At 47.7% G+C, this 144,179-nt stretch overlaps 2 protein-coding genes and 1 long non-coding RNA gene across 5 annotated transcripts; all 3 read right to left on the reverse strand.

Moving 5' to 3' along the window:
* Positions 1-8,412: 8,412 nt before the first annotated feature.
* On the reverse strand, positions 8,413-28,052 carry LOC133235524 (uncharacterized). Its single transcript, XR_009732579.1, has 3 exons — positions 25,691-28,052; positions 12,511-12,760; positions 8,413-9,189 (listed from the first exon to the last, which is right to left on the reverse strand). It is a non-coding gene; the product is annotated as an uncharacterized LOC133235524 (long non-coding RNA).
* Positions 28,053-30,904: 2,852 nt separating this feature from the next.
* On the reverse strand, positions 30,905-83,354 carry TAMM41 (TAM41 mitochondrial translocator assembly and maintenance homolog). Of its 3 annotated transcripts, none has more exons than XM_061397122.1 (8): positions 82,968-83,354; positions 80,115-80,297; positions 77,336-77,428; positions 68,082-68,232; positions 50,761-50,906; positions 42,159-42,324; positions 40,814-40,876; positions 30,905-31,041 (listed from the first exon to the last, which is right to left on the reverse strand). In XM_061397122.1, exons 1-8 carry the CDS (start codon positions 83,100-83,102, stop codon positions 30,965-30,967), a joined length of 1,014 nt encoding a protein of 337 aa, XP_061253106.1. In that variant the 5' UTR covers positions 83,103-83,354; the 3' UTR covers positions 30,905-30,964. The 3 variants fall into 3 exon arrangements, with proteins under 3 accessions (XP_061253106.1, XP_061253108.1, XP_061253107.1); XM_061397124.1 differs by having other exon boundaries at positions 42,159-42,264; positions 82,968-83,208; XM_061397123.1 differs by lacking the exon at positions 30,905-31,041 and adding an exon at positions 37,279-37,408 and having other exon boundaries at positions 82,968-83,208.
* Positions 83,355-125,268: 41,914 nt separating this feature from the next.
* On the reverse strand, positions 125,269-128,692 carry TRH (thyrotropin releasing hormone). The gene is made up of 3 exons (XM_061397125.1): positions 128,461-128,692; positions 127,300-127,518; positions 125,269-126,452 (listed from the first exon to the last, which is right to left on the reverse strand). Exons 2-3 carry the CDS (start codon positions 127,508-127,510, stop codon positions 125,938-125,940), a joined length of 726 nt encoding a protein of 241 aa, XP_061253109.1. The 5' UTR covers positions 127,511-127,518; positions 128,461-128,692; the 3' UTR covers positions 125,269-125,937.
* Positions 128,693-144,179: the final 15,487 nt, after the last annotated feature.

Below are 144,179 nucleotides of genomic sequence, written 5' to 3' on the forward strand. Positions count from 1 at the left end.
TTCATTTTTTTTAACCAATAAGGAAACTGAAGTCCACAGAGGTTAAGTAAGGGACTTGGCTAAAGTTGCACAGTAGGTAAGTGGCAGAGCCTGTAACACGACCCTGATCTTTTCATTTCTGATCTCTGTATTGCCTTAGTGTATCAGCGCATTTCTACTGTTCTATTGTTTTTCTAAAACAATACTTTTCAAGAGCTAGAAACATGAATATGACCTGCATGATCATTTTTCTTGCAACATTATCTCTGACTAACCAGATAAAACATTCAGAGAATCACTGATGTTTACTCCTTGAAGATGTCCACTTTTTTCTATTCTGTATTGTTTTCTTTTGCTTTATCACTGTTTGTCTTTTACACGTATATGTCTGGTCCTGTGAGAGTCGGAGCTGCTGTTCTATGTCCTTGGTGCTCAGTGAGGTGTCAGCCCCTGACACACGTTTGCAGAAGTGTCCCAAACAGTGATCCCGGAGGTGACACAACATGAAAGCCCAGCCTTGCTTTAAGGCTATAGCGGGGTCCCACGGCACATAAGCTTACGCCTTTCAATAAAGACGACTGAGTAAATGTATCACCATGTTTGACTTGAGTTGTATGCAAGCCTTTTTACAGGTCAGACACCACAAATCACAGATTTCTAAAAATAGCTTTTAAAGGACAGGTATCCTGTGTTTCAGCAAGGAAAACCACGTCGCTGTCGGATCATGATTTGTATGAAATGCTTTGTGACACAGTCAACCACCAGCTGACCTCAGGATGCAAATCTTAGCTGGCTCCACCCCTCGTGTGGTTTCTCCACACCGTTTTTGTAGTTTTCATAAAACAATGTTAGCTGGAGCCTCCACTGTTACCAGGCCATTGTTTTCTTGCTTCAGGTGTTCCTCCAGCAGGGCCAGCAATAGAAGTGGTCCCTCTGGCTCTGGTTAAGGACAAAGCCATTGTCAAGTGCAAACCAACGACCTACTGGGCTCGAGGCTTTTAGCATCAGCCCCAGTGACCTACAGATATCTGTCAAGGAACAACAGACTGTCGATCAGCATCCCGGGTGTTACCGTAACAACTGCCTTACTATGGGGCACGTGCCCCACTGAGGCTTTCGCATGGACTAGTTATACATGTAATTTTAATCTTCACAACACCGTTGTGAAGCAGATTCTGTAACTTTCTTCTCACAGATAACGAGGTCGAGACTCAAAGAAGTTAAGAAACGTAGCCAAAGCCACAGACCTGCAAGAGGTAAAGACGGGATTCTAAACCAGGTCACCTGTGGGTTTCAAATCCTCATGATCAGATCAGATCAGATCAGTCGCTCAGTTGTGTCCAACTCTTGGCGATCCCATGAATCGAAGCACACCAGGCCTCCCTGTCCCTCACCAAATCCCAGAGTTCACTCAGACTCACGTCCATCGAGTCAGTGATGCCATCCAGCCATCTCATCCTCTGTCGTCCCCTTCTCCTCCTGCCCCCAATCCCTCCCAGCAGCAGAGTCTTTTCCAATAAGTCAACTCTTCGCATGAGGTGGCCAAAGTACTGGAGTTTCAGCTTTAGCATCATTCCTTCCAAAGAAATCCCAGGGCTGATCTCCTTCAGAATGGGCTGGTTGGGTCTCCTTGCAGTCCAAGGGACTCTCAAGAGTCTTCTCCAACACCACAGTTCAAAAGCATCAATTCTTCGGCGCTCAGCCTTCAAAGTCCAACTCACATCCATACATGACCACAGGAAAAACCATAGCCTTGACTAAACGAACCTTTGTTGGCAAAGTAATGTCTCTGCTTTGAATATGCTGTCTAGGTTGGTCCTTCCAAGGAATAAGCGTCTTTTAATTTCATGGCCACAGTCACCATCTGTAGTGATTTTGGAGCCCAGAAAAATAAAGTCTGACACTGTTTCCACTGTTTCCCCATCTATTTCCCATGAAGTGGTGGGACCAGATGCCATGGTCTTCGTTTTCTGAATGTTGAGCTTTAAGCCAACTTTTTCACTCTCCACTTTCATTTTCATCAAGAGGCCCTTTAGTTCCTCTTCACTTTCTGCACAAGGGTGGTGTCATCTGCATATCTGAGGTTATTGATATTTCTCCCGGCAATCTTGATTCCAGCTTGTGTTTCTTCCAGTCCAGCATTTCTCATGATGTACTCTGCATATAAGTTAAATAAACAGGGTGACAATATACAGTCTTGACGTACTCCTTTTCCTATTTGGAACCAGTCTGTTGTTCCATGTCTAGTTCTAACTGTTGCTTCCTGACCTGCATACAAATTTCTCAAGAGGCAGATCAGGTGGTCTGGTATTCCCATCTCCTTCAGAATTTTCCACAGTTTATTGTGATCCACACAGTCAAAGGCTTTGGCATAGTCAATAAAGCAGAAATAGATGTTTTTCTGGAACTCTCTTGCTTTTTCCATGATCCAGCGGATGTTGGCAATTTGATCTCTGGTTCCTCTGTCTTTTCTAAAACCAGCTTGAACATCAGGAAGTTCATGGTTCACATATTGCTGAAGCCTGGCTTGGAGAATTATACCTCACATTAAATATTCAGGATGTATGATACACACACACACACACACACAGAAGGACACAAGCCGAGTTGAGTTACAGCTGATGTTTGATGTAAGATCGTAGTTTGTTAGACATCTAAACATTTTTCAGTGATTTTGTGGTTTTCTTTCCACCTTTTGGAGTCAATAAACATTCTTGGTGCATCCAATACTTTGGTCAGCTCCTAAAAAACTCATACTGTCAGTGAATTAGGCCTGTGGTTTCCAACAAGTGAGAGATGCCATCAAATAGCAACATCATTGAAAGAACAGGGACATGCTGCTCCTGGGACATTCTTATTTTGGGAGGAGAGGAACAGGGAAAAGATCCAGTATGTTTTTAAATTAAACTTTGTAATTTTAGATCACTGTAGGTTCCATGCAGTTGTAATAAATAAAAGAGAGAGATGTCATGTACCTTTTACCCAGTGGTAATACCTTGCAAAACTACAGTTCAAGCTAGACGAAATAATTTTACAATTTGTATGGAGACATAAAAGATCTCTGAATAGCCAAAACAATCTTGAGAAAGAAGTACAGAGCTGGAGGAACCTAGTTCCTTGACCTCAGACTCTACTACAAAGCTACAGTGATCAAAACAGTATGCCACCGGCGCAAAAACAGAGGCATAGGTCAGTGGAACGGGATAGAAATCCCAGAAACAAACCCACAAGCCTAGGGTCAAGGAATCCATGATAAGGGAAGAAATATACAATGGAGAAAAGACAATCTCATCAATAAATGATGTTGGGAAAACTGGACATCTACAAGTAAAAGACTGAAATTAGAATATTCTCTAACCATATGCAAAAATAAACTCAAAATAGATGAAAGACCCAAAAGTAAGGCCAGAGCCATAACATTTCTAGATGAAAACATAGGCAAAACACTCTTTGACATAAATCAAATTTTGACATTGACATAAAGCAATTTTTTTTGATCTGTTTTCTACAGCAAAGGACATAAAAGCAAAAAGAAACAAATGAGACCTAATTAGATTTAAAAGCTTTTGTATAGCAAAGGAAACCATCCACAAAATGAAAAGACACTCTACAGAATGGGAGAACATATTTGCAAATGATACGATGAATAAGGGGTTAATATCCAATATATCCCAGAGAAGGCAATGGAGGCACCCCACTCCAGTACTCTTGCCTGGAAACTCCCATGGATGGAGAAGCCTGGTGGGCTGCAGTCCATGGGGTCACTAAGAGTCAGATAGACTCAGCGACTTCACTTTCACTTTTCACTTTCCTGCATCGGAGAAGGCAATGGCAACCCACTCCAGTGTTCTTGCCTGGAGAATCCCAGGGACGGGGGAGCCTGCTGGGCTGCTGTCTATGGGGTTGCACAGAGTCAGACACAACTGAAGCGACTTAGCAGCAGCAACAGCAGCATCCAATATATCCATATAGCTCATACAACTCAACATCATAAAAATAAATAAATAAACAATCTGAGTAGAAACTGGGCAGAAGACCTAAATAGATGTTTTTCCAAAGAGGATATGCAAGTGGGTAACAGGCAAATGAAAAAGTGCTTAACACCACTAATCATTAGAGAAACTCAAATGAAAGCCACAATGGGAGATTACTGCACACAGTCAAAATAGCCATCACAAAAAAGAATACAAATAACAAATGCTGGCAAGGATGGGGAGAAAAGGGAATCCTCTTGTATACTATTACAGGGACAGCAAATTGGCGCAGTGACTATAGAAACAGTATGAATATCTCTCAGAAAACTAAAAATAGAACTATCATAAGACCCAATAATTCCACTCTTGGGTATTTACCTGAAGGAAACAAAAACACTACATTGAAAAGATATTTGTACCCCAGTGTTCATAGCAGCATTGTTTACAATAGCCAAGCTATGGGAGCAACCTCAGTGTCCATCAATGAACGAATGATTAAAGAAGATGTGATAAACACACATACACATACACACCCCGGAATATTACACAGCCATAAGAAAGAATGAAATCTTGCCATCTACACCAACATGGATGGACTTGGAGGGTATTATGCTAAATGAAATAAGTCAGACAGAGAAAGACAAATACTGAATCTAAAAAATATAACAGACTAGTAAATATAGCAACACAACAGAAAAAGAAACAGACGTACAGATACAGAAAACAAATTAGTGGTTACCAGTGAGGAGAGGGAAGGGAGAAGGGGCAACATGGGGTAGGGGATTCAAAGGTATGGATTATTCTATATGGAATAAGCTACAAGGATATATTGTACAACACCAGGGGGGAAAGCCACTGTTTCATAGCAACTATCAAAGGAGTATAACCTTCAAAATTGTGAATCACTATGTTATACACCCAAAACTTATATAATGTTGTACATCAACTACAGTACAATGAAAAAAATTACAGTACAATTTCCCAACCAGGATAATGAGTTGGTAGAATTCACCAATTTTAGTTCTATTCAACAAGAGTACTTAAAGCACACATACATGCTTACAATCCACTGCCATAAAATAAGCCCATTTGAAGTGTATAGTGCAATTATTTTAGTATATTCACAAAGCAGCACAGCTATCACCACTATCTGAGTCCAGAACGTTTTCATCAACCCCAAAAAGAAACTCCCTGTCCATTAGCAGCTACTTCTTCTTCTCTCAAACTCTCCTCCCAAACTTCTCCCAAACTCTATCCCCACTAAACCTAGGCCAACACTTGGCTACTTTCTGTCTCTATGGATTTACCTATTCTGAATATTTCTCAAGAAGCAGATCAGGTGGTCTGGGATTCCCATCTCTTTCAGAATTTTCCACAGTTTATTGTGATCCACACAGTCAAAGGCTTTGGCATAGTCAATAAAGCAGAAATAGATGTTTTTCTGGAACTCTCTTGCTTTTTCCATGATCCAGCGGATGTTGGCAATTTGATCTCTGCTTCCTCTGCCTTTTCTAAAACCAGCTTGAACATCAGGAAGTTCACGGTTCACATATTGCTGAAGCCTGGCTTGGACAATTTTGAGCATTACTTTACTAGCATGTGAGATGAGGGCAATTGTGCAGTAGTTTGAGCATTCTTTGGCATTGCCTTTCTTTGGGATTGGAATGAAAACTGACCTTTTCCAGTCCTGTGGCCACCGCTGAGTCTTCCAAATTTGCTGGCATATTGAGTGTAGCACTTTCACAGCATCGTCTTTCAGGATTTGGAATAGCTCAACTGGAATTCCATCATCTCAACTAGCTTTGTTCGTAGTGATGCTTTCTAAGGCCCACTTGACTTCACATTCCAGGATGTCTGGCTCTAGGTGAGTGATCACACCATCATGATTATCTGGGTCATGAAGATCTTTTTGTACAGTTCTTCAGTGTATTCTTGCCATCTGTTCTTAATATCTTCTGCTTCTGTTAGGTCCATACCATTTCTGTCCTTTATCGAACCCATCTTTTCATGAAATGTTCCTTTGGTATCTCTGATTTTCTTGAAGAGATCTCTAGTCTTTCCCATTCTGTTGTTTTCCACTGGACATGGAACAACAGACTGGTTCCAAATAGGAAAAGAAGTTCATCAAGGCTGTATATTGTCACCCTGTTTATTTAATTTATATGCAGAGTACATCATGAGAAACGCTGGACTGGAAGAAACACAAGCTGGAATCAAGATTGCCAGGAGAAATATCAATAACCTCAGATATGCAGATGACACCACCCTTATGGCAGAAAGTGAAGAGGAACTCAAAGGCCTCTTGATGAAAGTGAAAGTGGAGAGTGAAAAAGTTGGTTTAAAGCTCAACATTCAGAAAATGAAGATCATGGCATCCAGTCCCATCACTTCATGGGAAATAGATGGGGAAACAGTGGAAACAGTGTCAGACTTTATTTTTCTGGGCTCCAAAATCACTACACATGGTGACTGCAGCCATGAAATTAAAAGACGCTTACTCCTTGGAAGGAAAGTTATGACCAACCTAGATAGCATATTCAAAAGCAGAGACATTACTTTGCCAACAAAGGTTCATCTAGTCAAGGCTATGGTTTTTCCTGTGGTCATGTATGGATGTGAGAGTTGGACTGTGAAGAAGGCTGAGCGCCAAAGAATTGATGCTTTTGAACTGTGGTGTTGGAGAAGACTCTTGAGAGTCCCTTGGACTGCAAGGAGATCCAACCAGTCCATTCTGAAGGAGATCAGCCCTGGGATTTCTTTGGAAGGAATGATGCTAAAGCTGAAACTCCAGTACTTTGGCCACCTCATGCGAAGAGTTGACTTATTGGAAAAGACTCTGATGCTGGGAGGGATTGGGGGCAGGAGGAGAAGGGGATGACAGAGGATGAGATGGCTGGATGGCATCACTGACTCGATGGACGTGAGTCTCAGTGAACTCCGGGAGTTGGTGAGGGACAGGGAGGCCTGGCATGCTGCGATTCATAGGGTCGCAAAGAGTTGGACATGACTGAACAACTGATATGATCTGATCTGATTCTGAATATTTCATATAAATGCAATCTTATACTCTACAGCCTTTTGTGACCGGCTTCTTTCACTTAGTATAATGTTTCAAGGGTCATTCATCTCATAGCACATATTGGAATTTCATTCCTTTTTAAGGCCGTATAATATTTCTTTGTAAGGGAGACACCACACTTATCCATTTTTCAGTCGATGGACATTTATCCATTTTTCAGTCAGTGGACATTTATAGCATTTCTACTTTTTTGCTATCATGAATAATGCTGCTGTGAATATTGCTGTGTGTGTTTTTGTGCAGAGGTGTGTTTTCATCCCTCCTGAGCACATAGTCAGGAATAGGACTAGGTCATTTGGTAACTCGGTGGACTAGCAAACTCTTTTATACAGCATCTGTACCATGGTTCATTCCTACCGGAGTGTACAAGGGTTCCAATTACTCCACATCCCACCAACACTTACTACCTGTCTTTTTGATTATGGCCTTCCTAGTGGGTGTGAAGTGACTTGTAGTTTTGATTTGCCATTTCCTTAATGGTTAATGATACTGAGCATCTTTTCATGTGCTATTGGCCATTTGTATATCTTTGGGTAGAGACAAAGTACTTTTCAAAGTCCTGAAGGTACTTGATGATAAAGGAAATGTAACAATGTGTTTACCGCATTTTGATGTTAGATTAGAAGGAAAAAATATATATATATATATTTACACACTCACTCATTAAGACATTTTCTGGAGCACCTATGATATTCCAGCTACCAAAGATAGGAAAGAACCCTACCATCAACCATGAGAAGCGGCCTGGATAAGATGTTGCAGTCAGGTTCCTGGTGCTTTTATGAAGGTCTGTTTCTGACTTATCATTTGGATGATTCATCTTGATTCCTGGCAGGGGCAGAAAGGCAATGCGACAGGGCCCCTGATCTCTAGCAGCTCACTGTCTTGCGGGGGAGACAAACACATAAAGACATCATTGTCATCCCATATGGTCAGCACAATGGCAGTTGTCTGTCCAAAGAGCACAGAGCAGGGAGCCATTAATTCTGCTGGGCATCCAGGAAGGGCACATAGGGGAGATGACATATGAATTGGGTGTTAAAGGCTGTCTAGAGGCCTGACAGATGGAGAAAGCACAAGCGTGTTGTAGGCTGGGCGAAGGCGTGACATCAGAGCTGATCATGTGCAGAGGCGGAGGGTGCGAATTCGAGACGGGTGGGGGTGAGAGCCTGGCTGTGTGGAGCTGCCGGAGGAAGCCTCTGTCTACACAGTGTAAATTGGGAGACTTTTTTTGTTTAAACAAAAGAATGGTGCAATCGACTCTCAGCTTTAAGAGATCAGCTGCGGTGGCGGGGGTGGGGGCAGCCTGCTAGATGACTTAAGAGGTTGGCGAAATCTCTGCAGGGTCAAATCATAAATATTTTTGGCCTTCCCAAAACATGATCTTCATCCCAGCTTCTCGACGCCACTGCTGTAGCATGAGCAGCCACAGAAAATACTTAAATGTACGAGACTGGCTGTGTCCGAACACAGCTTTATTTACAAGACCAGGAGGAGCCTTTTTGTCTGGAGGGCCGTGGTTTATTGACTGCTAGATCAGACCAGGGGAAGAATGAAAGCAAGTAGACGCCTGAGTATCCAGAAGTTCTCTCATTTGTGGTGAAAATCAAAACCAAACAAGGGGAGTATTATTTGAAGCAGAGGCTACCATCAGGGTTCCAGAAGAGATAGGTCCTCCGCACGGGCTGGGCTAGAGAGCGGAACTCTGCTTCCCACCCCAGTCCAGCCCCAACCAGCAACCAGCACAAGGCAAGGTGGAATCCCAAGACTGCCAAAGCACAGCATTGCTTCAGGCCACTGGAGTTCCCCTCCTGTCCCCTGTGTTAGCCACGTGGGACATATGGACCCTAAACCAGGGACAATCCCGACAAGGGAAGGCGGCGCCTGGATAACACGGTAGGAAGTCCTGGCAAAGCATAACCTGGTCTGGGACAGAAGGGCCTAGTCTGGGTGATTTAGAGAAGCATGTGATACAGGGCACCCCCGGGGACCCAGAGGTGGGACGCCCAGGTGGTCCTGGACCAGAGCTGGGAGCTGCACAGGAGGAAACAGGGCCGCACTCGGTCTCTGCTGCAGGCTTTGCAAACCAGCTTTCCATCTCGGTGTGCGAAGGTGTCAGAAGGCGGGTGGAGATGCGGAGAAGGTTTCTAAGTAACCCTAGAAAAACATGCAGGCTTTCAGAAAGCCATTTAAAAGGCTCAGCCTGCTGACGAAAACTGTCAAGCTTCTTCGGTCTTGGCTGGGATTAAGTCAACCCACGGGGTAGTAACCCGGGAATCGCACACTCAACAGCCTCTGATTGGCTGCTGGTGACATAAGAGAAGTTCAGGGAGGTGATTGGCCGGCCGGCCGGCCGCCGCTGCTGAGCTGTGAACCGAGAAGGGAAACAGAAGTGCGGTGGGAGGGGGAGCACCCACCGACACCTTTTAAAGCTTAGGGCTTGTGTTTTACATAATAAAGATGGTGTTCAAGATAGTGATGTCTTTGTATGGTCCCTAAGGTGCACCTGGGCTCCTCTGTGTTGCTTCTGCCTGCCCTGTGCCAGGTGTCTCTCTCTCTCCCTGGAGACTCGCAGGCAAGTGCCAACAGGTCTCCCTCCACCCCTCATCCCCTGCCCTCTGCCCAGACCTGCTGTCTGCAGCCCCAGGCAAGCAGCCGGCTCCCACCTGCAGCTCGGCCCGATGGCAGTGTCTCGAGCCGTGCCCTGGCGCCAGGGCAGGCAGCCTCCTTGACAAACTCTCCAAACAGAGAGAAGCCGCAGTGGGAGGAATAAACAGAATGAGATGCAGAAACGTGTGGGCACAGCCTGGAGAGGAGTGTTTTCTTTAACAGACACGGTCACCGGGAACTGGGGAGCGGGGATGGGTCGCAGGTCCCCTGGGGAATCACTGCGCAGCCTCTGCCCTTGGCAGGTGGCCAGAGGAGAAGAAATTGCAGGCAACAGCTGGTGGCCTTGAGGTGCAGTAAGGGCTGCTCTCAAAGGCGCTGGGTTTGTAGAAGGGACCCGCGCAGTGTGGTGGGGAAGCAGCTGAGGTCGGGATTCTACACCTGATGAGCTGCGAACTTGCTGTGTGACCGTGGGGCTCCTCTCTGAGTCTCTGTTGCTTCCTTTGGCAGGGGCAGGGTGGGGGGCGGCAGCAGTTGGGGGATACAATTCATTCTCCTCGAGGCCTTTTCCAGCTCAGCCTTTCCCTCCTAATGGAACACTGGTGTTCCAGGAGCTGAACAAAGTGTTCTGGTGCCAAGAGTATTAACAATACCTGGCATTTGTTAAGCCTTATAGTATGGAGCAGGTGCTGTGCTGGGGGCTTTACAAACACTAACGCTAAACTGGAAAATAATCCTGCCAAGAAGGTATTATCTCCATCTCAAAGAAGAGGAAGTGGGTTCCAAGAGATTGACTAACTTGCCCACTGTCCCAATAGCGAATACTCTTGATTTAAACCCAGGTCTTTCTGACTGCAAAGTCCCCCAAATATAATATTTTTTTCTTTCTGATTTGCTAATTAAAAAGCTGCTGCAGCTAAGTCGCTTCACTCGTGTCTGACTCTGTGCGACCCCAGAGACGGAAGCACACCAGGCTAACGACTAGTAATTTAGTCAATTTTAAGTTTTTCTCCCGACATTTTTCTTTGCTGATTACTATCAAATACTAGCAGAGCATCCAAACCTCTTGGCAAATGAATACCGAAAATGAAATGAACGCAGTGGAGACTCTTGGAAGAAGAGTCTGGGGAAACTTGTCTGGAGCCTCAGCAGCTCGTCTCCTCCGTGAGCCAGTCTGCTTGAGGCTGTGGTTTGGTTGTTTCACATAAGTGTGCATGTTCAATCAAGCAGAATGTTTCTGGCCCAACTACATGTGAAGTTCATCGGTGTACTCTGAGTTCAACCATGGTTCTTATGAGACATAGAAATGCAGGTGTTTCATCACCTCCTGCAAAGGAAGCTGACTTCCAGGTGCTCTGTCACTGAAAACAGCTTTGAGCACCCTGGTTCTGACTCCATGAAGGCTCAACTTACAGGCAGGAACACTTTCTGGACGAACAGAGCGCAGGAGAGTTCTCTCAGCACCTTAGAAATCCCAGCCAGGGGAGGTGTCTGTTTCTCTTCCCTGGGAGTCAGAGGATGTTCCTTCCCTTTAAATGTGTACCTGGAAAGTTCTCCATCAAACCAGGCTGATACAGGCCGGCCCTCCACCAACAATGACTGCAGTCATTGAATTCCAGGGTGGTTGTTGACCAGCTGGCCGGGAGGACACAAGACAGACTAGCTGGGCCATGGACAGAGTGGGGCAGGCACCTGCCGTGAAGGGACTACACGCCACTGGCCCAGGGGATGGAGCCTGTGACCTCCTGACTCCCACAGCTGCCCGTGGACCCCACCTCTCTCTTTTTGAGGTTCAGGCCATGAGCCAGAACACTTTTCTTCTTGCTGTCTCTGAACGACCTCCGACATTCAACATCAGGATCACAATTCCTGCCACCATCCTGGCGTTTTCTGCCATCAATGTATACAACTTACTCTTCAATTATGTTTTTCAGGCAGCATTGCCATTTCAGCAAGGTGGCCAGGATCTGGCCTTTCTGTGGTCCCGTCTCCACTCTATAAACTGCTACAGATTTTAAGAGATGTGTGAGCTAAGTCATTTCAGTCATGTCAGACTCTGTGTGACCTCCATGGACTGCAGCCGGTCAGACTCCTCTGTTCATGGGATTCTCCAGGCAAGAATACTGGAGTGGGGTGCCACTTCCTTCTCCAGAGGATCTTCCTGACCGAGGGATCGAACCCATGTCTCATGTCTCCTGCACTGGCAGGCGGGTTCTTTAGATGTTGTGCTGAGACACTTTAAAACAAAGTCAAGCCAGTGTGCTGGTGTAAGTAACTTAATTCATATCCAGATGTCTTTACTCAACTCTTACTGACAGCGAGGTGTTACTATGCACATTATCCCCCTGGATCCCAAAGGTAACCATTTGAACTTTTACTTTTTTATTTTTGGTCTGTCTAGCTCTAAGAAGGCTTTTGTTGTTGCTGTTCCAGCTGCTAAGTCATGTCCAACTCTTTGCTAACTGCAGCATGCCAGGCTTCCCTGTCCCTCACTCTCTCCCAGAGTTTGCTCAAGTTCATGTCCATTGAACTGGTGATACTATCCAACCATCTCATTCTGTCACCCCTTTCCCCCCTGCCCTCAATCTCTCCCAGCATCAAAGTCTTTTCCAATGACTTGGCTCTTCGCATCAGATGGCCAAAGTGTTGGAGCTGCTGGGTTTGGGTGTCTCCAAAACAGCAGCTGAGGTGCTGCTATGTGATGTCAGGATTAATATCACCGCAGTTTCACAGATTAAAAAACAGCAACAACGCTGAGACTTAGAATAAATGTTGGCCCCAGGGCCACATAGCAACTGGCAAAATGGAAACTTGAACTTAAATCTAAGAGGTATAAAGAACAGAGTGCAAAGGGGGAATATTAACACTCACCTGGCAGGATTACTGCAGGGCAAACGATGTAGCTTATGTGACGTGCAGGGGCAGGAGAGCAGCAGGTACTTAAGCAGTGCCGTCTTCCTTCTTCTCCCATCTTCAGATGCTGAGCTCCTTCCATGACACCACCCTGCCTCCTCATCACTGCAGCGCACCAGAGAGATGTTATACATCAGCTTTACGCCACCACAGTCAGGTAATTTGAGCCTCATGATGACCCTTGCAAAGTAGGCATTATCCCTATTTCCTAGAAGAGGAAACCCAACTTTTTAGAGGATAAAGGATCTCCTGGGGCCAGTTAGCTGAAAAGAAGGAGGGGTGGGATTTGAGTCTAGGTTTGATGACCACCCAGAGGTCACGTCTTTCCTGTTAAGCCACACGGTCACTTTCAGTCAATAATTAAGCTTCTGATAGCAATAGGCATAGAAAGTGTAGGTATTTTCTTTAGATGAAAACTAAAAGTGTTAGTCACTCAGTTGTGTTCAACTCTTTGTGACCCCATGGACTGTAGCTCGCCAGGCTCCTCTGTCCACAGGATTTCCCACACAAGAATACTGGAGTGGGTTTCCATTTCCTCCTCCGGGGGATCTTCCCGACCCAGGGATTGAACCTGCGTCTCCTATATGGCAGGCAGATTCTTTACAGTCCAAGTCACTAGGGAAGCTCCTTTCTTTAGATAAGTTAATATTATGTGGAAATATCATTTGGAAACTGAAAAGCAGAAATGCTTTCTCTTCTGTGAGTAAAAAGGAAAGAAACTGAGAAGAGCGGTGGCTACATAATTGTATGTACGTACGTAATTGCAGAAAATAATCCTGTCGCTTAAAGTTCACATGAAAACCTGAGGGAAACATCATAAAAATATTTTTTAAAAAAGCATAAAAATATTCTGATGGAAACATCATAAAATATGCTTACTGCATATTTTAAAAATAAAAGTATTTTACATTTAGAAATGAGTTAAACATTTCAAAAACTCTCATTCTTTCACTGGAAAAAAATCAGCTTTTTTTGGTCTTGAATAAAAATATCTGGAAAACATATGTTTGCTGTTCTAGTTAAATAAAACCACTGACAGCTCTACATTTGTGCTGGCTGTGGCTGTGCTCCTAATAAAAATAGTGAAAATATTACCCCAATCCCCTCTCTCACCTGCTCAATTGGAAAATAGGTCACCTCCCAGGGAATTCAGTTACGTACTTCGATTAGCTTCAGGTTCTGGAAGAGCTCCAAGGTTTGAAAAACAAACGGTTTTCAGCATCTGGTCCTCCCAAATAGGAAACCTTAAAATTATGTTTGAGGTATGAAGGATGCATAAAAAGGTGGTGTCAAACAACTAGAGTGTGGTTACAAAAGAAACTGAAATGGAGTCTCCTGTACTAGGGATCGAATCAAGTCTAAATAAATATTTAGCTCACAATATAAATGCATTTGGTTAAAAATTTCAATCAAGGTTTTTGGGCTAAAACATAGATTGGACCCTACTCATTTGGTTTCCATCAATTTTTCAATATGAAATTATGTAATTAGCCAAGGAACAGGGGAGGATCAAAACCTCAAATCCCACAGGGCTAGGCAGGTGATCTAAACCAGAGAGACTTGGCTGTGAGCAGTCAACCATCAGATGGGAGATGAGAGTTCCCTCATGTGCAAATGAGGATGATATACACCTCACGGCACTGTTATGAGGCTTAAGTTAGACAATGCCCATGAAAAAGCTTTCAGAGATGTGTTTATAGCTGTTAAGCCTCTGCACAAAGACTAGCCATCGTGTTTGGATGATCTTTACCCAATTGCTTTCCTTGAATGACATCACAACGCCCCAGTAAGCTACTCTTTCTTTCACACACTTGATGTACCCACAATCTCTCTTCTTTCCCATCTGTGATGAAGCTCATCAACAAAATGGCACAGCAACATCTGAAAGAGGGAATTAAGGCAAGGAGCGGTGTTCCCGCTTCATCCTTTTGCTCAACAAACTGTTCTGAGGGCTTCCTACGAGCAAGGCATGGGTGACTAGAGGAAATGAGTAGCATTCTTACTGGCCATCCCATGAAGAGAGAACAGCCTTCATCCCAATTCAGAAAAAAACTAGGGTGTGCCAGCCAAGGTGTCCAAAACATTACCATCTCAATATACAATAAATATTAATCAATATGAGACATTCTACATTCTTTTTTTTTTTTTCCACAATAAATCTTTCAAATCTGGCATGAATTCTACACTCACATCACATCTCACTCTGGAGCAGACAAATGTCAAGGGCACTATGCCCCCATGTCTAGTGGACACAAGGCTGAGTTGCACATGCCTGTGAGATCTTTGGAGAAAAGTGCTAAAGAGATGTGTTAAAAGTATAGACAGTGGATATTTGAATGTCTGTCCTGTATTACGGGGGCTCTGAGGTTTTATAGTGGAAATGGAGAAGCCAGCACCATTCAGATCTCTCTTCAGAAACATCCCTCCAGTGGGAATGCAAACTAGTACAGCCACTATGGAGAACAGTGTGGAGATTCCTTAAAAAACTGGAAATAGAACTGCCATATGACCCAGCAATCCCACTGCTGGGCATACACACCGAGGAAACCAGAATTGAAAGAGACATGTGTACCCCAATGTTCATTGCAGCATTGTCTACAATAGCTAGGACATGGAAGCAACCTAGATGTCCATCAGCAGACAAATGGATGAGCAAGCTGTGGCACATATACACAATGGAATATTACTCAGCTATTAAAACCAACACATTTGAATCAGTTCTAATGAGGTGGATGAAACTGAAACCTATTATACTGAATGAAGTAAGTCAGAAAGAAAAACACCAATACAGTATATTAACACATATATATGGAATTTAGAAAGATGGCAATGACGACCCTATATGCGAGACAGCAAAAGAGACACAGATATAAAGAACAGACTTTTGGACTCTGTGGGAGTAGGTGAGGGTGGGATGATTTGAGAGAAGAGCATTGAAACACATATATTACCATATGTGAAATAGATCACCAGTCCAAGTTTGATGCATGAAACAGGGTGTACCGGGTGCACTGGGAAAACGCAGAAGGGTGGGATGGGGAAGGAGGTGGAGGGGGGTTCGGGATGGGGGACACATGTACACCTGTGGCTGATTCCTGTCAATGTATGGCAAAAACCACCACAATACTGTAATTAGCTTCCAAAAAGAAAAAAAAGAAACCTCCCTTCAACTGTCAGAACTGCTGACTGTTCCCGGCTGAGGCTTCCTGTTGGACCTGCCATGGGGGAGCACTCTGCAAGGCCACCCGGTCGCAGAGCACTGCTGGAGGACCAGCTGAGGCCTCTACTGTGGCCGTGTCCCAGCCCGGCTTCTCCCTCTGCCTGCCCCCGCTGCCCCCGCTTCCTTCCAGGGGGTGTCCCTGACAGCAGCCCCACCTCCACCTCCTGCAGGCTGATCCCCTTCTCTGGGTCTGTTCCCCAGGGCACCACCCCCCACCCCCAGGGCTTACATCCCCAGTGTGATGTCCTCCTTCTCCACAGAGGCAGCTGCATCCACAGACCGTCTGTTGTACTGGCCCGAGGACTGGAGGTCTGGGGGCCTCTAGCCGGATGATTATCTGTGGCAAAGGAGGAAAATACATCGTCCCTGCAAATTCTCTCTTAAAAGTCCCTCTAGTCTCAGGAATCATATTGGCTTCTCCAGCTTCTGCAAGAGATTTGAGAAACCGGGCTTTCAGTCTAGGACTGTGGTAAGACCGGATGTCGCTGGATGTCACGACGGGCCATTGTATTAGTCTTGCTTCCTCATGTGGTGAGATGTGTAGGCACTCAACTCAAAGGTCCCAGCAGCCTCTCTGATGACAACACAGGCTCCGGGACAGGCTGAAGAATCCTATCTTCCAGCAGATGGCTGGAAGCGGTATAGTTTGTCATATCCAGGCACTTCTTGTCGTCACACTGGAGGGCAAGCAAATGGAACAGACCCCTTTTGAGTTGTCTCTGTGTCCTAAAATCTGGCTTGCTTGGCTTAGAGGTGAGAGGCATCTCTGGTTTGAGACCCTCAAACAAATCTCTAAATTCTCAGGCGAAAAAAAGAAAGCCAAAGTCCTGTTTTCTGTCAACTCCTTAACTCTTCCGGTCTTTCTGTCCTATCTCCCTTGTTTCTCTTCGTAACCCCCACCATTCCTCTGAGGCTATCTCAAGGGCCTTCTCTTGAGACCCATCTTTCGTTTTTAAAAGCTTTATTGAGATATAATTCACATACCATAGAATTCACTGTTTAATGAACTTAAACCATTAAATTTAAGTATAATTCAATGGTTTTTAGTATATTCAGAGTTGTGCAACCATAACCACCATCAATTTTAGAACATTTTGGGTTTTTTTTAAAGTTTTATTCATTTGGCTGCACTGGGTCTTAGTTGTGGCGCTTGGGATCGCTGATCTTCATTGCGGGATCTTTAGTTGTGGCATGTGGGATCTTAGCTCCCTATCCGAGGGTTGAACCCAGGCCCCTGCATTGAGAGCATGGGGTCTTAGCCACTGGACCACCAGGGAAGTCCCTAGAACATTTTCAATAACTCCAAAACAAACCTCTCACCTCTTAGCTGTCACTGCCAAATCCCCTCCCTCCCCAACAACCCACCTCCAGCCCCAGATAACTCACCCACTTCCATCTCTATACATTTGTTAATCTTCAGTTCAGTTCAGTCTCTCAGTCATGTCCAACTCTGTGCGACCCCATTAATCGCAGCATGCCAGGCCTCCCTGTCCATCACCAACTCCCAGAGTCCACCCAAACCCATGTCCATTGAGTCGGTGATGCCATCCAACCATCTCATCCTCTGTCGTCCTCTTCTCCTTCGGCCTTCAATCTTTTCCAGCATCAGGGTCTTTTCAAATGAGTCAACTCTTCTCATCAGGTGGCCAAAGTATTAGAGTTTCAGCTTCAACATCAGTCCTTCCAATGAACACCCACGACTGATCTCCTTTAGGATGGACTGGTTGGATCTCCTTGCAGTCCAAGGGACTCTCAAGAGTCTTTTTTAACACCACAGCTCAAAAGCATCAATTCTTTGGCACTCAGATTTCTTTTTAGTCCATCTCTCGCATCCATACATGACCGCTGGAAAAACCATAGCCTTGACTAGATGGACCTTTGTTGACAATGTCTCTGCTTTTTAATATGCTGTCTAGGTTGGTCATAGCTTTTCTTCCAAGGAGTAAGCATCTTTTATATATTATATTATATATATAATTATAATATTATATATATCTATATTTATATTTTATATATTTATAAATTATATATATTATAATATATAACATATTATGTTATATATTACATATAATATATAAATTACAATTATAATATATTATATATTATATACATTATACCAGAGAAGGCAATGGCAACCCACTCCAGTACTCTTGCCTGGAAAATCCCATGGATGGAGGGGCCTGGTGGGCTGCAGTCCATGGGGCCACTAGGAGTTGGATACGACTGAGAGACTTCACTTTCACTTTTCACTTTCATGCACTGGAGAAGGAAATGGCAACCCACTCCAGTGTTCTTGCCTGGAGAATCCCAGGGATGGGGGAGCCTGGTGGGCTGCCATCTATGGGGTCACACAGAGTCGGACACGACTGAAGTGACCTAGCAGCAGCAGCAGCATATACATTATATACTATAATATATATTATATAATTATTATATATTAATATATAAATATAAATATATATTAAAATATATTATATATACTATATAATTATATGATATATTATATAGTATATTAATATATTTTATATTTTATATTATATATACATAATACATATATATTTTTATATATTTATACATTATATTTAATATATATTATATATAACATATATATTATATAAATATTTATAAAGAATATATTATAAATATAAAAATCATACATAAATATTATATAATATAAATAATATATAGCTAAATATACTATAAAATATATAAATATATATAATTTTATACAAATATATAAATTTTTATATAATTTTATATAAATATATATTAATATGCTACTGCTAAGTCTGCTGCTAAGTTGCTTCAGTCATGTCCGAATCCGTGCGACCCTATAGACGGAAGCCCACCAGGCTCCCCTGTCCCTGGGATTCTCCAGGCAACAACACTGGAGTGGGTTGCCATTTCCTTCTCCAGTGCATGTAAGTGAAAAGTGAAAGTGAAGTTGCTCAGTCATGTCCAATTCAGCGACCCCATGGACTGCAGCCTACCAGGCTCCTCCATCCATGGGATTTTCCAGGCAAGGATACTGGATGGGTTGCCAGTTTCCTCCACCTTAGAGGGTATAAAATGGTATCTCATTGTGGTTTGATATGCCTTTTCCTGATGACTAATGACGTTGAGCATTTCTTCATGTGCTTGTTGGCTGTTTATCTTCTTTGGAGAAATATGTATTCAGATCCTTTGCCCATTCATTTATTTTAAAATACATTTATTTGGCTGTGTCAGGTCTTATTTGCAGTGTGTGGGATCCTCGTTGAGTCATGTGGGGCTCCGTGCAAGCTTAGCTCTTTTGTGGCATGTGGGATCCCAGTTCCCGGATCAGGGATCAAACCTGTGTCTTCTGCGTTATCAGGTGTATTCTTAACCACTGGACCACCAGCGAAGTCCCTATTTTAAAATATGGTTGTCTTCTCACTATTGATTTAGATACTTCTTTATATATCTTGGATATAAGGGTCTTCTGCAATATATGATTTGCAAATATTTCCTCCCGTTCTGTGGGTTGTCTTTTCAGTTTCCTGATGGTGTCCTTTGAAACACGGAAGTTTTCAATTTTGATGATGTCTAGTAATTTTTTTTCCTTTTCTTGCTTGTGCTTTTGGTGTCAGTCTAAGAAACGATTGATTTAACCCAAGAGTGTAAGGATTTACTCATGTTTTCTTCTAAGAGTTGTATGGTTCTAGCTATTATCTTCAGGCTTCGATTCATCTTAGTTAGGTTTGGTATGATGTGAGGTAAGGATTCAGTTTCTTTAATCTTTGTTGACTCTCCCAGTTGAATGTGGCCTTTCCCCCTTTATCAGTCAGGATAGGCTAGGTTATATTCCAGTAACAAGTGGAATATATTGCAAATTCCCAAGTCTCAGAGGCTACAGCCACCAATGTTTGCTTCTACTCACGCTGAGAGTGCACCGTGTGTCAGCTATGACCCTGCTCTACGACTTCTTCACTCTGAGACCCAGGCTGATGGTGATGCCTCTCCCTGAAACACTGCCAGAGCCGTGGCGGGGGAAGTGAGACAGAAACTCCTTAAGTTTCCATTCAGAAGTCACATGTGTGTCTTCCATTCTCACTTCATTGGCCAAAACAAGTCATAAGACCAAATGTCTACGGGGGCAGACACTGCAAGGAGGAAACACTGATCATTCAGATGAATGGGGATACATTTAACACTTCATCATCCTCTGCATGATTTGCTGCCTTGTTCTCCTGGTTTTCCTCCCAAACACAGCATGCTCAGACCTGAATTTATCACCAGCTTCATGCCACCCCCAAATCTGCCCCTCTTTCTGAACCCCCGACTTGGTAACCAGCACCCCATTCTCCTGGTTGCCCCAGTCAGAACTTTGACACCACCTTCTCCATATTCAACCAACATGTTGTACTGAGTCTACTTCCTAAACATCAGTTGAACTTGTCCCTCTGTGTCCACTCTTGGTGACTGTGCCCCAGACCACCACTGCCTCCCCACTGGATGATCAGAGTCCTGTCCCTTCTAATCCACTCTCCATGTTGATGCCATAATCATTTTCAAAAAATGTAAACCCAGCCTTCTATTCTCCAGCTCAAAATCCCTGCTGGCTCTCCATTGCTCTAGTGTGTATGAGCACATGCTAAGTCGCTTCAGTTGTGTCTGACTCTTTATGACCCTGTAGACTGTAGCCCTCCAGGCTCCTCTGTCCATGGGATTCTCCAGGCAAGAATACTAGATGGATAGCCATGCCCTCCTCCAGGGGATCTTCCCAGTACAGGGATTGAACCTGCATCCATCTCCTGCACTGGCAGGTTCTTTGCTGCTAGCGCCACCGGGGAAGACCTCATTGCTCTGGGGATACTGATTAATACACTAAAAGGCCCGATAAGACCCTTCAATATGTGGCTTCAGTTCTCTCTCCAGTCTTACTTTTGCATGGAATCTGCCTGGCACTTTACTGCTCTTGAGCTAACTTTAGTTCCCCAAAGGCATGGTGGTGACTTCACTCAGGGCTTTTATCCCCATGTGTGGGATACTGTTCCTCCTCTTCTGGTTAACTCATACTTGTTCTTAAAGTAACAGGCTGGATATCACTTGCTCCCTCCTTCAGACGAGGTGATCGCTAAGTGATGGGGAGATGGTTTGGCTAAGAGGTTAACAGGGAGGGTTCTGGAACCTGACAAACCAGTTTTGAACCCTGGCTATGATCTGCAAGCTGTGAAACTGAGTGAGGCATCACTTCCCTGGGCCTCCATGTCCACAGGCATAAAATAGGGGATAATAAGAGTCTCTATTACATAAGGCTGTGGGAAGGATTAAATGAATAAACGCAGAGTGCTGAGGACAGCACCTGACACACTGTGAGCACTCAACAAAAACGTGCCTTTACTTTTATGTATCTTCACAGCAGCCTATAGTGACTCCTATAACTTAGCATTTATCAGACAAATGTAATTCCCAATTTATTGACCTACTTCTCTGCATTGTAAGATCCTAAGAGTTGGAACAATGCCTTATTGTCCTGTCAGTTCAATTCAGTCGCTTACTCTTTGCGACCCCATGGACTGCAGCATTCCAGGCTTCCCCATCTATCACCAACTCCCAGAGCTTGCTCAAACTCATGTCCATTGAATCAGTGATGCCATCCAACCATCTTACCCCCTGTTGTTCCCTCCTCCTCCTGTTTTCAATCTTTCCCAGCATCAGGGTCTGTTCGAATGAGTCAGCTCTTCGCATCAGGTGGCCAAATTATTGGAGCCTCAGCTTCAGCATCAGTTCTTCCGGTTAATATTCAGTGTTGACTTCCTTTAGGATTGACTGGTTTCATCTCCTTGCAGTCCAAGGGACTCTCAAGAGTCTTCTCTAACACCACAGTTCAAAAGCATCAATTCTTCAGCGCTCAGCTTTCTTTATGGTTCAACTCTTACATTCCTACATGACTACTAGAAAAACCATAGCATTGACTAGATGGACCTTTGTCAGCAAAGCAATGTCTCTGCTTTTTAATATGCAGTCTAGGCTGGTCATAGCTTTTCTTCCAAGGAGCAAATCTTTTAATTTCATGGCTGCAGTCACCATCTGCAGTGATTTTGGAGCCCCCCCAAAATAAAATCTGTCACTGTTTCCATTTTTTCCCCATCTATTTGCCATGAAGTGATGCAACCAGATGCCATAATCTTTTTTTGAAAGTTGAGTTTTAAGCCAGCTTTTTCATTCTCCTCTTTCACTTTCATCAAGGGGCTCTTTAGTTGCTCTTCACTTTCTACCATAAGGGTAGTGTCATCTGCATATCTGAGGTTATTGGTATTTCTCCCAGCCAATCTTGATTCCAGCCTGTGCTTCACCCAGCCAGGCATTTCTCATGATGTACTCTGCATACTATTCTTGCCTGGAGAATCCCATGGACAGAGGAACCTGGTAGGCTACAGTCCCTGGGGTCGAAAAGAGTCGGACATGACTGAGTGACTTCACTTTCACTTTCACTCTGCATATAAGTTAAATAAGCAGGGTGACAATATACAGCCTCGACGTACTCCTTTCCCGATTTGGAATCTGTCAGTTGTTCCATGTCTGGTTGTTTCTTGACCTGCATACAGATTTCTCAGGCGACAGATAAGGTGGTCTGGTGTTCCCATATCTTTAAGAATTTTCCACATGTGATCCACACAGTCAAAGGCTTTGGTGTAGTCAATAAAACAGAAGTAGATGGTTTCCTGGAATTCGCTTGCTTTTTCTATGATCCAGCAGAAGTTGGCAATTTAATCTCGGGTTCCTCTGCCTTTTCTAAATCCAGCTTGAACATCTGAAGTTCTCGATTCACATACTATTGAAGCCTCACCTGGAGAATTTTCAACAATACTTTCCTAGAGTGTGAGATAAGCACAATTTTGTGGTAGTTTGAGCATTCTTTGGCATTGCCTTTGGGACTGGAATGAAAACTGACCTTTTCCAGTTCTGTGACCACTGCTGCCATTTTTCCTAATTTGCTGTCATACTGAGTGCAGCACTTTCACAGCATCATCTTTTAGGATGTGAAATAGCTCAACTGGAATTCCATCACCTCCACTAGCTTTGTTTGTAGTGATGCTTCCTAAGACCTACCTGACTTCAGACTCCAGGGTGTCTGGCTCTAGGTGAGTGATCACACCATCGTGGTTATCTGGGTCATGAAGATCTTTTTTATATGGTTCTTCTGTGTATTCTTCCCATCTCTTCTTAATATCTTCTGCTTCTGTTAAGTCCATATCATTTCTGTCCTTTATGAAGCTCATCTTTGCATGAAATGTTCCATTGGTATCTCTCATTTTCTTGAAGAGATCTCTAGTCTTTCCCATCCTATTGTTTTCCTCTATTTCTTTGCATTGATCAAATAGCAATCTCTCCTTGCTATTCTTTGGAACCTTGCATTCAGGTGGGTATATCTTTCCTCTTCTCCTTTGCCTTTCACCTCTCTTCTCAGCTACTTATAAGGCCTCCTCAGACAACCATTTTGCCTTTTTGCATTTCTTTTTCTTGGGGATGGTCTTCATCACTACCTCCTGTACAATGTCATGAACCTCTGACCATACTTCTTCAGGCACTCTATCAAATCTAATTCCTTGAATCTATTTGTCACTTCTACTGTATAATCCAAGGGATTTAATTCAGATCATTCCTGAATGGTCTAGTGGTTTGCTCCACTTTCTTCCATTTAAGTCTGAATTTTGCATTAAGGAGTTTATGATCTGAGCCACAGTCAGCTGTATTATTGTCCTGTAGTAAGCAGAGTCCCTTGGACTGCAAGGAGATCCAACCAGTCCATTCTAAAGCAGATCAGTCCTGGGTGTTCTTTGGAAGGACTGATGCTAAAGCTGAAACTCCAATACTTTGACTACCTCATGCAAAGAGTTGACTCATTGGAAAAGACTCTGATGCTGGGAGGGATTGGGGGCAGGAGAAGGGGATGACAGAGGATGAGATGGCTGGGTGGTATCACCGACTTGATGGACATGAGTTTGAGTAAACTCTGGGAGTTGGTGATGGACAGGGAGGCCTGGCGTGCTGCGATTCATGGGGTCGCAAAAAGTCAAGACACAACTGAGCAACTGAACTGAACTGAAGCATTTATTAAATATTTCAGTACCAAATCCATGGTCCTTCCTCATTTTGTATTATGATATAGGGAAGAACTCTGTCCTTCCTACTTGCTAACCTTACAGAGGGCAGGGTCCTATCTCCCCCACAAAGCCACCTCGCTAAGCAACACTGAATTCATACCAGTTGAGTTTCATTCTCCTGAGAGCCTTTAGCCTTTTCCTGCTTATTCACATACTACAGCCCCGATTCACTTCCACACAACCCATGGGAACCCGGACTTTCAGGGACTTTCTGTTACCATAGTAGGTCAGTCACATAAGAAGGGATTAAGGATGATGAAACTCAAGTTAAGAGTTAGAAGTTTTATTTTGGTGGGGTGTCCTGTAATTTTTGTAAAGAATATGAGCCTAGAGATTTTCTTCATCATGTAAAAGCTACTGAAATCCTAGACACTGTTACAATGAACCTACCTCCTACCTGCTGGATGGGCAGGATAACAGGCTGGAGTATTATTAATAAAAGGAGGATTAAGCAGGATGTAAAAGCTGCAGGCTTTATAAGCTGGGAGACTGGGATTGACATATGCACACTACTATATATAAAAGAGATAGTAAAGACCTACTGTATAGCATAGGAAACTCAAGACTGCAATGGCCTATGTGGGCGAAGAATCGAAAAAAGGAGTAGACATGTGTATATGTACAACTGATTCATTTTGCTGTACACCTGAAACTAACAAAACACTGAAAATTGTGTTTACACCATTATAACTATACTTCAGTAAAAAAAAAAAAAAAAAAGCTGCAGGCTTTAGTCTAGGCTGTCAACAAATACACGTGACCCAGGAAGTCATACCCTGTGATCTCCTCATCCCACCTGGAGAGTGAAGGAGGGTAAATGGTGTCTGGGTTTCCCAGGGAGTCTGACGTTTCCTGAATCATCTCTGCAGAAGGAGCTCATTCTGAGAAGGAATGTTTTTATCATTTCACTTGATGTCACGAGAAACAGAAATGGTGCAGGAGAAACCACACCAGCAGACTTTAGGCCCATGACTAGTCACGGCTGAAAATGACCACAGGAGGGCTCATCTGGGTGAACGTGGAATTATCCACCTCTTAAAGGCAAGGGTCAGAGTAGGGTGTGATACTGGACAGCGGGTGGACTGTTGAGTTGCACAGACCAGAACTGAAACCCCAGTCTTGCTGTGTACCAGTTGTCGGGTGGGGGACCTGCTATGGAGCCTCTTTAATCCTGAGTTTCCTCGGTTATCAAGAAAAAAAAAAAAACAACCCAGGGATCATATTGATGCTGCAGAAGCAGGGTGAGGATTAAAAGGAGTGGTTTATGGATGACCTCTGGCGTTCACAGGCCTTCAGTAAATGCTGGGTCACTTCCCCTGTTCCATTCTATCCTCCACTAGTTAAAGGACCTGCACAGATGCTCGCCAGTGTCTGTGACACTTGACGTGTTTGCTCCTCAGCACAGGTTGGTGGTGGGCATTTCTGTAGGTTAGATGAGCTTGGGGGCTTTCTGATCAGGACCAGACAGAGTGCCTGGGTGGACAAGCATCTTCCCTTAGTCGGGATACAGCATGTCCGATCAAATTCACACTCCTGCTTCTCACTGTTCCCTGGTGGTGGTTGGAGGTTAAGGGGACTGGAGGGCAAGGCTCAGGGCCAGGGGAGACACAGGACCATGCAGACCCCCAAACGAGTAGGAACCCATGATGCAGCTGGAGCCGCAATTCAGGACGGTGGCCATGTAGACATCTTAGAATGACAGGACTACCTCTAACTTCCAGTAAGTTCTGCTCACGTGACAGATTACAAAAGGCCTGTCTCGGGGCCGGGCTCTTCTGACGCTCACCTGGGGATCACGTGGACACCTGCTCCTGGGCGATACACTGCCCTCCAGCACTGCACTGTCTTGTATTTGTTTTCTTGCCATTTTCCTTTGGTCCCATCTCCTGAAGACTGCATCCTGGAGCCACGTAAGGAAACTCAGCCAACGCCTCCCTCAGGCAGGCCCCGCGTCTCCCGGCTGGTCTGGGGCAGAGCTGGCCTGCGATCTGCTCATTGAGTCTTTAGTCACCGACACCAAAGCTTTTTTCCGAGGTCACCCAGCTGATACAGAGAGATGTTATGACTGGAAGCCATGACTCAACCATAGGGAATCAGCCTTTGCCTTAGACAGTTGTGAATTCTCAAACACTGGTCTAAGGAATTCTGGCCAGGAACCAGGGAGATTTCTTTACTGAGGCTTTATTTAGTCACCTGGTCATTTTCACAGGGCAGTGAGTCAAAGTTTCTCCAAGTATCAGTTAAATGGAAGCAACACCAACAATTACAGTTACTGTTGTCTGTGTATGTTCCATGTCCCGAGCTGTGGATGAACAGTGGTTACAGACACTGAGACTTGGTTCAGACCACTCAAACCATGTGGGGGGAGGGGCGCGTCTTGGCTCTACCACTAAACTAGCTGGGTGACTTTGGGCAAGTTACTTAACCTCTCTGAGCCTCAGCTTCCTCATCTGTACGACAGTAATAGTACCTACCTGATATAGCTACTGTGAGGGTAAGATGAGCTAATACGTGACACACTCCTTAGCACAGTAAGCACCATCAGATTCTCACCACTCAACACGTAAAGCCTGGAACAGTATTCACTGCTGCTGCTAAGTCGCTTCAGTCGTGTCCGACTCTGTGCGACCCCATGGACTGCAGCCTACTAGGCTTCTCCGTCCATGGGATTCTCCAGGCAAGAACACTGGAGTGGGTTGCCAGTTCCTTCTCCAATGCATGCAAGTGGAAAGTGAAAGTGAAGTCGCTCAGTCGTGTCTGACTCTTAGCGACCCCATGGACTGCAGCCTACCAGGCTCCTCCATCCATGGGATTTTCCAGGCAACAGTACTGGAGTGGGGTTCAATAGTGAAAGTTAATAACAGACTAGAGCAACCCAGTGAAGACAGGTCGACTAAGGCGGGTCCCGCAGGAATGAAGACCTGGTTCACCCCAGCAGGTAAGGAGCTCTGACCAGCTGAAGCACCGGCTCAGGACAGCAGAAACGCGGAACGAGTGATGGGAGATGCTGGATGTGTCTACCGGTTCAGAAAAATGAGGTGGGTGTCCTTCCTTCCTTGCTTGATAAGGTGTATGTACACACACTCGCAGACACACAGACTCACACACCCACTCACTCAATCACTGACAGGCACGTATGTGTTTTTCACCCCTTTCACTCTCCCCTACCATTTTCTATAAGAAGTGGTAGGAAACTTCACAGATTAGTTTCTAGGTTACATGGTAGTCAGGTGAGACTGTGATTACAAGAGGAATTATCATCACCCGGAGATGGCGTGCTGACAGTCCATGGGGTCAGAGTCGGACACGACTTAGTGAATGAACAACAAAACAAGAGATGGATATAAAGCTCTTTTCTGCCAGAAAGCAAGCACATTTTCTTCTATACCTGCTGCTGCGGGGAGCTAGAGGTGCTGCTGCTGGAAGGTCATATATGGGTTAAAGGGTACACGTGGATGCCCTGTCACCAGAGCGGACCTGGCAGATTTTATCTTGTGGGCTTCAGCCACAAGATGAATGTGGCTTTACACTCCACTCTGGGGTCCCATGCCTGGCTGCGGTCACTCACTCGTCTGGCGGCTGGTGCTATCCACTGGGGCGGCTACACATCCTATCCGTGGGGCGGCCTGGGCTTCCTCACAACCTAGTGGCTGGCCCCTATGAGCCAGTGTCCTGAGAGCTGGGGGACGGTGTGGCACGATTCAGGACCTCATCGTGTAAGGGAGGCTGTCTTGTCTGCTGCACCCTGTTAGAAATGCAGATAGGCCATTGAGGCCGGTCCATATTCACGGAGGGGGAATTAAGAGTCCACCTTGATTGGGAAGATGGCCACAGAATTTGCAAACATATTCTGGAACCACCACAGGCAGCATCTCTGGTCACATGAAACAGGTCAGCTTGGAGAGTCTATTCCAGGGATGTCAGCCACTTCCTGATCCCCGGGAGTCATCCCTTCTACCTTCTTCCTTTTATAACTAATTCCCTTGGTTAAATCCCCTCTATGTGATATACCAAGGACTGTTTTTCTTTCCCTGATGATGCTTTCTGTGGGCGTTTCCCTAGCTATCCAAACTCACCATCTGAACAGCAGAGCGATTTGCAGAGAGCATCAACTACTATCATCTATTGAGAGCCATGCTAGGTGCTGTGCATGCTTCCTCATTAAAATGTCAACTACTATCATCTATTGAGAGCCATGCTAGGTGCTGTGCATGCTTCCTCATTAAAATGTAATGCCAGCCCTGCCAGAGCGGTGCGAGTGAGTGTACCGACCTCACAGCACACAAACTGAAGCTCAGAAAGACTCAAATAACTTGCCCAAAAACATGGCTGGGAGGAAGTCTGACTCTCAAGTACATTTATTTTTTTGGTCTTCTCATGTATGAGAACAGCTGCTGCTGGAGCTGCTGCTGCTGCTTCTGCTGCTAAGTCGCTTCAGTCGTGTCCGACTCTGTGCGACCCCATAGACAGCAGCCCACTAGGCTCCTCTGTCCCTGGGATTCTCCAGGCAAGAACACTGGAGTGGGTTGCCATTTCCTTCTCCATGAGAAGAGCTACTTCCTGCCAAAGAACTCCTTTTTCCTCAGAAGGAGTCTCAAGCTTTCATCCTAAGATACCTGCTTGAGGAATCCGAACTTAGATACTTCCAAATGCATGGAGGAAAAGAAGATAAGAGTATGTCTTGGGGAAGTGGGACACAAAGACTCAAGTACTCATCAATAACAAAAGCTATGGGGTGCGTGGGGAGAGGCAGCAGACCAGTCTGCAGGCCTGGGTTGGTCTCAGTCACCATGCTCCTGTACGTCCTGTCGGCCGCCACTTCTCTCCTGGGGCATCAGGGATGCCCACCGGAAAGTGACTCTGACATTAACTACTGAGTATCTACCGTGAAAGCTAGTTCAGGACATTTTGTTGCTGCTGTTTAGTCACTAAGTCATATCCAACTCTTTTGCGACCCCATGGACAGTGGCCCACCAGGCTCCTCCGTCTATGGGACTTCCCAGGCAAGAATACTGGGCTGGGTAGCCATTTCCTTCTCCAGGGGGCCTCCCCGACCCAGGGGTTGATCCTGTTTCTCTTCATTGGCTGAAGGATTCTTTTAACGCTGAGCCACCAGGGAAGCGCAGTCTAATAAAAAGCTCTATTAGATACAGGGGGCACAAGTTACAGTCAAAATAAAGCAAGCTTACAGGTCCTTAACAGGCTTGTTATGGATGGACTGCTTGTGTCCCCATAACATTCTCTCGGTCGGAGATATGATGTTTCAGAGGTGGGGCCTTTGGGAGGTAATATGATCACAAGGGTGGAGCTCTCACGAATGGGATTAGCATCTTTATAAGAAGCGTTGAGAGCTTTGCTGCCAGCTCCAGCGTGAGAGGAGACCTGGGCAAACAGCCCTCTGTCACCAGGAAGCTCACGCTAGAAACCGCCCATACCAGCACCCTGGTCTCAGACTTCCCGGCTCCAGAACTGTGAACAATCAACTTCTGCTGTTTATGAGTCAACTGTGGTATCTGAGCAAGGCCGATGAGAAATATTTTATCCGATAAACAACGGGAAATTAGCTTTTTGAAGAACCTGACCCAAAGAAACAAAGGTGTGCAGAAGAAAATCGTAACAAAAACAGTAATACAAAGCGATGACAGAGTGATGCTGACTGAATGCTACCAGGCAGTGTGCCAGTACACAGGACAGGCAGCCTGCCGGATCTTCACCTCAGTGACCTTATCCCTTTTTAGACATGGCCAAACTGTTCAGAGACGCTAAATAACTTGCCCAAAGTCACACAGCTATGGCAATGGCATAGCAATTCAAACCCAGCTTGCTCGTATCCCAAGCCTGAGAGCTCTTTGGGATTGGAAGGAGCAGAACCCAAAGGCAAAAAAAAAAAAAAAAAAAAAAGGGCAGAAAGCTATTGTTCCGATTCTCAAAAGAACTTATGTCTCTGCGATAGGGCACTGGATGATCGAAACAGCGTGAGGTGGGGACAGTCTGAGAAGAGAAAGACGAAACCAGAGTCTGGACTGAAGAGATGGTGAGGGGACAGATGAGATGAGGGGACAGACCCTGCCTCCCAGCACCCTCTCCTTTCCCAGCTTCCACCGGGCCGAGTGCTCCTCCCGTGAGCGGGAGGGGAGGTGGACTCTTCAGTGCAGGCCTCTTCAGTGCAGCACGAGCTCAGGCTCCCACTTCAACCTGGCTCCCCCTCGTTACAGGCACAGGGACCGGAAGGTTACCATTAGGGCCCAGGAGCCCAGACAGAGGCTTGCTGGAGTTTCCTGCTTTTGTAAGAGGGCTTCTGAAGGGAACCCCCCACACCATCTCCCCAAACCTGGACGGGGGCACACACAGCCTTTGAGGCTGTTGTCAGTGGTCTGAGTTAAGAGGCTCGGGAGTTGGCCTTCGTGTGATGTCAACACGGCAAAGGGCAGGGAGAGGCCGGAAACTGGTCTGTTAATGTGCTGATTCAAACCGACACTGACACCCACCAGCCTCTGACTTCCCAGTTCTCTGACCTAATGAGTCCTGTGTTGTTTCCTCCTCCCCAAACACTCCCGTTACACGGGGAAAGCTCTGCACAGGTCTGTTGCAGGCTCCTCACTCGAGTCACCTCCACGCACCCTCGTGGAAAATCAGGAGAAATGGAAGACACCCGGATCCAGGAAGATGCTGATGGGGACTCTCACCGGAGAAAACTGAGTGGGCGAGATGGAGCCGAGGCAGACAGAGCCAAACCTCCCGCCCTGACGAGGGGCCACTGGTCCGCAGCACATGCACCACTTCTCAGGCCTCCGAGCCTCACAGACTGCGGCTGAAGCTCTCAGGACAGCAGGGCCCAGAGGCACTGCATGTACAGAGACTCTTCTCATGCTAAGTCCTCAAATGCACTGGGTCCCCCTGGATAAACACGCGGCACATACATTTACAAAATCAAGGAAGTCGCATCCTGCAAACCGAGACATCTTCAAATTCAAGCAACAGGTCAAAGTAACAGACACCGTTCTGTCAAAAAGGACCATTTTATTCAACTAAACATAAAATAGATAAAAGCAAGCCAAAGTCAGGACGTTTTTCTCACCCATCCTTTCCACATTTTATGCAGTTTGAGTGAACTATAAACCACTGATTTCTTCAGACCTAAAAGAGAAAAGAGGAGAGAGTGAGAACACAGAGGCTCACTGAGTGGATGCTCACTGGAGGCGCCACGACGTTGGGACCGGAGGCTTGTCTTTGGAGTGGAGCCCAGCGGCGCTGACTGAGGGGTCTAGGAGACCCCAGGGACTGCCTTGATCGACTGAAGAGAAAAGACTGATTTCGACATCTGCTGAAGCAGAAATGCAGATGCACAGGTGCCTGAGCTCGGGGCTGAGGGAGTCCTTTCAGTGAAGCGCGTGTTGCAGCCTTTGAGTTTAGCATCACGTTCCCATCACCCTCTGCCTGGAGATGCTGGGTCCGCAGGCCCGACTCCCCAGCGATTGAGACGCTGCTCCTCCTGGTCTCACGGCACCTGTGCTGACGCCCAGCGAGGCACTCGTCACACTGTGCGGCGCTCACCTATCCTTCTGCCCAGCCCTGGAGCTCCCGGAGGACAGGGCCCTGTCCTGTTCACCCCCGTGTCCCCATCGCCTAGTGTGGCCCCAGCACAGGGCAGGTGCTCAGCAAACACTTGCCGTGATGGTGCAGATGCACCTCGATCGGCCGTCTGCCCCGAGCTACGGAGTCACAAGTGCCTGAGGAAATGGGAGGAAGGCACTCTGGGGTTTGTGGCAAACCACGCGGGCACTCTTGCCCGTCAGCCTTCATAGGAGCCTATCTGCAGACAGTGAGATCATGCAGTCTGTATTTCAGGGCATGGCTCAGAGATCCCAACGGTCTTTCTCACCCTGAGATCCAGACCGGGGTGTGTGTGGCAGGTGTGACACGCCGCGTGGGCACTGCTGACGAGGTCACAAGACCGGTTTCCCAGACTCCGCGCCCTGGGGTGTGAGCACTCTAGAAAACACCCGGCCATGTTACCTGGAGGCAGTTGAGTGCACTCAGGATCTTTTACAAGGCGACTGCAGGCAGGTAAAAAGGCAGGGTACCAGTAAAATCATTAGCGAACGCTTCTAGAAACCCTGGCCTTGCTTGTGCACTGAACGACAACTGCAGAACACCAGCCTCATCAAGAAACACGCAGCCCCTTTCCCCGCCTCCACCTCTTTCTCCCTGGAGCAAACGCTCTGGTAAACCTCACCCACTAGAGTGCCAGGACAGGAAACACATTGTGTAAGGTGGTTTAGAATTCCAGCCAGAGCAGATCAAGACAGCCCTGCAGCTGCACACAGGCTCAAGGCAGTACCTGAGACACGGCTGGACAAGGAGACGTCGACACGAGGGTCCCAGCTCAGCTTCGCCAGCCTTGCGCGCAGACTCCGGGGAGCCTAACACCTAACTAAGGTGAGCGCACCACTGCTCACGAGCACCACCAGGGAGCCACTGTCTGCTGCCAGTGGAGAGAAGCCACCCTTAATTACAAAGTCTCTCCCTTCGACGGTTCTGCCAGAGATGTTCTCAGGTAATGGCTGGAAAGAGCCCTGCAATGGGAGTGAGGAGAACGGGGTGCTAGTCCCAGCTGGGCACGGCAACTCCCCATCTCTGGGGGTCGACTTCTTGGTCTGCCAAGTGACAGGGCTGGATTACAGGGGGGTTCTCCAGCAAGGCGCCCACAGACAGGCTTCGAGGCCAGTCTGAGAACTCTCTCAAGTCACAGGGAGGTGTCCTGAATGCGCGTCTCTGCAGACATGAGTTTTAGTGTTTTTTAGGCCTGGAGTTTTAGTCAGATTCTCCCAGAGAGCCATATTGTGCAGATGGTTAAGATCCAAGAGATCAGAGTGAGGGATCTTTTTCACCTTAATATTCCAGTTGCAACCAAAGCGAGGGACTAAACTTCATGAACCTGGAAGGGCAACATTTCCTAAAGAAGACACGAAAGGCTGCCAACCTTAAAGGACAAAACCGAAAAACTGGACTGAGTAAGGTTAAGGACTGCTCATCAAAGGACACCAGTGAGACAGTGAGACGACAGGCCCCCGAGTGGGCCAGTTTAGCATTCCACGTGTCCAGGGAAGGACCTGTACCCAGACTATGCAGGGAACTCAGTGCAGAGAAGGAAAGGCAGACAACTCAACAGAAAAATGTGCAAAAGCAGAACAGACACTTCACAGAAGAGGACATCCATGTAAGCGTGTGAGCAAACACCCAGACTTCCTGGTCATCAGGAAAGTATAAGTGAAAACTCCAATACGACCCATCCACTCCCCTCCCAGAGGCCCGAGCATCAACAGGATACACTACCAAGCCTGGTCCCAGGGGCTGTGCAGCAGGACTCTGCGGCCGGGAGGGCCACCGGGACACTGGTCAGCCAGCATCCACCACTGCTGGACAGCTTCACGCTTTATGACCCAGTAATGCCACCTCTGGTGGCTCACATGGTGAAGAATCTGCCTGCAATGCAGGACATCTGGGTTCGATCCCTAGGTCAGGAAGACCCTCTGGAAAAGGAAACAGCAACCCACTCCAGTACTCTTGCCTGGAGAATCCTGTCGACAGAGGAGCCTGGCAGGCTACAGTCCACAGGGCCACCAAGAGTCAGACATGACTGAGCGACTAGCACTTTTCATTTTTTCAATTCCACCCCTAAGAAGAGAGTCAAGTGGGCCTTAGAAAGCATCACTACGAACAAAGCTAGTGGAGGTGATGGAATTCCAGATGAGCTATTCCAAATCCTGAAAGATGATGCTGTGAAAGTGCTGCACTCAATATGCCAGCAAATTTGGAAAACTCAGCAGTGGCCACAGGACTGGAAAAGGTCAGTGTTCATTCCAATCCCAAAGAAACGCTATGCCAAAGAATGCTCAAACTACCGCACAATTGCACTCATCTCACACTCTAGTACAGTAATGCTCAAAAGTCTCCAAGCCAGGCTTCAGCAATATGTGAACCGTGAACTTCCTGATGTTCAAGCTGGTTTTAGAAAAGGCAGAGGAAGCAGAGATCAAATTGCCAACATCCGCTGGATCATGGAAAAAGCAAGAAAGTTCCAGAAAAACATCTATTTCTGCCTTATTGACTATGCCAAAGCCTTTGACTGTGTGGATCACAATAAACTGTGGAAAATTCTGAAAGAGATGGGAATACCAGACCACCTGATCTGCCTCTTGAGAAATCTGTATGCAGGTCAGGAAGCAACAGTTAGAACTAGACATGGAACAACAGACTGGTTCCAAATAGGAAAAGGAGTACGTCAAGGCTGTATATTGTCACCCTGTTTATTTAACTTATATGCAGGGTACATCATGAGAAACGTTGGACTGGAAGAAACACAAGCTGGAATCAAGATTGCTGGGAGAAATATCAATAACCTCAGATATGCAGATGACACCACCCTTATGGCAGAAAGTGAAGAGGAACTCAAAAGCCTCTTGACGAAAGTGAAAGTGGAGAGTGAAAAAGTTGGCTTAAAGCTCAACATTCAGAAAACGAAGATCATGGCATCCGGTCCCATCACTTCATGGGAAATAGATGGGGAAACAGTGGAAACAGTGTCAGACTTTATTTTTCTGGGCTCCAAAATCACTACAGATGGTGACTGCGGCCATGAAATTAAAAGACGCTTACTCCTTGGAAGGAAAGTTATGACCAACCTAGAGAGCATATTCAAAGGCAGGGACATTACTTTGCCAACAAAGGTTCATCTAGTCAAGGCTATGGTTTTTCCTGTGGTCATGTATGGATGTGAGAGTTGGACTGTGAAGAAGGCTGAGTGCCGAAGAATTGATGCTTTTGAACTGTGGTGTTGGAGAAGACTCTTGAGAGTCCCTTGGACTGCAAGGAGATCCAACCAGTCCATTCTGAAGGAGATCAGCCCTGGGATTTCTTTGGAAGGAATGATGCTAAAGCTGAAACTCCAGTACTTTGGCCACCTCATGCGAAGAGTTGACTCATTGGAAAAGACCCTGATGCTGGGAGGGATTGGGGGCAGGAGGAGAAGGGGATGACAGAGGATGAGATGGCTGGATGGTATCACTGACTCAATGGACGTGAGTCTGAGTGAACTCCGGGAGTTGGTGATGGACAGGGAGGCCTGGCGTGCTGCGATTCATGGGGTCGCAAAGAGTCGGACACGACTGAGCGACTGATCTGATCTGAAGAAGAGAGCTAACAGAAAGGCACACCTTTGCTCACCCAAAGACAGGCACCAAGACATGACGAGCAGGACTCCTTGAAACAGCCCCAAACTGGAAGCACCTGGAAGCACCTGGACTCTGCTCCCTCCCCAGGGGACAGAGGTGCAGGTCTCCTCAATCAGCTCCTCTAAATCAGGCAGCTCCTTATTCACCTAAAGCTGGTCATAATAAACTCGGATTAGGATCCGAAGTCAGGATGTAGTTTTGAAAGCCACCGGAAATCTACCCCAACATATGGCTCCTCAGGTTTTCCTTCTGTTGACTTCCAGCCCGTTTCATGTGACCTACAGCAAAATCACTACATGTGTAAGACTATGAATTTCCTACGCGACCTTAAACTGACAAGTTCAGCAACAAACAAACTTCTCCAGGAAACAATGAGAGGCAGAGATGAGACCAGGTTGAGAGGGGTCCACCTTCCTATAATTCTGCATTTCAGATCTACAGGAGAGAAAATCAATAAGCCCTCAACATTCTTGCAATTAATTTCCAAACACAGTCACCTACATCTACAAAAAAAAAAAAAATCTCTTCTGAGGTGCTTTTATTTTTAAAACGTTCAGGTTTAAATGATAAATACATCACCAGAAGAACCTTCATTCTTATTCTTTTTATTGAAATAATAAGTTTGTATTACTGAAATATGGAAGTACCAAAAAACGGGAATAAAATGCCTAGTCATAAGACATGAGAAGGAGAGCAGAGTCAGTGGCCCTTCCATCACATTCAGGAAACGTGAGGACAGATGCGAGGCGTGTGGAGTCTCTTTAGGAACAAGACTGAACCTGTTTTGGTGAAAGCTGAATCTTTTGAAGCTACAGAGGTTAAGTAGGTATTTGACCACCAAATTAGTTCTGATAGACCAGAAAATCAGACGGGGGGAAAAATAAAGCAAGAGATTTCGAAAATTAAACTTGCCATGCTCTCCTGTGTTCCCTCACCTCCAGGAAGGGCATCACCATCTCCCACTTCCTGAGTTATGAGCCTGGGAGCCGGGCCCCTCTCGGCGCCGTCTAAGCCCTGCCTGTTTCTGCCTCTCCCCACAGCCCTGGGTCAAGGCCTGCCTCCTCGCCAGGCTGGCCGTGGTGGGCTGACCGCTTTCCCAAGCAACAGCGGCACATCCCTCCGAGCTGCTCGCCAGTCTCCTGCGGCAGCAGTCTTCCGACGATCCTCCAGGGGCTTCCCTCCGCCCTCACTGAAACTCTGGATTCCCTTTTAGATTTTTAAGGGCTTTCCCCTGTCTGGCTCCTGCTTGCTTCTCAGTCAAATCTACTAACCCCAGACCCATTTCTCTCCAAGCCCCCAACTCCAGCCCAAACAGTTCCACCTCCCTCCACTCAGATTATAAACATGAGCAGCTGCAGCTCTGTTAGCAGGTTGAGTTGCAATACCATCTGTTGCTGCAGTGAAGGGAGGAGCAGGCCAGGAGCGGGGAACTCAACAGTGTCCACTCACCTGAGCTGTTGCCCTGAGACCCTGACGAGAATCGGGCCACTCCACTAACAGCACAGTCTAAGAAGTCGGCGTTACTTCTCCTGTAACCAACTCCCAGGCTAAAGGGAAAGAGAGTGTTTGGTTTTGTAAGGAGTTCTGTGCTCACCCTGGAGCGTGGAGGCATCTGATGGTAGGGGAATCTCAGAGAACGAGTAACACAGAGGGCCAGACCACTCGGGACACGTACCGCGCCACCTGTCACCGCCCCCGGGAAGGGCGCCCTCCCCGCTGCCATGGACACTTGGCTTCCACTTTGTCGAGCAAGAGAGCGATACTCAGATCCAGACTCACTCGAGTCTATACAGCACCACTAGTGTTTTATAAAGGACATACTGGGTGATCCCGGAACACACTGAGAGCTGCGTTATTAGCATCCTCTCCATTTCAAAGAAGAAAGAAAGGCTGGTTACCATCCCAAGGTTACAGAGCAAAGGCATGAACCACAACTTCAAGCCAGTCTTCTGAATGCAACCTTAGCTTAGCTCTCCTTGACCTTAACAGTACCGGAATACAGAAGCTCTTCACGAGCTAGGGAGACCCTGCCTTCTTACTTGCAGAGGGGAGGAGTGGTAATGGCTACAAAGGAGGAAAAGCGCAGCCAAGTACGCTGGGGTCTCCTGGCCCGGCAGGTGACACGTTCGCTGGCTGAAGACTGCACAGAGGCAGGACTCTGGAGCATTCTGGAAGAGGGACCCAGAAAAGCCGGGTGGAATGACAGCCGTGACGATGACAGCAGGAGGACTTCTAAGAGCGGCGCGCAGGGGCTGGGGTCCTGCAGCTTGCTGTGAAGTCAGAGGACAGGGAAAGAGCAAATCAGCCACCCAGGGCCTAAGGCTGCTAGTTTGATCCAGCTGGGGACCTGGGAAGGGGTGAACGCTAGCTGAACGTGACAGTGCGAGGGGGCAGGTTCTAAAGAGAGATCAGGGAGCTTCTTGGTAATGAGACCAAAGCGGAAAGACCAGGAGCCTTGCCAGACACTTTTATATGTCCTAAGGTAGAGTTTTCACAACCCAGTGAGACAAGAATTGTCCCTATGAAATGAAAACTCAGAAAAAGTAGGCAAGTTTCCCAAGTCACAGCAGTTAAGCTGGGATTTGAACCCAAGTCTCTGGGGCTCACAAACCCCTGCCCCTGGCCTGGGCCGCCTCCAGCGCGGCCCTCCACCACCATAAAGCAGAGGAGCAGGGCCCGGGGTGCAAACCTGGAGGGCGTGAAGGAACGCACACCACGTCTCACAGGGCCTGCAACCCAGTGCAGGCTGCAGACATCCTGCCACTCGGCTTCCACAACCCAAGCAGGCGCCTTCAGAGGCAGAGGCAGGCAAGCTGAGACCCGGGGAGTTGTCGGGAAGCAGCTGAGCACTCAGCCAGCGGCAATCTGGGCTCCGGGAGCCGTGAGGGGATACCTACTGCCCTCTGCTGGCGACCAGGAAGAAGAAGCGGAAAGAGGACCCAAGAGTCATTTCAGGCTGAAGGGTCAAGAGATGATGAGGATGGATTTTTAAAAACCTTTTATTCGAGATAAATTCAACACAGCATCATATGCTCACACGTATCTTTACCTAACTTCAACAACGTATCAACTCATGGCCAATCTTGAGTTACCACCCCACCCATATGCACTTCCTTCCAACGTGTCTTCTTTCCTTCTTTCACCTTTTCATTTTATAGTTGAGCACAGCCGATTAACAAGGTTGTGAGAGTTTCAGGTGGACAGCAATGAGACCCAGCCCAAACGTTTTTCTTCTGAAGCAAATCTCAGACATTGTCATTTCATCTGCAAATCTTTTAGTATGTGTTTCTTAAGAAAGATTTATTTATTTGGCTGCACAGGAGTCTTAGTTGTGGCATGCAGAATTTTCAGTTGCAACACATGGGATCTAGTTCCCTAAGACGTGAACCTGGGCCTCTGGCATTGGGAGCACAGAGTCTCAGCCACTGGACCACCAGGGAAGTCCCTTAGTATGCATTCCTAAGAAAAATGATTGTTTAACCCCATAACACCATCATTATCATGACTAAAAAAAGAAAAAAAGAGTAAATCCAGTAGCTCCTTATAGCATAGGAAGCCATAAATAAAGAGCCAAAGCGTCCAGCCTCACCCAAGGAGGACCACAGTGAGGGAGCTGCAATCATGCAAAACACAGAGTGACAGCCTGAGCCACCCACACAAAAGAAAGCACCTCAACTTCAGCCTGGCCAGGATAAATCAGCAAGAAAGCAGATTAAATATTTTAACTGGAAACACAGAGCCATGCACCCCTGCGTGGCAGGAAAGTCTTCAGCCGAATGGATCTGGCACCTGAGAAACTAAACTTCTGCTGATGGGCTGAACCTCCTGAAGGTTCAGGAGGATGAAGCCTGGCTGTGTCCCCAGGCTGCTGGGGTGAGGCGTGAGGAGGCGTGATGGTGCAGTCGCCTGGCAGTCTCCACCCAGGGGTGAGAATCAGGCTGGACGATCACGCCCTTCTGCAGGTTCCCTCTGTGCGTTTATCCCCTGCACTGCGAGCCCCTATGTCTGTGCCTGTCTCCTTTTCTAGAGGGTGAAGCCCCTGAAGGCAGGATGGTGTCGTGTTCACCTTGTAGTATCCTGCGTGGTGAGCACCTGAGGAACCTAGGTGGACGGCTGATAAAGAGAGACTGAGTGAGAAAAGTCTGGCATCTGACAACACAAATGGTAGCAAGGATGGGGAAAGGGAAAAACTCATTTACCACAGGGTCAAGGTTAACTGGTAACCCACTTTGGCAATCTGACAGTATCCAAAGATACGTTCAAATGCTTAAGCCCATAAAGCAAGAACAGGATGTTTCAAATTTCAAAAAAAAGAATATTCTGAGAACAAAAAAAGTAGAGATGCTAGAAATTAAAATAGCAAAAATAAAACAACAATAGAAAAGCTGGAAACTATAGTCAAGAAAGCAAAGCAAAAGAACGAAGAGATAAAAAAAAAAAGAAAAAACCCAAAGGACTCGTCTCAGAGGTCCAATATTTGAGTAAAAGGAGTTCCAGCAAGAGAAGAGAGAAAACAGATGGGAAGAAAGAATACATTTTTCCTATATCCTCATACTCTGAGTTTCCAAACTGGGCAAGGAGTATCCAGTATAACAGATAAAAACAGACTCACATCAAAATACACCACTGAGAAACCTCAGAGCCCTTAAGGAAAAAGACCTAAAAGGCTTCCAGAAAGAGCATACACAAAGGATTAAGAATCAGAATGGCTTTGGACCTCAACAGCAATCAGAGAAGTGAGAAGATAACCGGAGCAATGACACCAGAATTCTAAAGGACAGTTACTTCCAATCACCACCAGGCCTAAGTCTCAGTCAGTCAGCTGGGAGGGTGACTAAAGACAGGCCTGGCCACACACGGCTCCAAATCTGCCTCCCTGGCACCCCTTCCCAGAAAGTGCCTGGACGGTGTGCTTCACCAAAGTGAGGCTGTGCACCACAAGAATCAGACACGTGAGACACAAGGGTCTCTCCCATGAGACAGGTGATGACAACTTCATGGGAAAAGAAAGGTGTGCAGGGAAGGAAAAGTGTATCAGGTGGCTCAGCGATGAATCACAGTAACACAGCCAGACAACGGAAACAAGAAGACTTCGTCAAAGCTATGACACAACCATTGAGCAGAGAGAGAGGGATGGAGGGATGGATGGATGGACGGACGTACTGATGTACGGACGTGTATGTGTGTCTGTGTGTGTGTGTCTCTGTGTGTGTGTATGTGGTGGGGTAGCTGAATTCATAGATGCTGGCTAAAATTAAAAAGGAGAAGCAGCAATACCAGCTTATTATCCAGAGAACCAGCAGTGAAAACATAAATAAACCAGCAAGAGAGTCAGCTGGGGTTGTCTTTGGAGAGGAACAGCAGGGGGGCAGGGCAAGGTACTGCTGTTTTTGCAACAATATCATGAGTAACTTTCAAAGATATAACACCTCCAGGGAAACCCTGCACATACGGAGTACCTGGGCAGCCAAGCCCTCCAGCAGCACCTCAGGCCCCCAGATTACAGCACCGTCTGCCGTTCTGTATGTTACTGCCATGTCCTAGGTTATTACCAGCAAAATCCAGCATCTGACAAGTACTTGAAGGATACAGATAAAGCTTTACATTTTAACCCGGAGCGCTGAGGCTGCTCAATCCAGCAGGTATGTTAAGTTTGGATTTTTAAAAATTCTTACCGGCAGTGAAAATGCCTTTGGTGCTCTGTCTCATACTGGAAGGTCTCACAATTGCTGCGAGCCCTGTGAGAAAAAAACCAGCAATGATGCCAAAAAGGCCAGATGTTAGTCATCTTAACACTTTAAAAACTTGAAACTAAATATTCATTCCAGCTATCCAATAACACCAGCAACTCGATCTCTGTCCTGGTGTCAGAGCGACTAAGGAAAAGGGTTATCAGGACGGACAGCCAGGAGACCTGAGCTGCCAGCTGTGTCACCGACCAGCTGTGTGAAGGCAAGAAAATGAGCGCCCCCTCTGGGTCTGGACCGCCTCATCTTACAACCCGCAGGGAGGAGGGGGTTAGGTGACCCTTGAAGGTCATTTTTTCACTTTAAACCTGCTTAAGCCTGCTGGCTCTCAATTCCAAGATGTGAGAAGACTGGGGGGAAAAAACAAACACCAAACACCACACGTTTCTGCGGAGGCAGCTCATCCTGCAACCACGCAGAGCACTCCTCAGTGAAGATGGTGAGGGGCCCTTCAGGCCCTCAGAAGGGCAGCAGAGCTCACTCCATGGCCAGCACCACGCTAAGAAGAAAACAACTGGAGACGGGCCTCCACGTGTATCTTCAGGAGAGGCGCCCGATGCCCTAAGCACACGCGCTGCTCTGCCCGCTGGGCAGCCTTGCCTCGCAGCACCGCCGTGGTGACCTGCATCCTGCCAGGCCCGGCTGCTCCCTGGGGAAGCTCAGCAGAGAAGGGTGAGCCAATTCATAATGATCTCCTTACTGTCTGAACCTGTAAATACCTGTAACACCTCAAACACCTCAGAAGGCAGCGAACCTCTGAAGCTCAGGCTCAGATTTGGGGTTCACCCTAGGGAGGATTTTGGTACATACTGGGGATAATGTGTGAAACATTTCGGGTGCTGGACCTAGTGCATACACATGAGACACACCGAGGGGGCATGGGCCCAGGAGAGTGGTGTTCTTGATGTTGCAAGAGCATTAAACACATCACCAGTCTCCTCCTTCCTCAGATCACCATGGAGAACAAAGCCACGTCTTTGCAATAACTCCTAAAAGTTATGCTCTTGGACCAAAAGAATCATTGTTTTCCTCTCTAAAGTGATTTAGGACTGAGGGATCTAAAAATAGAAGGAATTTCAGCACCCTACTTCAAATGAATGAGAATTTAGGCTGGGAAAAACCCCAGACTGTCAGCGCTTTCTTCTTCCTAGAGGCAATCTCTCTCCATCTCTAGGCTAGAAAGAAGAAAGAAGCCGTCTCAGCCACGAAGTTTGCCTCCCTCCTCCCGCTACCCCCGGCCAGCACCTCCTCCCTGTCAGATTCATGTACATACCTAGACGCACCACGTCGCCACAGTCGGGGTCATGAGCAACTTGTAATAAAGTCTCTTCCACGTCTCTGTTTTTTCCAGGAGGGTCCATAATATGATTTATTTGCTGCTGTAAGGTTTTGGGCAATGTCATTAGCTGAGTGAATTGTCCTTCTGGGCTTTTATCGATCTAAGGGGGAAAAAAAAATTTGATGCCTATGGAAGTGCTCTGATTGCTATAAATATTCAAAGACACAAGGCTTCTCCTTAAAACCACACAAAGCGAGTATGAACTCACGTTCTAGACTAGGCAGTGTGCTAGGAGACTCTCCTTTCTGAAACTGAATGCCTGAATGTTAAGGAGTCTCAGCTCCTTCAAACAAGCCAATCCTTTTCCTAGAATATTCTGTTTGTACCTAAGAAGAGAAATTTCTTTCAAGAATCAATTTGTGACTCTCAGTTTAAAATTTTTTTTCTATTTGTCCTAAATCCAGTAGTTAAGGAAAGTGAAGATTCAGGTAAAGCTGACACCCCAGCAAATCAAGCACTCATCTTAAACGCAAGGACAAATTAACATGCCAGGATCACACAGCCAGTCAGAGAGCAGGATCTAAACTTGCGTCTCCTGTCTGAACTGTAGGAATAAACTGATGACAGAGACCAACCTTTATTCACCTTTAATCCCCTGGCACATAGTAGGTACTGAAAAAACAGTGGCTGAATAAGTGGATGAATAACTGTACCAATAAATCTTAGTTGTCATTATTTCTTAAACAACAGTAAGTTACACCAATGGTTTTTGATCCTAATGTATTCTAAAATATATCAAGTTTAAAGACAAACACAGAAATAAAACATATGTAAAACTATGCATTAGACTTTACTTGGACACCTTCGGATCAAAATTTAGCCACAGAGCTGGGTCCACACCCAGCTTCCCTAACTCCTAGTCTAATATACTTTACTTCATGGAACTAAATTTTTCCAAAATCGTATAAACACCGACTGCCTGCTAAGGTGAGAAGCAGTGTCAGTGCCCTCAACAGCTCATCACATTATTCTCCCAGTAACAATGTCCTGTGTTATTTTAATAAGTGTTTAGGTTTTAACTTGAAGAGAACAGTAAGAAACAAAATTAGACAAACGAATGTATTCAATTTTAGATTCAGATTTCTCAGATATGACCATCTTTCTTAATAATCAGAATTCACACACTCTACCACTTTTTTCATTAAACAAATATTTATTGAGTACATGCCTAATATCTGAATTTTCGAGTTTTATCTATAAAGTCTTTGCAGAAAAGAATAAAATGCTATTAATTAGAGGCTCCACTAAGGTGAAGGGTTTCTTTAACCTAAATGTTTCATATTAATCATTGAGATTTTCCTAAATTCACAGGATTCAATCTCTACTTATCTTTCACTAGATAAATGACCCAAAAATGTGAATATCCTGTAAAATATGCTAGAAATGACGTTTATAGACTCATATTTTGGGGCCGAGTATTGAGATTAGTCAATAGGATCTTATATTTCTCTAAGTCTTTACCTATGAAACTTCCAGGAATTTTAGAGATGCCAAAATGGCTTGAGTAATATGAGGAATCAGAAAATAGCATTTGCCACTGCTTTCTCTGGAGGAAACAAATGCACTGGAGTTTCTGCTTCAAAGTATGTGTTTAAAAACAAAATAATTAGGTGACATGTTCAAAGAAGTTGCAAAATTCTAATCATCCCTACTCGTTAGTTCTCATTAAAACACGAATGTGAAAGCAGTTAAATTATGAGTCACATTGCATTTGAACAGCAGATATGGAAAAGACCACCTGTTGTACGACTCCATCTACAGAAGTATCTAGAACAAGCAAATCCATGGAGCAGAGAGTAGCTTAGTGGCTGCCTGGGGGAGGGGAAGCTAGAGACTGCTAACGGCAATGGAGTTTCTCTTCGGAGTGATGAAAATATTCTAAAATTAGATAGTGGTGATGGTTGCACACCTCTGTGAAGAGACTAAAAACCACCAAGTTTTATGCCATGTAAATTATATCTCAACAAGGCTGATGTTTTTAAAAAGCAGATACAGTCAAATGACAGCAGCTGCTGTGCTGTACCAATCAGATCCTGCTTCAAGGCCAAGGTACTCATTCCGCTACCTGCTGGGAACGTTGGCTGACTCCTTCTCTCAGAGTCCCTCCTAGAACTGGTTACAGCCAAGGGAGCTGCCTCTTTCCAAAGACTGGAAAATGCAGGGGTTTGAAGGCCTGGCCTCCTTCCTCCAAGTGGGGATAGCTCAGAAGAGCCATCAAGTTCCATGGTGCCAGCACACGATCAATCAGATGATGTCTTCATTTCAAAACTCCCCAAACCTGATCCTACACAACTGGTACCAAGAGTAGTCCTAGAAAGCATACTCTTCAGATGGCGTGTTGGAGCTGTCCCGATGGAGAAGGCCAGGTGGAAGTCTCTGAAGCTGCCATTCTCACCCTCTGGTCAAAAGAGCAATGAAAAAAGAAAACCACACCCCAGGAGAAATGGCAAAGATTGATGTCACACGTAGACCTAAAGGATACAGGGTGCAATGTTTCACTGTATATGTCAACCTGGCTGGGCTACAAGGGCCCAGTTGCTCGGTCAAACTTTAGTCCAGATGTTACTGTAAAGGCATCTTTTTAGATGCAATTCACACCGAAGCCAGCAGACACTGAATAGCAGAAGACCCCCTTTAATGTGGACAGACCTCATCCTGTCAGTTGAAGACCTTGTGAAGAAAGACTAAACTTTGCTGAGGCAGAAGGTCTGCCTCCAGACTGCCCTTGGACTCAAGAGAACAGCAGACTCGTCCCTGGGTCTCCGGCTTGACCTGCAAATTTCAAACTTGCCGACCCTCACAATGCAGCGAGCTAATTATTTTGTGTCATCTCATGTTGGTCCACTACATCAAGGACACGTTGCTGCTGTCACCTGGTGAGTAGTGAGGGGCAAGGACAGTGGCGGCCTTGGTAGCTGTATGCACTCCAAAAGGTAAAAGAGGAACTCCATGAAGTCTGAGGAGCCCAACGCAGCAGGGAAGTCTTCAGGGGTCAAGAGATCTGGAGTATGCTGGGACATCCTCGCCAAAGTAAAAACAACTGAGGAAATCTCTACCTCTCATCACTAAGGAAGAAGTGCGCTGACAGGCCTCTTCAGGTTTCGAGGAAAAATAAGGCAGACATACAACAAGAACAGAATGCGATATATATATATATGAAAAAAGAACATTCAGAGGAAAATAAAAATTCAACAGATCTGCTGGAAGATCAATTCAAAAAATTATTCTGGAAAGCAGAACAAAAAAAAATAAAGAAACAGGAATGAGGGGGAAAAAAACCAGACAAGGAGGTCCAACAACTAATAGGAATTCTAGAAAAAAAAATGAAGACAATGGATATGAAGGAATGGTAGAAGAGAATTTCATTACAGAAATGAAAAAATCATTTCCTAGAATTGAGCATCGTGCATTTCCAGAACAGAGTCACAAAGTGCCAGAATAATATGAAAAAACCATGGGAATTTCCTGAAGGCTCAGTGGTGAGTGCACTTCCACTGCAGGGGGCACAGGTTCCATCCCTGGTCAGGGAACCAAGATCCCGCAAGATGTGTGGTGTGGCCGAGCAAAACACAATGATAGCAACAATGATGAAAAAGCATACACAAGGCAAAGGCAAATCATCATGAAATTTAAGAATACTGGAAAAAAAGGAAAAAACACTAAATAGTATCAGAGAGATAAAAGATCACATCCAAAGGATAGGGAATCTGAATACTGTTGGACCTTTCTTTTTTTTTTTTAATATGTTGGCTGCGCCCCAGAGCATGTGGGACCCTAGTTCCCCAACCAGGGGTCAAATCCATGTAGGTCAAATCTCTGCATTGCAAGGTGGATTTTTAACCAGGGGACCACCAGGGAAGCCCCTGTTGGACTTTTTAGTGCAACAGAAGAAACTAGAAGAAATAAAGCCATGACTTAAAAAACTGCTGAGGGAAAATTACTTCCAGCCTAGAATCTGATGTCTAACCTAAACTCATCCATCAGTTTAAGGGTAGAATTTCCAGATGTATAGGATCTCAAAAAATTTACCTCTTTCACAAGTACACATTTTAGTACTTAAAAGTATAAACTGTGAAAGAGGAAAAGTTCAAGAAAACCAAAAATTAGCAAAAGGAGAGGGGAAAAAATTCTCAGGTGATAATGAAACAAAGCTCCAGAGAAGAGCTGTGCAGCGTGTCTAGAAAGCACCCAGTCATGAAAGGAACGGGGGACTCAGGACTCCAGGAAGAATGTCCCCAGGAAAAGCAAGAAACAGAGAAAACACCTGATGTGTTTGTCTACAATGTAAGATGTTTCATAGATCTGTAGGAGAGTTTGAGGGTGAATTAGTTACAGGTATGTACAAAATACAAGACCTTCTAGAACCAACATCAAAAGAAGATGTCTTTTCCATCATAGGGGACTGGAATCCAAAAGTAGAAAGGCAGGAGATAGCTGGAGTAACAGGCAAGTTTGGCCCTGGAGTACAAAATGAAGCAGGGCAAAGGCTAAAAGAGTTTTGTCAAGAGAACACACTGGTCATGGCAAACATCCTCTTCCAACAAAATAAGACGACGACTCTATACATGGACATCACCAGACCGTCAATACCGAAGTCAGATGGATTATATTCTTTGTAGCCAAAGATGAAGAAGCTCTATACAGTCAGCAAAACCAAGATCTGGAGCTGACTATGGCTCACATCATCAGCTCCTTGTTGCAAAATTCAGACTTAAATTGAAGAAAGTAGGGAAAATCACTAGGCCATTCAGGTATGACCTAAATCATCTTTTATGATTATACAGTAAAAGTAAGAAATAGATTTAAGGGACTAGATCTGATAGACAGAGTGCCTGAAGAACTATGGACAGAGGTCTGTAACACTGTACAGGAGGTGGTGACCAAAACCATCCCCAAGAAAAATAACTGCAACAAAGCAAAATGGTTGTCTGAGGAGGGCTTACAAATAGCTGAGAAAAGAAAAGAAGCGAAAGGCAAAAGATAAAGGGAAAGATATACCCATCTGAATGCATAGTTCCAAAGAATAGCAAGGAGAGGTAAGAAAGCCTTCCTCAGTGATCAATGCAAAGAAATAGAGGAAAACAACAGAAAGGAAAGACTAGATATCTCTTCAAGAAAATTAGAGATACCAAGGGAACATTTCATCCAAAGATGGGCACAATAAAGGACAGAAATGGTAAGGAACTAGAAGCAGAGAGACTAAGAAGAGGTGGCAAGAAAAAAAAAAAGAAGAGGTGGCAAGAACACATGGAAGAACTGTACAAGAAAGGTTTTAATGACCCAGATAACCCAGACCATGGTGTGGTCACTCACCTAGAGCCAGACCTCCTGGATGTGAAGTCAAGTGGGCCTTAGGACGCATTATAACAAACAAAGCTAGTGGAGGTGATAGAATTCCAGCTGAGCTATTTCAAATCCTAAAAGATGATGCTAGTAAAGTGCTGCACTCGATATGCCAGCAAATTTGGAAAACTCAGAAGTGGCCACAGGACTGGAAAAGGTCGGTTTTCATTCCAATCCCAAAGAAAGGCAACACCAAAGAATGCTCAAACTACTGCACAATTGCACTCATTTCACACGCTAGCAAAGTAATGCTCAAAATTCTCCAAGTGAGGCTTCAACAGTACCTGAACCAAGAACTCCCAGGTGTTCAAGGTGCATTTAAAAAAGGCAGAGGAGCCAGATATCAAATTGTCAACATCTGTTGGAGCATAGAAAAAGCAAGAGAATTCCAGAAAAACATCCACTTCTGCTCCATTGACTACACTAAAGCCTTTGACTGTATGGATCACAACAAACTGTAGAAAATTCTTAAACAGATGGAAATACCAGACCACCTTACCTGCCTCCTAAGAAATCTGTATGCAGGTCAAGAAGCAACAGTTAGAACCAGACATGGACCAACGGATTGGTTCAAAATTGGGAAAGGAGTACGTCAAGGCTGTATATTGTCACCCTGCTTATTTAATTTATATGCAGAGTACATCATGAGAAACGCTGGGCTGGATGAAATACAAGCTGGAATCAAGACTTCTGGGAGAAATATCAATAACCTCAGATATGCAGATGACACCACCCTTATGGCAGAAAGTGAAGAGGAACTAAAGAGCCTCTTGATGAAAGTGAAAGAGGAGAGTGAAAAAGCTGGGTTAAAATTCAACATTCAAAACACTAAGATCATGGCATCCCATCCCATCACTTTCTGGTAAATAGGGAAACAATGGAAACAGTGACAGACCTTATTTTCTTGGGCTCCAAAATCACTGTAGATGGTGACTGCAGCCATGAGATTAAAAGATGCTTGCTCCTTGGAAGAAAAGCTATGACAAACCTAGACAGCATATTAAAAAGCAGAGACATTACTTTGCTGACAAAGGTCCGTCTAGTCAAAGCTATGGCTTTTTCAGTAGTCATGTAGAGATGTGAGAGTTTGACCATAAAGAAGGCTGAGCACCGAAGAACTGATGCTTTTAAGCTGTGGTGCTGGCAAAGACTCTTGAGAGTCCCCTGGACTGCAAGGAGATCAAACTAGTCCATCCTAAAGGAAATCAGTCCTGAATATTCATTGGAAGGACTGATGCTGAAGCTAGAGCTTTAATACTTTCATCATGTGATGTGAAGAACCGGCTCATTGGAATAGACTCTGATGCTGGGAAAGACTGAGGGCAGGAGGAGAAGGGGGTTGGCAGAGGATGAGATGGTTGGATGGCATCACTGACTCAAGGCATGTGAGTCTGAGTAAATTCAAGGAAGCTCAAACAGTGAAGGGCAGGGAAGCCTGGAGTGCTGCAGTCCATGGGGTCGCAAAGAGTCAGACATGACTTAGCAAATGAACAACAACAATGAGAAAACCAAGAAAGTCAGAACAAATGGACTGATTAACTCCAAGAAAAACAAAGTTGTACAGGAAACTAAATTTCACAGTAGTATATCCCAGCAATGAAAAAAGCCAGTTGTCCTAATAAAGTAAATATTGACTATTAATTTAAAATTATATAATAATTATTATACATGCATGCTCAGTCACCTCAGTTGTGTCCAACTCTTTTCAATTCCATGGACTATAGCTGTCTAGGCTCCTCTGTCCATGGGATTCTCCAGGGAAGACTACTGGAGTGGGTTGCCATGCCCTCCTCCAGGGGATCTTCCTGATCCAGGGCTCGAACTCAGGTCTACTGCATTGCAGGTGGATGGATTCATTTTCCCAGATGGGCCATCTGGGAAGCCCATGTAATAACTATATATGGAGCATAGGTGAGTGGTGGTGGGGAGAGACAGGGAGAGAAAGAGATAGAGCATGAAAGAGTGTGTGTGTGTGGATGGAGTGCATGAGAGTAAAAAAACCTCACGTTCCATAAAAAGATAACAAAAAAAGTACAAAACTTTTTTAAAAATCAAGAAATAACAGTCAAGTCATTTTACTTGTAAATATGGAAGTAAACACCAGAAGACTCAGTGAAGGAGATGAGACCAGTTGCTCTGGGAAGTAGCACAGACAAGTAGGAAGCTGTGCAGCACGGAACTGCTGTTTTTTGTTCAAAACCTTGGGGTATCACCTGGGTTTTAAAGTGTGCAGGCATCACTTTGAGAAAAGTAAAAATTAAAAACAAAAAACCTCAATCTAAAGCAAACACGGCAAAATCTGTTAAACTGAGTGGTGGGTTTTCTGGGCATTCATGGTGTATTCTCCAATGTTACATTCAAAATAATTCCTAGTTTTTAAAGTTGCCTTTCAGTTCTAGAAATACCATTAATTTGTTATTCAACATGATATTAATTGCTTGTATTAGTTGGAAAAGAAAGAGCATTAAAAAAGTAGAATGGTGTTATCTTAAAGATAAAAAAACCATGAATCTTATAGTTAAAAAAATCTTAAATCAAAGTTACATTTCTCAAAGGAGGGGCTCTTCTTTATTTTCAAAAAATTTAGTATTTTTTTGCCTTGAAAGAAAGTTTTGTCTGCTATGTCAAAAGAAAAGTCCCAAGACACAATACATATAACAAGTGGGGGAAAAACAAGCTTCAGAATAACATATATGAATACATTTATGTAAAATAAAACCAAATGAAAAAGACCAAGCCACTTCCTACATGTCTATACATGGACAAATACACACAGAAGCGCATGCAATGAGATCTGGAAGCAAACACACCAACCTGTGAATAAGACTACCTCTGGGAGGCAGATGGGTTTGGAGGCGAAGAGAAGGTAATTTCAGAGTTTGCTTCTATTTTTTTCTGATTAATAATTAATATATGTAGCAAGAAGTTCAAATGGCAAAAAGGTACACACGGTGAAGACCGCCCCCACCCGGCTCATGTCAGCCCCTGGCCCTTCTCCAGAGGCAGCCTCCTGTCTGTCACTAGTTTCTTATGCGACCTTTTAGCCTTATTTCAAACACACAGAGAACACGTTTACACGCAAAACGCACTTTCTATGAATAGTTACCACACTGGTCATACTGCGCACTCGACTTTTCCCCTTAAACGGGCTCCCGCCTCAGGACGGACCCGTGATGTCCCACCGACCGCTCACCTCCAGGCTGCCCTGCTGGGCCTTATACACCACCTGGGGGCTCTCCTGCAGAATGCTGCCGTACAGCTCCCGGAAGTGGGCCATGTTGGGCTTCACGATATTCAACACTTTTGCCTTATCCTCTCCAACCACCATCCGAAAGTCACCTGGTTAAAATAAGCACAAAACCAGTTTCGCACTGCGACTTCAGAGTCTGCCCTGTGGACTGCAGGCCCCCAAATGACCTGTGAACCAAAGCCCCCCAGCTGACAGTGCACCAGGTCAGCCTGGCAGGATCTCTCACTCGAAACACTGGCTTTTTCACCTTCAAGACGTGAACACAGCAGCCCAGGAATGCAGGCACTTGTTTTGGGGAAAATAGAGCCTCTCAAACAACAAAGCCCTTTAGCCAGTTAAAATATACCGAAGTACAGAAGGAAGTCACCCTGACAGTTAATATGCACTTGTTTTTCCAATGCACAAGCTTCTCTATTTATAAACTTTCATCTTGTTAACAAAACTCTGCCTGTGACCAATCAGAGACGGGGGTTGTGTGTTATCTCATCCTTGGTGCTGCTCACTCAGCTTGGCCCTGCCTACTGCATTTGTATGAGGGCTTTTGAGGTACTCTGTGAATATAAATAACCTTATTATATTTGACAAGGACACAGATTACATGTAAGATGAACTTTAAAGCAGATATAACTTTAAAAAGTTGCAAGTGGTGAACTGCTGATCTAGAGAAGCAAGAGGCAACAAGGCCTCCTCCTGGGGACAGAGGTGCTGATGGCCACCCTCCTGAGGAGCTCATTCCGCCCATGATTATTCCGCTGCTGGTCAGGGCCATCTTGGTGTCCTCCGTCCAGCCCGTCAGCACCAGCCTGCTATCCAGCAGGCCAGAACCACCGCAGGCCCTACAGCCAGTCACCCGTGGACAAGTCCGGACCACCTGCAGGCCAGCAGCCACAGGCAGCTCCTGGGCCAGGGTGCAGCCTCGCCTATGCGCATGCCCAGAAGCCAGCCCTGCCTATGCGCAAGCCCAGAAGCCAGCGCAGCCCCCCAGAAGGGTCCATGCTGCCCATACAGGGGGCTCCCCTGGGACAGGGAGTCCTGGTGAGTGAAGGGGCATGCTGCTGGGCCCATAGGGCAGCTCCGACATCAGGCCATAATTGTTGGAAAAATTATCAGATACCCAACAGTAAGTATGTACCTCAGTGAAGAATAAAATACACTGGATTTTTAAGCTTCAAAGGACCGTGTGGAGACAAGCTTTGGAAAAGATTCATGGACAGCCTCTGGAACCTGACCTCTGTGAGATGAGGTGGGGACTGGTTAGGGCAGTGAGCTCGAGTGAGTCCTGTCCTCTCACTGCCCTAACGAGCCGCTCAAACACAGACGACAGCATTTTCTGTTTGTTTACACAATTACACACGAGGATGACTGCTAGTGAGAGGGTAGAGAAACTGGTTCTCTCACGTAATGCTCTTGACTCGTACACTGCTATAGTCCTTCTGGAAGCTGTGACTGACAAAGCTTCATCTCTGGAGAGCGAGCCCCAAGCCCCAAACCCAAACAGAGGCCAGGAGGTGAAGCTTGCTGAGGATCTGGGTCATCATCCTACCTCGTCTGCGCACACGGCCGTCCCCTCAGGTGGGCACTGCCGCCTCCCCACATGGCAGGAAGGGAACAGGGACACGGGGACGATGGAACCGGTCTGAGGTCTCCCAGGAAGCCAGTGAACACCCTCCACACACACAGCTCTTCACTGAAGCACAATTTCAGTTCAGTTCAGTCACTCAGCCGTGTCCAACTCCTTGCAACCCCACAAATCACAGCATGTCAGGCCTCCCTGTCCATCACCAACTCCCGGAGTTCACTCAAACTCATGTCCTTCGAGTTGGTGATGCCACCCAGCCATCTCATCCTCTGTCGTCCCCTTCTCCTCCTGCCTCCAATCCCTCCCAGCATCAGAGTCTTTTCCAATGAGTCAACTCTTCGCATGAGGTGGCCAAAGTATTGGAGTTTCAGCTTCAGCATCAGTCCTTCCAATGAACACCCAGGACTGATCTCCTTCAGGATGGACTGGTTGGATCTCCTTGCAGTCCAAGGGACTCTCAAGAGTCTTCTCTAACACCACAGTTCAAAAGCATCAATTCTTTGGTGCTCAGCTTTCTTCACAGTCCAACTCTCACATCCATACATGACCACAGGAAAAACCATAGCCTTGACTAGACGGACCTTTGTTGGCAAAGTAATGTCTCTGCTTTTTAATATGCGATTTACAACACTGAAATCCTGGCAGCAACCAAATGTCCCTCAACAGGGGAACAGTGCACCCACACCAAGCACAGACCATGGACTACCCACAATGACCAGGGACCACGGACCACCCACACCGACCACAGATCGGGGTGCACCCACACTGACCACGGATTGGGGCGCACCCACACCAACCGCAAACCACCCACACCGACCACAGACCACCCACACCGACCATGGACCACCCACACCGACCATGGACCAGGCCGCACCCACACCGACCACGAACTGGGGTGCGCCCACACCGACCACAGACCAGGGCGCACCCACACTGACCACGGACCACCCACACTGACCGGGGACTGGGGCGCACCCGCGCCAACCGTAGACCAGGGTGCGCCCACACCAACCGTGGACCAGGGCTCACCCACTAAGAGTTACCGGAACCACACACAGAGATGGAAAATGACCATGGAATAATGTGCAGCTGAGAAGCCAGGACACAAAAGTACCAAAAGGAAACAACTTTGTAAAAAAACAAGACAAAAGACTATTTTTAAATGGTTATGTTTACTCTAATAAGAGACACATTTACTGTGGGCTCCTTAATGGCATGTGCTCCACATCTGCTGTCTCATTTAAGGATGCCAAGTCTGACAAGGAAGGTGCTGATTATCCTCAGTCTCACGGACGAGGACAAGGAGCAACAACAACCTGCCCAAGGCCCGGCCACGTCCCAGGATCAGGGCAGTGACATTTCAGGTGCTAACTTCACTTCACTCTGTAATTCTCCCCTGTAATTTCCCCCCTTTCCCTCACTTCTGTAATGCTGGCTCACTACCTCTAGCGTTCTGAAGTAAGTTCATGGATGCACAGACATGCTGTCCCAGCAAATGTGAATGGAGAGGCAGCTGGGTTGACTTTGAATTGTGTATATACCCTCATGCTTTCATTCAGAGCCTATAAATGTTTTCTTCTTCTCCCTGAAGGGATGAAATGTCATCTAACTCTGAGTTCCACACAGCTGGCTCAGAATTGAAGCATCAGTGCACCACTGTCGAGATCTAAATATTTATGCCACCTCCTTACCTCCTGTACATTTAACAAACAAAAGCTCTTACATTTTAGACAGTAACTTTCTGAGAGAGGGACTATATTTTACCAAAATTTAAAGGCAGACGATCCAAACCCTCCCCAAACAACAACTGCCGGCCACGATGAAAGGAGCTGGGAAACATTAAGGACTTTGTGCAAACAGGGACCAAAGCGTATTCGTCCCTGTGACCCCGGCTCCACGCCCGCTGCCTGGCACATGAAGGCAGATCCATAAATGTCTGCTGAATTGGATTTCTCCCACTGCTGTGCAGCAGAACCAGCTCAGCCATGGGGAACAGCAAGCAAATGGGCTTATCACCCGCTGCTTCAGAACAAAATGAATAAAATTGTGGACACAGCATGAACCAGCATCTGATCCTAAGAATCAATTTTTCTTACCTCCACAGATACGCTCACAACAAAATACAGAGATTGAGGAAAAACTGACTGCTGACTTGTATTTTACGGGAGTTTAACTCTTAACTACCCAAGCCAGAGAACAGCCTGTCTAATGCGATGGCTAGACAAAAGGGTAATCTCTCCTTGACCTGAAGTAAGACAAATTCAGAGGCTTGTAGTCCATTTGGAGCTGGCCTGCTCCATGATTCCAGCACGTCCCCAGCAGTCAGGAACCTTATTAGGAACATAAGGGTGTGAGCGGAAAGGCCCGGCTCTCAGGTCTGGCCATATCCCTGGGAGACTGGGGGTGAGTTACTTAACCTTTCTCAATCAGCTTCCTTCTCTGCAACAGTCACACGAACCTCACAAGACTGCCTTTAGGTTTCAGTGATTAAGGTATCAGAGGATGCTCTGTCCACAGTGAGCAGACAGTACTGCTGTCATGATGTGTATATGGGAGGGGCAGGGCAGAGGGTGCAGGAAGCCCTGGGTTTCTACGACACTGGCAGGCTAACTTTCCCTCTTAGACGAACTGCCACACTCCTGTCATCTCCGTTCAGTAAATATCTGGGTGGCTTCTAAGTGCCGGGAGCTGTGCTGGACTCAGGGCATACAAAGATACAGACTCTGCCTCAAGCAGCAAGTGACATGAAAACAGCATTTCAGAGCAGGTTAGTGCCCAGGACTCCTGATGTGGGAGTGGTCAGGAATAGGAGCTCAAACTGGAAGCTGATATGTGCAACATAATATTCATTTTAAACAGGTTTTTCTTTTTTTTGAGATATAATTCACATACCATATAATTCTTATATAAAGCACATAATTCTATGGTGGGTTTTTTTTTTGTTGTTTTTTTTTTTTACTGTATTTACAGGGTTATGCAACCATCTAACTTTAGACCATTTCAGCCTCCTTAAAAGAAACCCTGTACCACCAGCAGTCACTTTTCTTCCCTGCTTCCACCCTCAGCCCCACACAGACTAATCCACTTTCTCTATATATAGATTTTCCTATTCTGAACACTTTATATGAGTGGAACTGCACAATACACGGTCTCTTGATTAGCATGATGTTTTTAAAGTTCATCATGTTGGAGCACCTATCAGTACTTATTCCTGTTTATGGCTAAATAATATTCCACTGGGTGGATGTACATTTTATATATCCATCTCTCAGTTGATAGGCATTTCGGGCCTTTTTTTTTTTTTATGAATAACCCTGCCCTGAACATTTGCATAAGAGTTTTTGTGTGGATATATATTTTCATTTGTCTTGGGTAGATACCCAGGAGTAGAATCGCTAGGTCACATAGTTGCTTTAATATTTTGAGGAACTGCCGAACTGTTTTTTCCAAAGTGGCTATGTTATTTACATTCCTTCAGCAATGTATGCAGGTCAATTTCTTCACAGCCTCATCAACACCTGTTCTCATTTGTATTTTGATCATAGGCTTTGGGTGTGAACTGGGGTCTAATGCTGCTGAGCACCTTTTCATGTGCTTATCTGCTATTTGTATGTAAAGTGGGCTTCCCTGGTAGCTCAGTTGGTAAAGATTCTGCCTGCAATGCAGGAGACCCTAGTTCAATTCCTGAGTCTGGAAGATCCACTGGAGAAGGGATGGGCTCCCACTCCAGTATTCTTGGGCTTCCCTTGTGGCTCAGCTGGTAAAGAATCCACCTGCAATGCAGGAGACCTGAGTTCATTCGATCCCTGGGTTGGGATGATCCCCTGGAGAAGAGAAAGGCTACCCACTCCAGTATTCTGGCCTGGAGAATTCCATTGATGGAAGAGTCCATAGGGTTGCAAAGAAATGAAGAATGATGCTGAGCACCTTTTCATGTGCTTATTTGCTATTTGTATACTTCCTCTCAAAAAATAGTCTATACAAATCCTTTGCCCATTTCTATATTGGGTTACTTGTCTTTTGTGTTCTAAGAATTCTTTAAATATTCCAGACACAAGTTCCTTATCAGATAAATGATTTGCAAGTATTTCTTTTCATTTCATAGGCTGTCTTTTCACTTTCTTGATGGTTTTGTTTGCAGCATAGAAGTTTTAATTTTTATACAGTCCCATTTATCTACTTCTTCTTTTGTTGCTTTCGGTAGATATTTAAGAAAACACTGTATAATTCAAACTGACTCTTCTAAAAGTCTTATGGTTTTAGCTCTTATGTCCATGATCTGTGTGTGTGTGCTCAGTCACTCAGTTGTGTCTGACTCTTTGTAGCCCCAGAGGCTATAGTCCGTCAGGCTCCTCTGCCCATGAAATCTTCCAGGCACGAGTACTGGAGTGTGGTGCTATCTCCTGCTCCAGGGGGCTTTCCCAACCCAGGATCTAACCTGTGTTTCTTGCATCTCCTGTACTGGCAGGCGGATTCTTTACCACTAGTGACTCCTGTTGCTTCCTGACCTGCATATAGGTTTCTCAAGAGGCAGGTCAGGTGGTCTGGTATTCCCATCTTTTTTAGAATTCTCCACAGTTTATTGTGATCCACACAGTCAAAGGTTTTGGCATAGTCAATAAAGCAGAAATATATGTTTTTCTGGAACTCTCTTGCTTTTTTCATGATCCAGCGGATGTTGGCAATTTGATCTCTGTTTCCTCTGCCTTTTCTAAAACAAGCTTGAATATCTGGAAGTTCACGGTTCACGTACTGCTGAAGCCTGGCTTGGAGAATTTTGAGCATTACTTTACTAGTGTGTGAGATGAGTGCAATTGTGTGGTAGTTTGAGCATTCTTTGGCACTGCCTTTCTTTGGGACTGGAATGAAAACTGACCTTTTCCAGTCCTGTGGCCACTGCTGGGTTTTCCAAATTTGCTGGCATATTGCATGCAGCACTTTCACAGCATCATCTTTCAGGATCTGAAATAGCTCAATTGGAATTCCATCATCTCCACTAGCTTTGTTTGTAGTGATGCTTTCTAAGGCCCATTTGACTTCACACTCTAGGTGAGTGATCACACCATCATGATTATCTTGGTCTTGAAGATCTTTTTTGTACAGTTCTGTATTCCTGCCACCTCTTCTTAATATCTTCTGCTTCTGTTAGGTCCATACCATTTCTGTCCTTTATTGAGCCCATCTTTGCATGAAATGTTCCTTTGGTATCTCTAATTTTATTGAAGAGATCTCTAGTCTTTCCCATTCTGTTGTTTTCCTCTATTTCTTTGCATTGATTGCTGAGGAAGGCTTTCTTATCTCTTCTTGTTATTCTTTGGAACTCTGCATTCAGATGCTTATTCCTTTTCTCCTTTGCTTTACACTTCTCTTCTTTTCAGAGCTATTTGTAAGGCCTCCTCAGACAGACATTTTGCTTTTTTGCATTTCTTTTCCATGGGAATGGTCTTGATCCCTGTCTCCTGTACAATGTCACAAACCTCCGTCCATAGTTCATCAGGCACTCTATCTATCAGATCTAGTCCCTTAAATCTATTTCTCACTTCCACATCATAAGGGATTTGATTTAGGTCATACCTGAATGGTCTAGTGGTTTTCCCTACTTTCTTCAATTTAAGTCTGAATTTGGCAATAAGGAGTTCATGATCTGAGCCACAGTCAGCTCCTGGTCTTGTTTTTGCTGACTGTATAGAGCTTCTCCATCTTTAGCTGCAAAGAATATAATCAATCTGATTTCGGTGTTGACCATCTGGTGATGTCCATGTATAGAGTCTTCTCTTGTGTTGTTGGAAGAGGGTTTTGCTATGACCAGTGCATTTTCTTGGCAAAACTATTAGTCTTTTCCCTGCTTCATTCCATATTCCAAGGCCAAATTTGCCTGTTACTCCAGGTGTTTCTTGACTTCCTACTTTTGCATTCCAGTCCCCTATAATGAAAAGGACATCTTTTTTTTTGGTGTCAGTTCGAAAAGGTCTTGTAGGTCTTCATAGAACTGTTCAACTTCAGCTTCTTCAGCATTACTGGTTGGGGCATAGACTTGGATTACTGTGATATTGAATCGTTTGCCTTGGAAACGAACAGAGATTACTCTGTCATTTTTGAGATTGCATCTAAGTACTGCATTTTGGACTCTTTTGTTGACCATGATGGCTGCTCCATTTCTTCTAAGGGATTCCTGCCCGCAGTGGTAGATATAATGGTCATCTGAGTTAAATTCACCCATTCCAGTCCATTTTAGTTCGCTGATTCCTAGGATGTCGACGTTCACTCTTGCCATCTCCTGTTTGACCACTTCCAATTTGCCTTGATTCATGGACCTGACATTCCAGGTTCCTATGCAATATTGCTCTTTACAGCATCGGACCCTGCTTCTATCACCAGTCACATCCACAACTGGGTATTGTTTTTGCTTTGGCTCCATCCCTTCATTCTTTCTGGAGTTATTTCTCCACTGATTTCCAGTAGCATGTTGGGCACCTACTGACCTGGGGAGTTCCTCTTTCAGTATCCTATCATTCTGCCTTTTCATACTGTTCATGGGGTTCTCAAGGCAAGAATACTGAAGTGGTTTGCCATTCCCTTCTCCAGTGGACCACATTCTGTCAGACCTCTCTACCATGACCCGCCTGTCTTGGGTGGCCCCAAGCAACAGTTAGAACTGGACATGGAACAACAGAGTGGTTCCAAATAGGAAAAGGAGTACGTCAAGGCTGTATATTGTCACCCTGCTTATTTAACTTATATGCAGAGTACATCATGAGAAACACTGGGCTGGAAGAAGCACAAGCTGGAATCCAGATTGCCGGGAGAAATATCAATAACCTCAGATATGCAGATGATACCACCCTTATGGCAGAAAGTGAAGAGGAACTAAAAAGCCTCTGGATGAAAGTGTAGAGTGAAAAAGTTGGCTTACAGCTCAACACTCAGAAAACAAAGATCATGGAACCTGGTCCCATAACTTTATGGGAAATAGATGGGGAAACAGTGTCAGACTTTATTTTTTTGGGCTCCAAAATCACTGCAGATGGTGACTGCAGCCATGAAATTAAAAGATGCTTACTCCTTGGAAGAAAAGTTATGACCAATCTAGATAGCATATTGAAAAGCAGAGACATTACTTTGCCAACAAAGGTCCATCTAGTCAAGGCTATGGTTTTTCCTGTGGTCATGTATGGATGTGAGAGTTGGACTGTGAAGAAAGCTGAGCGCCGAAGAATTGATGCTATTGAACTGTGGTGTTGGAGAAGACTCTTGAGAGTCCCTTGGACTGCAAGGAGATCCAACCAGTCCATTCTGAAGGAGATCAGCCCTGGGATTTCTTTGGAAGGAATGATGCTAAAGCTGAAACTCCAGTACTTTGGCCACCTCATGCGAAGAGTTGACTCATTGGAAAAGATTCTGATGCTGGGAGAGACTGGGAGCAGGAGGAGAAGGGGACAACAGAAGACGAGATGGCTGGATGGCATCACTGACTCGATGGACGTGAGTCTGAGTGAACTTCGCGAGTTGGTGATGGACAAGGAGGCCTGGCATGCTGCGATTCATGGGTCGCAAAGAGTCAGACACAACTGAACGACTAAAGTGAACTGAGTGACTCCTGGGAAGACTCAGCCATGATCTATTTTGAGTTAATTTTGTGTAGGGTGTGTTAGGGGTCCAACTTCATTCTTTTGCATGTGGAAAAAATTATTATTTCAACAAAGGTGACTAAGGCAGCATTTCTAGGAGGTAGCCTAACACACCATTCAAAATACATCCTCAAAAATATCTCCGTGGCTGCAGAAACTATATCATCACTTCACTAACTCACACATGGAGGAGAATGAGGTAAGAATAAATGGTTGATGCGTTGGTGCTATACATTTGAATCATATATAAATTTTTCTCTTGCACACTTTAGAGAACACAAATAGGTGCAGGAAACATCAGGTTTACGATACTGATTCAGGAAGGAACCAGTACCACAGCCATCCATCCACCCACCCGTCCCCTAACTATTTACCGAGCACCTAGTATCTGTCAGGTGCCACTATAATCACTAAAGGAGAGTGAACAACACAAGAACATACGTCTGCCTTCCACATCCTAGAGGTGGAACAAAGACCAGAGACAAGAAACCCAACAAATAAACAGTACCTCAGAAGGTAGAAAGTGCAAAGAAGGAAACACAAGCACAGGAAGATGGCCAGGAACGGGGAGGAGCCCCAAGCGGCCCTACAGTCCCTACCATAGTCTCCGGTGTGAGCCAGGAAGGGCATGTGCCACACAGGCGCTCTGCAGGACAGGGAAGGGGAGGAGCGAGGATCCTGGACCAGAGCGCCTGTGTTCACCCACACACTGGACTAGAAGCTGCAGGGCCCAGCACGAGCTCCCTTCTGCTCTGGCTTCGGGATCTCCAGACACAGTACAATACGGAGCAGCAGTACAGCAGGCTCATGAATTTCCAGGATTAAATGAGTTAGTACATGTAAAGCACTTAGAACACTACCAGACACACAGTAAGTAACCCAGAGACGTTAGACACGGGTGGTGACTGACACCCTTTCAGGAGCGCGGCACGCTCAGGAACCAGCTAGTGACTGAGTAAAGAAGCGTTCCGAGCGAGGCTTCAGCAAGCGCTCAGGCTTGCCAAGCCTGCGGAAATCTGTTTCCAAATGACTGCGAGAGTCACTCCCAACATCCACGTCACCCAGGGACACTGCTGGCGAGGGCAGAGGTGTGACTGTCATGGAAGAAATCGTAGGAGCTCTCGCCCCAGAGGAAAAGTCTAACTGGCTTCCACCAGGATCCAGAAATGGGGATGTTCACTAGCACTGTAGAGGGCTGGCACTCATTCCTAATTTTTTTTCCTCTAAGAACCACTCAGCTGGCACTTCCTCACTGCTTTGTCTTGTTCCTAGAAGTAGCTGAGGCTGCGTTCAGACAGTTTGGCACCGAAAAAGAAACCCATTCTCTCTCTCGCACATGTCAGCGGTTGAAGGGTTTTTCGTTCCTCAAGGACTGTGAAGGGCCAAGTGACTCTACCTGACTTAAGTCCTCTGCTAACTCTGACACGCATCATTTGCCAACATGTACCAGTTTAGTGGTTAGTATATCAGACGACATAATCCCAGTTTGGTGAACGTGTCCAAGGAAGCTAGCGTCCCCCTTTGCTCTCTTCCCTACCAAACAGATTTGGCCGAAGTGAACCATAGTCATGTCATTAGTAAAACAATGGTAGATGAAGGCAGCCTGAGTGTCCACCAGTCACTGAAGCACTGGGCGGATCAGGGTGTCTCAGCCTGAGGAAAGTCTCTGCAGCCAGCGATGATACACAGTAACAGTGATGAATAATGACAGGAGTCATTTTCTGAGCGCCAACCATCAGTGAGCTGTGATGCTGGGGTTGTATACATATTATCTCATGGAAAATCTTCTTATGAAATAGTTATTTCCCCTTTACAAAGGAGAAAACGGGCTCGGAAAGGTTCCAGCACCTCCACGAGGCTGGTGTTCAGGCTCAGGTCTGACTGCAGCCTTGCCTTTCTGTCTACAGCAAGTGGCTGTGTGGTGTGTATGTTAGTTGCTCAGTTGTGTCTGACCCTTTGTGACGCCAAGGACTATAGCCTGACAGCCTCCGCTGTCCATGGAGTTCTCCAGGCAAGAATACTGAAGTAGATTGTCATTTCCTCCTCCAGGGGATCTTCCCAACCCAGGGATGGACTTCGGTCTCCCACACTGCAGGCAGATTCTTTACCGTCTGAGCCACCAGGGAAGCCCTATGTTAATACAAGCAAACATGGATCTAGAATAATGCAGGATAACATTTACTGAGCATTTACGATGTGCCAGGCACAAACAATTTAATTTACATGTATGATTTAGCTTCATCCGTATAAAAAACTCCTTTAGAGAGAAAGAAACTGAGTCACAAGGAGATAAGAAACTTGTCCAAAGACAGAAAGTTAATTAAGGTTAAAGCTAAGAGGTGAACCCAGGTGTCTGACTGCAGAGCCCCAGCTTATAAACTCTGTACTAATGCTGCCTTCCATGAAGTAATATAATGATTAGAAAAAGCAAAGTACTAAACAGAATGGGATTCCTGAGGCTCAGTGGTAAAGAATCCACCTGCCAATGCAGGCGATGTGGGTTCGATCCCTGGGTCGGGAAGATCCCCTGGAGAAGCAAATGGAACCCACTCCAGTATTCTTGCCTGGGAAATCCCATGGACAGAGGAGCCTGGTGGGCTATAGTCCACGGGATCACAGAAGAGCTGGACACGACTTAGTGACTAAACGGAACACCCAGCTGAGCAGCTGTTTCCACGTGAGGCTGTTATGGTCCTGAGGCCCTGCCTGAGCGCTTATCGCCGTCCAGACTGGCTGCGCCCTGTCCATCCACCCACACGCAGAGGGGCCTGCTATGTGCCACGGGGCGGGGGATTTCTGGAGGTGACCCAACACCGGCCGGGTCCCAACCGTCCTCCCTGCAGGCCCCTCGCTGCCTGGTCAGCTCTCCCGTGGCTCTCCTCACGGGTGCTCAGACGCCAGTGCTCAGGTCCCCCTGGGGAGAGGCCGTCTCTGGTTGCACCAAAGTGACGCCTGCCCCCTCCCCTGTTCTGTGCTGCCACGTGTCTGCCGTCGGGCTTTTCAACTGCAGAGAAAGCGCCATGAGGGCCGGGGCCATGCCTGCCTTATCCCCAGAGCTTAGAAGGGCGTCCAGCAGAGGAAACTCTTGTGATTATGTGCTGAGGGAAAAAACGTTCTCATTCTCAGTCTTTCTCCCTCCTGCACACTGCTGGCAAAGTTATCTTTCCACAACCACAAATCCTGGCCCAACTTGCAATGCCAGAAAACTTCTGTGGCTCTTAGTTATCAAATTCCCATCTGCTCACTTTGTCTTCAACACCCTGCCCAACCCGGGTCTAACCTCTTCTCCAAAACACCAGAGAGGCAGTGAATTTCAGTGGTTAAGAATGAAGACTAACGTGGAACTCTATCAGTGTTATGGGACAGCCTGGATGGAGGGGCGTTTGGGGGAGGGTGGATACGTGTCTGTGGTTGAGCTGCTCTGCTGCTCACCCGGAACTACTGCAGCATGTTCATCAGCTATACACCAACACAAAATACAAAGTTACAAAAAGGGTGTGGGCTCAGATTCCAGCGCTACCACCTACTAATCTACCAGACAACTGACCTGAGACAGACCTGGGCCTTGGTTTTCTCATCTGTTAAATGGGGCAATAATATAGCACCCTATCAAAGGGTTGTGTGTGAGGATGAAATGAGTTATTAGATCAAAGTACCGAAAGTCATTCCTGACATATGACAAAGAATGTGCCTTTCTCCGGCCACCAGCCGGATGTGGACCTCTGTCACATCCATCCGCTCCTCCCTCCCTGAATGGGACATGCACTTACACACCCCTGCCTTTTCCACCTGGGCTGTTTTGAAGTCTGCCACTGACTCACTATGACCACATATGTTGACTAATGTGAAGCTCCTTAGAGCAGACATTGCATCCTTAATTCTTTATATAAGGTATGGGACGCTGATTCACTTGATAAATGTTAAACCAGGGATCATTACCTAACACTAGTCAGTAGTTTGCACTTTCACAAGAACGTGAAGGTGGCCCTTTAAAAGTCCATTCGGTTTCCTTTTCTGTTTGCTTAAATGCTGACTTCTAAGAATAACTGAAGGATTAGAGGGCTTTCTGCTCCCCAATTCTGCAGGCTCCCATCTTCCACCCACTCCTTTCTCACCACCATTTATAATGATAATGCCATAAATACTGACCCTGGGGCAGTTAAAGTGATCCTCAAATACTACACAGAATACAGGGATTATTATTATTATTACTGCTAGTAATACTGACAGATCTTGCCTCCACCAACAATTACTGGCAGGAACTTGTCCAATGACACGGAGACAACTGTTTTCTCCATGTCCCCCAGACTCCGCCAGGGAGAAACGGAACTTCGCAGGTTAGGGACAACATATCACCTCTCTCAACTGAAAACAGGTGCAAAATAGATGTCCAAGTTGTAAGTAAAAATGAGGTTGGTGAGTAATTTGAAATCTGGAATATTCTAAGGGCTTGGGAGGTTTGGGTGGTTTCCAGAAGGGATTAGAATCTGATCAATTCAAGGATACTGGGTTCTCAGAAGCCTACAAAAGGCAGGTAAAAAAGCTGGTCTTTCAACACATCACCTGGGGCAAGTCTCACATCTACAGAAGACACCTGCCTGCAGGGTCTAGATCCTTCCCCAACCGCACCATCCCAGTCTAGTTCCATCATATCACAGGCTAGTTAACCATTAATTACACTGTGTCCTGGCGTACCAACAACCATCATATATTATGATGTTTCAATGGGAAAATATATTCCCAATCTAAACAACTGACTTAGAGAACACTTTCTAGAAAAGGTCTTATCCACAAGGTAGAGATCACACAGAGTGGGAATCAGCCCTCTCTGGGGAGAACCTATAAAGCATCATGTCCTATGTGTTGCAGGAAAAAGAAGCCAGCCTTTGTGAAATGAGTGATATGGGCTACTTGGCCAAACTCGAAGACCAAGGCTGATTAAACAGTAACAAATGTAACGGCTAGAAAACAGGACGAGGTGAGATGAGGAATGGGAGCGACCAGAGGCTGTGGGGCTGGGGTCAGACACAGCAGGGTGTGAGACCTGGCTCTGGGGAGCAACGCACTCATCGGTCAGCTCTTCCCCAACAGCCCCGGGCAGGCTCGTAGACACCGTCCCCTGCCTCGGAGGCCCTTCCTGAACCACCCACTGAGAAACAGCCTCACCCTCAACCTGCAGTATTTTCTTCTCCTCACGGCACTCACCGCTGTCTGAAACTGCCTACTGCTTCTTTGCCGTCAGTCTCTCCCTAAAAGAACATGACCTCCACGAGGAGATTCATCGCATCTCGCTTGCGAGCTCGCACCCGGCCTAGCGCAGTGTGTGGCACAGGAGACACAGGACACACACGTCTGCTGAGCGGAGGCGGCACCATGAGGATCCGTGGTGGAGTAAAGGGTAAGTGCTCAGCCGCCTACCTACGCATCCACCCACCTACCCACTTACAGACCCACTGATTATGGAACAGCATCGCTATACAGCAGCTCTTAGTGAATATTCTAGAAGAAGCGGAGCAGAAGATGATTCTGCTACGAATTAGGAAGTGTTTACTAAACAACAGGAGAAACCAGGAGCGTATGACATGGTCCTTTCAGGAGGCGGAACAAAAGTCAGCTCAAGATTGAAAGCAGCTTGAATGCTTACTTAAAGTCTGTAAATAAATGTCTTCAGTCAATGTTTGAAATTTATAGAGAAATCCTAGAGTCATGCAATTAAAAGAGCTTGCTCCTTGGAAGGAAAGCTATGACGAACCTCGACAGCGTATTAAAAAGCAGAGACGTCATTTTGTGAACGAAGGTCTGTATAGTCAAAGCTATGGTTTTTCCAGTAGTTGTGTATGGATGTGAGAGCTGGACCATAAATAAAGCTGAGCACTTAAGAACTGATGCTTTTGAACTGTGGTGTTGGAGAAGACTCTTGAGAGTCCCTTGGACTGCAATGAATCAAACCAGGCAATCCTAAAGGAAATGAGTCCTGAATATTCATTCGAAGGACTGATGCTAAAGCTCAAACTTCAATACTTGGGCCACTTGATGAGAAGAGCCGACTCATTGGAAAAGACCCTGATGCTGGGAAAGATTGAGGGCAGGAGGAGAAGGGGATGACAGAGGATGAGATGGTTGGATGGCATCACCGACTCGATGGACATGAGTTTGAGCAAATTCTGGGAGATGGTAAAGGACAGAGGAGCCTGGCATGCTGCAGTCCATGGGATGACAAAGAGCCGGACACGACTGAGTGACTGAACAACAGCAGCAACCTAGAGTCCACCTAACACTAAGCTGATGCTGACGACGTGATCAGAGCAGAGGACGGCTCTGCATCTTCTCCCACAAAGTCGACCGAAGGTTCAGGTCCACCTTTCCTCGCAGGTGAGCGGGGTCGGGGAGGCACCTAGACAGAGGGCCCCTCCCCACACGTTCCTCCTGGATGCAGCCCCACCATGCTGTCCCCTTGGCCTTTGCTGACAGGCAGCGAGGCTGCCATGAGATGCTGGAAGCAACCGAGACCAAGGTTGTTTTACCTGCCTTCTCACCCGTGCTGCATGACAGCTGTGGTCACAACACACACATTTTGGGAACAAGACTGAAGAGCGAGACCTTTCGCATCTCTGTGAGCACGGCGTCTCCATGAAATCTTATCTCTACAGGGATTCAGAGAACGAGTCAGCTGCCTCTGCAGTATTTGAGCACAGAGTTCTCTGACTCATACTTAAAAGTTGGGAAAGAGGGATATTTAAGATAGTGGTTTTCAAACTATGGTTTAGAAGACAGACTAATTTTCTGAAAATGGAATTATACACAAATTCTTAACACATTAAACAGATCGCTGGGGGCTCCTGGGGCCAAGGCTACAGTGAGGGGCCAGGCTCTGTCCTCTTGGCCTCCCCCTCCCCCTGATAACTTTGAGGAGCACAGCTGGCTTAAGGGGAAAGGAAGTTAATATTCAGATAAATAAATAGATGAATGGAGAACAAGGGAGAAAGGTTTCCTTAATATGAGGAAAGGTGGAGTGGCCAAGTCACCACTTTGCACCCATCATAGTAAAGACTGTTTCCAGCAAGAATCCTAAGTGGAAATTCACCCTTGGAGGGAAAGTTTGGTAAGAAATAGGATACTGGCCTGACCTTCAAATGTCTCCCCAGTTTGCTTAGACAGGAGAAAACACTGCTTATCAGGGCACCAACATCACTGGTCTGCAGACTGCAAATATGTGAGTGTCATATGAGACAAAGAAAGGCTGAGGAAACATTACAAATTAAAAGATAAAAGAGATGGCATCTAAATACATTATGCGATCCCTGACGGGATCATGTACTTGAGGATAAAATATTAGAAAGGACATTATGGGGACAACCGACAACATTAGAAGTGAAACTTATCAGTTTGATAGAAGTGATGCATCGTTGCTATTTGGCGCCTGCACTGTGGTTCTGCGAGAGGATGCCCTGTTCTTAGGAAACACACACTGAAGTAATGGGCCTAAAGGGGATGTGACACGTGTGCCCGACTCCTTAACAGTTCAGAAGAACATGCATCATGCGGCGTATTACGTGCAGAGAGGGAGCAGTGGTTCTCCAAGTCGGGTCCCTGGAGGAGCATCAGCATCACCAGGAACGGGAGAGAAATACAGACTTTGGGGACCCCGCCCCAGACCTCCCAAATCGACTGTCTTGTCTGTTCTGACAGGCCCTCCAGGGGGTTCTGCTGTCAACTTCTGAACATCACTGATACAGAGAGAATGATAAAACAAGTGTGAGTCGTTTCTGGGGAAAGGGCATAGCTTTCTGGATGATTATTGAAACTTACCTGTACTCTGAAAGTGTTTCAAAATAAAAATTAACGATAACAACAACAGAAGGGTTAGCCTATGTAGAGATGTGAAAAGGAAGAGACCTTGGGGGCAAGGAGGCAGATGGCAGGTTCCTGCAGAGACCTTCAGAGAGGTGCTGGGACCAGAACCTCTGTTGCCAGCGAGGGGCAGGGGGGTCGGGCCTGCTCGATCTTCCAACAGCGAATCTCTTTTCGGCAGGAAGTGCAGCACGAAACCTACTAACCTGAGTAGGAGAGCCCGGCGATCTCTGTAAACAGGTCTTCTTCAGAAAAGCTTTCGGGGAGCATGAGGAAAGCCGCGGTCACAGCGCTCTTTAGGTTTTGATCCAGGGCCGAGCGGAGGGCCACATCCTCATTCATCGCCACGATCTTCACCTGGAAAAGCAGGACGTTCAGAAGACTTCCTGAAATGGGGCACTGCCCAACCTGGGTGTTACTACACGCACTGGAGCTGTCCAAAACCCTCAGCCCTGAAGATACTGCAGTGTTAGGCCCGTTGACATGAAATAGTTACTAATCTAATTCTGGAGTCTCCTGTTTTAAGCCCAAATCAGAGAACTCATGACATAGGAAAGAAAACAAAATAAATATTTTTCTAAATGAGGAAACCCCACGAGTTTTGAAAAAGTTAGTACAAAATGGAATAAATGACCTTTGAGAAATTGAGAATTTTATTTTTTAATCTCTTTGTTCTTCATTTAATTTTATGGTAGACAAAGGCATTTTACTTCTTTATTCAGAACTCATCTCTGTTCTTATCTAACCTGAGCAGGCCATGCTCTATTTTGAACTGATCTGAACCTGAGTAAGGAAAAAGGAAAGAAAACCAGCTAGAAGAAACTGCTGTCTGTGCTCCCCTCCCATCGAGATACAAACTGCTCCAGTGTGTCTGACTGGTCGTGAAGACGGCACTGCGGTCACCAGCATGTGCTCACGCCCTGTCTCTCATTGCCTCTGTGACGGGGTTCGTACCTGACAGGCTTACGAGCTTGCGGGGAAGATTCAGTGAGAGCCCGAAGCTGAGCCCGCAGCTGAAGGGAGCTTCCCTGTGTGTCTCCTGGTGCACAGCGCATGCGCTTCTCTGAGCCGGGGCTTCTCACCTTTAGGAGATCAGAGTCTCCTGCAGGGCCTGTTCAAACACCCAGTATTAGGCCCATCCCCAGAGACTCTGACTCGGCAGGCTGGGGTACATTTCTGCCAGGTTCCCAGGTGACGCTGATGCTGCTCCAGGGGCCGAGTGTGAACAGCACTGCTCTACGGCACGAGCTTAGAACCAGAACTGCCACGTTGGTCTCTGTAGCAACTGTGCCAGTGTGCACTCCTGACACGATTGTGGACCATCATGCTGCTTCTGATTGACTTTCTAAGCAAGCAGTGGGTCTAGAAATTCCTCCTGAGGACACTCACGTATTTGAAACGCAGCTGCCGTCTCTGATCCTTTAGTGCTGTAAGCAAACTCTCCTAGTGTTCCAGAAAATAGGGTTTAGACTGCCTTTCATTTATCAAACACAGATCATTTCTGACAAAATTCAGACAACACATAAAAGACACAAACAGTATGACAAACTCCAAATTAAAAGTGTATTAGATAGCAAGGCAATGGCACCCCACTCCAGTACTCTTGCCTGGAGAATCCCATGGATGGAGGAGCCTGGTAGGCTGCAGTCCATGGGGTCGCTAAGAGTTGGACACGACTGAGCGACTTCACTTTCACTTTCCACTTTCATGCATTGGAGAAGGCAACGGCAACCCACTCCAGTGTTCCTGCCTGGAGAATCCCAGGGACGGGGGAGCCTGGTGGGCTGCCGTCTACGGGGTCCCACAGAGTCGGACACGACTGAAGCGACGCAGCAGCAGATAGCAAGGAAAGATGGGAATGATGTACATCCCAAAGTACAGGTTCTTCTGTTTTTTCATTAATTGTGAAAAGCAGTATTAGAAAACAATTATTTTATAAATCAGGCTTAAGAACCTGATTGAAGAAAGATTGAAGGTAGGAGGAGAAAGGGACAACAGAGGATGAGATGGTTGGATGGCATCACCAACTCGATGGACACAAATTTGAGCAAGCTCTGGGAGTCAGTGATGGACAGGGAAGCCTGGTGGGCTGCAGTCCATAGGATGCAGAGTCGGACACGACTGAGCTACTGAACTGAAGAACCTGAATTCTACCGTTTACCTTTTGTCACTTTTTTAAATGGAATATTTACAACATACAAAGCTTCATATGGTATGTAAGCTACTTAATTCCATATTGCCTCCTCCTTCCTCATAATTACAAGGACTTAATGGCCCTGAATTAAGCCTTGGAGCACTTCAGTGAGTTTGGAATTACCACAAACATCTGCAGAAAGTCAAAGCAAGGAGCAGTCCAAGAGCATGGCCTGCCCAGGGTTGCATAATGAGCTGATGGCAAAGACCAGGGTAACACCCTTGTACTTGGCAAAGCCAGCTCTGAATATTCAGACATTTTATTCACGCATTCTGTCCTGCTTAACTTTTAATCCTGGAAGATGATTAAGACAAAATTGAAAGTCCTACAATAACTCCTCTGCCTAGTCCTAGAATAACCTTCCCAAGCCTTACACTCCGTATGGAATTGGGGATCTAGGAGGGCAGCCTCCTCATCTCACTAATGGGGAAACGGAGACCCAGAGGGTTAAAAGAGCTCCCCTTGAGGAACAGGCGGCACCCCAGACCAGGACCTGTCCAGAGAGCCTGTGAAGCCTCTTTATCATTTCCTATTCTTCATCCTCATTCACCAGGTCCTGCTCAATAATTCTTCACCCTCTTTTTTTTTTTTTTGCAGGGGGGTGGGGAGGTGAACTTTCACAGAAACTCAATGAAAATAGAAGCTATTTTGAGATACTAACAAATCAAAGTTGCAAAGGAAAGAGTAAGTTTGGGAAAATTTTTCCTATTTGATGAAAAATACTCCTGTTCTCTAAGAAAGCTTCTACTTAGGTGTTTCTTTTTTAAAAGGCAGTCTGTTTGCTACTTAAGGTTAAGAGAATGAAGATAAAAGCATCCTAACTCAAAGGAAAAACGTGAGTTCAGGAGACTCTGCTCCTCTGGTTCTCCAGAGGAAGGCGAACCAGGAACTTGTCTTGGCAACACTGTTCCTTGCCGTCTAGAGTGAGAAGCCAGTGAGCTCTTGGGACACTGCCAGGGCGGCCCCGGAAGAAAAGGGAGGCCCTCAGATCTGTGAATAGCTGTCTGTATCTTACTGGGAAAGCCCCGACCTGAACCACAGATCGAGCATCAGCTCTACTGCCAAGGGGAATATCCTCACTGGAGAGAGAGGAGGCCTAACACTCGAAGGGACTTTCAAAAGCCCAACTGGAGAGATTTGTGAGTACCTTTCAAGACAGAAAAAAGGACAAAGTCACACATGGTCTCCTCTATAATAGTCACATGGAGATGAGCTTGAATTGCAAAGAGTGAAGTTATAGTCACAAAGAACACAGCCCTCACCGCCCCCCATTCAAACACTCGACCATTAATCCAATGACACGTCCCATAGCAGTTTTCCGTTCCAAATGAACAGAAAGGCCGATTTTTCTAAATGGACTTGCTTAAGGACCAAAAAGAAACAGTAGACATTTGAGCTGGATTAAAAAAAAAAAACCTTATTATCTACCTACTGGACTGTAGGCGCTTGAAACTGGAAATGTGGTTGTCTTTTTTTTTTTATTCTTCTGGCATACACAGAGAAAAAACTTAGTCGTCTTTTGAATAAGTAAATGAATGGCTCAATCTTTCCTTTCAAAGGCTAGAGGCTCAAAGATTTGCTCTCAGCCAGGCAGAGCCAAGACTAGTGAGCCAGGCCTTCCAAATCTCATTCAGGGACCCTTTCTACCACTGGGGGAGGTTTTCTACTACAAAGAAGTAAGTCAATGAAGTTACAATATGGTGACGCTTGCAAACTGTGAATATACTAAAAAAACCACTGAGTCATACACTTTTTTAAAGGGTTGAAGTATGTGTGATTATATCTCAATAAAGCTATTATTAAAAAAAAGCTATATGACTAGCAAATAAAAGAAAAAAATATATTGAAATGAATACATTAAAATAAATTAAAATTCCCTTAACAAGGTGGCAAAATACCATTGTTCGTAAATGTGACTGCTTTAAATATTTACGCCAAATTATCCACACACTAAAAAAAAAACATGAAATACAAAAATTCAACTTACATTAAATAAACTAGAGGAATAAATACTAATATAACTTGAGACTTCTTTGGCCTAAAGACTGGCTACAACGAGATTCTATTAAATACTTTACGTGTTTCTCGACTTGGAAAATGGCTTGGTCGATAATGCAAACTTGCAGTTGCACCAGAAGTAAGACCGGGCCGTCTCCTCAATGATGCGGGAAGGTAACCGTAAAGCATAATAGAAATGCAACTTGTACTCAATTTTTTCCAGAAATGTCCATCTTTTTAAGCAAAGTACTCCTCTATATTCTTTCCTATTTTCTTAATAATAAACTTTATCTTTTAAAGTAGGTTTAGGTTCACAGCAAAGCCATATGAGAAGCACAGACGAGTTCCCCTATGCCCTTTGCATATTCCTTTTAAAGACTTAAACTGCTAGTGATTGACAAATCCTATTCCATTTGTAACATGGAAGATAATTTTAGAGCTTCAGACAACATAATTTAATGTAATTCCTTTTAAGACACATGAAAACAAAAAATCTACACTCATTCTCACAATTCTTTCTTAAGATATTCATTCACCCATTATTTTCATCCAAAGGCTTTCAACTCTTTCTTTGTATCAGATTTGTTCCTTTGGTTAATATTTGCTGCCACCTAGAGGTAAAAAAAAAAAAAAAAATCTGTCTTTGGCTCAGACAGTAAAGAAGCTGCCTGCAAGAGTCCCAGATTCAATCCCTGGGCTGGGAAGATCTCCTGGAGAAGGAAATGACTATCCGCTACAGTATTCTTGCATGGAGAATTCCATGAACAGAGGAGCCTGGCAGGCTACTGACCATAGGGTTGCAAAGAGTTGGACATGACTGAGCGACTAACACTTTTCAGGGGTAAAAATAGTTTAAAGATAGTTATCCTAAGAATTCTCCATTTAACAGTGATTTACTTCTGCAGAAAAGAGAAACTGGAGGCAGGTGTAGGTGGAAGAGTTGATTTATCCATTTATGATTTTTAATCTTTAATTTCATATGTTATGTTCAAAACCTCAATTGGTTCTTAAGATAGCTTAATTTTCTTGTGCTAGAAGCTTCTTTCCTGATGCTAGGAAAGATTGAAGGCAGGAGGAGAAGGGGACGACAGAGGATGATGGTTGGATGGTATCACTGACTCAATGGACATGAGTTTGAGCAAACTCCAGGAGTTGGTAATGGACAGGGAAGGCTGGCGTGCTGCAGTCCATGGGGTTGCAAAGAATCGGACACGACTGAGCAACTGAACTTAACTGAGAAGCTTCTTAATAAGCCTGTGCACATGTGCTAAGTCACTTCAGTCGCATCCAACTCTTTGCAACCCCATGGACTGTAGCCTGCCAGGCTCCTCTGCCCATGGTATTCTCCAGGCAAGAATACTGGAGTGAGTCGCCATGCCCTCCTCCGGGGGATGTTCCCAACCCAGGGTTCAAATCCGCGTCTCTTATGTCTCCTGCTTTGGGAGGCGGGTTCTTTACAATCCCATGGACGGAGAAGCCTGGTAGGCTGCAGTCCTTGGAGTCGCAAAGAGTCAGACACGACTGAGCGACTTCACTTTCACTTTTCACTTTCATGCATTGGAGAAGGAAATGGCAACCCACTCCAGTGTTCTTGCCTGGAGAATCCCAGGGACGGCAGAGCCTTGTGGGCTGCCATCTATGAGGTCGCACAGAGTCGGACATGACTGAAGTGACTTAGCAGCAGCAGCCACCTGGAAAGCCCAAGAAGCCTGAGGGACTATCACTGTTATCAAGAACACTGTCTTCTCCAAGTAAGCTGAGAAATGCAGTTTTAAATGACCTGAGTGTATCTGAGTGTTGCTTTGAACTGATGTTTTTATTTTATCAGAATACGTGATATTTAGATGAAATCTGAGGTCATTTCCAGTGCTTACATTCTGAGATTTCATGGCACATCTGTTTTCTGCAGTCTATTTGTACAAGCTGGGTTTAGAAAAGGCTGAGGAACCAGAGATCAAGTTGCCAACATCTGTTGGATCATAGAAAAAGCAAGGGAATTCAAAAAAATATCCACTTCTGCTTCATTGACTACACTAAAGCCTTAGACTGTGTGGATCACGACAAACTGTGGGAAATTCTTAAAGAGATGGGAATACCAGACCACCTTACCGTCTCCTGAGAAACCTCTATGCAGGACAATAAGCAACAGTTAGAACCAGACATGGAACAACGGACTGGTTCCAAATAGGGAAAGAAGTACTTCAAGGCTGTATATTATCACCCTGCTTATTTAACTTATATGCAGAGTACATCATGTGAAATGCTGGGCTGGATGAATCATAGCTGGAATCAAGATTTCAGGAAGAAATATCACAAACCTCAGATATGCAGAAGATACCACTTTACTGGCAGAAAGTGAAGAGTAACTAAAGAGTCTCTTGATCGGGGTGAAAGAGGAGAGTGATAAAAACTGGCTTAAAACTCAACACTCAAAAAACTAAGATCAGAGCATCCAGTCCCATCACTTCATAGCAAATAGATGGGGAAAAAGTAGAAACAGTAACAGACTTTATTTTCTTGGGCTCCAAAATCACTGCAGATGGTGACTGCAGCCATGAAATTAAGATGCTTGCTCCTTGGAAGAAAAGCTGTGACAAACCTAGACAGCATATTAAAAAGCAGAGATGTTACTTTGCTGACAAAGGTCCGTCTAGTCAAAGCTATGGTTTTTTTCAGTAGTCGTGTATGGATGTGAGAGTTGGATCATCAAGTAGGCTGAGCACTGAAGAATTGATGCTTTTGAACTGTGGTGTTGGAGAAGACTCTTGAGAGACACTTGAGCTGCAAGGAGATCAAACCAGTCACTCCTAAAGGAAATCAACCCTGAATATTCACTGTAAGGACTGAGGCTGAAGCTGCAGCTCCAATATTTTGGCCACCTGATGTGAAGAGCCAACTCACTGGAAAAGACCCTGATGATAGGAAAGATGGAGGGCAAGAAGAGAAGGGGACAACAGAGGACAAGATGGTCACATGACATCACCGACTCAACAGACAGGAGTTTGAGCAAACTCTGAGAGAGAGTGAAGGACAGGGAAGCCTGGCATGCCGCAGTTCATGGGGTTGCGAAGAGTTGGATGTGATTTAGTGACTGAACAATAACAACAATGCCAAGCTGTGCTGGATAGATTGTTTTAAAAAAAAAAAAAAAAACTTGAAATATTACAAGAACAAAACATAGTACAGAGAATACATTTTCATATTCAACACCTCATTTTATCTCAAAATAACTGAGACAGGTGAAGACACAAAGAAGGGAGAGATGGTTTCCTCAATGTCTGCTAGGTGCCAGGCATCTTAGATCCAGGCATTTCTCAAATGCCTTTTGAGGTCAGTGTCATCACTCTCAGCCACAGGTGAGGGAGGCCCAAGGCCCAGGCAGATTAAGTCCCTGGTGCCAGTTTACACGGCTAGGGGGTGTCAGAGCTGGAACTGTCTGACTTCAAAACACCTGTGTTCTTTCCAGTATTGGCATCCTGCTCCCACTTTTCACCACCTTTGTGAAGAAGCCAGGGCAAGGACTGCTATTCCATTCTGCATGGCACTAGCGGTCATCAGCCTGCCAACGCAGGAGACGCAAGAGATGCAGAGAGCTCAGTCTCTGGGTCGGGAAGATACCCTGGAGAAGGAAATGGCGACCCACTTCTGTATTCTGGCCTGGGAAAATCCATGGACAGAGGAGCCTGGTAGGGTACGGTCCTGGGGGTTGGACACAACTGAGCACAGAGAAGTATAAAACAAGCTGCCTAACGTCACATAAACAGTGAATAAGCAGCAGGAATGAGTAAGACCCAAGGATTCTAATTCCACATTCATTCATCTTCCTATCAAGCTACATATTTTGTGTATTTAAAAAGAAACTTGGAAAGAAAAGGAATATTTACAAATATCCAATTACATTTATTTCCTCAATTATGAGGAGGGCATGATAACCCACTCCAGTATTCCTGCCTGGAGATTCCCATGGACAGAGGAGCCTGGCAGGGTATAGTACATGGGGTCACACAGAGCTAGACACGACTGAAGTGACTAACCACGAACCCATACATTGTTTCTGGATGTAAAACAAGCTTTTACTTAAGTAAAACTATATACAGTAAAGCAAAGTAATCTACCCAGCACAGCTTGGCAGATTTTTACGTATAGATGTACCCACACTTTTTGGCTAAGATCAAGTGTAGTATGGGGGCTTCCCAGATGGCACAGTGGTAAAGAACCCACCTGCTGATGGACACAGGTTCGATCCCTGGCCTGGGAAGATCCCTACGAGCAGGAAATGGCAACCCACTCCAGTATTCTTGCCTGAAAAACTCCACGGACAGGGGAGCCTGGTGGGCTATAGTCTGTGGGGTCACACAGAGCTGGACGTGACTGAGCAACTGAGTGTGGCACACTGTATCCATGTAACTATCGCCCTAATCAAATGAGCTACACTGTTAAATTTTCAGCCTAAATTCAAGGAAAGAGAATCTGGTCCTCCCACACATATCAGTAGAGATTTTATCACACAACCAAGTGAGCTAAGATTATATAAAACTCTCTAATCTCTTGCCATAGCTGACAAAGAAGGAGCAGCAAAGTCACCTCTGAGAGGTGTCTGAGAACGCTGTGAACCCTCTTTGGGGCTGAAGACCCTTTGACAGTTCAATAAAAATTAATCCTTGTTGGGAGATCAGCAATTGTGACAATTTCGTCTAGATCTTAAACTATGAAGATATCCTTCTCAGATACAGACTATACGTCTGCAAAAAAGCAGCAGCCTGGTATTTGTGAATGCGTGTGGGAAGTCTAGGTCCTCCGCACTGCTGTTGGCTTTCACTTCTAGTGAAGCCCGGGGGAAAACCTTCCCGTTGTAGCCTCCTCCAACAACCTCCCAAACAAGGAGGCCGCGGAGACGGGATCCCAGGCACTGACGGGACAAACTGGTGGACAAGCAGTGCCCTGTGGCACTGGCATTCTAGAAGAAACGGTGATCTGGGGGTGGGAGGTGGGGGGGTGGTCTGCTGATAGAGGCTCTACTGCGGCCTGGGCGCCTCCCCTGTCATCCTCCAGACTCAAACGGACTGACTCTGAGTCTCGTCCATTCAAACACCTGGAGAATCTTGAGAGAGAGGGAAGCAACAGTGTAATACCTGGATACTGTTTGGCAACAAATTCTGTACGCAGGAAAAGGAGTCTGAAGCTCATTTCTATGCCAATGCAATCACAAAGGTCAAAGTAAGGTCAGGTTTGGAGAGGAGAGACAGTCCTAACAGAACACTCACTCACCGGTTTTTGGAGTCGACCAGCAATATATAAGTTATTCCAGTTGAGGAGATCTTCGATCAAAACACTGGTGCTAATAACTCCGTATTTGATAAGCTGGAAAAGAAAAGAGTCATGCATGAGAAAGAGCAAAATGCCATATGGACCCTTGTGCAAGTGCAAAATATAAAGAACTAAATTTCTGACCAGGGCAGAAGCTTGATTTCCAAAGCCACTCAAAAAACCACCTACCTTGTAAAAACACATCTCCACGAAATCTTTTGCAATTAGTTTCCAAGACTGTCTGTTGCCTGAGGTATTCATGGTGCGATGACCACGGTTTTAACTCTGGCACTTGTGATGTCAGAGGCAGAATGGCTCTCTAGGCTGTCTAATCTTGGTCCTCAATGGACTGGAAATATCAATAAAAACACTGGTCCTGAGAGACACGCGGCAGTTCACGCTCCTCATGTGAGAAATAAGAAACCTGACGCTCAGAGACAATAAACGATGTGCCTGAGGTGGCACCTGGCGGAGCAGAGCCAAACCAGGTCCCTGAATTTCAGTCTGGGTCCAGTGTTGTTTCATCGCAGAGAATGAGAAATTTTCCTCAAAGTTTTTACTGACATCCTTCACATGGTGAATTTCTCTTTCACGGTTGACTACTTTAAACACCTCTGTAATTACAATGCAACATGCAAACATAAAACCTCTTTATCAGCCCTAAACACATGGAACTACAGTCAAGCTCATTTCAGTAATAACTTATACAAAACTCTGAATGCAGTTGTTCCCGGTTACAAAATCCCATTTGCTCCAACAGTTATCTTCTCAGACTCACTTCACTGAACTTCAGTATGCAAGCAGCCTTCGCAGGCTACAAATATCTAAAAAGTAGCTAAAGAATTTCCATTAAAAAGTACAGTCCCTTTGGCACACAATTATGCCCAAACATTTTGTTACTGGAGCTTTAATACTGTTTGAAACTACTAATTAGAGGTCGGCTCAGGATAACATTAATACTGGAGAAAGCATAGAGCTCCGAGCTCCATGACTAGCGTGGATGTGCGGGGCTGGGCTGAGTGACCGCATTCCCTCCACTCCGGCCACTGCACCGTAGAGCCCTTCTTGCCCCAGGCGCCTAACAGCTGGGAGGCAGGACCTGACGGCAACCAGAAAAGTAAACGCCCGGCCCAAAGGCGATGCAGACATCACCAACCACAGCGCTCATCCCTGCCTCACTCAGAGAGGCCTGCAAAATCCTTCTCAAGTCGGTACTCCAGCCTCCTGCCTTTCAAAGTGTGGTCCACCACCCAGGAGCATCAGCGTCACAGATCCCCAGGTGACTCGTCTGCCCTGAGCCATCAGGAGCCTGGCGCAGCGCTGGCGTGGCAGTCACCCTTCACCTAGCTGACTCTAGGAGGCCCCTGACTCAGCTCCCACTGGTCCTCTCACACTGAGGTCATGCTAAGTTCCCGGCTGTCCTCTTAGAGCCTGGACTCCTCATCGGAATGACTACTGGGCAGGGTCCCCGCAGTCAGACAACCCTCCGCCAGGATCCGGGGTGCTCATCTGCCCTCCAACACCCATCATCAAATTCAGCTCCACCGATGGCACCGAGGGGTTCCTCCCACTGGGCACCACAGTCTTCCAACTACCTATGATCCCCTCTTCACTTCCAACTTCTCCCTGGGAGTGTGTGCCTCTCTGTACAGATAAGATTAATTTCCACCCTGATCCATAATGGGTCTGCCCATCCCTCCCACTGACCAAACCAGTGGTTCTCAAGGTGTGTTCTAGACGGGCAGCATCAGCATCATTTGAAAGCCTGTTAGAAATGCAAATCCAGGGGGCAGGAGAAGGTGGGAAAAACTGAGAGAGAAGCACTGAAATATACACCACCATGTGTCCAAGAGATAGCTAGTGGGGAGTTGCTATACAACACAGAGAGCTCACCTGACGCTCGGCAGTAGCTCAGAGGGGTGGGATGGGGTGGCGGTATGTTCAAGATGGAGGGGACATATGTAATACCCACGGCTAATTCATGCTGATGTATGGCAAAAACCAACACAGTAGTGCAAAGCAATTATCCTCCAATTAAAAATAAATAAAATTTTAAAAAAGAAATGCAAACCCTTGCCGCTGAGAGAGTAAACCTTAAAAGTTCTCATCACCAGAAAAAGAAAACCGACTATGTATGGTGATGGGTGTTAACTAGACTTTACGTGGTCATCAACCCGCAGTAAGATCAGTCATTACGCCACACACCTACAACCAGCACAGCGTTACAGGACAATTACCTCTCAGTGAGGGAGAACTGCAAATCCTCAAACCCTATCCCAGACCTTCTGAGTCAGGAACTCTGGGGGTGGGCCCACCACCTGTTCCCCCGACAGGCACTCGGGTGCTGCTGAGGCACTAAAACTTGACACCAAGAAACAGCTGCTGTTGTTCAGTCTCTGTGTCCGATTCTTTGTGACCCCATGCACATCAGGCTTCCCTGTCCTTCACCACCTTGTGGAGTCAAAACTCATCTCCCAGAGTCAAACTCATGTCTGTCAAATCAATGATGCTATCTAACCATCTCATCCTCTGCCGCCCACCTCTCCTCCTGCCCTCAATCTTTCCCAGCCAAAAAACATTCGGCCAAAGGCAAAAAAAAAAAAAAAAAGTGACATCCACCACCTTCATCCAGCAAAAGCGTGAACATTTCCTGACTGTAAGAACACACATATTTAGCTGGGATTCTAAGAACAAAGGTTAATATCCACCCAAGTTAAGACAGAGGCCCGAAGTCACTCACCCTCCCATCACATGTGATCAAAGTGTTGTAGTAAACGCCGGCGCCGTAGTTATTCTGGACAGCAGTGATAATCCTGGGCCCCAGCACTTTTAGGAAAGAGTAGTGGTTCCAGTTTCTCTTCAGGTTCTTTGAATGCCACGCAACGGGGTCATCGACTGTGAACACGAAGTCCAGCATTGCGTTCTGGGAGGTGAAGAAAAGAGACGGATTTTAGTTTTAACTCCTAGAAAGACACCGAGACAGAGCGGACAGCTCTAACTCAATGTAGCTTTGATTAACAGCAGACCCAGGGTCAGAAACTTAAGCAAACCTGTGGAACCGAGCTGAGCTTTGCTTTTTGCCAACTCACGTTAAGAACAGTAATGGTTAATGAAGTAATGTTTCAGCCTTCTTTTAAACACTTTCTGTATTATACATACAGTAACTCTTTTTATCCTCAAAACAATCCTACAAGGTAGATACCATTATTATCCCATTTCTACAGGAAAGGAAACCATGGCACAGAGTAAGCTCCCTGCCCAAGGACACACGGTTAATGAATGACAGACACAGTCTGGTTCCAAATTCTGGGCTAGACCACTTTGCTACACTGTCTTCCACCTAAATAGTTAAATGTGCTCCACTTTTCTTTCAGATCAGATAACACCATGTGGACAAGCTCTATAAAGCATTATGCAAAGGGAAATAAGTTATCTTAACTTCACCCATTAGCCAACCTCTCCCTGATCATCTATGATGAGCTCTGATGGGTCCTGAGATAGAGGTAAAGAGCTCAAAGTCAACTGGGGAGAAAAGACAGATTATTAGCGAAAGGACTTCCTAGGGGAATTTCACTCAGAATGGGGTCACAGAGGAAGGAGGAATTTTCCTATGAGACGACACTCTTCAAGACTCTGGTAAGTCTGAGTCTTCAAGAATGCACAAGTTAAGCAGATTTGGTGAAGTGTTAGGCAAGGCCTGAGGAATGGGGTCAGGGGAGTCCTGTTGGATGAAAATGCTCTTGTGGAGGAGACGAGAGCTGGGCATGTTCTGGGAGCTGTGTCTAGGTCGGTAGGGCTGGATGGGATGCAGGTATAGAGTGGTGGCAGATGGTCCAAAGAGGGAGACTGGCTGCCGTGGTAAGAAATGCTCCTGCAGCAGAAAGGGAGGTCAGACAAAGGATGCACCACCACACACGAGGCTGCCTGCCAGTAACCAGGGCACCGAGGCAGGGACTCAGCTGGGACAGACTCAGGTGCTGGAATCTACTTGTGAACTTGCAGGCAACGAGGGTGAGGGAAAAGGAAAGACCTTTTCTTAGAGAGAATTTCAGGTCTGCTCAAAGGAAAATCTTCACAGGAAAATGAAGAGATGACTATAGAATCAGGATACTCTGAGTTTCCTAAAAACTAGTGGTGATAGTTAAGATTTTGAGTGGACACGTTTTTAACAATTTTATGTTAACATATGTTAGGGAAAAAATAGCCTAATCTATAATTTCCTATATGCCCCAAATTTATCATTTCTCATATGCTGCCAAATTAAAGTACTACTTAAATTAGGGGGCTTTGCAGGTGGCTCAGTGGTAAAGAATCCACCTGCCAAGGCAGGAGACGCAGGAACAAGGGTTCAATCCCTAGGTCAGAAGATCCCCTGGAGGAAGAAATGGCAACCCACTCTAGGATTCTTGCCTGGAGAATCCAATGGACAGAGGAGCCTGATGGGCTACAGTCCATGGAGTTGCAGAGTTGGAAAAGACTGAGGGACCGAGCACAATAAAATACAAAATAAACACATTACTTAAGTACTAGTATAGGTGGGAACCAGGAAATTCAAGCCACGGTATAGATGGCCTCAGCAGGAAGTGAATAGGCAAAGATTAACTGAAAGATTACAGCCAGGAAATCTAGTGAGGCCCTAGTGCAGACTGCACCATACCATTTCCTTCCTTTATTAAAGAAACCCAGTCCAGAACACAAGCTGCACGTACAGAAAACATCTCTATCTCGACTCCTGCTCCTCCAACCTTAATTCAGCAAGGGCTCAAAAGCCTCTGTCAAAGCCAATTAAAAGCCTCACTAAATAGACAATAACTGCCGGCCACTCTTGGATGTCTTGAATCTTGTCTCCACCTTGAAGCAAACTTTTCCCCCCATATATTTAACAGAAGAGGAAAAAAAAAATCTACAATCATAAGGAAACCTCTACCCTCACCGCTCTGGTGCTCCGCCAACTTTAAAGAATAACAATGCTTTGCCCTAAACAGACACTTGGGAAATGGCCTGGTCGGAGCAAATACACTGCTCACCCGCTAACTCCCTTCCTGCAAATGCCCGAACCCTACCTACCATCTGTCCGTCAGCTTCCCAAAGTCAGGAGAATCACTTTGTATTTTCTCCTACAGCCGGAGACGTAATTCTCAAGCTTGGCTGCGTAGTAGAATCACCTGGGAAGTTTTTTAAATTCCCAAAGCCTAGACCAAATAAACCTGAAATCTCCGCAACGGGAACCCAGATTATCAGTATTTTTTTAAGCTTTCTAGAAAACTCCAATGTTCAGCCAAGGCTGAGAACGCTGAACGAGAACCTGGCAAGTGTATGTATGTGTGTGTATATATATATATATATATATTTTTTTTTTTTTTCCCGTCTTGTCCCGGCACCAGCTCTTCCCTGCACATAACTGCATCTCCCGCTCTTAGACCCAAGCGGACTCCTACGTGTCTTTGGAAGCGCAGCTCAGGCTGCCGCTCCGCTAAGAGCCCTTTCGTAGGGTTTGTGTCAGGACTTCGCGAGTTGATACGGGGATGCGCAGAGCGGCCCGGCAGCTCCAGGGCTCGGGAGGGACCGAAGGCAAAGGACCTCCCGGGCTCACCTTCTGGTCTGAGCTGGGCCCCGCCTGGCGGTACACCCCCGAGCCGTAGGCGAAAGCCAGCCTCAGCTCCTCGGGGAAGTGAGACAGGATCTTGCGGAAGGCCACCCCCGAGCTCTGCAGCGCCTGCAGCGCCATGGGGCCGGGGTCACCGAGGGCCCCCGGAGGACAGCAGGCGGGACCGGGAACTCGCTCGGGGTGGGAGATGGAAGCTGGGGACCCGCCCGGACGGAAGAAGGCTGGGGCCGGGGGGGAGGAGATGGGGGCGGCAGTTCAGTCAGACACGAAGTCTGTCAGACATGAAGTCACTCAGTCAGGCGGGAGGGACCCGGGACACAACCGAGTGGGCGACGTCCGGCCCCTCAGGCGGCCACGCGGGCCACGCCCCCCGCGCGCACACGTGCTCCGAAGGCGCAAGAGCAAGAGCAGGCGCCCTCCCGCGAGTGGGGACGCCAGGCTTCCGCAGAGCCCCCTGGTGGTCGGAGGAGCGCGCTGCAGGCTGGACGCCTGGAATTAAGATTGGACATGGGAGCGGGAGAGTGACTGCTGATTGAAGTGCCTTTGAGCCTTGAAGTCCTAAACCTCATTTTCGTAAATGACTATGAAATCACGTGTGTAGTATTGCAGGAGATCTTTCGGATGAGGTGAAATTCACATAATGTAAAATTGTACACTTTACAATTTAGTGCATTTATTGCATTCACAATGTTATGCAACCATTGTTTCTACTCAGCTCCAAAACTATGCAAGATTTTGAAGGTTTAGGAAAACACAAGTAAGGTTAAAATCACCCCAAATCCCACCATCCAGAGACTATCACTGTTAAGATGTGGCTGTGCTTTCTTCTCATAAAATCCTCTCCAAATTCTATGATGGGCAGGAAAGAGCTTCATAAATGGTGGGAAAAAAGAAGAAGAATGCACCAAGGTTCTCTGATATTTGTATTTAATTTTAAGGGTGGGAAAGAGTCTTTTCCCCTTTGCCTTACGGATTCGGCTCACCAAGGGGCACATGAAATGCAGTCTCTGATGGCAATGGTATCCTAAGTAAGAGCTCACCTTTTCGTAAATAAAGAAACTTGTGTGGCTTCCCTGGTGGCTCAGTGGTTAAAGAATCTGCCTGCCAACGCAAGAGACGCAGATGTGGGTTTGAACCCTGGGTCAGGAAGATCCCCTGGAGGAGGAAATGGCAACCCACTCCAGCATTCTTGCCGAGAAAATTCCATGGACAGAGAAGCCTGGCGGGCTACAGTCCATGGGGTCTCAAAGAGTTGAACACGACAGAGTAACAGAATAACACACACACACACACACACACACACACACACACAGAAACTTGCTCCGGGACACGGGGCCCTTCAGGATGTAGTCTGAATTCCTGGACAGGGACTTTTCAGACATGCTTCCCTTCTCCCCTGATGAGCCCGGCCTCTTAAGGATAACAGAAGTAGTAATAGCTAAATTTGGGTTTGGCTAAACGCCCTCGATGCATTTCACATTTATTTTTCATTGCGTTCCTTCTACAGCCTTGTGGGAGGAGGTGATGCCTTCATTTCGCAGATGAAGCAGCCAAGCGTTCCAGAAAGCAATGTGCTGGGCATCACGTCAGCCTTAGCAAACTGGAATGAAAATCCGACTCCGTGTCCTCCAGTCCTGCTCTGCCCTTGAAGGGCTTTGGGCAGGGACCCGTCAGAATTACCAGAGGTCCAATGTGCATTAAGAGGCCTGGCCTGGGGTGACAGAGGCAAGAACAGGGTGAATTCAATTAGGAAAAAGGTGACTGGGATTCAAACACGGCCTCACGCCCTGAGGTGAGTGCTGAGGCTGTGAGGTGACTGAACAGGGCTGCTGCCTTGCAGGGACTCCGGGGATGGAGGAGAGGGAGGAGCAAACCCGGACCAAACCGTGCAGGGGCGAGGCTGGGTGCCCAGGGCCCCGCAGGACCGAAGGAGGAGCCCCCGTCAGTTCCGCCTGCGCAGCAGAGGCAGCGGAGACCGTCAGCGATGGCCCGTGAGCCGGGTGCAGCAGGATGGGCAGGAGTTCATCCGAAGACGACGGGAGGGAGACTCTACCAAGGAAGGACCCACAGGAGGATGCTAATCGGTGACGCTCCTTTCTGTTCTGTTCTCAAGCTCTCTCTATGCTTTTCTCTTCGTTCCAAAGACCCCTGGGACAGGTTCCCTTAGACCAGCCTTGTTCACAAAAGGAGACAGGCCACCTGAGAGGAGAAGCAAATCTCCCCAAGCCCCGCAGTGAGGCGAGCCGCCACGTCAGGATTTGAACCCAGGGCTCCCCGATGCCAAAGGCTGAACTCTTTACCACCTTGAGTCAGTGGCTTCTGGAGTGGGCAGCTTGGGAGGCAATGGAAACGGGAAGCCAGCTGGTTTTACTCTGTCAACCAAGGTTGAGGCGCAGTGGCCGTGGCCACCCTGAGGCCAGAAAGAGGGCACAGGAGGAAGACCCAGCACGGCTCAGGCTCCCTGTGGGCACACGGGCACTGTGGTCCATTCTGACCAACACTGCCCTTGCCTGGACGGCCAGGCTCTGGGATGTACTCACCACGGAATCACACCGGAAGGCAAAGTGTCAGTCGCTCAGTCGTGTCTGACTCTTTGCGACCCCATGGACTGTAGCCTGCCAGGCTCCTCTGTCCATGGGATTCTCCAGGCAAGGATGCTGGAGTGGGTTGCCATTCCCTTCTCCAGGGCATCTTCCCAACCCAGGGATGGAACCTGCATTGGCGTTGGCAGGTGGATTCTTTACCATCTGAGCTACCTTTAACCAAAACACAGTGAATAAATCTCTGCCAGCAAATTTCCTTTTTTCCCCTTTCTTCCCTTGATGCAATAATTCAGCTTTGTTTTTTTCCCCTCTCTTTGCCAAAGCAATCTATACTCTATAATAATATATAATCTATACATAAAATGTAAACATTACAAAAATATGTATACCAACCCCCAGGGATCGCCACTGGCAATCTTTACTACATACTCCTCCACAGATTTTTCTATGAATATATTAACATTAAAAGGTGGCACAGCAGTAAAGAATCTACCTGCCAGTGCAGAAGACAAGGAGATGGGGGTTCAATCCCAGGGTCAGGAAGATCCCCGGAGTAAGAAATGGCAACCCACTCCAGTGTTCTTGCCTGGAGAATCCCATAAACAGAGGAGCCTGGGTGGCTACAGTCCATGGGGTGGCAAAGAGTCAGACTCGACTGAGCACACACACATTCCATTATTAACATTAAAAATATTTTAAAATGAAAGCATACAATAGATACTCTTTTGCAATTTGCTTTTTTCTCAATGAAAACGTCAGGGACGACTTCCCATGTCGGAATGATCTAGATCCCTCTCATTCCATTTATTAGCAAAATTTTATAAACGATGGTTATGCCATCATTTGTTTAAACATTTTCATTTGATGGCAATAGATTATTTCTATTCCTTTGTACATGCAAACTACAGTACAGTGAATATCCTTGTACACAGACCTGAGAAGGGAACTTGCCGGGTCAAAGTGTCAGGACATTAACAAGTCCCCCCCCAAAATTGGACCAATTCACACTCCCACCAACGGGCTTCAGCTCTGGATATAAATAAAGATTCTGCAGTGTTGCTGCATTTTTCTCCCTTGCGGGCTTTCACACATAATTATCAGTAATTTTCATTTTCATAAACACTTTCCTTCCCAATAATGCAAAATCACCAGCTGGAAAGTTCCATCACGTTCCTGTGTGCATGTCGCCTCTCTCCAGAAAGAGGCAGAAGCAATGGAGCCAGAACACCTTCATTTTCTTCAGCAGAAATCTCCCTCCTCCTAGCAGCTCATCCACTTCTCTTTAAATGACCGTGGCTTGCTAAGGTAGAAGCTGTTAAAAAGCCCCAGTGTTCTATACAATCGCCTTAGGGTTCTATTGGAACTCTTATACCAAGGAAATAAAAGCGTTAGAGAGCCATTTAAAAATACAGATAAATGCCACTTGATTTGACTGAATGTTGGGCCTCTTTTTCTGATTCATTCGGCTGTTGGCTTTGGACTCCTTAACAATGACCTTGTCAGGCTAGGTTTCACCAGGAGGATGTTCGCCTATTTCATTTTCTAAAAAGCCCTGTGAAATCTCTATAACTTTTATGCCTTGGTTTTTCTTATAATCAGTGTTTAAGTCAAGGACATAAAATGTTTGGGAAAAGAAAATCCAAGTTCTGTGATCCTTATAATTCATCCTATTTTCAGCTGATCTACTGATGGAACTGGAGGAGAGGGGTCTTGATGACTGTGTCCTAAGAGGTGGTCACCCTGCCACATCCATCCTTTCTCAGCTGACTGACGTGTCCTGAGCGGGCCTGACTGACAGCATCTGTAGTGCATCTTTAGCCTCTGATCAGAGGTGCTGAGGTACCATCTGGGCCCCAGTAGTTCAGAGCTGTGTGACCTTGAGCCAGGCAGCTGAGCTCTCTGTACCTTCGTTTCCTCATCTGTAGAATGGGCATATGGATACGGCCCACCTTATAGGATTGTTGGGACGGCCAACGAAACAGTATCCTGGAAGTACGAGAATGGTGTCTGCCGCTGAACAAGCACTCAGTGATGTTCTGCATTGTACTGAATTCTTAAGAGACGAAGTACAAGAGGAATTAAGAAGCATAATTATACCTAATATCTTTATGGCACTTAGCATTTCAAGCAAAGAACTTTTCCAGACATAGCTTTATTTAAGTCTTAAAACAAATCCCGGGAAATGAGTGGTTACTAGTCCAATTTTACAGATGGATAAACTGCTGTGCAGAAAAATGATTTGCTTGAAGTTGCAGGACTAATGCCAGTCCCTGTGAACACAGTGCCAAGTCTAATTCTTTTCATTCTGTACCATAAAAAGAACACAAACTATTTATTTTCCTAAGAAATTCACTCATTCATTCTCCTATTGAAATCTTCATTTACCCTCAGCTCAAGTATCACCCCCTTTTGATCAGAAGTAATTGTTCTGTCCTCTGTACTCACACATAACCCTCTGCTCTTAGAGCTTTAAGCTTGTAGATCTCCAGCCCGGGTATTAAATTGCAAATGTGTCTATCAAGAGCAGTTACAAAAGCCGTGGGGACTCTCCGAGCGCTGGGGCCATATCTCATTCACATGCCTGTCATTTAGTGTCAAGCACAGTGCCTGAAACAGTTTCTGCACTTGAGAATGGCACAGACGCGTAGGCAAAGCGATTACAGTAAAACACGGAGATGGGCTGGACCACACCTGTGTGAAGACAGCTCTTCAGCATTTCTGGGAAAGCTTCTTGGCCCTGAGTTTTCCAATGAAGTTCTGGAAGAGCACAGACTCCTATAACACTGAAGAAATGAATAAATAATAGTAGAATTTTAGGGAACCAAAGCAACTGTCTCATCTGAGAGGGAGTATAATATAGTGGTCAAGAGTCTGGACTCTGGATCCAGAAAGCCTGGTTTGAATCCTAGCTCAGCCACTATCTGTGTGACCTCAGGCAAGTAGCTCTGTGCCTCAGTTTCCATGTGTATAAAATGGGCATAAAAGCAGTGCTTACCTCACAGGGTAGTCATGATGACTAAACTGGTTAACATGCATAAACTTCTTAGAAAAATACTTGACATGTAGTATATGCATTTGTCGATATCATCATCATCTACTGTTCCTGAATTTCAAGCAAATCAGCAACTGTCTACTTTACCTCTTTGTAAAACTGGCCCTGAATTTTGGGAGACATTAAATGGGCAACTGAGATCACATCTGGTCCCATCACTTCATGGCAAATAAATGGGGAAACAGTGGAAACAGTGTCAGACTTTATTTTGGGGAGCTCCAAAATCACTGCAGATGGTGACTGCAGCCATGAGATTAAGACGCTTATTCCTTTGAAGAAAAGCTATGACCAACCTAGATAGCATATTCAAAAGCAGAGACATTAATTACTTTGCCAACAAAAGTCCGTCTAATCAAAGCTATGGTTTTTCCAGTAGTCATGTATGGATATGAGAGTTGGACTATAAAGAAAGTTGAGTGCCAAAGAACTGATGCTTTTGAACTGTGGTGTTGGAGAAGACTCTTGAGAGTCCCTTGGACTGCAAGGAGATCAAACCAGTCAATCCTAAAGGAAATCAACTCTGAATATTCATTGGAAGGACTGATGCTAAAACTGAGGCCCCAATCCTTTGGCCACCTGATGCGAAGGGTTGACTCATTGGAAAAGACCCTGATGCTGGGCAAGATTGAGGGCAGGAGAAGGAGAAGACAGAGGATGAGATGGCTGGATGGCATCACTGACTCAATGGACATGAGTTTGAGTAAGCTCTGGGAGTTGGTGATGGACAGTGAACCCTGGTGTGCTGCAGTCCATGAGGTCACAAAGAGTCGGACCCGACTGAGTGACTGAACTGAACTGAATTGAAATGGGCAAAGAACTCAATAGAAGTGAAGTGAAGACGCTCAGTCGTGTCCGACTCTTTGCGATCCCGTGGACTGTAGCCTACCAGGCTTCTCAGTCCATGGGATCTTCCAGGCAAGAGTACTAGAATGGGTTGCCATTTTCTTCTCCAGGAGATCGTCCCAACCCAGGGATTGAACCCGGATCTCCCACATTGTAGGCAGACGCTTTACCATCTGAGCCACCCAGGAAGTCGCAACGCATTCATGAGAGCATTCCTAGACTATTTGCAGGCACCAGAGTCTGCAGTCTAGACTTGGTGTAGAGCAGAATGTCTCAAAGTGGGTTTCATTGAATTATTATTTGGAGTGATATGAAAAAAAATTCCATGGGCACCCGAGTTTGGGAAATCAGATTAAGCAGGTGCAAACAGATTGCTTTGCTGTGGGATTTCTCAGAGCGTTAGTATATTAATCTGCATTGTGCAGCCAAGACAGGGAAGCAGCCTAAACGGCCATCGACAGATGAATGGATAAAGGTGTGCTACAGGTATACAATGGAATATTACTCAGCCGTAAAAGGATGAAATAACACCATGACCTAGAGATGATTATACCAAGTGTAGTCAGTCAGAGACGGACAGACAGCCTGTGATACCGCTTATGGGTGGAATCAAAGCATCAATACACAGGCACCCATTTATAAAACAGAAACAGACTACAGACTTGGAAAACAAACTCCTGGTTCCCAAGGGGAAAGGCGGGGGTGGGGGCAGGAATAAACTAGGAGGTTGGGATTAATGTAAACAGAAATATGCATGAAATCGATAATCAACAAGGACCTACTGCATAGCACGGGGAACTCTACTCGACACTCTGTTATAACTTATAGGGCAGAAGAATCTAAAAAGATAGCTATGTGTTTATGTATAAGTCAATCAGGCTGTTGTTCACTCAAATGAAACACAGCACGATCAAGTACTATATTTCAACTTAAAAATAAAAATTAAATCTAAAAAGAAAAGAAATGAAAATATATTACAAGGGCTCCTCAGTGACCAGGCTTCTGTGACGTTCCTGGGGGCCCAGAAGCTGGACTATGGGCCAGCTGAGACACCTGGGGAGGATGGGTCAGTAAATGAGCCCCCCGGAGTCCTGGAGTGCCTGGTCCCCTGCAGCCGTGACCAAGATCTCCCGATCCAGGCGCACCCCACTGAAGGCTCCATGAAACCTCCTGCATCCAAGGATCGGTGCACGGTCTGGGCTGGAAGAGCTTGCAAAAGTCATCTGGTGCGCAACTCTCTCACCGGTGGGATTCCCCGCTGCAGCCTCCTCGCACGGAGCCGTCCCCCAACCTAGGAACCACAGCGACCTCAGCGCAGCGGTCTGCCGGGGTTTGGCATCCGTCGGGGGTGGGAAACGTCCCGGGAAACAGCAAGGAGCACAAGCCCTCGGCTGTTTCTTCTCCCCCTGTCCACCCTCCTCTCCCACCCAGGAAAGCCACTTTCTTCTCTTTAAGGCTCTGCTTGCAGCCCACCCAGACCCGGAAATGGAAACGTGCTGCCGCCTTGTGGACACGTCCTGTAACAACACCTTGAAAAGCCCGGCTTCTGGTAACTGGATACTCACAAGGGCTCCTCAGTTCAGTTCAGTTTAGTTCAGTCGCTCAGTCGTGTCTGACTCTTTGCGACCCCATGGACTGCAGCACGCCAGGCTCCCCTGTCCATTACAAACTCCCGGACCTTGCTCAAACTCATGTCCATCGAGTCGGTGATGCCATCCAACCATCTCATCCTCTGTCATCCCCTTCTCCTCCCGCTTTCAACCTTTACCCAGCATCAGGGTCTTTTCCAATGAGTCAGTTCTTCGCATCAGGTGGCCAAAGGATTGGAGTTTCAGCTTCAGCATCAGTCCTTCCAGTGAATAGTCAGGACTGATTTCCTTTGGGATTAACTGGTTTGATCTCCTTGCGGTCCAAGGGACTCTCACAAGTCTTCTCCAACACCACAGTTCAAAAGCATCAATTCTTCAGTGCTCAGCTTTCTTTATGGTCCAACTCTCACATCTATACATGACCACTGGAAAAACCAGAGCTTTGACTAGACGAACTTTTCTTGGCAAAGTAATATCTCTGCTTTTTAATATGCTGTCTAGTTTGGTCATAGCTTCTCTTCCAAGGAGCCAACGTCTTTTAATTTCATGGTTGCGGTCACCATCTGCAGTGATTTTGGAGGCACTGGGCCCCAGCTCACAAGGGCTTGGGCACTGGAAAAACACCCCACCTCCAGAAATGTCCTAGGGTTGGTCATCAGAAACAATTCAAAAAAGAAGTCCCATTCACGAAGCACATTTCAAGTGGTGAACGGTCGGCGGAACTGTTGCTGAGCTGATGATTTTGCTGAAGCACAAGAAAAGCGATCATTAGGGAGAGGCGGATTGAAATCTCAAGCAGATACTACTTCACAGCCATCAGACAGGAGATCAGGAAAAACAGGGACAGAGAATCAAAGCGGGATAGGGGCCCAGGGGAAGGGAACCATCCGACGGTCGTTTGGGGGAGGTAAAGTGCAGGAGCCACAATGGAGAAAAGTTTGAAGGTCGCTTCTGAGAGAAAATAAAATACAAATACAAATCGATGTCTACCAATGGGCCCGCAATGACACTCCTGAAACTATATGCAAAGAAAAACTCTGATTCCCAAATGACGGGCGCAACCAACAGTCACTACAGAAAAACTTGCAATCACCAAGACTGGCAAGCAACAAAAAGGTCCATTCCAAGGACAGAGGGATGCTTCAGCAGGATGTAACACAGAAATGCAATGATCTCTCACTCAGCCATCAAGGGAAAGGAAATGCTGCCTTTGGCAACAACACGGATGAACCTGGCGTCGATCATACGTAGTGAAGGACTTCTTCAGGGCTTCCCTGAGAGCTCAGTTGGTAAAGAATCCACCTGCACTGCAGGACACCCTGGTTTGATTCCTCAGTTGGGAAGATCCTCTGGAGAAGGGATAGGCTACTCACTCCAGTATTCTTGGGCTTCCCTTGTGGCTCAGTTGCTAAACAATCTGCCTGTAATGAGGGAGATCTGTGTTCAATCCCTGGGTTGGAAAGATCTCCTGGAGAAGGGAAAGGTTACCCACTCTAGTATTCTGGCCTGGAGAATTCAGTGGAGTGTATGCTCCATGGGGTCGCAAAGAGCTGGACACAACTGAGCAACTTTACTTTCACTATTTCCAGTGAAGGACCTCAGTCACAGAAAGACAAATAACCTGTGATGTCACTTAGACAGACAGTGGAAAATGAACAGAAATGGACCCATTGACCAAGGAGAAATCGATGCCCGGACCCAGAGAAAAAAAAAACAAAACCTAATGGTTACCAACGGGAATAGGCGGGGGGAGGGATGAATTCGGAGTCTGGGATGGACAAATCCCCACTAGCACACAGAAAGTCGTCACGAGGACCAACTGTCCAGCGTCAGGGACTCTGCTCAGCCCTCTCTAGCAACCTGCACGGGAAAAGAAGCCTGAACTGAAACACGTCTGTGTAGAGGCATAACAGGTTAGGGTGCCTGATGCCAAAAAGAAGCACAACATCAGAAGTGAACTCTATTCCCATGGGGAAAATGTAAACTTCAAAAGAAGAGGGGGAAACAAAGAAAAGAGATGCCACGGCTCTTCCCTGAGCCCTCGGTGACCTGGGCTTGTGTCATAGCCCTGGAGCCTGACCAGCCTTGAGAACCGAGGCCTGGGTGACGGTACAAGCCCCCGGAGGCCCAGAAAAGGCCTGGGATTCAAAACACAAAACAATTCAAAATTCAGAACAATTCAACATACAACGGCTCTGCAGAAAGCAAAGGCGAAGAGGAGATAGGACGCCCACTGTGTGTTTTCAAGTTTTATAGGAAAACCACCGGCTGGCCCTTCTCAATTATTATGAGAGGGAAATCAAATCACCACCAGGTATCACCTCACACCACTCAGAAAACAAATCAACCAGGGTCGACAAAGAATACCTTCTGGGGAGGGCACGGAGGAGAGGGAACGTTCCTTCGCCATTTTCGCCAAGGTCGATCGCTAAGAGCCACGGTGGAGAGCGGGAGGAGGTTCCCTTTAAAAATAAAAGTACACCTACCAATAAAGCCGCAATCACACTCTTGGGCCTCTACGTGAAAAAATAACAATTAAAAAGAAAACTTTCATTAGAAAAGCCACACTCCCCCAACCTGCATGCAGAACCATTTACAAGAAGAGACCTGGAAGCAACCAAAAAAATGTCCATTTCATGCATATTCTGCAGTATGACTCTGCCAGACAAAGGAAAGAAACACTGCCTTCTGCAGAAAACACAGACAAATGCACGGACCTGGAGGGGATCACACAAGGTGAAGGGCCACCGGCAGAGAATCACAAACACCTTCTGATGTCACTCAGAGGCAGAATCCAAAGACTGATACAAATGAACTCATTTAGGAAAGAAAAACCGATTGCTGGGCCCAGAACCAGGCGGATGGATATCGAAGCAAAAGGGCGGGGAGAAGCACACAGGAGGTGTCTGAGGGTAAGAGGTGTGCACTGAGGCCTCTAGACGATCAGAAAGGACCCCCTCCACTGCACTGGCTGCTCTAGTCCACACACTCCAGGAACTCGAAGGGAGAAAGAAATCAACACGCAATACATCGATGTTTAGGTGTAACGGAACCAGGTGGCTGGAAACCCCAAAGAAACGCATCATCGTAAATGAACTCCATTCCAATCTAACAGAAACCCTTCAGACTGGAAAGAAGGGGGTGGGGGAAAAATCCCAAAACAAAACCAAGAGAAATGTCAACACTATCTCCCTGAAGGCCCTTTGAGCAGGCTTGTGTCACCTCTCTGGGGCCTGAGCAGCCTGGGGCCCCCCAGCCTGGACTCTTGGCCAGCTGAGAGAGCTGGGGAGGATGCGTCAGCAGAAGAGCCCCGCCAAGTCCTACTTCAGGTCCCCTGTGGTCAGGACCAGGAGCTCCCGATCCAGGAGCACCCTCCTGAAGCCTCCATAAATCCTCCTGCATCCAAGGATCGGGGCACCCTCTGAGCTGAAAGAGCTTGCTAAAGTCACCTGGTGTGCAACTCTCACGCTGGTGGAATTCCCCGCTGCAGCCTCCTTGCACAGAACCTAGGAACCACAGCGTCCTCAGCGCAGCAGTCTGTCAGGGCTTGGCATCCGTCGGGGGTGGGAAACGTCCCGGGAAACAGTAAGGAGCACAAGCCCTCGGCTGTTTCTTCCCCTGTCCACCCTCCTCTCCCACCCAGGAAAGCCACTTTCTTCTCTTAAGGCTCTGCTTGCCGCCCACCCAGACCTGGAAACGGGAACGTGCTGCCGCCTTGTGGACACGTCCTGTAACAACACTTTGAAAACCACCGCTTCTGGGGCACTGGATACTCTACTCACAAGGGCTGGGGCCCTGGAAATGACACCCCACCTCCAGAAACGTTCTAGAGTTGGTCACCAGAAACAGTTCAAAAAAGCACCCCCATTCACGAAGCAAATTTCAAGAGATGGATGGTCGAAAGAAGTGTTGCTGAGCTGGTGTTTTTGCTTAAGTACAAGAAAAGCAATCAGTAGGGAGAGGCACATCAAAATCTCAACCAGATATCACTTCACAGCTGTCAGAGAGGAGATCAGAAAAAACGGGGACAGAGAATCAAAGTGGGATAGGGCCCGGGGGAAAGGGACCCATCCGATGGTCATCTGCAGAAGGTAAAGTGCAGGAGCCACGATGGAGAAGGGCCTGAAGAAAGGTCGCTTCTGCAAGAGAAAGTAAATAGAAATACAAATCGATCTCTACCAATAGATCTGGAAATGACACTCCTGAAACTATACGCAAAGATAAATCAGGATTGCCAAATCGCGGGTGCAACTGATAGTTACTGCAGAATAGTGAGCAATCTCCAAGACCGGCAAGCAACAAAAATGCCCATGGAAAGACGCATGCAGCAGAAAGATGTGGCACCTGGATGTGATGGACTCTCACTCAGCCAAAGAGAGAAATGAAACTCTGCCTTCTGCAACAACACGGATGAACCTGATTTTGATCATACTTAGTGAAGGACCTCAGTCCCAGAGTGATAAAATAACCTGTGATGTCACTTAGACACGCCATGGAAAATGGTAACAAATGAATCCGTTGACCAGAGAAACCAAAGTCCAGACCCAGGGAAAAAAACCCACCACCACCACCAACAACAACAAAAACTAACGGTTTCTGAAGGAAAAAGCTGGCGGGAGGGATGAATGAGGAGTTTGGGACGGACAAATCCCCACTAGCTCATATAAAGTAGTCACAAGGACCAACTGTCCAGCATCAGAGACTCTGATCAACCTTCTCTAACGACCTATATGGAAAAAGAAACCAGAAATGCGATACATCTAGGTACATGGGTAACAGAATTAGGGTGCCTGGAGCCCGAAAGAAGCACAATATTGGAAATGAACTCTATTCCAACCGGAAAACATGTGAACTTCAAATGAAGAACGGAAAAACAAAGAGAGATGCCGCAGCTCTTCCCCTGAGTTCTGTCACAGCCCTGGAGCCTGACCACCCTTGAGAACCGAGGCCAGGGGGACAGAAAAAGTCCCCGGAGCCCCAGAAAAGGCCTGGGATGCACAACACAAAACAATTCAAAATTCAGAACAATTCAAAACTCAACCACTCTGCAGAAAGCAAAGGCAAAGAGGAGATAGGACGCCCACTGTGTGTTTTCAAGTTTTACAGGAAAACCACCGGCTGGCCCTTCTCAATTATTATGAGAGGGAAGTCAAATCACCACCAGGTATCACCTCACACCACTCAGAAAACAAATCAACCAGGGTCGACAAAGAATACCTTCTGGGGAGGGCACGGAGGAGAGGGAACGTTCCTTCGCCATTTTCGCCAAGGTCGATCGCTAAGAGCCACGGTGGAGAGCGGGAGGAGGTTCCCTTTAAAAATAAAAGTACACCTACCAATAAAGCCGCAATCACACTCTTGGGCCTCTACGTGAAAAAATAACAATTAAAAAGAAAACTTTCATTAGAAAAGCCACACTCCCCCAACCTGCATGCAGAACCATTTACAAGAAGAGACCTGGAAGCAACCAAAAAAATGTCCATTTCATGCATATTCTGCAGTATGACTCTGCCAGACAAAGGAAAGAAACACTGCCTTCTGCAGAAAACACAGACAAATGCACGGACCTGGAGCGGATCACACAAGGTGAAGGGCCACCGACAGAGAACCACAAACACCTTCTGATGTCACTCAGGGGCAGAATTCAAAGACTGATACAAATGAACTCATTTAGGAAAGAAAAACCGATTGCTGGGCCCAGAACCAGGCGGATGGATATCGAAGCAAAAGGGCGGGGAGAAGCACACAGGAGGTGTCTGAGGGTAAGAGGTGTGCACTGAGGCCTCTAGACGATCAGAAAGGACCCCCTCCACTGCACTGGCTGCTCTAGTCCACACATCCAGTAACCCGAAGGGAGAAAGAAATCAACATGGAATACATCGATGTTTAGGTGTAACGGAACCAGGTGGCTGGAAACCCCAAAGAAACGCATCATCGTAAATAAACTCCATTCCAACCTAACAGAAACCCTCCAGACTGGAAAGAAGCGGGTGGGGGAAAAAATCCCAAAACAAAACCAAGAGAAATGTCAACACTATCTCCCTGAAGGCCCTTTGACCAGGCTTGTGTCACCTCTCTGGGGCCTGAGCAGCCTGGGGTCCCCGAGGCTGGACTCTGGCCAGCTGAGAGAGCTGGGGAGGACATGTCTCTCCCCTGAGACCTGGAGTGTCTGGTTCCATCATCTCCCGACCCAGGCGCACCCCCGTGAAGCCTCCATAAAACCTCCTGCATCCAAAGACCGGTGCGTGCTCTGGACTGGAAGAGCTTGCAAAAGTCACCTGGTGCGCAACTCTCAGGCCAGTGGGATTCCCCGCTGCAGCCTCCTTGCAAGGAGCCGTCCCCCGACCTAGGAACCACAGCGTCCTCAGCGCAGCAGTCTGTCAGGGCTTGGCATCCGTCGGGGGTGGGAAACGTCCCGGGAAACAGTAAGGAGCACAAGCCCTCGGCTGTTTCTTCCCCTGTCCACCCTCCTCTCCCACCCAGGAAAGCCACTTTCTTCTCTTAAGGCTCTGCTTGCCGCCCACCCAGACCTGGAAACGGGAACGTGCTGCCGCCTTGTGGACACGTCCTGTAACAACACCTTGAAAACCACCGCTTCTGGGCACTGGGTACTCACAAGTGCTGGGGCCCTGGAAATGACACCCCACCTCCAGAAACGTCCTAAGGTTGGTCATCAGAAACAGTTCAAAAAAGAACACCCATTCACGAAGCCAATTTCAAGAGGTGAACGGTAGGCAGAATGTGCTGCTTCGTTGATGATTTTGCTGAAACACAAGAAAAGCAATCATTCAGTTCAGTTCAGTTCAGTCGCTCAGTCGTTAGTGAGAGGTAATTCAAAATAATTTGCGATAGGGGAATGAGAAATGGGAAGATATACCCATCTGAACGCAGAGTTCCAAGGAATAACAAGGAGAAATAACAATGCCTTCTTAAATAAACAATCCCTAGAAATAGAGGAAAACAAAGTTGTGGAAAAACTAGAGTTCTCTTTAAGAAAATTAGATACCATGGGCACATTTCATGCAAAGAGAGGCACAGTACAGGGCAGCAGTAGTATGGACCTAGCAAAGTAGAAGGTGAAGGGAATACGCTATGCACAGGCCTGTACTATAATTAACGGGGCTTCTTTGAAAAATAAGAATGACTTTCTCATCACCCCCAAGGGCTGGGAGCAGTAAGAAGTACATCATGGGAAGACATCTTGAGAACAAGATGTTGAAGTACTGATGTGAAAACCACTATGACTGTTTGTAACCAGAGCCTTGAGGCGGTTACTGAGAAAGGGCGTTGCTAGCCAAAAGGCTAAACAAAGTCATGAAAGGCCTGAAGGTTTGACACTGAGGACTACGCACTGTATATCTTTATCCCCAATCTGAGATTGTAAAGAACAGTTATCTCTCGGGCACGAATAAGGAAGTGGAAGTTAACAATAAAAGGCATGCGGGGATTAGGATCTGGGTTTTTGCCTGCAAATGGCATCGGCCCCCTGACCCCACTTTATTTCTGAGTCTTGTTTTCCTTATTCTTCTGTGGCACGACTCCCTCGGGTTGGGTCGTTGTTGGGCTGGTCCCGACAGAAGAGATTAAGAAGAGGTGCCAGGAATACGCAGAAGAACTGTACAAAAAAGGTCCGTATAAGCTGGATAACCACAGTGGTGTGATCACTCACCTAGAGCCAGTCATCCTGGACTGTGAAGTCCAGGGGGCCATAGGAAGCATTACTAGGAGCAAAGGAAGGGAGGTGATGGAATTTCTGCTGAGCTATTTCTAAATCCTAAAAGATGATGCTGTTTAAGTGCTGCACTAAATATCCCAGCACATGTTGAAAATTCAACAGTGGCCACAGGACTGAAAAAGTTGTTTTCGTTCCCATCTCAAAGAAGGGCATTCCCAAAGAAAGTTCAAACTACCTCACAATCTCACATGGTAGCAAAGTCATGCTCAAAATCCTTCAAGCCAGGCTTTAACAGTACGTAAACCAAGAACTTCCAGATGTAGAAGCTGGATTTAGCAAAGGCAGAGGAACCAGAGATCAAATTGGCAACATCTGTTCGATCATAGAAAAAGGAAGGGAATTCCAATAAGACATCTACTTCTGCTTCATTGACTACACTAATGCCATTGACTGTGTGGATCACACAACAAACTCTGGAAATTTCTTAAACAAATGGGAATACCAGACCTCCTGACCTGCCTCCTGAGAAACCCGTATGCAGGCAAAGAGGCAACGGTTAGAACTGGAGATGGAACGACAGACTGGTTCAAAATCGGGAAAGGAGTACGTCAAGGCTGTATATTCTCACTCTGTTTGTTTAACTTATATGCAGAGTGAAATGCCAGGCTGGATGAATCACCAGCTAGAAACAAGATGGCCAGGAGAAATATCAGCAGCCTCAGATATGCAGATGATACTACTCTAACGGCAGAAAACAAAGAGGAACTAAAGAGTCTCTTAATGAAGGTGAAAGAGGAAAGTGTAAAAGCTGGCTTAAAACTTAGCATTCAAAAAAATAATATCATGGCATCTGGTCCCATCACTTCATGGCAAATAGAAGGTGAAACAATGGAAACAGTCACGCTTTCTTTTCTTGGGCTCCAAAATCACTGCAGGTGGTGACTGCAGCCATGAAATTAAGACACTTGCTCCTTGGAAGAAAAGCTGTGACCAACATAGACAGCATATTCAAAAGCAGAGATATCACTTTACTGACAAAAGTCCATCTAGTCAAACTTATGGTTTTTCCAGTGGTCATGTATGGATGTGAGAGTTGGACCATAAAGAAAGCTGCTGTGCTTAGTCGCTCCGTCTTGTCCAACTCTTTGCGACCCCGTGGACCTTAGCCCGCCAGGCTCCTCTGCCATGGGGATTCTCCAGGCAAGAATACTATGGGTTGGCATTCCCTCCTCCAGGGCATCTTCCCAACTCAGGGTTCAAACCCAGGTCTCAGACATGGCAGGCAGATTCTTTACCATCTGAGCCACCAGGGAAGGCTGAGCGAAGAAGAACCGATGTTTTCAAACTGTGGTGCTAGAGAAGACTCTTGAGAGTCTGTTGAAGAGCAAGGAGATCAAACCAGTCAATCCTAAGTGAATTCAACCCTGAAGATTCATTGGAAGGACTGATGCTGAAGCTGCAATACTTTGGCCACCTGATGCGAAGAGCCGACTCATTGGAAAAGACCCTGATGCTGGGAAAGATTGAGGGCAGGAGGAGAAGGGGGTGATAGAGGAAGAGATGGTTGGATGGCATCACCGACTCAAAAGATATGAGTCTGAACAAACTCAGGGAGATAGTGAAGGACAGAGGAAGCCTGGCGTGCGGCAATCCATGGGGTCGCAAAGTGTCGACACGACTTAGCCACTGAATACCAGCACCACCAGTGGAAGCGCGTAAGCTAGGCATCTAGAGCCCTGGGGACTAGCCCTGACTGCATCCTACTTTGTGACTTGGAGCGAGTTCCATCCCCTTTCTTGGTCTCGGTTTCCCATCCGTACAGATAAAAAGGGTTCCAAACCTCTTTTATGTTTTCAACCTGAAGTCCACTTTTTTTTTTTTTCACGAGGCATGGACAGGGACTCCCCTTCCTGTACCCACACGGATCTGGAAGAGACTTGCCAGGGGGTCAGAAGCAGAGCAACAGACCCAGATCTCCCCGTGTCACTGGCCTCTCTCTTAGATCCTGACAGCCAGCACTGGGGAAGGAAAACAGCTCATTTCACGTCCAGCAGTCACAGGAGTCCCAGCACAAGCCATGTCCCCAGGCAGGATTGTGTCTGGGGTCAGGCGATGAACCTGTTTTTCAACCATCATGATTTCTGCCGGCCATTCTATCAGTTAGACGAGGCGGCGTGACGCTCACAGGAGCGGCGGGTCCCTACTGTTGAGGCGCCTCCCTGGGAGCACAGGCTGACTTGGCACCACAGTGAAGCCGCTGAGCGGGGGACGGAGCTCACCAGGCGGGGACCAGACGTCAGGGGCGGGTGTGGGCACGTCACGCAGCTCCCCACAGGCCTGGCTTCCCTCCAGGCTGGCCCCGGCCCCGGTTCCCAGGCCTCTGCCACCTGCCGCTGTGAGGCAAAGCGGGCAGGAGGTGGGGTGGAGGCTGGCACTCCCTGTCCGCTGGCACCAGGAAGCGGCCACAATGACGGAGGAACTGGCAGGACCCCGTCTGGGGAACCGGCAGAGACTGTGCCAGGCTGGGTGACGTCCAGGGGAGGTGGCAGCTGCTCGGGGTCAGGAAGGAAGGAAACAGAGGCAAGGAAGGGGCAGAAAGGGAGGGAAGCAAGTAGGGGAAGAGGAAGAAAAGAAAGACAGGAAAAAACTGGCACTTCCAGGGTGGCCTGTGGCTAAGACTCTGCACTCCCAATGCAGGGGGCCCGGGTTCACTTCCTAGTCAGGGAACTAGACCCCACGTGCCGCCACTGAGATCGGTGCAGCCAAATAAATAAATTAAATTAAATTTTAAAAAAGACACTTTGTTTTTAAAGTGAAGGCGTAGTGAAGCATCGTGGTTACCCACTGCCAGAGCCAGGGTACCCAGGTTTGAATCCCAGTCAAGGAGCTGTTTGATTCCAGGTGGGTCACGTAGATTCTCTGGACTTTTAAGTTTTTCTAATCATTAAAATGGGACCAGATCCTATCTCCCTCCTAGGTTGGAGAATTAAAGAGGTCAGCATTTGGAAAGTGCTGGAAGAGTGCCCAGCACTCAGGAAGGACTTTGTAAATGTTTGTTCAATAAAGCGTCAGCCTGAGTCAGATCCTGCCACGGGCGGTGTGAGAGTCCAATCTGGTTCAGGGAAATATTGTTGGGTGTCATGGCCCTGCCAGACGGAAGCTCAGAACTGAATCACATAGTAACCATATTTCTTTGAATGTGATAGGGGCGTGAGGGTGGGGGATGGGGGGTGGGGAGCCTGAAAAGTAGAAAATATGGAATTGACCTGAGGGCTTGTGAGCTGCAAGGCCGCCTGATTTGCAGGTCATGGACTGGCATCGCCTTTGACCAGGCAAGGCTACCACTCACCCAGTGGCCAAAGGGACCTTCAGTGAACGAGAAAGAACCCCCAACCCCCGCGCACCCAGCAGATGGAAGCCTGTGCCAGCACTCAAGCCCTGGATTTGGCCAAAGGGGCTGGCCGCCCACCCAACCCCTATTCCCACTCAGCCCCTCGACTGTGATATTCACAACCTGAGCTGTGTTCCCAGGGACAGAGGAGAGAATCAAAGTCAACACGCTGCTCAGGAGAAAAATTCACGTCGGTCGACTGCAGCTTCAGAGCTCATTCCTCTGACCTGCATCTCAGGAGATCTGTGTGCTCAGCCAGTTGAGAAGTTAATCCTAATTTTACCCCTGAATTGAAGCAATCCATATAATATGTGGTATTTGAAGTATTTGAGGCATTTAAGAGAGTTTGGAGCACACAGCATCTAACAAGACTTGTGCCTCCAATTTAAAATGTGTAACTCAGAATTGACTTAGGCTTGCAATTTTAAGTTCATTCAATAAACTGTGTATGCATGTATTGCCCAAGATACACCAAACTGACCCTGATTCTTGCCCTCCTGGAGCTGGAGAGACACAGACTCTAGACAACGCGTATACTAAGTAAGTACATGATGTGGTGTATTGGAAAGTGGTGAGTGCTATGGGAAAAAGATAAAGGAGATGGGGAGGGCCCGGTCATGGGATTTAGTAGGGGGCTGGGAGGCAGTGAGGAATGAGCTATGTGGATCCCCTGGGGAAAAGCAGTCTAGGCAGAGGGAACAGGCCGTGCGAAGTCCCCAAGGCAGAGTGTGCCTGGAGGGTGGGAAAAAGAGTGATGAGGCCGACACCTGTGTTCACAGCAGGATTGTGCCCAGAAACCAGAAAGTGGGAACCACTCAAGTGGCCATCAGTGGGTGACTGAACAAACAGAGTGTGTTCTGAGCATGCGGTGGAATATTATTCGGTCGTGAAAAGGAACAGAATTTGACATATGCTGTAACATGGATGGATCACGTTCATCATGCTGAGTGAAGTAAGCCAGACGCAGAAGGACAAATACTCTGTGACTGCACTTGCAAACAAGTTCACGGAGACAGAGAGTTGAATAGCGGCTACCAGAGAAGGAGGGGCAGTTTCACGAGGGCAGGTTTGTGGAGGGATGACGAAAACTTTAGGTGTACGTAGTGGTGCTACTTACCCTAAATTGTGACGGTGTTTAATGCCACTAAAGTGTGCACTTAAAAAGGGTTAAAATAATAAATATAATGTATATGTTTACCATAGTTTAAAAAGTCCAAAGAGGCCAGTCCCTGGAGAAGGAAATGGTAACCCACTCCAGTATTCTTGCCTGGGAAATCCCATGGACAGAGGAGCCTGGAGGGCTGCAGTCTATGGGGTCACAAAGAGTCAGACACAACTTAGCAACTAAACAACGCCACACAACAAACAGGCCAGTGTGGCTGAAACAGGGAGCGAGGCAGTTACAGGAATTAGATCCTCGGGCCCAGGGCGGGAGGGCACATCATGGCTGTCGTGGCGACGTCTGCCTTTCCTCTGAGTGAGGTGGGGGAAAGGGGCAAGACTTGCAGGAGGAGAGGGACAGGATTTGACTCTCGGCTTCTGTGTTGGGAAGGGAGGCAGAGGACAGACACCACGCGTGCCTGGCACAGAGTAAAGGAGGTGCTGAGTCTCTGGAGGGAAACAAATTCCAGCTGTAGTTGCCTCTGGGGAGGGGGAGCTGGGTTGAAGGGAGGCCTTTTCACATTGTATGCCCTTCTTGATGCGACAACTGGACCATAAGGAAGGCTGAGCACCAAAGAATGGATGTCTTTGAACTATGGTGTTGGAGAAGACTCTTGAGAGTCCCTTGGACTGCAAGAAAATCCAACCAGTCCATCCTAAAGGAAATCAGTCCTGGGTGTTCATTGGAAGGACTGATGCTGAAGCAGAAGCTCCAATACTTTGGCCACCTGATGCGAAGAGCCAACTCGTTGGAAATGACCCTGATGCTGGGCAAGATCGAGGATAGGAGAAGGGAATGACAGAGGATGAGATGGTTGGATAGCATCACCGACTAGATGGACATGAGTCTGAGAAAATTCTGGGAGAGAGTGAAGAACAGGGAGCCTGGTGTGCTGCAGTCTATGGGGTCCCAAAGAGTAGGACACGACTTAGTGACTAAACAATCTTTTTGTGGGCTGTGCACGCAGGGTGAGCAGAGGGCTGCGAGGAGTCTATCCAGCCACCAGGAGGCGCCATAGGACCATATAAGAGCCATGCAGCCCTCCTGGGTTGCCAGCCTGGCTCAGCTGGGCCCTACGCTTTGCTTTCCAAGGCCGCCCCTTGCTGTCCATCAGAGGCGGGTGAGCACCCCAGCGACCTGGGGCGGGAGAGTCAGCCACCTTCGCGCTCCCCCGACCAAGCCCCTGCACCGCTGAACGTGAGCCCCCTTTCTCGCGGGGGCTCAGCTGAGCAGCTGATGAGCTCGGACTGCAGGACACACAGCGCCTTCTGGACCAGCCCTGTGCCTTCAGCAGAGCTCACGGGGGTTCTGTTCTCCCAGAGACCCCACCCCCAAACCGGCTCTGACTGCAGCCTGTCCGTGGGGGTCCATGGCACCTCCATTCAGCCAGCTGTTCCAGCCCAAAGCCTTGAGGTCATCTCTGACCCCTCTCTCTGAAACGTCACTCCCAACCCATCCGTAAGTCCGGCTGGCTTTTGCTCCCCAGTGTATCTAGAATATGCCTGCTTCTCCCCTCCGCCCGGGGTTGGGGGGCGAGTAGGGGGACACCCACCCTGTGCAGAGTTGAAGGGGGTGCTCACCCCCAGACCGGGCCCCGCTGGCCTCCTCTCTGGACTCAGGGAGCCTTGTCCACTTCCCCTGTTCCTGGCTGTTCCCCCGCGCCCTGACCCCTTGACCTCTATGCCCGTGCCCGGCGTTCGCGTCCTTCATCTCTTCTGAATGTGCCTGTGTTTACTGCCTGCCTGCCTCCCTCTCGCATCCCAGCCACACGTGGCAGCAACTCAGCCTTGTTTGCTGCCGCATCCCAGCCCCCAACCGTGCTGGCACAAAGTAGGCCCCCGGTGAGTGTTGCAGGGCTCAGCGAGTGAATGTGTGGCCTGCAGTGCCCTTCCCTTTTCTCCCTCCCGCTGTCAACCTAGCTGACCCCCACTCAGACCTCCCAGGTGGCTCAGTGGTAAAGAATCCGCCTGCCGATGCAGGAGACGCAAGAGACGCAGGTTCCATCCCTGGGTGGGGAAGATCCCCTGGAGTAGGAAAAGGCAACCCACTCCAGGATTCTTGCCGGGAAGATTCCATGGACAGAGGAGCCTGGTCTGTAGTCCATGCGGTGACAAAGAGTCGGACACAACTGAGCGTGCACGGCACTCCTACCCAACCTTTAGAACCCATTTCAAGGGCCTGCCCTCCACAAACCCTCCCAGACAGGGGGTGCAATTCATCTCTTGTGAGTCCCAGGTCTGGCACCCACCCGACAGTGACCTTCCCGAGGAAGGAGCCCTGTCCTGGTCATATGCCCCAGGACGTTCCAGCTGTGAGAACTGGAGCGAGTTATTAACCCTCTCTGTGTATCAGTTCCCTCACCTGTAAAATAGGGATAATGACCCTCTTCATAGGATTGTGGGGCTTCTCTGGTGGCTCAGATGGTAAAGAATCTGCCTGCAATGCAGGAGACCCAAGGTTCAGTCCCTCGTAGGGAAGATCTCCTGGAGTAGGAAATGGCAGCTCACTCCAGTACCCTTGCCTGGAGAATCCCATGGACAGGGCAGCCTGGCGGGCTACAGTCCAGGGGGTCACAGAGAGTCAGAGACAACCGAGCGACTAGCACTTTCATGCAGGATTGATTATACGAGGATCAAATGAGTTAATACGTGCAAAACACGTAGAACAGCTCCTGACACAAAGCAAGTGCGCAATACGTGTGAGCTATTATTATATTTGCAAAGGGCCTGGCCCAGGAGACATTTGTAGAATGGATGACTCGCTGAATTGTGCGTGACCTTCAACTTCATGAGCAGAAATGCCAGAGCACAGGAACGGGTAAGCTTTTAGCTGGGAGAAAAATACACTATCATCAAGTGTATTAAGCATTTTAATTAGCGCCTCCTCCACGCCCCCATGCTGTCTGGCCTCTGCCTTCCGCCCCTATTTTTGTTCGGCCTTGGTGTCACTTTGAGGATCAGAATTTGGGACATGCCTTTTGCCTGCGTCCTGAGCCCATGCACCAGACCTAGTGGCCTCCTACGTGCCTTCCAGCCTCCTGGTTTAAATAGCATCCTCTAGCTAACTGTGAAAAGGCAGCCTGGAGCACAGCTTACATAAACGGGACCAACCTCTCCCCCATGTAGCTGAGACCCCGAGTCTCCCAGCAAATCCTACCAGCTGGGAGAATGCGGCTCCTCCCGCCAGCAGGGGGCGCCCAACACCTCTTCTCCTGAGAGGCTCAGGGAAGCTCTAGGAACGGCACACCTGTCCCTGCTGCTGCTGCTAAGTCGCCTCAGTCGTGTCCGACTCTGTGCGACCCCACAGACGGCAGCCCACCAGGCTCCTCCGTCCCTGGTGGGGCTTAAAGAATTCTAACGCTGGGTCCGCACCCTCAAGTTGATCTGGAACGCAGCCTGGACACTGGGGTTTTTAACACTTCCCATGCGATTCCGATGTTCAACCAAGATTGAGACTCGCAGCTCAGGAACCCAGCCTTCCTCTCCCAACCGCTGCGGTGGGCTCATTCTAGGCGCGAAGCACGGATCTCACTTTCTTGACCCGCCTGTTATAATCGGTTCAGTTCAGTTTAGTCGCTCAGTCGTGTCCCACTCTTTGCGACCCCATGGGCTGCAGCACGCCAGGCCTCCCTGTCCATCACCAATGCCCGGAGCTTGCTTAAACTCATGTCCATTGAGTCGATGATGCCATCCAACTATGTCATCCCCTTCTCCTCCTGCCTTCAATCCTTCCCAGCATCAGGGGCTTTTCAAATGAGTCATTTCTTCCCATCAGGTGGCCAAAGTATTGGAGTTTCAGCTTCAGCATCAGTCCTTCCAATGAACACTCAGGACTGATCTCCTTTAGGATGGACTGGTTGGATCTCCTTGCAGTCCAAGGGGCTCTCAAGAGTTCTCCAACACCACAGTTCAAAAGCATCAATTCTTTGGTACTCAGCTTTCTTTATGGTCCAACTCTCACATCCATACGTGACTACTGAAAAAAACCATACCTTTGACTAGGTGGACCTTTGTTGGCAAAGTAATGCCTCTGCCTTTTAATATGCTGTCTAGGTTGGTCATGTTAATAGCCACACGCCAAGTTCCAAACTGTCCCTCTGCCTCCTGTACAGTTTCACCCTTTTTACAGATTGCCCATTATTTACCTTGAACATAGCGCACTTTTAAATTTTAACCCCATTTTAGGCAGATGGAAAATTCTGTGTGGGACATACTGGTCTGTTTTCTTTAGAACACATTTAAATAGAAGTCGAACTATTAAAACTTCAGGTCATGCTCCACTCCAAATCGTTTTGTGCAGACCCAGGGGCACACTCACCACAGCTGGAAGGGCACGTGGGATCTGGGATTAGAGGCTGCCTTTCAGGGTTGCAGAGAATAGGAATGGAGGGGGTTAATTCTAAGTCACGGACAGCATATGGATGCTGAAAATGCTTAAAATATCTCTCGAGGGACTCACAAGAACCTAGTAAAAGTAGCTACCTCTAGGTCTTCTGGGCTTTTTTTTTTTTTCTCTTTCACTTTTAAAAATAAATCTCCTTTTTTTTGTCTTTTTTTCTTTTTTGGCTGCACTGCTGGGCAGTCAGGATCTTAGTTCCCCAACCAGGGATCGAACTCGTGCCCCTTGCATTGGCAGCCTGGAGTCTTAACCCCTGGACCAGACAGGGAAGGCCCCCAAATAAATCAATTTTAAAAAGAGATAGAATAGGTTAACAGAAGGAAGTGTCCAAGATGGAGGCGCCAGTGCCAGAGCCCCAACTGTGGTTGAGGATGCCCAGCCTGGTCCAGGCAGCAGAGGCACAGGATCAGGGTGGGGGCTCCTGGTGTCCTGGTCCCCAGACACCCTCTGCCCTCTGTGTGGGCAGTTAGCCTTCCTCACACCTCAGCCAGGGCACAGCTGTACCCACGCAGGGACCTGGGGACAATACTAAAGTCACCAGACTGAAGAAACAAAAAGTCCAGGTCACTGAGTTGAATTTGAACGTCAGAATGTCGGATGAACAATGAATCGTTTTATAGGATAAGTTCTATGCACTGTGTCCCATGCATTTGTCTATTTAAGCATCGTTCAGTGACTCGACATTTAACTGAGCACACTCTACTTCACCTGGAGGCACCTGGGAGAGGCATCCAACCACCGGCCTGGCTCCCATGGGCAGGAGAGGGAAAGAGGGAAGGTGGACAGTGCGGCAGGCTGATAATGGCCCCCCAGATGCAGAGAAACTGTGACTGCTACCCTGCCTGTCAGAAGGACTTTGCTGATGGGATTGAGTTAAGGATTTCAAGAAGGGGAGATGATGCTGCATTATCCAGATGGGCCCTAAGTGTAATCAAAAGTGTCCTTACAAAAGGGAGGCAAGAGAGTCAAAGAAGGAAGTCAAAGGTGTGACTTCCAAGCCCGAGGGGTGTCCTGTCCCTGGGGAAGGGCCTGCTGCTCTCGGTCACTGTCTGGGAGCAGCCCACAGGAGCCTGGTCTCCGAGGGAATGTTGTGTCTCCTTCCATACAGGCTGCTGAGGCGGTCGGTGACACGCCCCATCCTTGGAGACCTCAGAGGGGCATCTTTATGGCTACTGTGTTCCACAGCCTTCTTTGTCTCATCCTATCGCAAAGAAACCAATGCACAGAGAAGGTAAGAAACTTGCCAAGGTCACACAGCCTTGGAATTTGAACCAAAGTGGTCTGACTCTGGAGTCTATACCACTTAGGTACGATTCTAGAATGCTTCCTTCACATATCTTTGAGTAAAAGCTATCTCGAACCACATTGGGGATCAAGTAGAATATATATTAGAAATATTAATAGATTAATTTCAGGACTCCCCTGGCAGTCCAGTGGTTAAGACTCTGAGCTTCCACTGCAGGGGGGTGTGAGTTCGATTCCTGGTCGGGGAAACTAAGACTCTGCATGCTGCAAAGTGTGCCCTCCCCCCCCAAAAAATAGAAATGGGTTAATTTCAAAAATATTACAAGCTGATAATATCCAGTGTTGGGAGTGGCATGGGGAAATGAGAACGCACCAATCTCATTCACTCTGGTGGGAGTATGAATTGCGTACAGACTGTTGTAGAGCAATTGGCAGGATTTACAAAAATTATGTCTGTCCATTTTTTGTCCTAGCAATTTCACTTCCGAGGCTTCCCTCGTGGCTCAGCTGGTAAAAGAATCCGCCTGCAATGCAGGAGACCTGGGAAGATCCCCTGGAGAAGGGAAAGGCTACCCACTCCAGTAATCTGGCCTGGAGAATTCCATGGACTGTATAGTCCATGGGGTCGCAAAGAGTCGGACACGACTGAGCGACTTTCGCTTTCACTTCACTTTCAATATCACTTCTGGGGCTTTCCTTGTAGCTCAGTCGATAAAGAATCTGCCTGCAATGCAGGAGATTTGGGTTCAATTCCTGGGTCAGGAAGATCCCCTGGAGAAGGAAATGGTAACCCTCTCCAGTATTCTTGCCTGGAGAATCCCCATGGACAGAGGAGCCTGGCAGGCTACAGTCCATGGAGTCGCAAGAGTTGGACACAACTTAGCGACTAAACCACCACCACTAATTTCACTTCCAGGTGTTCTATCCCACAGAATCCCTCACGTCTGCACAAGGCTGCTCATCGCAGCACGGTTTGTAATGGAGAACCACTGAAAATAACCTAGATATCCAGCACCAGGGGAGTGTGAAAGTGAATGATGGCACTCTATCGGCACAGTCTTGTGATGCTAAAGTGGCCTAGGACAATAACGTTTATGTCAAATAATAGGAGACAAGGCGTGAGAGTGTGTGTGTGTGCGTCCTGGTAACGCATGAAAATATGCAAAAGCAGAGACCACCCTTGCTAGTATTTATGCTTCCTTCTGGAGACTCAGCCTTCATCCTTTCAGCTAACACTGAGGCTTCACCATGTGCCCAGCACATCTGGCATCAACACACAGCCAGAGGTCAGGTCCTGTCCCTCCTACCCCTCTCACGAGACCACAGACAGCAGATCCTGGTATGTGACCCTCCCCCTTGGCCTGCCAGCCTCAGACCCAGAGTTCCTGGCTCCTCCTTGTATTACCTGAATCTTTTACCTCTTTTTTTTTTTTTTAACCACGCCAGGTGGCACGTGGGAATCTTAGTTCCCCAACCAGTGATCAAACCCACGCCCCCTGCATTGGAAGCACAGATTCCTAACCACTGGACTGCCAGGAAAGTCCCCTACCTTCCCTTATTTCTGATGCCACCAACTGTGGGGGCTTTCAGACTCAGGAGAGGCTGTCCTTCCAGGGTAGGCAGTTCCTAGGGCTCAGAAAGGGTTACCTGGGAGAGTGCCTTTTAGATGCAAACTAAACCATCCAGAGGAGCTCCTACACCCTGGACCATGCCCACCCCAGGGCCAGGCCCCAGCCAGCTAGGACAGCCCCTGCTCCCCAGAGCCCACTGGAATTATTCAGCTCCGCTTACCTTCTTCGTTCGCCCATTCCTTCCTACAGACACCACAGTAAAGGCTCCTGCCCACATATTCCCTCTCACTGCCTTCCATCAACCCTGGTGCTTCCCCCCTTCCATGCCCGCCCGCTCTCCTCCGGAGTGTGGGACCCTCTCCTCACAGAAACTGAGAGGCAAAGTGTCTTTTCTTTCTTTCTTTCTCTCTCTCTCTGTATCTCCATATCTCTCTCTTTCTCGGAACCTTAGTTTAGTTGAACTCACGCCCTCGGCAGTGAAAAGTGCAGAGTCCTAACCACTGGACCGCCCAGGAATTCCTAAGCTGCCTTTTCCAGGTCCGTGGGCCTCATCACACTGGGCAGAATAACAAAATCTACATCAAAAGTGTAGAATACTGGAGTGGGTTGCCATTTCCTTCTCCAGGAGATCTTCCAGATCCAGGATCTAACTCAGGTCTCCCTGATTGCAAGCAGTCTCTTTACCGTCTGAGCCACCAGAGAACCCACATTGAAAAGCCCTCCCGCATCTCCCTATCTGAACGACCACCCCTCAGTGGCGTGTGCGCTGTGCTGACCCCCAGACTCCTCCTGACCCTTCCGGCTCCTAGTCTGTCTGGAGATGTTCCGCATGAAATGGACACATCTGTGAGCCGTGTGCAAGGATTATCATGACGCCACACAGTAACACACCCTCCTCCTTATTCCCCTGGGCCCCGCCGCTTCCTGGGAGCAAGGCCCCCAGGTCCAGCTACCTTCAAACCCTGGGGTAGCAGGAGGTGGCGAGTTCCAAAAGGAGACTCTGATGTTTGCTCTGCAGATCCGTGTGTACACACAGTTTTGAACAATAATGTATTACTTTATGCCCGCTGAAGAATGGTGCTTGCCCTCCGGGTCTGCAAGGGCTAGGTCACAAGGCACTCCAGTTCCTGACCTTCAGGACAGCCTGCCAGGGGCTCAGGGTGGAGATCAGGAATTGAGGCACTCTGTGCTCCGGGAGAGGAGAAGGCGGTGGCACCCCACTCCAGTACTCTTGCCTGGAAAATCCCATGGACGGAGGAGCCTGGTGTGCTGCAGTCCATGGGGTCGCAAAGAGTCAGACAGGACTGAGCGACTTCACTTTTCACTTTCATGCATTGGAGAAGGAAATGGCAACCCACTCCAGTGTTCTTGCCTGGAGAATCCCAGGGACGGGGAGCCTGATGGGCTGCCATCTATGGTGTCGCAAAGAGTCAGACAGGACTGAGCGACTTCACTTTTCACTTTCATGCATTGGAGAAGGAAATGGCAACCCACTCCAGTGTTCTTGCCTGGAGAATCCCAGGGATGGGGGAGCCTGGTGGGCTGCCGGCTATGGGGTCGCACAGAGTCGGACACGACTGAAGCGACTGAGCAGCAGCAGCAGTGCTCCGGGAGAGCTGGCAGAACAGGACTTCAGACAGTTAGATATTTGCAGAAGAGAATTTTATGAAGCCAAACTCTTGCATCTTCCCATATTCTGAAAAAGCATGGGGACTTTCCTTGATGGTCCAGTGGCTAAGACTCTGATCTCTCAATGCAGGGGGCCCTGGGTTGGATCCCTGGTCAGGGATCTAGATCCCACATGCCACAACTAAGATCTTGTGCGGTGAAATAAATAAGTATTTTATTTTTTAAAAAAAGAAATAAAGAAAGCACTAAAACCATTTACTAAGCTGCCTGTTCCTCGTACCAAGGTGTGTGATTGGTAGCCAGTACCCACTTCCCCAAAATCACATACACACTAACCTCCCCCCTTACCTCTCTGGAACAGTTCCTCAGCCTGAGAGACTGCCCCCTGGGCTGTGGTCCTCTGTGAGATTCTGAATAAACTCAACAGCTTTCGCATTGCACGGTTTTTCTTTACAACGACATCTGTTACTTGAGTGAATGAGGGTGGGTTTGGGGGAAAGAAAGGAGGAGGCGCTTTACATCAACAGCTGTGTGCTTTGGCAGGGTGTGCGGGGGAGTGTTAGGGAGGCTTGCTCGGTCTTCGCTGCTTGTCACTGGTCTTGAAGCTTTGCTCTAAAAGAAGCCCCAGCCGGGTGTGAGGAAAGGGGTTTCTTACTCAGACCTGTTGGCACTTGCTGTCTCGGTGGCAGCCTCTCCTCCACCGCACCTGGCTCCTGACAGCATCTTCCACCGCCTCCTCCTGCCAGCTTCAGAAGCCCTTCATCGGAGGACATGAATGGGCCTCATTTGTCTCTGCCTCGGGTCTTGCTCCCACGCGTCGGAAATCTCCAGGGGCTGGGTTCTTCTCCAGACAGCTGCCCACCACACCCCAGCAACACTCACTGGACCATCAGGAAGTGAGCCCCCAATGTTCTCCTGGGTTCACATACCAGATCAGTCACAAAATTGCCGTGTGACCTCACACACATTGCTTCATCTCTCCGAGCCTCAGTTTCCTCACAAGTCAAATAGGAATAAGATACCATCTACCTCGTAAAGTTGTTGGCTCTTTGACTAGATCTGAGACACTTAACGTAATGCTCAGAGTAAATGTTCACTTTCAATTGTCAAAGTTTATTCTTAACCCACCCATTTCCTCCCCCCACCCCCCACTATTTCTAAGTGAATAAACCATTTACTGAGTGCCTGCTGTGTCCCTGGCCCTTGGCTAGTTTCCAGAGAAAAAGTGGAAGTGGTGATGGATTTTGTTTTCTTGGGCTCTAAAATCACTGCGGACAGTGATGGCAACCGTCACTGAAATCAAAAGGTGCTTGCTCCTTGGAAGGAAAGCTGTGACAAACCTAGGCAGCATATTAAAAAACACCGACATCACTTTGCCGACAAAGGTCTGTATAGTCAAAGCTATGGTTTTTCCACTAGTCATGTGAGAGTTGGACCGTAAAGAAGGCTGAGGACTGAAGAATTGATGCCTTAGAGCTGTGTTGCTGGAGAAGACTCTTGAAAGTCCTTTGGACGGCAAGGAGATCAAACCAGTCAATCCTAAAGGAAATCAGACCTGAATATTCTTTGGAAGGACGGATGCTGAAGCTCCAATACTTTGACCACCTGATGTGAAGCACCAACTCATTGGAAAAGACTCTGATGCTAGGAAAGATGGAAGGCAAAAGGAGAAGGGGACGACAGAGGATGAGATGGTTGGATGGCATCACTGACTCAATGGACATGAGTTTGAGCAAACTCTGGGAAATATCGAGGAACAGAGAGGTCTAGCATGTTGTAGTCCATGGAGTTGCAGAGTCAGACATGACTTAGCTACTGAACAACGACAAAAAACAGAGATAAAACCACTTGTTTCTTATAAATCACAGACTGGTTTGGAGCCAGTGACAGCAAGAAAGAGTGAGGTTAGACACCAAGAAGAACTTCCTAGTACAAGAGGTTAGCAGATTCCAGGAGTGCAGGGAGGGGATTAGACTGAGGGAAGTGACTCTTCTGAAAATGTTTGACACCTTCCCAGCTTTCTGAGCCACAGTGGTGAGTTGCTGGCAAGAGAAGAGGGGAAAAGAAGTATTTTTCCAGACAACATTTGGTGTGTCTGAGGGGAGCCATGCGAAATTGACAACGTTTTCCTGAAGAAGCAGCTGACTGGCGTTTTGATTCTCAAACTCAGCAGGTCCCAGCGTGGCAGGATTGGGATGGAAGAAAGACTGATGAGAAATAAATGAGACCGGTGCTGAAATTTCTTCTTTGCCAATAAAAGAAAGTTACAATTCAAAATTGGTTGAGTGTCTCCATGAAGTGCGAGAAGAGGATGGGTCAAAGACAGTTCTAATCTGTAACAACTCTGTTATCGGGCGGCACCCAGGGGAGGCACGGACCCCTCCCTCTTGCAGCAGCTGCTGGAGTGGGACCAGGTCGTAAGGCACTTCAGATGCAGAAAATGCAGCTGCTTAGACCAGTGATTCTCAGACTTGAGCTTCAGAATCCCATGAGGGGCTTTTTACAACACAGATTGCTGGGCCGTGCTCCCAGTTTTGATTCGGAAGGTCCAGGGTGGAGACTGAGAAGCCATGTTTCTCACAAGTTTCTAGATGAGGCTGGACCATGCTTTGAGATGGGTGGTTCTAGATGGATCCCCAGGATCCTGGGCCCAGGTCTGTCCAGCTCTGGCAGGTGGGATCCCCGAGGAGTTGCCTGATGCAATGCTGGGAGGAGGTCACGGAAGGCTTCCTGGAGGAGGAGGTGCCCGAGTTGAGCCTGAAGTCGGGATTTTCCAACTTCAAAAAGAGAGGCTGGAAGAATGGTAGTATTGCGTGGGTGAAGGAGAGAAATCGTTTCGTCCACACAGAGTGATTGGGTAAGGTGGGTGATTGGGTGGTTGCTGACACAGAAGCAGTGGGCAGGATCTGGCTCACGAAGGACCTTGAACGATGGGCCTTGACCCCCGCCTGTGTCTGAGAGCTGGGGTTAGTGCGGCTCGGGGACGTCAGCAGGACAGAAAGGCGAGCAGAGCTGACTTATGAAATGAGTTCTCTGCAGGGTCGCGGTTCAGGTACGATTCTTGATCCCCTCCTTACAGTTGAGGACACTGGGTGCAGACAGCAGAAATGACTTGCCTAACACCAAGGCCGGAGAGTGGCAGAGCAGAGGACCCACCTGTCTGCCGGACATCAAGTCTGCCCCCCATCTGTTCCCCCCCGACCCCCCAACTTTCCCTGCAAGGGTTTGGAGCAGGGACAAGACATCTGAATCTGATTGTCTCCCCCCCTGAGGCCTCGTGTTCTGATTCAGCTTCTCTTGGCCAAACCAGGAGGACCAACGAGTAAATACCTAGTTTATCACCTCAGTAAATGCCAGCTGCAGTGCTGGGCCCTGGGGCTGGAGAATCATGGGAGTGGGAGTGGGGCACGGTGCCACGGCTCTGTGCTGGCGTTCCCTGAGTCATCGGGCCCAGACACAAAGGGACCGCCGGCCCTGGCCGCCCCGCTGTCAGATGAGACGCTTCCTTCTGCTCTAATGAGGGGTGTGCTCCGCGGAGGCCAGAGGCAGCCCCACTTGCTGGCTCTGCTCTCACTAGGCACTAATGAGGCATTTCGGAGCTTTGAGGCCACAGGGACCCAGGGCCAGGGGGAGGGACGATAAGCTGGTAGGGGGGCTCATCCTGGCTAGGGCGAGCATCCTGACCCCCACAGAGGCAATCACAGGGCACCATCCTGGCAGACTTTGCAAAGGCAAGACGTGATCATTTATCGTAATATCCGACCCACGCTCCTCAGATTCCCAAACCAATGGTTGTTGACCTTCCGGGATTGTAGACCCCTTTGAGAATTGTATGACAGCTCAAAACTCTTCCCCCAACAAAAATTAAATGCAAACTAATAAAGTGATCATCCCAAGAGCTGGGGTTTTTGGATAATTTACTATGAGTCAGTTCTCAAATTACATGATTCACATGCCGCATCTCATTCAATCTTCATGACACCAAAGACCCAGTTCGATCCCTGGTCAGGGAACTAGATCCCATGTACCGCAACTAAGTTCACATGCTGCAACTAAGACCTGGCAAGCTAAAGAAATAAAGAAAAGGGTGACATGTACGGATGATGTTAAACTTGTCATATTTAAAGGAACACACATGAGAGAAAACGGAATTCATTGGCTCATGTTACTGGAAAGGCCAAGGGTATAAGGCAGTGCTGGGTTGGGTCTCAGTCTCTCCATCGCTTGTCTGACTTCTGATCAGTGAGGATTCTCAGCCAGGTTCTTGCTCTGCACTGGCCAGGAGCTCCAGGGTAACCTCCTACCAGTTCAGCAACCTGTGAGGGGAAAAAGAGCCTCCAGACAAATGTCCCCACCGAAGCTCCGAAGCCGGCTCTCATCAGCTGGGCATGGCCCATCCCTGAGTCGATCGGACACTGTTGAGGGCGGTGAGAAGGTGGTCCTCGGGGTCTGGCTCAGAACTGAGGAGTAAGGAGCCCTCTCCTGGCTGTGTGATCCAGCAAAAGCGCTGTGTCTCTCTGTGCAGAAATGTACTTATCATGGGAAACTTACACTGATGCCATCAAACCCAACCCCACCTCCCCCCGCTCCTCCCCGCCCCAGGGGGCATGCTGCTTGGAAGCAGAGTGCAGAGGCCTGGCCAGGAGCTCAGATCTGGAGCCTGGAGGCCTGGGCTGGCAATTGGACTCCGCCCTGTTCTGAATATGTGGCCTCGGGTAAGAGACTGAACCACTCTGTGCCTCAGTTTCCCCATGTGGATAATTGTAATAGTTACCTCCTGGCTATGAAGACTAAATAGTTCAAAATACATAAAGCCCTTACAAGAATATGTAGCACACAGGACTGCTAAGTCCAGCTCTTCTTAGGATAGTGTGTGTGTGTGTGTATTTGTTTCAATCAAGTTTCTCTCAGCACCCCTTTAGGTACTTAAAAGTTATTGAGACCCCCCTCAAAGAACTTTGGATTGTATCTATTGATGCTTCCTGTATGAGAAATCCAAGTGAGAATATTTTAAAACAACTAATACATAGTGTGTTAACTAAAATATTTTTAAGGAAATAATAGAGTTTCCAAAACAAAACAAAAAATTTCATGAGAGAAGTGGCATTGGTGTACAATTTTACAAATTTTTTCATTGTCCGACTTAATGGAAGGCAACTAGATTCTCTTATCTGCTTTTGTGTTTACTCACCAGATTAAATTTTGACGGAAACACATGAAGACAACCTGGCCTCACACAGATGCACAGCTAGGAAAGTGGAAACTTTGTGGATCCCCTTAAAGGGTTTTAGGACCTGAGGGGTCGTCCGAGCCCCATCACCTAAGAGCCAGCACTCCATCCATAGCTGTTCAACCGGGAAACAGACTGGCTGGAAAAAGATGTGAGGCAAATCGCTTGACCTCTCTGAGCCTCAGTTTTCTCCTTAAGAAAGCTGAATGTCCTGCTTCCTGTGAGGTGCTTAGAGCAGTTCCAGGCACACAGTTCAGCTTAGTTCAGTCGCTCAGTTCTGTCTGACTCTTTGTGACCCCATGGACTTCAGCACACCAGGCTTCCCTGTCCATCACCAACTCCCGGAGCCTACTCAAACTCACGTCCGTTGCGTCAGTGATGCCACCCAACCATCTCATCCTCTGTCGTTCCCTTCTCCTCCTGCCTTCAATCTTTCCCAGCATCAGGGTCTTTTTCAGTGAGTAGGTTCTTTGCATCAGATGGCCAAAGTATTGAAGTTTCAGCTTCAGTATCAGTCTTTCCGATGAATATTCAGGACTGATTTCCTTGAGGATTGACTGGTTGGATCTCCTTGCAGTCCAAGGGACTCTCAAGAGTGTTCTTCAACACCACAGTTCGAAAGCACCAATTCTTCGGCGCTCAATTAAAGAGTTCAATTAACACTGACTATTATGATTATTAAACTGTGGTGTTGGAGAAGACTCTTGAGAGTCCCTTGGACTGCAAGCAGATCCAACCAGTTAATCCTCAAGGAAATCAATGCTGAATATTCATCGGAAGGACTGATGCTGAAGCTGAAGCTCCAGTACTTTGGCCACCTGATGCAAAGAGCCGACTCATAGGAAAAGACCCTGATGCTGGGAAAGATTTAGAGCAGGAGAAGAGGGCGATAGACAAAGAGCTGGTTGGATGGCATCACGGACTCAATGGACTTGAGTTTGAGCAAACTCAGAGAGATGGTGAAGGACAGGGAAGCCTGGCATGCTGCAGTCCGTGGGGTCGCAAAGAGTCGGACATGATTTAGCGACTGAACAACAATAACAGTTGTGATTATTAGAGCCTGGCACTAGCAGGGGGTCCCTTTTTTCTTTAGGTTGGGCGTCTCCTTGGAGACAATGTTTATCCTCCCAAGGATGGCCTGGGCCTCCGTGTTCTCCAGGGTCACCCCGAGACCCCACACTCCTCCTAGGGGAGACTGGGTTGAGCCTGGCATGTGTCCTGTGCCGTCTCTGGCTACCGGCCTAATGCGGCCACCCCCCGACGTGTGCCTGCCTGCCTCTGTCTGGCACCTTGGACGGGGTGTACCTGCGTCTGTGCCGGGAAGCTCGCCTCCTCAGCAGCTGGCAATTAGGAATTCACTCTCCTCCATGGACAGGGTCTAATCAGCCTGCCGATAATCAACAGCCCCAGAACATGGCTGCAATTCAGGAAAGATGATCCCCGAAGACTAGAGCCACTTAAATCCTGGCATTGACCACAGGTCCCCTTGGTAACCTGTAACTCTCAGCGCAGTTTAGCCACTGAGCTAATTGATGTTCTCCAAGGCAGTCAGCTCAAACCCGGGTGATCGAAATGGGCTCTAATTGCCAACATCCTTCAGGTTAGAAGCCCCACGTGTTCCCCCACCCCACCCCACTCCCCAAGAGGCCCGAGCAGGAACTGAGTCTCTTGGCAAAGCGGTCCTCTGATTGCATCTAATTAATCGAAATAAGGTTCGCAGAAGAAATTAATTCAAGAACATATATCAGAGGAAGTCATGACATGGGGATGGTTCACAGCAAAGCAGGTCAGACAGCCTCGCTGGAGTCTGTGAGAGGCAGCTCCTTGAAGGGATGCTCCCCAGCTTTAAAAATATATATATATTTATTTATTTATTTTTGGCTGTGCTGGGTCTTCGTTGCTGTGTGGGCTTTTCTCTAGTTGCGGTGGGCAGGCTTCTCCTTGTGGTGGCTTCTCTTGCTGCGGAGCAGGGGCTCCCGGACTCTAGAGCACAGGCTCAGTAGTGCGGCGTATGGACTTAGCTGCATGGGGGATCTTCCGGAATCAGGGATCGAACCCGCGTCTCCTGAATTGGTAGGTGGATATTTTACCACTGAGCCACCAAGGAAGTCCTGTTCCTCCGCTTTTAAAGCTTCGTACATGAGGATGGCAGGGGTTGAAAGGAAAAACCACTGGCCTTGAAGTCTTTAGAACTGGGGTGAGCCTGGTGATACTACCCATAGGAGACGTATGGCCTTGGGCAAGTTGCTTCACCTCTCTAAACCAGGCATTTCTCACCCATAAAGTGGGGTGTAAATGGTAAGCGGAAAGTCCCCACACAGAGGAGGTTCTTGGTGTCCCAATGTAGAGATTAAAGACTACCACCTGCAAAGGGCTGTTTAATGCCCTCCAAGGCTCTGTAAAAGGCAGAGTCACTGGGCAAGTGTAACACGGGGTCATAACACAAGCTCTCAGCTCCGGGGCCACCCTTGAGGCCAGGCTCACAGGTCTGTAGTGAGGAGCGCCCTACAACATTTGGGTTTGCCCCATCGGCTCTCTCTCAGGCATCATGCGTGCTAAGTCCCTTCAGCTGTGTCTGACTCTCTGCAACCCCATGGACTGTAGCCCGCCAGGCTCCTGTCCATGGGATTTCCCAGGCAAGAATACTGGAGTGGGTTGCCACGCTCTCCTCCCTGAGTTCTTCCCCACCCAGGGACCAAACCTGCATCCCTTATGTCTCCTGCATTGGCAGTTGGGTTCTTTCCCACTGTGCCAGCTAGTGAGTGAGTGAAAGTCACTCAGTCGTATCCAAGTCTTTGAAATCCTATGGACTATACAGTCCCTGGAATTCTCCAGGTTAAAATACTGGAGTGGGTAGCCTTTCTCTTCTCCAGAGGATCTTACCAACCCAGGGATCGAAGCCAAGTGTCCCACATTGCCGGGGGATTCTTTACCAGCTGGGCTATAAGGGAAGCCCAAGAATACTGGAGTGGGTAGTCTATCCCTTCTCCAGGGGATCTTTCCTACCCAGGAATTGAACCGGAGTCTCCTGCCGGCAAATTCTTTACCAACTGAGCTATCAGGGAAGCAGGAAGCCTTCAACTCCCATCTCCACCTTTGTTTTCATGTTTAACAAATGTTTTCTAAGCACCTGCCCTGCACTGGCACTGTCCTTGGTGCTGGTGGTACTGGAGTGATCGCCTCATGGAACACAGAGTTTGATGATGAAGGAGGCATTTATGAAAAAATCACCCAAGAAAACTGGCAGGTGCTGCGGGCCCCTCACTCCATCCCCTCAGTGCTCACCTTTGCGGTGATACACAATAGCATCCTAAGATTCTCCACCTCAGGGCCCCCAGTGGTCAGTGCTTGCGGCAAGCTGAAAGTGCCAGGGTGTCAACATCCCTAGGGCCCATCTTTGACTCCTGATCAGTGAGAGTCAGGAGAGAATCTCCAGCTACCTCACTCTGTCGAATGGGACCCTCTGAGTCCTGTTCTCCAGTTTCTCAAGGGAAATCTGTTCACTACTGCATCTGCGCTCATTGCCTTCTCTTCCCCAAATCCCTCCCCAACTCTGAGACCATCGCTTCCTGGGATCACCCTCCAAGTAAACTGTTTGCACTCTAATCCTGTCTTAGGCTACAGATATAAAAACAAACTGTGACAGCTGCAAGGAAAGGCGAGATGCGGTGCCACATCCCAGTGAAGGGTTGTCTGAAATGACAGCTAAGGAGGAGGAGGAGTTACCTAGTGTGAATCAGGAGTGAGCACAGCAAACACTTTACTCTAGGGATGTTGAGCAGAAAGTTGATCTAACACAGCAGGGCTGGCGTTCAGCAAGTTGTGTCCATACTGCTGTGACGTCACAGGTGTGTTAGAATCTGTCCATTCTGATCGGACGTGGGCCCTGATTGGCTGATGCCTGTCTGGTACCAGTCTTTGAATATCTGGAATATTGCTCTCGGAATAAAGTGCTTATGAAATTGTCAAAGGGCTGGGGGAGCCATCCTGCAGAAAAATACCACAGAAGCGCCCCACCAGGGAAGCTGTTTTCTCTGTTTCTAATCAGGAAAATGAGGAGACCACCATGGGAATCACTGAGCTTAAGAACCCACTACCAGTCAGTCCTAAAGGAAATCAACCCTGAATATTCATTGGAAGGACTGATGCTGGCTGACGCTGAAACTCCAATACTTTGGCCACTTGATGCAAAGAGCTGACTCATAGGAAAAGACCTTGATGTTGGGAAAGATGGAAGGTAAGAGGAGAAGTGGGTGAGAGAGGAGGAGATGGTTAGATAGCATCACCAACTCAATGGACATGAATCTGAGCAGACTCCAGGAGATAATGGAGGACAGGGAAGCCTGGCATGTTGCAGTCCATGGGGTCACAAAGAGCCAGACATGACTTAGCAACTGAACAACAACAGCAACTTGGAATATTATTCAGCAATCAAAAAGAACAAGGTAATAAGACGTGTTACATCATGGATGGACTTCAAAAGCATTGTGCCAATTGGCAAAAGCCAGGCATAAGAGACCACATGTTATAGATTCTATTTGTATAAAATATCCAGCAAACACAAATGTATGGAGAAGAAGTATATGAGTGGTTGCCTGGGGCTAAGGGTAGGGAGAGAGATTAATTGTAAATGGGCATGGGGATTTTACTGGGGGTCTGAAAATGTTCTAAAATTGATTAATGATGATGGTTGTATCACTATGTAAATTTACTAAAAATCACTGAAGTATATTCCTGCAATAAATAAATCTCAGGATACGTAAGATATACCACCAACAAAGTTGTTTATAAGGGAAAAGAACATACTATGATAGCTGCGAAGCTGGCCTGAAAGGTGCTTTCAACAACTGACTCTAGATGCTCTCAGAGCTGGAGTTTGGAGAGCAGGAAGGTGCTGCAGAAATAGATCACTATCACCTTGCTTTCCAGCAGGAATCATCAGAGCAGCCTTCCCAATCTCACTTCTTCCCCACGGACACCTTAATGTGATTCCAAAACTCTAGCTGCAAGGGAGTCTGGGAAATGCAGTTTCTGCTTTCTAACCTCCACAGTTCAGGAAGTACCCTAGAATACTTCAGAAGTATCCTCGGATACCCTAGGATACTGATCTGGAGAATGTGAGGAATAGGAGGAAAGGGGGCTTCAGATGGAGGGAGAAACATAGACTAAGGTCCTGAGGTATGTTTAGGAAACAGAAAAGAGGCCGACTGGGTGGCCGTGGTGAGGATTTTATTCTAGGCAAGTTGGAAGCTGCTAAGCGGTCTTAAGCAGTATGGTTTCCATAGTCCTATCTGCTTCTCTCTGGCTGCTGTGTGGACAATGGCCTTTGGGGACAAGCGTGGAAGCCAGAGACCAGCAAATGATGGTGGCCAGGACCTGGGGGGTGTCAGAGGAACTGGGAGAAAACAGGGGGACTTGAGACAGATCTAGGAGGTAAAATTTATACGCCATACTAAACACTGGACGCTGAAGGAGGGGTTAGGTAGAGATGAACCCCAAGTTTCAGACTAACCCGAACCTTACTTCTCTCTTAGTATCCTTTCCTTTGAACTGGAGATGACTATGATGGGTAATTAATTCATTCAACAGGTATTTACAAATCACTTATATGTGCTGGATAAAAGTGCCCATCAGGCAAAGCCTGATGTCTGGGCCCAGAGTAAATGATTAGGAAGTTTTCTTTTTCTTTCATCTTTCAGAGCTCACCTCAAGTGCCCCTTTCCCCAGAGAGGCTTCCTTGATTCCATTCCCAAATCACACTGCTCTCTCACACTTCTAAGGGGCCGTGATCAGCACTAGACAACAGGTAGAGAAATGGGCCACATTTCTCCTCGAAGAAAGGAATGGGCCAAAACCCCTCAGATTTCCAGTGTTAGCACTCTAGGAACACTGATTTTTTTCCCCCACTGGGCCTTTGTTTATGCTCTTTATTTCTGCCTGAAATATCTTCCCTCTTATTTATCCTGTGACTCAGCTTGGATGTTTCCTCCTCCAGGAAGCCTGCTTTCCTCAGCCAGACGGATTTGCTCTGCCGTCTGTGTCTATCCTGCATGCTTTACTAACTATAACGTGGTCTGATCACTCTCAGGGGTACAGGGGGATCATTAAATGACTGGGGAAGCGGGTGTCTCACTCTTCAAATGGCCCCATGTCTGAAGAGGTAACAACAACCCACACCAAGCATGTTTGGAAGGAGCAGAGGGTAGGGTGTGCTCTTGGGCAAGCACTTCATTTCTCCATACTCAACTGCCATTCAACGTCAGAAGGACACACCAGGGCTTCCCTGGTGGCTCAGTGGTGAAGAATCCACCTGCCAATGCAGAAGACACGGGTTCGATCCCTGATCCGGGAAGATCCCACAGGCTGCAGAGCAACTGAGCCCATGCACCACAATCACCAAGCCTGTACTCTAAAGCCAGGGAACTGCAGCTACTGAAGCCTGCGCGCCCCAGAGCCCATGCTTCATAACAAAAGAAGCCACTGCAACGAGAAGCCTGCACAACTCGGGAGTAGCCCCCACTCGCCGCAACTAGAGAAAAGCCCTCAGAGTAGCAAAGACCTAGAGCAGCCAAAAATAATAAATATATTTTTTTAATTAGCAAAAAACACAACAAAACAGTCTTGTGTATTTTTTTTTAAAAAGGACCTGACAGGCAGCTTCTTGGGGCTGCATGGGATTGGCTAAGAAACCACCTGCAAGCCCTGAGCTCCCGGGAAGAGCTCTTTAAGTGGCCCGTGTTACCTGTATTAGGGTGTCTGCCTTCCAGCAGGTCTCTGAGCAGAGGGTTTCCTGCTAGGGCCCTGCTTGCCCTGATGGTCCAGTGAAGAAGAGCCAGAGGGTCTAGAGGGAAGACCACCCTACCTTCAGGCACCTCGGTGCCTAATCTCTGTGCTGGTTCCCTCATCAAAAATAGAAAATCCATCAACGCCTCAATAGTTCAGGAGACTTCTGCGGACATTAATGGAGATGACGCATGTGAGTGCCTAAGCCCTTTGCTCTTCCAACCCCAGCCCACCCGAACTGTGGTTCCCTGAGGATGGGAACTGAGTGTCAGACACCCTTCCAACCCTTCTTTCCCTCTCCAGGAAGGTGACCAAATGCTGTCTGCAGAAAAGCCAAATAGCCCATCCACCCACCAGAAAAGAAGGTGTGTGACGCACAGTCTAAGACCCAGGGAAATTTCAGAGTTTGAGTCAGAAGTGGGAAGGTGGCAACGAATGGGCCAAATTCAGCCCCAGACACGTCACTTGAGCTTTCTGTACGTTGGTTTCCTGGCTAGGAAATTTGGCCTAATCATAGTAACACCTAGGATCATTGTGAAGATCAGAACTAATATATGTAATGTGCCTAAGAACTGCCTGACACATAGTACATGTTGGGTATATGTCACTATTATTATCATTATTTGATTCACAGGATGTCAAAGTTTTTGGACTGAAGTGCTGTCAGATGGCCTCTTCCATTTTTTCCCAAGTCCCCACCACTCCCTCTTGTCCCACACTCAGCCTGCCTCCCTGCTCGGACCCTGGTTTGAGTTCGCAAACACAGCCTGGCCCTCTGTCCTCACTCTGCCTGCCAGATGACACATGAACTCTTGGTTCCTGCCAAGAACGATGATGATTATAAAACTGGGCCAGCCTAGCCCTGTCACCAATCAGGCAAACTCAAGTCAGGGTCCTGAGCTGCCTCTCACACCCGTGGCTCCGCCCCAGCTAGCTGTGTGTCTTCTGGCAAGTCCCTCCTCTTCTCCAGGCCTCAGTCTCCCCAGGTGTCAAACGGGCTCCAAAGCTCCCGTCCACCTCCCTGGAGCTTGTTCTGAGCTGGGGATGGTGGAGAGGACTTTTCACCCCTGCAAGTTCCCTGATTCCCTTCTCAGCAGAGCTGGGGACTCTCAGCCTGTTCCCTCTCAATGCTGTAAAGATAAATCCCACACCAGCTGAGATATAACTGCAACCGCTGACGTTATCCAGATGTAGGTTTTATTAACACGGATAGGAGAAAGGTGCCTAGAAGGATACATACGAGCCACGACTTCCAGGGTGTCGTTTACAAATTCCTGCAAGTGTTTATTCCCTTAGCCACCACGCAGCACAGCACCACCTACGATGTTTCTCCCAAGCGGAACACAGCTGTGGGGAGGGGCTCTTCCTACCCACAAAAGGATACCCAAGAAGAGAATGAGATCCTGGGTGCGGGTGAAGTGTATACATGGCAAATCCTGGCACGTGGCAAGGGCTGAAAGTTGGATCTGGACCCCACCCACCCTCCCTGGTTGCTCACATCAGTGGCACCCTGTTTCACTCTGGGGGTCCCTTAGAAGACACAGCACGCTCATCTTAGGGCTAGGGAGGGGAGCAGGCCTGCCGGGGTGGGGGAGAGGGACTCTGGGGTCTGTTGCCTCACCAGAGATGCCGAGTGGGGTGACACAGGGTGTGAACTCATCGGCTGGCTTTCTCACGTCCCTGATATAGGCAGGCGAGGCAAGAGTTTGACATGTGTGTAAACTGGGGGCTCGGGAGTATGGTCAGGCATCTAAGGAGGAGGGGAAAAGGGGGGTCACAGGGGGTAGGGTGCACAGGGCTCAAGACGCTCTTAGACCACAAACTGAGTTTACAGGCAATGGGGCTCACTCCTCCAGGGGCTCGCTGGCCCAGGCCGCTCGCCGCCCAGGGTGCTGCCGCTTCTCTTCAGCCCCCTGCCCCCGGCTCAGGTCATCGAGGAGGCCCAGAAGAAGGCTGGCTTGGCCGCAGGGTCCCCGGGGTCCGCACGGGCTCCCCAGGGCCCTCTTTCCAGGATGCTGGCGTTTCTCAGACATCAGCTCTCCACCCTCATCCTCGTCCTCCCCTGCCTCCTCCCAGCTCCTTTGGGCCCTGGGGTCCACCAGCCGTCTGCCTGGGTGCTGCCTCTTGGTGACAGCGTACCCAAGCCAGGAGGCGCGCCGGCCGGGATGCTGCCGCTTCTGCTGACCCGCGTCCACCGCCCATGCCGCCACGTCGTCCCTCCTGCCGGGGTGCTGCCGTTTGCGGAGTCCCGCAGCCCCTCCTTCCTCTTCTCCTTCCACTGCCTCGTCTGCCTCCTCCTCCTCCCTTTTGCCAGGATGCTGACGCTTGGAGAACCAATCGGGTTGAAAGATCTGAGACTCTGTGGAAGGAAAGAGGCCAGTGAGGGACCCCGTGACCTGCAGATGCCCACTCCAGCCTTCCTTCCAGGCAAGACAGATTCCCACAGCATTCACCCAGATTCATGGCCTTGCACCTGCCTCTCAGGCCTCATAGACCCAGGCACACTCACACAGGTGGTCAAGGGCATGGCCTCTGGTTCCACTCCCCAGCTGTGTGACCATAAGCAACTCAACTTCTTTGAGCCTCAGTTTCCTTCTGAGTAAAATGGGGGTGGGGAAGGGTAATAACTACCTATCTGAGGCTTCGGTGGTTTAGTTGCTAAGTCGCATCCGACTCTTGAGACCCCATGGACCGTAGCCCGCCAGGCTCCTCTCTCCACGGAATTCTCCAGGCAAGAATACTGGAGTGGGTTGCTATTTCCTTCTCCAGGGCATGTTCCCCACCCAGGGATTGAGCCTGGGTCTTCTGCATTGCAGACAGATTTAGGATCTGACGCTTAGGAAGATCAAATCCTGCTACAAGGGGTTTCAAGTACTTAGAAGGGTGCCTGGCATACCGGTGTCTAGTATGAACAGGTGCCTAGTAATTCACACTGTAACACACAAAGAAACTCTCTCTCCCTGGCACAGACTCTTTCCCACTGAAGGTCTGCTCTCTGAAATATTCCCAGAACTGAGATGGAAAAGGAATCTGATCCCAGGAAGCAGTCAACTCACCACCTGCCAAAGGTGTGGCCAGGGGTAGTTTCTGAAAGGCAAGAGGCTGAATGACTAAGTCTCTCCCTCCTCTGTGGCCGGGTTTCCCCTAACCCTCTCCAGTCGGCGTCCTTCTCTCAACCCGCAGCCCCACATAGTCCCAGCCCTCACCAGATACGCTGTCATCCTGGTCTTCTCGCAGTCGCTGGAGGTCTTCCCGGAGGAGGAGGAGGCGCTCCGCCTGGCGCAGGAGGTCTTCCAGGCCCTGTTGCTCGGACATGTCCGCCTCCTGCTGGGCCACATCCAGCTGTGCGCGGCCTCCGGGGACACCGGTCAGGGTCAGGGTCAAAGCCATGGCTAGCAGAAACCAAGAGCCAGGCATCTTGGCGTCTGGGGCAGGGAGACAGGAAGAGAAAAAAGGTACACCGCTGCGCTCCCGTCCCAGCATGCTCTATGGCTCTCTTTCCTGTCCTGGGGGATACCCGAGGCCTGGGGTGAGCTGGGGAGGATCAACCGTTCAAATGCTCTCCCAGGAGCAGGACCACCTGCCACATTTGGGTGAGGTCAGCTGGAGGACCTGCCTTGAGTCCTGGGCATCCTCAGCCCTAAGGATGCTTGGACAGCCTGCCCGCCCCCAGGTCTACCTGCGAGAGTCAGGGACCCCATCTCCACCGCCACTTCTCAATGACAGGAGTGTAACCACCAAGATTGCGGCGCGGGCCCAACGGCCAGGACGCTAACCTGCAGCGTCGCAGGCTAAAATTCTCCCCCAAGGTTCCCAAAGCAATGTTTTTATTCCAACACGCCATCTACAGCGTTCTGATTGCAACCCTGACTCCATTTCCAATGCTAAGATTCTAGGGCCAGGCTAGGAATCAAATTCTAACACTAAGAGGCTAATTTCAATGGGCTAAATCCTATTTCTAGCTCCGAGAGTGAGATTCTCAGACTGAGGTCGGTTGCCACCGTGAACAGTCTGTAAGATTCGGATTCGAATTCTAACTCCCAGGCTTTCCCGCCGGTCCCTTGACTGCCCAGCGCAGCCCCCGGCATCCTGGCGCGTACCTCCAGCTTGGGGAAGCCCGGCAGCGGTGGGATGCGAACCTCCCCGCGATGTGCGGCTCCAAAGGCCGGGACGTGCGCGCCGGGAGGGGCCGCCAGCCCTGTGGCCGCGCCGTGCCTCCGTCGGGCCCCGGCCTGCGCCGTGGAAAACCCGGGGGTGGGAGCGCTCGGAGCTCCAAAGCCGCCGCTCTCCGCGGGGCGCATTGGAGGGCGGGCAAAGCCCCCCCTTTCCAGGGCCCCGGACGCCGCCCGCCGCCCGCAGCTGGTTACCTGCCCGGCACGAGCTCCACGCACCGGTCCGGGATCCTGGGCTCCGATCCGGAGATTCGGGGTCTGGGGTCGGCGGGTCAGTAGTCGAGGAGCGCTGGTAGGACCCGGGGCGCCGGTTGCCCTCTTCGCCGCGGGCCGCTGCTTATATCTGCGCGAGGCGGCGGCGCGGGTGAGGTCAGCGCGGAGGGGTCGCGGCCGCCGGGAAGGGACGCTGACGGCAGCGGGCCCCGTGGGTACCCCGCCCGCTGGCCCGCCTGCCTGCCTGCTCCACCGGAAATCTGGGGCGGGGGCGGAGAAGCGGGAGGAGGAGGCACGAGCCGCAGAATGGGATGCTGGAGCGGGGTGGCTTCTGCATCCAGCTTCGAAGGTCTGATGTCTAAGAGAACACCAGGGTAGGGGACAAAGGCAGAGATGCTGAGAGAATCGCACAGAGATGCGCACAGGACGGACTCGGAGATGGAGACGGAGACTGAAAGATGCACAGAGAGATACAGAGCAGACCACGCCAGAGAGACTGAAAGACGCAGAGACAGTCAAGATGGGGAGCTGGGGGCTGCGGGGGAGAGGGAGGGGGAGTAAGGGAGAGGCCGAGAGAGGAAGAAAGTGGACAAGTGGACCTGGGCTCTGATCTTGACTGTGTTGCCTCTGGAAAATGTCTCCCCCTCTCTGGACCCAATTTTCTCATCCCTACAGTGAGGGAAGGCCGCAGTTTCTAAAATTTCAAAACTGTAATGGACACGAGTTTGAGTAAACTCCGGGAGTTGGTGATGGACAGGGAAGCCTGGCGTCCTGCAGCCCATGGGGTCACAAAAAGTCGGACACGACTGAGCGACTGAACTGAACTGAACTGGCCTGTTGGGCTCCCCAGGTGGCGCTAGTGATAGAAGAATCCACCTACCAATGCAAGAGACACCAGTTCCATCCCTGGGGCGGGAAGATCCCCTGGAGTGGGAAGATTCCCCTGGAGTAGGAAATGGCTAGCCACTCCAGTATTCTTGCCTGGGAAATCCCATGGCCAGAGAAAAAACTCAGTAACTGACGTTTTACAGCCAGGAGAACGCAGGGAAATTATGGATTTGTGGCTTCTCTTGAAAATCTCTTGGGAAAAAAGTGGGCTTGCATTTCCTCCTGACAACAGCTGCCCAGGGTCACCACACCCTCCACCAATTTCTACTGTCTTCCCAGTGTGTTGCTCTGGTCATTGAGTAGGGACATTGGAGTTTGTGACCCCTGGATAGGAAGTTTTTTTGAATGTACCTACCCCAGGCAAAGGAAATGAAGGGATACAGGGAGCAGAAAAGCAACGATCCCAAGGAGCTTGTGCACCAATCAGTCCCCGAAGTCAGATGATGCCTTGGAGGAGAGCATTGTCACACTAGTCCTGGAAACAGCCTCCATAGTGAAAGAGTTAATGGGTACCCACAGTGTGCCGGGCTCCGTGGTCCCTCCTGGAGATATAGAAATGTGCCAGGCATACTTAGAGGAAACCACATTTTAGGCAGAGGGAACATCAGTGAAGACTCTTCTACCTCTGGACAGTCTGAACATTATTCTGCCTCCCCATACAGTAGTTCTTCAGGCTGAAACATGGAGTACCTGTTGTATGTCTCAGGCCATGCTGGTGGTTTGGCAACGGGAATCCGAGAGTGTTAGTTGTCACTCCTTTCCTTGGCAGAGCATCTAGCTTTCCAGGCATGTCCACCACCTCATTGCATCCCTACATCACCTTTACATCAGCCTTACATCACAAGATAAGTGGGATAGGGACTATTAGTCCCACTTTACAGATAGGGACATAGAGACTCAGAGAGGCAGAAAGACTAGAGGTGGGAGGGAACTTTTAGATCACCAGCTATAGTCCGCTCCTCATTCTTAGGTGAAGATACTGAGGTCCGGAGAGGTAACCTAACCACCTTCCCAACTCCCAGACACACGTTGTGTCCCCAGGGTCAGATGGTTGGATGGGGGTGGATTACAAACCTGAAATTCCAGACTTGATCTCCCAACCAGACCCCAGAATTAGAAGAACTGCCATCCTAGCTAAGCATTAAATCAGACAGACAGACCTCTTACCTTTCATATACAGCAGTGGAGGTGTAAATCAGTGGCATCTCTTTGGGTGGCAACCTGAAAATTTAACACGTGCACCTTCCACAAGGCTTCTCAGGTGGTGCTAATAGTAAAGAACTGCCAGCCAACGCAGGAGACGCAAGAGAGGCGGGTTTGATCCCTGGGTGGGGAAGACCCCCTGGAGGAGGGCATGGCAACCCACTCCAGTATTCTTGCCTGGAGAATCCCTTGGACAGAGGAACCTGATGGGCTAGAGTCCATGGGTCACAAAGAGTCAGACACGACTGGGGCAACTTAACATGAAGCATGCACCTTCCACAGACAATTCTGTTTCCTGAATTCATCCTATAGACACCCACACCTGCACGTGAATTACACACACAGGGTATTCAGGGCAGCAAGATTCACAGAAGCCAGAACTGGAACAAACCTGGTTGGCTGTCAATCAGGAGAGATCTGCTTGAATCAACTGGGGCCCATCTGGAGCTACAGGGTACTATGTCACTCTTAGCCGATGTGCAATAAGCTCCAGGATGTATTGTTAAGTGAACAAAGCAGAGCAGAGAACAATTTTTACATCTGTGTGATGGTGCAGGAGATGAACTGTGGTTCTCGTATTTGGAGATCCCTTCAGGAGGGATGAAAGAGTACAGTGCCAGGGAGCTGGGGGGCTGGAGAAGGGGAGGTCAGGTAGGGGCTTTCTTTCACTGGCAGCCCTTAGAGGTATTTGGATTTTTTTTCTCTGTCCAGGATTCCCTGTCCACAAGTTCAGTTCAGTCGCTCAGTTGTGTCCGACTCTTTGCGACCTCATGGACTGCAGCACGCCAGGCCTCCCTGTCCATCACCAACTCCCAGAGTTTACTCAAACTCACGTTCGTTGAGTCGGTGATGCCATCCAACCGTCTCATCCTCTGTCATCCCCTTCTCCTCCTGCCTTCAATCTTTCCCAGCATCAGGGTCTTTTCTAATGAGTCAGTTTTTCCCATCAGGTGGCCAAAGTATTGGAGCTTCAGCTTCAACATCAGTCCTTCCGATGAATATTCAGGACTGATTTCCTTTAGGATTGACTGGTTGGATCTCTTTGCAGTCCAAGGGACTCTCAAGAGTCTTCTCCAACATCACAGTTCAAAAACATCAATTCTTTGGCACTCAGCTTTCTTCATAGTCCAACTCTCACATCCATACGTGACTACTGGAAAAACCATAGCTTTGACTAGACGGACCTTTGTTGGCAAAGTAATGTCTCTGCTTTTGAATATGCTGTCTAGGTTGGTCATAACTTTTCTTCCAAGGAGCAAGCGTCTTTTAATTTCATGGCTGCAGTCACCATCTGCAGTGATTTTGGAGCTCAAAAATATAAAGTCTGACACTGTTTCCATTGTTTCCCCATCTATTTGCCTTGTAGTGATGGGACCAGATTCCCTGTCCACAAACCCACAAGCAATATGGGAAAAAAAACAAAACAACAGAATCTTGTCTGAGTCTAAGAGATTCCCTCCCAGGGGCAGGGGGGAAGTGGGGGGAACATCGCTCCCTGGTGAGCCCATTTCTGTAATCAGGGGTCTGAGTTGCTTATTAGGAAGTTTCTGGGTGGTTGGAGCGTGGGATGGGGGTTCCCATATAGCCCAAGGGATCAGAGAAGATGATAAAGGCATCTGAGATGTCCTCAACAAGCCAGCTCTCTCCCTTCCATCTCTTCTTTCCTTCTTTCAATGAATATCCACTGAGTCCTTATTAGCTACTAGGATTTGATCTGGAATCAGCGCAAGATGGAAGGCTGGAAAAAGCACAAGCTGGAATCAATATTGCCGGGAGAAATATCAATAACCTCAGATATGCAGATGACACCACCCTTATGGCAGAAAGTGAAAAGGAACTAAAAAGCCTCTTGATGAAAGTGAAAGAGGAGAGTGAAAAAGTTGGCTTAAAGCTCAACATTCAGAAAACTAAGATCATGACATCCGGTCCCATCACTTCATGGGAAATAGATGGGGAAACAGTGGAAACAGTGTCAGACTTTATTTTTGGGGGCTCCAAAATCACTGCAGATGGTGATTGCAGCCATGAAATTAAAAGACGCTTACTCCTTGGAAGAAAAGTTATGACCAACCTAGATAGCATATTGAAAAGCAGAGATATTACTTTGTCAACAAAGGTCTGTCTAGTCAAGGCTATGGTTTTCCCAGTGGTCATGTATGGATGTGAGAGTTGGACTGTGAAGAAAGCTGAACGCCAAAGAATTGATGCTTTTGAACTGTGGTGTTGGAGAAGACTCTTGAGAGTCCCTTGGACTGCATGGAGATCCAACCAGTCCATCCTAAAAGAGATCAGTCCTGGGTGTTCATTGGAAGGACTGATGTTGAAGCTCAAACTCCAGTACTTTGGCCACCTCATGAGAAGAGTTGAGTCTTTGGGAAAGACCCTGATGCTGGGAAGAATTGGGGCAGGAGGAGAAGGGGATGATAGGATGAGATGGTTGGATGGCATTACCGACTTAATGGACATGAGTTTGAGTAAACTCTGGGGGTTTGTGATGGACAGGGAGGCCTGGCGTGCTGTGATTCATGGGGTGGCAAAGAGTTGAACACAACTGAGCGACTGAACTGAACTGAACTGAGGATCTGATCAAGACCTTGGGTACTATACTCAGGATATATTTTTAATGCTTTGACCTCTGGGGTCTTGCTGACTCTCTGGAGAGCCTGCCCCTCCCAGGGTAGCCAGTTCCTAGAGATAGTGAAGAACTCCCATGAGAGCACCTTTCATATACAGACTAACCAATCCAGAGCCCTAATCAGTCAGGGTCAGGTACCAGACAACTAGGGACAGTCCGGATGCCCCAGAGTCCACTGGAATTATTCAAACTAGCCAGTTCTAAAGCTGCCTACCCCACTGTGCCTATTCGTTCCTGAGCAACCACAATAGAGGTTCTTGCCCATTCCCCCCCGCCACTCCCTGCTCCCTCTGCCTGACTCCCGGTGGATGCTGGTATTTCCCTCTGTGGCCCTGCATGGTGTGTGCTGTCTTCTTAGGAGCTGTGGCTCACTCCCACTCGTCTCCTCATCTACTGGTGTCACCATACCTGAATAATGATCAAACATATTTTAAAACAGGGACCCAGCAGGATAACATGTCAGGTTCCTTCTCTCTGTCATGGAGCTAGGAGTCCAGTCATTATATTGCATATATTTTTCCAACTTGCTTTTTATTTCCCCCACCTGATGATAGAAATCTGCTTGATTTCAAGACTGTGGTTGCTTATCAGATTAAGACGGCTTTGCTTTTGAAAAAGAATAATGAGATAACTTAATGGTGAGGTTTGGACACTATTTCTAACTCCCAGTACCCACGGCTGTCACCCCCACCCACCCCAAAATGCACACACATATATCTTCCTGCATGAGGGCTCTTGAGACCCTGGGAAAGTTCTGATTTCCAGATCCTGCCTTCCTTGAGCTCCTCTAACCTTCTCTCTCAAAGCCCTCTGTTCCATGTTCAGAGATGCCCCTCAGATATTGTAGGGTCTTTATCAACCCTAAGCTGCAGAAGGTCTGCCTAGCCTACCTATTGATTTTTTTTCAGGGTTTAATAAATTTTAATTTTGAGATAATTGTAGATTCACATGCAATTGTAAGAAATAATACAACGAGGTCATTGGTACCCTTTTCCCAGCTGCCCATAACGGTTACATCTTCCTCTAGTGGTTTATATATCCACTACATGGTAGCTCTTTAATTATAGCAAATGGTACCTTTTAAATATTCAGTTCTTTCCTTTGTATTCAGCTTTAATAGAAATAATAATACATAATAAGCATCCTCTCTTTCCCAAGATCATAAAAATTGTCTCAAAAAATTCCAGGAAGAAGGGTCCTTTCAGCATCTGCCTATTCTCCATAGAAACTCACTCATTTCCCCAGTCAGATTCCATTGGAGATTTTTGACTCAACTGATCAATGACTTTATTGATCATGAGTCCACTGTAAACTTGTCAGTTGTTAATTCAGTCATGGATGTATTTCTTTATTCAACAAGGATTTCCAACATACATCTAAGCGTCAAGGATGGTTCCAGCCCAGGGCACACAGGGGTGGTGGGGTGGGGAGGGGGTCAGGGGGAGGGGTCTGATCTCCTGGGGTCTTGTTGGCGGTAGAGAATAAAAGAGTATGGATTTTGTTCTCGAGGCAATGGCACAACAGAGGGCTCAAAGCAGGGAGAACTCCGAGCTGATTTATCCTTTCAGAGCATCCCCCTGTCTGCTTGGCAAATTGTGAGTACATCGGGGGCAGAGAGAAATGGCAAAGCCAGCGAGGAGCTTCCGTGGAACCTTGTTCCTTGTGAAATCTCCCGTCTGTCTCATCCCACTCTGTTCACTGTCTCCTCCTGGGTTCTCGCTCTACTCTGCCTGCGTCTATCTGTGCCCCAAGGGGCTCAGCCTGGGTCTGTTCCCACCATGCACCGCCCAGCCTTCCTCAGCTACTTCGCTGCACCTGGCCACAAACCAGCTTCCTCACAAAACCACGGAACCACCTCTTCTTAGCCCTTGCCACCTGCGGGCCATTTATTCTGTTTTTTACATACAGATTTAAGACAGCATATTCAGAAACTATGAATGCAGACATGTATACACATATATATTAAATATGAAGAATAGTTCGAACCCCTTAAGCACCTAGAAAGTGAAAGTGAAGGTCGCTCAGTCGTGTCCGGCTCTTTGCAACCCCATGGACTATACAGTCCGTGGAATTCTCCAGGCCAGAATACTGGAGTGGGTAGCCTTTCCCTTCTCCAGGGGATCTTCCCAACCCAGGGAACCCAGGGCTCCCACCTTGCAGGCAGATTCTTCACCAACTGAGGGGAACCCTTGAGCACCTTATGTGGAGATATTAAGTGAGGAAATATTTTTTCTAAAATGAGTGGCATATTAATGTAAAAAGAAAAAAATCCCATCTTCTTTATTGTGAAAGCTACCTTTCAGAAACGTAATATGTTTCCACTGGCCTGTGTGCACTCACTATCCCACTTTTCAAGCAGTCTCAGAGTTGAATCCTGCATTCTTGCTGTATGCCAAGGGTTAGGTCATTAATATGTAAAAGAGGCTAGTGTTGAAAGGGTGGACTTTATAATTGGACACATTCTTTAGAGCCTCCTGCAAACGCTCATTTGTTCATACATCCATTTCTTTACTCATTTATTCGCTCATTCATTCATCTCTCCTTTTATTTGCTAGCTTAATGAACATTCCCTGGGCAGGTCATGTTGAGTTTTAGGGTCACTGAGGGCATCCAGAAAGGAACACTCTTCTGAAGATGTTAGCAGTCCGGGGGGGGGAGGAGAACCTGTCCACATCGATTGCACTGCAAGATACCAAGTGCTCGGAAGCCCTGGGGTGGGGCCACAGATCCAGCTGATGGGGTCAGGGATGGATGGTGTGTTGGACAAGACTTGGAGTCACTTTGGATGGAAGGTCCTACCAGGGGCTTTTTCTGACCACCCTGGCTGAAATAGTGGCCATTGCACTCACCCTTCCCCGCCAGCGCAGCTGGGTGTTTATTTCCTTGTCCCTGGTTTGTTGTCTGCCTCCCGCAGCGGAACCTCGCTTCGTGAGGACAGCTGCTTGCTGTGTGCTGTTTATCCAGTTTCTGGCCAAGAGCTAGTGCTTGGTAAAGAGTTATTGAATGACTGATGGCACGAGTGAATGCATTCAGCCCAGAACGAGTGTGCACAAGCTGAGTTGCCCGGCTGATGTCTTTCGAACCGAGAAGGCATAAGGGTAGCCCCCCAACCCCGTGTCATCTCTAGGCACAAAAAAGGCAGTCTAGACATGTACCAGAAGGAGGAACGAACCACATGGGGGGCAGTTTCGGGGTGTGCGAGGAGGGACGCGAAGGCAAGAGCAATCAGGGAAGGCTTCGTGGGGGTGGATGGGCCAGAGGATGGGGGTACTCGGGATCAGCAGGACTGGAAACAGGTAAGCCTTAGCTGTTCAAGGACCTGTTTTTCTTCCCTTCTTGAGCAGAGACATCCCCTCGCCAGAGCAGTGTGGTCCGGAGATGGCTGATGCCCAGGGAGGCTTCCCACGCCCTGTGAAATGCCCAGCAGAGTCATGCCCCTGTCTGGGTTCAGGGCCAGCCCAGGATTCTATGGTCTGGGCTGACTGATGAGCTGAAGCCCTGAGCCCCACCAGCCCAGGCCCTGTGCCTCCCTGAGGTCTTACATTCATGCTGAGAGGCCAATTGCAGGTCTGTGTGGTCCAGATTGTGTCTAAAGAGCAATTTTCCGCTCTGCTGGAGCTTGCTGAATGGAGCCTGCGATCAGAGAGGGCCCGGGGTGGCTGAGATGCCGCCAACCCGCAGAGCCAGCCAGGGAGCGGAACTCATGAGAGTGGCTCTGGAGAGTGTTGTCCGATGCATGTAGGTGGCATGGAACGTGTGCACAGAGGTGTTCGGGCGCACGGCTCTGCATCACACAGGCAGCTTGAGTGTGCGTATGAACGTGTGTGCAGTCCATGGCTGTGCAGTGTGCACATGCGTTTGTGCCCAGGGATACAGGTCAGGATGTACCTGCGTCACACACATTATCTGTGGCTCAGTTTGGGGCGGGGTCTGTGATCATCTTAGGGTCCAGTTAGTCACTGGTGACGCCATCTGGGGAGGACACGTGGCTGTAGGTCCAGTGTTTTATTTGTGCATGGACCACTCTCGTTGCCTCCTTTCACACTGACCTGTAAATTCTTTTCTTCTTTATTCTTTGCTAGCTGAGGCTTCCCAGCTGGTGGTAGTGGTAAAGAACCTACCTGCTAATGCAGAGATGTGGGTCCAATCCCTGGGTCAGAGGAAGATCCCCTGGAGAAGGGAATGGCAACCCAATCCAGTATCCTTGCCTGGAGAATCCCATGGACAGAGGAGCCTGGTGGGCTACAGTCCTGGGGGCTGCGAAAAGTCAGACACGGCTAAGCGACTGAGCAGACACTGCACACACATACTCTACTAGCTAGCCCGGTAAGTTAACACATGTTATTATAACAGAAGGAACTCCCCTGCAGACATAATGTGTTCACCTCCCAGAGAGTTTAACACACAGTGGGCTCTGAGGAAGGAGATGAATGTGGAGAGGGACAGCAGAAAGAGACTGTGTGTAGCAACCAATGCCCAGGTGCCCCGCACACATTGTTTTCTCATTCAATGCACGCAGGCGTATGAGGGCAAAATGATTCTGCCTCTTTAAAGAAACTGAGGCTCGGAGAAGCAAAATGACCTACTCAAAGTCACATAGCCAGGAAATAGAGGAACTTGGCTTTGAATCAAGTTTGTGTTATTCTAAAACGTGCCCACTGGGACATATCTGGTGGTCCAGTGGTTAAGAATCTGCCTGCCAATGTAGGGGACACGGGTTCGATCCCTGGTCCGGGGAAGATCCCACATCCCTTGGGGGCAATTATGCCCGTGCACTGCAATTATGGAAGCCCAGGTATCTAGAGTCCGTGCTCTACAACACAAAACCAACCTCCAGTCACTGCAAATGGAGAAAACCCAGTGCAGCCAAAAATAAATAGAATTTTAAAAATAATAAAATTCTTTATTAAAATAAAGAAAAATTTCTACTTTATCCCACTGGAAGGGAATGTACCCAGTTGAAAACAAATAGTGTTAGGATGTTGATGCATATGAAAAATTCTTTTTCCTTTCCCAAAATTTTCTTTGATGTTTTGCTTACGTCTTCTCCTCACTAAATTAGAGGGAGTTTTATTTTTTAACAGAAAATGTTTTGAAGGAATCCATACCTCAAGCCATCAGCCCAGACTCTGATGTCTCAAGGCCCATCGTGAAAAGTGAGACTCTCACTTTTTAAATATCACGAAGCTTATCTTTGGATCCTCCTGGGAGGATATACGCTGACTCTGATGAAACCAGAGGCGCTTTGGGTGGGTTGGGGCGGGGATGGGTGATAACCTGCGGGCTGCCTGTGAGCCGCAGTCACCGGGGGATGAGACACCGCGTCATCCATCAGGCCCGCCAGAGATGACAAGCCCCCACCCCTGCCACCGCTCCTCTTATCACAGGAGAAAAATGAAAACCAACCGCAAATCACCTTGGCCATTTAGGTATATTTATCTTGCTGTCAGCCACAAGCAGCCTCTATGCCAATGTTCTGGGCTAATTAGAGCTTGTCCTTGGAATATATGGAGTCTGAACTCTGAATATTGCAAGTTGGGGGAGCAGGTATTAATCCGCCTCTAACACTGGGCCATGAGTCAGGGTGACAAGAGATGGAGGAAGATGGCTCCAGCAGGTGCTGACAGAGGCGTCCAGTTAGTTTGGTCTGAGGAGAGGCTCGTTGTCCCTCCTAAGAGTTCAAGTGTTCCTTTTCATTGCCTCATGGGAAGTCACTTGTGAGTCTGGAGTGGATGCCATTGTGTTTTGGCCTCCTATATCCATCCTTTGACCTCTGGGAAGCAGAAGGAGCCATGGTTGAGATGGTTGGATGGCATCACCAACTCAATGGACATGAGTTTGAGCAAGCTCCGGGCATTGGTGATGGACGGTGAAGCCTGGCATGCTGCAGTCCACGGGGTCACAAAGAGCCAGACATGACTGAGCGACTGAACTGAACTGAACTGAAGCAGAAGGAGCCATCTTTTCTCCTGGGGGAGGTGCCTTATCTCCATCCAGAGTGGCCTTGATGGCACACGAGCCACACCAGTGCATCCCAGTACAAGGAACTGGCATGTGGGCCACGCTTGGCCTATGGAACCCACTCTCCTGTGGGACTTAGACTCTTGGGTGGAGACATGCCAGAGTTGTGGGGGGACACTCGTACCAGCAGTAAAGGCAGTGTTGGGATAACATGGTTGGAAAGTCATTGCTGCCTGGACCCTCCAAAGCCCTCCTTTTATTTTTCCCGGTTGCTGTTGCTCAGTTGCTAAGTCGTGACTGACTCTGTGAGCCCATGGACTGCAGCATGCCAGGCTTTCCTGTCCTTCTTCGTTTCCTGGAGCTTGCTCAAACTTATATCCATGATGACATCTAACCCTCTCATCCTCTGTCGCCCCCTTCTCCTCTTGCCCTCAATCTTTCCCAGCATCAGGGTCTTTTCCAGTGAGTCAGCTCTTCACATCAGGTGGCCAAAGTACTGGAGCTTCTGCTTTAGCATCAGTCCTTCCAGTGAACATTCAGGACTGATTGACTGGTTTGATCCCCTTGCTGTTCAGTAGACTCTCAAGAGTCTTCTCCAGCACCACAGTTCAAAAGCATCAATTCTTTAGAGCTCAGGCTTCTTTATGGTCCAACTCTCACATCCATACATGATTACTGGAAAAATCATAGCTTTGACTATATGGACCTTTGTCAGCAAAGTGATGTCTCTGCTTTTTAATACACTGTTTGAGTCAGTTTCCACTGTCCTTGCTGTCACTTGCAACCTAATGACTAACAGATGACGCTCAAAGACGTAAAGGGATCCCAGCCCAGGGAAGAAGAATCGTGTGACTGACACCAGAGCAAATTCCCCTGTCTTAGCTTCTGCCACAAACTCGATAGGTCTGCATTCAAATACCAGCTCAGCCAATGATTTGCTGGAGGGGAGAGGGGATTAGGTACCCTACATAACATCTCTAGCTCAGTTTTCCTTCTGTAAAATGAAGATGAAAATAATGCTTAAGCACTAATAATAATTTTTTTAAGTTTTCAGCTAACTAATTCATTACTACAGGCTAGTCCTTATGCTAAGGATTTTTCCCATGCATTATCACATTCAGATCAGATCAGTCACTCAGTCGTGTCCGACTCGTTGCAACCCCATGAATCGCAGCACGCCAGGCCTCCCTGTCCATCACCAACTCCCGGAGTTCACTCAGACTCACGTCCATCGAGTCAGTGATGCCATCCAGCCATCTCATCCTCTGTCGTCCCCTTCTCCTCTTGCCCCCAATCCCTCCCAGCATCAGAGTCTTTTCCAATGAGTCAACTCTTCGCATGAGGTGGCCAAAGTACTGGAGTTTCAGCTTTAGCGTCATTCCTTCCAAAGAAATCCCAGGGCTGATCTCCTTCAGAATGGACTGGTTGGATTATCACATTAAATCCTCATAAAAATTGAATGATGTAAATATTATAGTTATTCCCATTTTACAGATGAAAACACTGAAACCCAGAAGTTTGGGCAATTTGCCCAAGGTCACTAGGTGGAAAACCAGATCTTTGACTCTTAACTAACACGGTACACAGCATGTCTGTTGTTGAAAATGTACCTGGCCACGAGGGACAGGGAGCTCTGCTCTGCCTGTTGGTTCACAAGCTCTAGCCTCTTTGTTACTTGTTCTGCACCTTTCAGAGGTAGCTCCAATTCTACCTGAAAAGTATTCCTGTGAGGAAGTGACCCAAAGTCTCATGAGTCTCTGAGAGAACAAAGCAAGTTCAAGGCCTTACCCAACACAGGGCCATTGGCCCTATTGATGATATCTGAACTGGACTTTGATGGATGGTTTCTCCTGGCCTCATCTGTATGTAGTCAAAAGGAGGCCAGAAAATTTTAAGGATACTAATGCTTTACATGATTGAGTGAATGAATGAATGGATGAGTCAGGGAGTGAATAAATGAATAAATCCATGAATGAGCAAGTGAATGAGTGAGATAGAAGTAAATTGGTTTCCTGCCTTATGGAACTCCGAGGTCGACTGGAGAGTTTCCCAGGTGGCTCAGGGGTAAAGCATCTGCCTGGTAAGGCAGGAGCCTCAGTAGATGCAGGTTCAATCCCTGGGTTGGGAAGATCCCCTGGAGGAGGGAATGGCAACCCACTCCAGTATTGGTGCCAGGGTAATCCCATGGACAGAGGAGCCTGGTGGGCTGCAGTCCTGGAGGTCACAAAGAGTCGGACAGGACTGAGCGACTGAACAACAACATCACCAAGGACGCAGACTAGTGGGGACACCCACGGCGAGATCTGGGAGGGTCCCGCGCGCGGGCACTCCATCTTCGCAGTGCCAGGGGGCATCTCCCTCCTGGGGTGGATGTGTTCACCAACAGAAAGAGTCGGGCGTGACTGAGCGAGACTGACCACGCGTGCACGCACAGCGCAACTGGGAGACTAGACACACACAGTTTAAATGGACTTCTCTGCTGGTCTAGAGGTTAGGGAGCCACCTGCAAAGGCAGGGGACACGGGTTCAATCCCTCATCTGGAACGACGCCGCATGCTGCGAGGCAACTAAGCTGGCGCGTCACGACGATTGAGCCTGCACGCTAGAGCCCACGTGCCACTAGGGAGCCCCCGCGATGCGACTGCTGAAGCCCTCGCACCCTCCAGTCTGTGCTCCTCAACAAGAGAAGCCACCCCAGTAAGAAGCCCACGCATCGCAACTAGAGGAGCCCCTGCTCGCCGCAACTAGAGAAAGTCGGCACGCAGCAACAAAGACCCAGGACAGTCAATTAAGCAACTAATTGATTTGAAAAACAGTATAAACAGCTCGAGAACAGCTATGTGCCGAGACATATAGCATCGAAGGTTTGTCACCGTGGACAATGTCTCTGTGGACTGCACAAGACCAGTCAAGTGTGAAGTGTGAGGAGGGGACTATTTGGGGTGCTGAAGAATGCGTAACATCAGAAAAGCTGGAGCAGAGAAGGTCAGGCACTCAGGAGGGGCCACCTCCGCAGCTGGAGATGAGGAGGACGTGCAGGAGCCTCACCGCCTCCCTGCAGACCCGCTTCACCCTTGCCAAGGCAAGGGCGATGCCTGAAGCAGCACTTAGCCAGGAGTTATTTGTGGGCACAGATCTAGGGCATGGATTCTTGGGGGAGAAATCGCAAGGAAGGGCTTCTCTCCACTCGAGCCCACAAGTGGAGAGCAGAGGTGAGCCAGGCCATTCCATCACAAACATCCTGGTCTGGCCGTGGCAAAGGGTAGTCTAAACTCATCTCCAGGGCCATCCCGGGGGCCTAGTGGCTGCAGCAAGTAGACTTTCCTTTATTGGTTTTGGGGCCAGAGAGCTATTCAGGACAGTAAGAATGATGCTCAGAAAAGCAAGGGCCTCTGAGGAGGTGGGCGGGACCACAGAAAGCACTCGACTGTGAGACTCCATTCCTCAGCCCACCACGGCCTTGCTTCATGACTGGGGCAGATATCGTCACCTCTCCATTCCACAGGTTCCTCATCTTTACATTGAAGGGAGTAAAACCTTCCTCACGGGGGTCATGTGAGGGAATGTGGAATGTTCTTGGCATCATGCTGGCCTGGAACAGAGCAGATACTTGGAAAAGATTGCTTTTTATTTTCTGACTTTTCCCCAATGGGCACTTTTTTTGGTTTTGTTTTCTAGCTTTTTTTCCCCCTGGTTTGTTTTTTTTGTTTGTTGTTCATTTTTTCTCTTTTTAAATTTTTTTAAATTGGGGGAGCATTTATTATCAGAAACAGAGTTAATTTTTTAAAAACTTTAAAACATCAAAAGTGTGTCCGCTTGTGGTCTGGGTAGCAAAAGCATATTGGTCACAATCAGGCCAAGAAATAGATGACATCTTCCAACTGGAGAGTCTGAGGATGATTTAATAAAGGGGATATTTATAAAAATATGGGCAGAGTGTACAAGGTATCATGCAGCACCTGGGAAAGGTGAGGGATCCCTGTCAACACCTCCAAGCCCGAAGGGAGACAGAGGAGTCAGTGGTCACCAGAACCCAGGGAAGGCAGGGGCTGGGTGGAGAGGGAGGTGGCCGGAGCTGTAACCTTCAGTTAGGGACCCCCGAGCCCGAAGGGAGACAGAGGAGTCAGTGGTCACCCAGGGAAGGCAGGGGCTGGGTGTAAAGGGAGGTGGCTGGAGCTGTAACCTTCAGTTCAGGGACCCCCCCGGCCCAGAGAGGAGCCAGGGGACAAAATATCGCACCCTGTTTCTCCTCCCACCTCTGATCTTCCCTGGGACTCTCCATCGGCCAAACCCAAAAGAGAACCAGGGGCCCAGGAAGCCGTTGATGAAGACTGGCTTGCTCCGCACGCACGGAGCAGCAAGGGGAAATGGAGAGTGGATCCAGATGGTCAAATAGAGAGACCCAGGGAAGGGGTCTCTGAATGCCCTGCTGGCAATAGACTGGGAGACCCCTCCCCGTCACCATGCTCCCACACCCTCTGTCTTCCAATTGCAGTGGCAGCCAGTGTTCCACAGCCCGGAGAGGGGAGCGCAGTGATGACTACGCTCTGATGAAAGATAAGCTTGGTCTCTTCAGGGACGCAGCTTGAGAAAGGGGCCGGGACACTGTGACATCCTCTGCGGGGATGGGCAGGGCCGGATGTCGAGCGGGAGCCCTGCGGATGCTCTTCACGCCAAAGGCGCCTCGTGATTGATGAGCCTTTCGAGTCCAACAGGTCGGGAAATGAACAGACATTTTCAGAAGAACATTTAATAAATTCTGGCTGGAGTCACGCAGAGAGAGACACCCTCCTCTCCCAATTACCACCCGTCATTTTTCAGTTCGCATTCAGAGAGTCACAAACGGACTTGCTGCAGCTGTCAGGATGGTGGGGCCTGGGGTTTCAAGCAGGATTTACCAAGTTCTGGCACTTCCCCTGGGCCTGGGAGGGAGGGCAAGTGCTGAGATGGGCCAGGTCACAGCCACCAGGCTGGTCCGAGGCAGACAGAGGTCAGGGTCGCCAACTCCTAAGAT

The sequence above is a fragment of the Bos javanicus genome, chromosome 22, assembly GCF_032452875.1.
Source record: "Bos javanicus breed banteng chromosome 22, ARS-OSU_banteng_1.0, whole genome shotgun sequence".
Classification (NCBI taxonomy): domain Eukaryota; kingdom Metazoa; phylum Chordata; class Mammalia; order Artiodactyla; family Bovidae; genus Bos; species Bos javanicus.

Coding starts and splice junctions, on each gene's coding strand:
- TAMM41 (XM_061397122.1), bottom strand. CDS start 83,102: ATGGCGCTGCAGGCGCTGCAGAGCTCGGGGGTGGCCTTCCGCAAGATC. Junction 77,429..80,114: donor TGATCACATGTGATGGGAGG/GTGAGTGACTTC, acceptor TTTCTTTTCCAG/CTTATCAAATACGGAGTTAT. Junction 50,907..68,081: donor CGCCGGGCTCTCCTACTCAG/GTTAGTAGGTTT, acceptor TATTTTAACCAG/GTGACTTTCGGATGGTGGTT.
- TRH (XM_061397125.1), bottom strand. CDS start 127,510: ATGCCTGGCTCTTGGTTTCTGCTAGCCATGGCTTTGACCCTGACCCTG. Junction 126,453..127,299: donor CCAGGATGACAGCGTATCTG/GTGAGGGCTGGG, acceptor TTCCTTCCACAG/AGTCTCAGATCTTTCAACCC.